General features: G+C 35.1%; 3 protein-coding genes and 1 non-coding gene across 6 annotated transcripts; 2 read left to right on the top strand and 2 right to left on the bottom strand.

The window, feature by feature from the left end:
* Nucleotides 1-26,432: 26,432 nt before the first annotated feature.
* On the bottom strand, nucleotides 26,433-40,681 carry LOC113847631 (3-oxoacyl-[acyl-carrier-protein] reductase FabG-like). Its single transcript, XM_027476852.1, has 3 exons — nucleotides 40,273-40,681; nucleotides 28,406-28,635; nucleotides 26,433-26,943 (listed from the first exon to the last, which is right to left on the bottom strand). The coding sequence occupies exons 1-3, from the start codon at nucleotides 40,613-40,615 to the stop codon at nucleotides 26,665-26,667; spliced, it is 852 nt and encodes a 283-aa protein (XP_027332653.1). The 5' UTR covers nucleotides 40,616-40,681; the 3' UTR covers nucleotides 26,433-26,664.
* A 9,016-nt stretch (nucleotides 40,682-49,697) lies between these two features.
* On the top strand, nucleotides 49,698-49,804 carry LOC113848659. The gene has a single exon (XR_003501923.1). It is a non-coding gene; the product is annotated as a small nucleolar RNA R71 (small nucleolar RNA).
* Nucleotides 49,805-56,506: 6,702 nt separating this feature from the next.
* On the top strand, nucleotides 56,507-57,022 carry LOC113874283. The gene has a single exon (XM_027512520.1). The coding sequence runs from the start codon at nucleotides 56,507-56,509 to the stop codon at nucleotides 57,020-57,022; it is 516 nt and encodes a 171-aa protein (XP_027368321.1).
* Nucleotides 57,023-75,072: 18,050 nt separating this feature from the next.
* LOC113846508 (chromosome transmission fidelity protein 18 homolog) lies at nucleotides 75,073-115,714 on the bottom strand. 3 transcript variants are annotated; one of them, XM_027474871.1, is made up of 25 exons: nucleotides 115,102-115,595; nucleotides 114,550-114,611; nucleotides 114,243-114,380; nucleotides 113,843-114,118; nucleotides 112,823-112,909; nucleotides 107,151-107,252; nucleotides 106,996-107,061; nucleotides 101,926-102,033; nucleotides 101,776-101,837; nucleotides 99,880-99,924; nucleotides 94,114-94,187; nucleotides 93,668-93,735; nucleotides 92,156-92,224; nucleotides 91,973-92,067; nucleotides 91,806-91,887; nucleotides 91,645-91,723; nucleotides 91,474-91,561; nucleotides 91,235-91,388; nucleotides 80,350-80,538; nucleotides 80,195-80,254; nucleotides 77,199-77,485; nucleotides 76,377-76,461; nucleotides 75,526-75,591; nucleotides 75,360-75,391; nucleotides 75,111-75,298 (listed from the first exon to the last, which is right to left on the bottom strand). In XM_027474871.1, the coding sequence occupies exons 1-23, from the start codon at nucleotides 115,553-115,555 to the stop codon at nucleotides 75,535-75,537; spliced, it is 2,787 nt and encodes a 928-aa protein (XP_027330672.1). In that variant the 5' UTR covers nucleotides 115,556-115,595; the 3' UTR covers nucleotides 75,111-75,298; nucleotides 75,360-75,391; nucleotides 75,526-75,534. The 3 variants fall into 3 exon arrangements, with proteins under 3 accessions (XP_027330674.1, XP_027330672.1, XP_027330673.1); XM_027474872.1 differs by having other exon boundaries at nucleotides 101,926-102,005; nucleotides 106,986-107,061; XM_027474873.1 differs by lacking the exon at nucleotides 99,880-99,924 and having other exon boundaries at nucleotides 75,073-75,591; nucleotides 115,102-115,714.
* Between the last annotated feature and the right edge of the window lie 28,465 nt (nucleotides 115,715-144,179).

The following is a 144,179-nucleotide window of genomic DNA, read 5'->3' on the forward strand; positions in this document are numbered from 1 at the left end:
TTGAAGATGCTTCTTCGTTCATCTTCTTCTTCTATTTCTTTCTCTTCTCATTTTGTAATGGTTGTTTATACTCTTTGTAGTTAGGGATTGTGAATCTGAAATAGAAGTGTTGAATTGATTTTGGATCTAAACTTTGAGTGTTGGATTGGATTGACTAATTCATTATATTATTTATATAGTAATTGAATGGAAATTTGATTAACTAATTACAGAGGAAAACTCTTATCAATGGAAGTTGAATTTGTTTCTCAAACCTGAATCAATTACCAAGGTTATTGATTTCTTAGGGATAAGATATCTTGATCTTGCAATCTTCTGATTTCTAATGCTTAATACAACATTTAATTGAATTAGATCTAAGGAATTAGAATGATTTAGTTGAATGTTAGAATCATTGAGTTAAGGAATTAACCTTTGATTAATATAAGGTGAGACTGATTGTCATTCCATCTAAATACTTGAAAGTTCAGAACTTTATTGAATCAACATTGAAGTTTTGGTGAAACAAGTCCTAACAGTGTTTTCTACATCTGTCAAATACATACTTTCATGTTCATTTTCTGTTTTGTTTTCTAATTTCAATATTGGAGACTTTTGCATCCAAACTTCATCTGAAATTCATGATGCTTAACTAATTGTAGACTTGTGAAGTGGTAATTGAGAACTGTATTTCCTGAGGACGATATTTGGGACTCAAACACAGTTCTAACATTTTATTACTTGCTACAATAACACTAGTACACTTGCTAGTCAAAATTACTTCTGTTAAGAGAGTGACAAGTTTTTGGTGCCGTTGCGGGGAATATTTGTTTTCAATATCATTAGTAACACAAAAATAACTAGATTAAGCATTTGTTCTCTTTAAATTTTCTGCAATATTAGATTACGTTTAAAATTTTTCTGTTTTGCAATCAATTGATAGTTAATTCTATATTTGTATAGTCTTGATTTCTGATAGATTTTATATCATACCAAGTAGTTACTTTGCATTTGTATACTGTGAATTAGTGTAGTTTGCTGTTTTCTTTCTACTATATTTGTATTCTAAATTGTATATGCGTAGCAAAAATAAAAATAAGTCTACTCTTGTCTTTGATCCTGACATAGATATAACACTAAGAAGATTAAGGAAGGAGGCTAGAGTAGAAAATTCTTTAGGAGGTAATAGTGATTTAGAGGTTATATATTCTCCAGATATTCAAATTACTCCTAGTTCAAGCAAAACACATTCACCTTTAGGACAACCAACTCCATAAATTGAAATGTCAAGACAACATAGGATGAGGACACTAGGAGATTATACAATTCCAAATATGCAAGGCTATAACTCTTCAATAGTTAGACCAACCATTCAAGCTAATCACTTTGAAATAAAACCAGTCTTACTTCATTTGGTACAACAAGATCAATTTTCTGGTGGAATTTCTGATGATCCAACCTGCATATTTCTAATTTTCTACAACTATGTGATATTATAAGGATGAATGGAGTGAGTGAAGATGCTATAAGATTGAGGCTGTTTCCATTCTCTTTGAGAGACAAGGCTAAGTGCTGGTTACAAGCACAATCGCAAGGAAGCATCATCACATGGACAGAGCTTGTGAACAAATTTTTAACCAAGTATTTTCCTCCATCAAAAGTTGCCAAACTGAGAGGAGAAATGATCAATTGGATTTTTATAACCTTATTTCCTCTCATTCCTAGCTCATTAATCCTCTTTTGTTCCTAATTGGTTTGAATTGGATCATTTTATAATGTTTGAATTTTATTTGGGCTTTATTTAATTTTTTCAGTATTTGGCAAATTCTGATACTATTTTGGTTTCTGGACCATATCTTGAGTTGTAGAACTCATTTCATTGTGATTCTTGATTTGTAGGAAAGCTCAGAGAAAGGTGCACAATTCTTATGAGAGGTCAGAACCCAAATCTGATGATAAGAAACTGAAACTGGGCCTGGAAGAAGCCAGAGCGCTGCATTCGCGGTTTCTGACCTTCTTGTAGTATTTGGGTCATATCTCAGTCCACAGATGTCTGTTTAAGCCCATTTTAGTTGCATTTTGAAGCTAACATCCAGGGCTACAATTTCTATTCATATCAGAAATCGAATTGGATAGATCTTCATGGCCAAAAATAACACGCAATATCTTCTCGAATTCAGTATGGATGCTGGGCCGCAATTACAAGCATAACTTTCCCTCCAAAATTCAAACTTGAACAAATAAGGATTCCAGAGATAGCTATTGAGTTAGGATTAATGTAATTGAATAATTATTAACTAGTTTTTACATTTTGACCCTTAAGAGCCTATATTTAAATTAGGGCAGCAGGCTGTAAAAGGGTTGGTTGAGACATTAGGTTAGATTAGGTTTATGTTTTAGGGTTTTTGTTTTCTTCTTCTTTTTCTCTTCCGTTTTTACCTTTTGTTTTCCTCCATTAATGGAGGCTTAGACTTTCATCTAGTCCAAGGATTAAAAAAGGGCTGAGACACTCTTGAAGATCGGTTTCACAATTTATTCAACAACAAATTCGGTTTCATCTCTTCCTTATTTCTCCTTTTGCTAATTATGATTTTGAATTGAAGTTCTTCGTTTGGATTGATAATTGTGCAGTTGTTTGGTTACATATTATTCGGTTAATGTATGTAATTAATTCTTGAAGGAGTGTGAATTAGATATTCAGGTTTGAGATCTAAGATTAATAGCATTGGTGAATTAAATTAACACAAATCGATTAGGTTCTAGAGGTTTCTGAACTTTGAACGAATTGTGTGTTAATCGAATGCATGAGGGTTCTCGTGTGAATGCTTAATTTGAATTGAGGTTTCATTCGAATTTAATGTTAATCACTATTTTGTTGGTTGATGCATCTTCTTGGAATCCGGTGATAGAGTGGTCATAGTTCTTCTAAATTCTTAGATTAGAGCCTTTAATTCTTATTAACTTTTTATTCTAATTAGTGTTATTCTATAAATCAAACTCCCTCTAAATTTATAATCATATAATGTTATCATCATTGGGAGACGACTCAGATTGCACCTCTTACTACATATTTTTTATGCAATTCAATTTTTATTAATTTGTCCGAACACGACACTCGCGATCAAGAAATCACATCTTTTGTGTAGCAAGAAAGAGAATCGCTATATGAAGCTTGGGAAAGATATAAATTGTTGAGAAGATGTCCACATCATTGTATTCTAGAGTGGATGCAGTTGGAAACCTTTTACAATAGAATGAGTGTAGTGACTAGAACCATGGTGGATGCAGCTGCAAGAGGTTCTTTAAGCATGAAATCCTTAGAAGAAACTCAAAGAATCATTGAGATGATGCCTTCATCTATGTACTAGAATTCTAACTCAAGACATGCAAGGAGAAGTAATGGATATGAAGTTAAAGCTATAGAAACTTTTCTTGCACAGAATCAGCTTCAGAATCAATTATTTTCTAAGCAAATGCTGCCTTGACTCAGGAAATCAGCAATTTACAAGCTGAAAATGTGGTAACCAATCAATTGAGCTATGATTTTTGTGGAGGGAACCATATTAATGGTGCATGTAATGTACCTACACCAGATCCACAAGAGCAAGTTAATTATATAGGGAATTATCAAAGACAACACCAATCTTTTCCTCAACAATCATTTCCTCCTAGGTTCCAATATTCAAATAACAGGAATCAACAGTTTTATAAATGGAATCCTCAAAATTCTGTTGTGAAAAACATTAACCCCTCTCTTCCATTTTTGGATGCAGGAACTTCACAACAGCAATAGTATTTTCAAGGAAATTCTTCTACTCAACCTCAAAGGAGTGAGAATTCAGCTAGACCTATGACTGAAAGAATGAATGAAATTGATGAAACAATGTTGCAGTTCATGAAGGTCACTCAAACCAACATTAAAAATCAAGAAGCTTCCAGGAGGAAGTTAGAAACTCAGATTGGACAATTGGCTGAACAACTAACAAGTAGAGATGAAAGGAGATTTCCAAGTAACATAGTGATAAATCCAAAAGAGCAATGTCAAGCTATAACCACAAGGAGTGGAGCTGTGGTAGCGAGTCCAAAACCTACGAAAAGAAAGTGAGTAGTGCAGCAGAAGAAGGAAAAATAGAAAAAGATCTGCAACAAGGAAACTTCAAGTTACTTAAAAGAGAAAGACCAAGAAGCAGCTCTTTGAGGATGCCTGCAAACCAATAGATCCAGAAAAATATAAGAGGTTGTATTATCCTCAAAAAGTGCAGAATCCTAAGCAAGAGGTGCAGTTTGAAAGATTTCTGAATGTGTTCAAGAAATTGTAGATCAACATTCTTTTTGTAGAAGCTTTGGAGTAGATGTCATCTTATGCAAAGTTTATGAAGGAATTACTCTCCAAGAAAAGGAAATTGGAACATGATAAGACAGTACCATTAATAGAGGAATGCAATGCCATTCTTAAAAGAAAGCTTCCTCAAAAACTCAAGGATCCAGGATCCTTCAGCATACCTTATGAGATAGGAAATTGTACTATGGGAAAGGCATTGTGTGATTTGGGAGCAAGCATTAACCTAATGCCATTAGCTATCATGAAGAAGTTGGGAATAGAAGAAGTGAAACCAACCAACATTACATTGCAATTAGCCGATAGATCATATACTTATCCCTATGGAGTTGTAGAAGATTTGTTAGTTAAGGTTGATAAATTCATTCTTCCTGCAGACTTTATTATTCTAGATATAGAGGTGGACGCGAACAAACATTTGATTCTAGGCAGACCATTCCTTGCAACTGGAAGAGCTCTCATTGATGTGCAAAAGGGAGAGCTCATGCTTAGAGTTCAAGATGAAAAGGTAATATTTAATGTTTTTTGAAGCATTAAAATATCCCATTGATGATAACATGTATGAGAGTAGACATATTGGATTCTCTTATTATTGATGGCTCATATTTTGTTTCCACATTTATAGTCTTAGTGCATCCTTTACATGTCTTTTCATTCCCTTATTTCTTCCATTTAGTGTTTTTTTTTGCTTTTTGCACTTTAATTAGGAATTTCTTGTAAATAATTAACTTTGGTTACTAATTTGGCCATAACTTTTTCTGTAGATATCCTTTTTGGATAATTCTTTTTGCATTGAATTCCTTACTTTCGGGGCTTCAATTTGGACATTTGGATCATGCTGTTTGGAGTTTGGAGCTATTTTCGACGATTTTTAGAAGTTTAGACTTTTAGTTTTACTTTTTGTATTGATTTTGTTTTGTCTTTCTTTTTCCAGTTTTGTTGAATTTATTTTCGACCTAGCCTTGGCCCATTTATCTTATTCTTTTAGGACTAGTATTTATAGAGGCCAGGGGCTGATTTGGAAGCACCTTTTATTCATTTTTTCATTTTTCTAGTTTTGTAGAACTTTCCCACTTCCAATAAACTCTCATTTTTTTACCCATTCGTCTTCTCCTCTTGCACCTTTTCACTTCGAATTCGTGTTCCTCTGCATTTACAATTGAAAGGCGTTTAAGTTTCTGCAATTTCAAGACGTTTTCTTCTACGATTCTCACTCAATTTCGTTGCCAAAGTTCGGATCGCACCTGTTCAACACGTTTGTGATTGCTCCGAGTTTATTTTCTAACCTTACCTATTTGCAATTACATAGAAAGGATGATTCGGTTGAATTGTGCCTCTTGTTCTTAATCGCATAACAAGCAATTAATAAATTGATTATTGTGCAGAAGAGATTTAAATGAATTCAGTTTAATCACTTACGTTTGTGTTTTGCGTGTTCTGGATCTTTAATTGTGTTTGATCATTATCGGTTTTCATTTTCGGTTTGGTTTGATTACTTGCGATTTGATTACTTGCATTTTAATTCCTTACGATTTAATTCTTTTTCTGCATTTGAATTCTCTACACTTTAATTCTCTGCAATTAATCACAAAACCCCCAAACATACAACCTTTTCTATATAATTGATATTGAAACAATGTGCATTTGCATCCTTGTGAGAGATGACCTAGGTTACTCCCTGAACTGCATGTTTTTATGAGGAATCTAGTTACTTTTGATACCAGTGCGATATGGATATCAAAATTGGCGCCGTTGCTGGGGATGCATTTCGTATTTCTTTGATTCAATGGTGCATTGTGTTTTCTGCATCCTGTGTTTGAAAAAAAAAATATTCTGTGTAGATTCAATTGTTTGTTCAGTATTTTATGTATTGTATTGTATTGTGTTCTGTGAATTATGTAGAACGATTGCATTTGATTTAGTTGTTTTGTTTTGTAATCTGTCATCTGTGTTTGCATTTGGAGTATTGTGTACTGTTGTATTATTTCTGTCATGGTGCATATTTTGTTATCCTTCAATTTGCATGTGTTTGTGCATTGTATTGCATGATGTATATGTGTTGTGGTTTGATTCGTGTTTGAGTGTGTGATCAAGTCCAATAGGTTTGTGATATCATATTGTGTATGTTGCATTGCATGCTGAAATCAGAAAACAGAAACAGAGTAGTAGTAGAAATCATTTTCCCTTACTAATTGCATTATTCATTTACTATTCATCCAATTTTGAAAAATTCCAAAAAAATAGTTAAAAGTGGAATTTTGACCTAAATTTTTGTGTATAGATTACATTAGAGTTGGTAGATTTGAAAAAGCATTTGTAGAAATACAGATACACTTTGGTAGTGAAGAAAAATTTTGTGAAACTTAAAAGTGTTATAACTTTTGCTAGGAATGTCAGAATTTAACCCACCACACATGACTTTGGGGTAGAAAAAAATTTCCTATCCACTGCAACCGCTCTGTTGATTGAGGCCGCCCTAATTTTCAAAAATTGCATGTTTTCTAAAAGTTTTTTATTTTTTGCATTTATTGACCTATTTTTCTTGATTTTGGGCTTCTAGTTTCTATACCAAATCAATTCAAAAAATTCTGAAATTTTCTTTGGTGTCATATTATAGTATATAGGGATTTATCAAGGTCTTACTTTAATCATATCTTGCATTTTGATGGTACTTGCTTTGTTGACTGATTCTGTCAACTCAGGAATTATGTGTTGTTCTTTGTGATTCTAACGTTGCATGACCAGATCTAATCCAGGCATACTGCATTCATTTGATCTTGAGATTAAAAGGACGAGATTGAGGCTTTTGAAATTGAAGAAAGAGCACAACACTACTCATAGTCAGTTTACTTCAGAGCCAAGCAACATGGCAAACAACCAGGAGAGGACCTTGAAGGAGCTTGCTGCCCCTGATGTTAACCACCAGCCATTGTGCATTCAGATACCACAATTACAAGAGGGAATAGTAAGTTATGAATTGAAGTCTGATCTTATTCATTTGCTTCCTAAATTTCATGGTCTTGTAGGAGAGGATCCACATAAGCACTTGATGGAGTTTCATGTAGTTTGTTCTACCATGCGGCCAGTGGATGTGCCTGAGGATTTTGTGAAGATGAAGGCATTCCCATTCTCATTATGTGATATGGACAAGGATTGGCTTTACCTACAGCCAACACCTATTTCTACATGGAGCGACATGAAGTGGAGATTCTTGGAGAAATTCTTTCCTGCATCTAGAACCGCGGCAATAAGGAAAGAAATTAGTGGCATTAGACAATTACATGGAGAGATCTTATATGAGTACTGGGAAAGGTTCAACAAATTGTGTTCGACCTATACAAATCATCAGATAAACGAGCAGTTGTTGATTCAATACTTCTATGAAGGCTTGATGCTTATGGAGTGCAGCATGATTAATGCAGCCAGTGGAGGTGCTCTGATGGATAAGACTCCTGCAGCTGCAAGATATTTGATCTCCAACATGGCAGATAACTCTCAGCAATTTAGTTCTAGAAACCTGACCACCAGATCTGTACATGAGGCAACCACAAGTAGTGTTGCTGCAGTTGATAACCAAAGGCTGGAAAACAAACTTATTGAATTAACTTCTTTGGTGAGGCAATTAGCTATGGGCCAAGCAGTTCCGCAGATCCAGCAAACGTGTGGTATTTGTGTAGGTGACCATTATACAGATTCTTGTCCTCAGCTGTAGAAGACAGCGCAATCTTCTCATATGGTGGCAGGCATACACACTCCTTATTAGAACCACCAGTAGCAGCCTCAGCAGCAATATAATCCTTTCTCCCCTACGTATAATCCAGGGTGAAGAAATCATCCAAATCTGAGGTATGGTCCACCAGCACCACAACAGCAGCAGAAGTATGCTTATCCATAATAGCCTACACATCCTTTATACCACTATCTTGTGTAGCAGTAGCAACCAAAGTATCTGCCTCCTCCTTTGAGACAGCAGTAGCCTGCACAGCAAAATCAAGCTCAGCAACAGCCCCCTCCACAACACACCAGTGGACCTTCCTTGGAGGAGTTGATGAGTAAGATGGCCACTCAAAGTCTACAATTTCAGCAGAACGTTTCTGCCACCATTCAGGATTTACAGACCCAAATTGGGCAACTGGCAACCTCAGTGAATAATTTATAGCAGCAAGGGTTTGGAGCACTTCCTTTGCAGCCTGTAGTTAATCCAAAAGGTAATGTGAGTGCTATTACTTTGAAAAGTGTCAAGGAACTGACCAATTGTCCAGTGTAGGCCAGTGAAGGTAATGGAAATGAAGAGGGAGTCTGAGATAATTCTGTGCAGCAGTAGCAGATTCCCCTTCCTTTTCCATCTAGAGTTCCTTCATCAAAGAAAGTAGAAATAGACCAAGATTTGCTGGATATCTTCAAGAAGGTAGAGATTAATATTCCTTTGCTGGATGCCATTAAACAGATTCCTCATTATGCCAAATTCTTAAAGGAGCTCTGTACTTATAAGAGGAACTTGAAGAAGAGGAAAGTCCAAACAGTTTCATCCTTGTCCCAATCTAGCCTTCCATAGAAATGTGGTGATCTAGGAACTTTCTCCATTCCCTGCACCATTGGAGAGTCCTCTTTTGCTAGTGCTTTGCTGAATTTGGGAGCTTCTATCAATGTTATGCCATCAGCTGTATATAAGATGTTACATTTGGGAGACTTAAAACCAACCAACGTCATTATTCAGTTAGCAAACCGAAGCACAGCTCAGCCCTTGGGAGTGCTTAAAGAAGTGTTGGTAAAAGTTAACCAATTAATTTTTTTGGCTGATTTTTACATTCTTGATATGCAGGATAAGAACTCAACTTTGATTCTGGGTAGACCATTTTTGATGACTGCGAAGACCAAGATTGATGTCCATACAGGCACACTGTCCATGGAGTTTGGAGATGACACAGTTCATTTCAATATCTTTGATGCCATGAGACATCCAGTTGAGAGCCATTCGATGCTTTCTGAGTGTTCTGATTTTTCTATTTTTCTAGTTGATGTATTGGATAGAAATGTTATTTTTGATTTTGATTCTGATGTTGATTTTGATTCTGGTATTGATGACATAGATTCTGATATTGCTATAGATGTTGTTGATGTAGATGTAGATTTGAATTCAGATTTTGATTTGTCTCAGTTTTTAGATTTAGATTTGGATTTAGATGTTTTACCAGGTTGCACTGTGATAATGGCAATTGTTCCATTTGTGCTGAGATTAATACTGCCATATCTTCTGTTGTTTTACCTTCCATTGCAAGTGCAGATCCAGATTCGGTGATATCCATGGCTGTTGTCCCACAATCTCCATTATCAATTATTCAGCAGCCACCTTCATTGGAGTTGAGCCCTCTACCAAAGCACCTTAAATATGCTTATCTGATGCAGAGCAGAGGCTCCAAGTGATTATATCTAGCAGCCTTCTTGAGGACCAAGAAGAGAAGCTGCTGCAAGTCCTAAAGGTGCACAAGAAAAAGATCAGTTGGACATTGAATGACATTCCTGGAATTAGTCCAGTTGTATGTATGCACAGGATTCCCTTGGAGGATGAGTCTAGACTAATGAGACAACCCCAAAGAAGACTCAATCCTACCATTCTGGATGTAGTGAAGAAGGAGGTGACCAAGCTATTGATGGCTGGAATCATCTACCCTATTTCTAACAGTACATGGGTTTCACCTGTATAAGTGGTGCCTAAGAAGTCTGGGATTACTGTTGTGCAGAACCAGAATAATGAGATAGTTCCCACCCGAGTTGCTAACAAATGGAGAGTGTGTATTGACTATAGGCGACTCAACCAGGCTACTAGAAAGGACCACTTCCCTCTCTCATTCATTGATCATGTCATTGAGAGGTTGGCAGGTAAATCCCATTATTGTTTTCTGGATGGTTTTTCTGGTTACATGCAGATTCATATTGCTCCAGAGGACCAACATAAGACCATTTTCACCTGTCCTTTTGGCACTTTTGCCGATAAAAGGATGACATTCGGCCTATGCAATGCACCTGCTACTTTTTAGAGCTGTATGTTGAGTGTCTTTTCTGATTTAATTGATAATTGCATGGAGGTGTTTATGGATGATTTTACTGTTTATGATTCTTTATTTGATTCATGTCTGCATAGCTTAACCAGGGTGTTAGGAAGATGTATTGAAACTAACTTTGTGCTTAATTATGAGAAATGCCACTTTATGGTAAAGGAATGTGTAGTTTTAGGACATCTTATTTCTGAGAGGGGAATTGTAACACCTAAATTACTGCCAAGATCCTATCTTCTAAAAGTATATATATTAAGACTTCCCTAAGATAGTGTGCTCGAATGAACATGAATAAGGAATTATTCATTCGACATTAGTGTGAAACTAAACAACAATTTCACAATTTAATTCATAAATAAGTGTACATTATCCTTTATTCCTTCATTCAGTCTGTTCATTACCAAATCATGCATACCGTATTGCGTTTTACTAGTGTACTTGAAATTTCCTCAAATTAATTTCTTTTATGAAAAAGATAAAGGTGAGCGCTCAACATCACATACTTCGTGGAATAAAATTCTGAAATCATAATGAGAGACATGTAAATAGAGAGAAAATACGATTATGTGCATATATGTCTCTAGTTCAAACAGTCCAAGGTAAAACCATCATGAAATGAACAAAATGAAGACCTCTTAGTTCTGTATTTCGAAAGTAATTATAAACAGCCCCGAAAAGAAAGAAAAAGAAATTATAAAACTTAAGAGCAATGTTCATCCATGACAAGGTAAAAAAAAATAACCATCTACATATAAAACTCTGGAGGAAAGGAATCTTCACTAGGCTCGGATTCCATTCCATTAGAATCAGGTGAAGCATCCACGGGTTGAGGGCGAGGAAAGGGTGGCAAGTCGTCTGGGTCGCTATCAATCCAACCAATGGTACGGTGGTGATCTCGAGGTGGATGACGGTGGCGGAGAAGGGTGTCAGGTGGAAGGTCCAGCTTCGTCAGAAGGGGGTGCCTGAATGTCGAGAGGTTGGCGAGGAACTGGCCTGACAGAAGATGCAACCACTCCAATGTCTTTCCATTCTGGTGCGGGCGCAGGAGTAGGGCTAGGATAAGGGCTGGGTTCGGGGTCAAGGTTGATGATAGTCTTACCCTTGTCCACGAAAGTCTTAAGACGTTTGGCAGGAGGTTCATGAGACGATGGAGAAGAGGGAGGTGTATGAATGATGATACTTCGTTCAGGTGGTAGGGGCACGGAGATTTCGGCAAAAATGTGGTCCATCCAGTTGGGCTTCCATTCGCCTTCAGTGAGAGGTCCCATGGACATGGATACCATCCCCTGATACATCAGGCGACGCGTTGCTGGTTCGTAGACCCAACCCTCCTTTCCTCCCGAGTCCTCTCCCCAAATCCTCGCTTGGAGTGGGTCCATCTGCCATGCATTCATGCAACACAACAACAACAGCAAGACAAGACACAACACCAAAACGAAAATAGACAACAGAAAGGGTGAGTTCCAAGCAATTTCCAATTAGGAATCAAATCAGAGAAATCATTGAAACGAATTAATTGCATTACGAAGTCAGAATTTCAGCAAACACCTAATCTCATCTTAATATCTACTAATCAGTCAAGAAGCATAATTAGATTCATAGAAAAATCATTAATAAGGCAATTCACATGATACAACTTAGAACATCACTACTTCCTCAATTTCTGTCATTCCTCCAACCAAGGCGATCGGAGACCCTCATTCCCTACAAGCACACATTGACCACAATACTCCAGAGTTATTCTCGGTATTACCAATTTTGGTTCCTCAAGAATGAGTTCTGCCACGATCCTCGGTAATGCTTGCCCGCGTCAGGATTAGTAGAGGTTTCGATGGCGACGTGTCCCGGCCGCAATGAGCTATTCCGCGCCATTGGGGCAACCCCCCTCCACTACCCCCAAGGTTCTTCCTTTGAACTTGAACACTCACATTCCCCAGCGGTGCCAAATTGTGTCCTTGACTCTCCATCCTCCACACCACATGTGTAAACATCCACATAATAACAATGATAATGTGAAATCAAGGCACACTTAAAGGGGAGGGGTGTGCACACGCATTCGGGAAAACAAAGAAAAATAGGGGGAGATGGAGATGAATGCAACAACTTCCACGAGATATCCAAACTTCCATAATGAGTGATGAATGCCATTAATCATGAGACAAGAGCATGCAATTAAATGAATAAGTAATTAAGGAAAGAAATTAATGGTTGGCATGATTTTAGGGTTTTAATTACACCAGGTAACAACTTTTCACGTTAAGTCGCCACTCTTAAATGGGTAGGTGGCAGTTTCAAGTTTCTATGGGGGAGAAATAAATTTAAACCCTCAACATTCCCTGCACATGAAACGTCGAGTCCTTTGGGTGGCTAGGGAAAGAGTGACGCCTCCTCCACTACCATGCAAATGCAAGAGTCCCCACAGATAATTATTACCACCAATAAATGGGGAAACATAACATGAATGTTGGGCACAGTTTAAGAGGGATTAAATGTTCCAGGTGAAACGTTTTGTGTTGCTTAGTTTGGCCAATTAAATGCTAGCCGCAGTTTGGTCTATTTGGGGAAGGAATGGGGCAGTTGCCTCTTCGTTTTCCCCCCTTAGTAATTAATTCAGGTGAGTGGCACAATTAAATACCGAATTAAGGTGGAAGGTCAGCCCTCATGTAAAAATAGAATTTGACATTTAATGAGAAGAATGGAGTTTTGGATTTTTGGCTGCACCAATTAAGAGGGAATATTCAAAAGGGATCATCATGAGTGGCAGTTATAACATTTATCACACAAAAAGGCAGTCTAGGGAAAGGAAAATGGCTGCATCTAATTAGGGTAACTAGGAATTAATATTCTCATTAAATGCAATGAACGAAAATCTGATTACCTTATTTAAAAGAGGGGTATTGAATAAAATCATAAGGTGCATTAATGAATAGGGTAGCAATTATGTGTAAGTATCGAGAATATGGAAAGTTTTTTTTAACAAAGGTTATTGGGTTCTTACTAATCTCGAATTAATCATAATCAAATGCATGAGAATATGGAAAGTCTATTCTTCTAGAAGAGGATTGGAGCTTTAAATTTTCGGTTGCACTATATAAAAAAAAAAAAAAGGAAAGTTTTTAAATAAAGTCCAATCAAAATATGGCAGTCCAAGAGGTGGCGGCTGTATTTATTTAGGGTAACCTAGAACAATGGAATTGCATTAAGTATAGTTAATTTGGGCTAGAATCCTAGGCTATTAAATTCGGTTCTCTCCCTCCCCTAAACATGAATGATTTTTCAGTTACTAGCACTAAATGAGGAAAGATTGAAACTTGCCTCTTGGATCCTTTGTAGTACACGTGAGTTCTAGGGTAAAAAGGATGGTGGCTCTCATTAATGATCTAACTTAGTGTGCATGTGATGAATCCATATTTTTACTGATATTTTAGCATAATTCTAACACAATTAATAAGAAAAATATATGAAGAAAGCAGAAAAACTCAGAAAAAAAAAGAAGGAATTGAAGTTTGTTTACATATGTAGTTATTTTAGCAATTGTAGAAATTTTGTTTAGAAATTAAGTTTTTAATCTTGTTTTTGAAGGAATAAATTGAGCAACGATCATGGAAATGGAGGCTTGAAGCCAAGGAAGAAGAAAGAAGCAAGTCTGGACTCCAAAAACACAAGACTAAGAAAGTGCAGACTAGGCGTGATCACTATTATCAGTAAAAGTGATCACTCCAGAGTTCAAAGAAGAAGAAAGCCTGGGCGTTATCACTTTTATCACTAAAAGTGAGCGTTCCAGAGAGCCTTCAACCTAGCGAGTTGCGCGTAATCACTTTTATTCATAAGAGTAATCACACGCAACCACTTGAACTCTGCGTAGTCACTTTTATCAGCAAGAGTGATAGTTTCAGAGAGCCTTCAATATCAGGAAAGTTGCGTGTGGTCACTTTTTCTCATAAAAGTGTTAATGCGCAACCATAAACCTTTTGCGTGGCTACTATTTCTCACAAAAGTGATAACGCGCAAATCTAGAAAATTCTATAAATAACAGAAACGTGCAGATTTTTTAGGGTTCAGTTTTATTTTTTCATTTTTCTGTTAGATCTCGTTGAGAGAGATTAAGAGAGAAGATTGGGGTCAAGTCTTGAAGCTTCCACAAAGAGGAATCGGATTGGAGCTTCCGGCCATGACTTCTTGGAGTTTTTCTTCTTCTCCTTCTTCTTTCTCTTTCTCTTCTCCCATGTCTGAGTAGTTTTCTTGTAGTTAGGGGTTTATGGAACTCGAATTGATGTATTAATTTGACTCTTGCTTCTGAATTTTGAGTTCTTGGATTAATTGAATTGTGAATTCTGTTTTTCTTGCAATCTATGAATGGAAATTCATTTGATTCATCTGAGAGGAACAATTACCAATGGAAGTTGGATTTGCTTCTCCGATCTGAGTTAGCAATCAGAATTTGGGGATTTCTTAGGGATAAAGAGACCTAATTCTGCAATCTTAAGGTTCTAAGTCTTAATGCAACTTGGAATTGAACTTCACCTAAGGGATTAGGGTGGTTTAGTTGCTTATTAGGGTCAATGAGTTAAGGAATTAACCTTTGGCTATTGCTATGCGAAACTGATTGTCAATTAACCAAGTTCTTGAATGTTAAGAGGCATAATTGAATTAATACTGATATTCTTGTGAAGTAAATTCCTAACTATTCTTTATTCCTATCTCATTTCATTACATACTCTGTTTTTCTGCAAGTTCTTTGCTTTAATTGCTTTGGTTTACTGCTGTTATATGTTACAAATCTCATTCCAAAATTCGTATGGCTCAAATGGTTATAATTCTGTGAAGTGGTACTTGAAACCTAAATTCCCTGTGGAGACGATATTCTGATCTTAAATTTACTCATCACTTGCTGCAATCCTGGTGCACTTGCTAGTGTTAGATTGCGAACAACAGCATGGTACCAGAATATGGAAAATTTAAGTACACCCACTATTAAAACCTAGTGAACATTCAATATAAATAAAGAATTTACACGTGCAGTTCCACTTAAATTTAAGAAAGCATATCACACAATCAAATAATAAGAATTAAAAGAACTATGTAATATTAATAACAATAATCAGGGGGGTAAAGGAAAATGGGGTCCACTCATATGACTCAAAAGACTATCTCGCCCCAGGTTAATCTCACTAACCTTGGGTTAAGTCAAGGTAACTTCATCAGATAATCATATACACATGCACATACGAAATTAACTAAACATACCCTGGGAGAAATAATCATGCAAGCAGGGAACATAATATGGTTAGACAGTTGTAGCAAGGACTGAACTAGAGTACAAAAAAAAATCAAATAAAAGAGTTACTAATTAATAATTAACACTCTCTGCCATGTAGGCCGAAATTTGGGTTGCAACAGGAATACAGGTTGATAAGACGAAAATTGATGTTATTTCCTCTCTGTCTTACCCCGCGTCTATGCGGGAGGTGCGTTCTTTTCTTGGACATGTAGGTTTCTATAGGCAATTTATTAGAGACTTCAGCATCACTGCTCTCCCACTGTCCAGCCTTCTGCAGAAAGACATATCGTTCTTATTCACTGATTTATGTAAGGAGGCGTTTGAGGAGTTGAGGAGGAGACTCACCACAGCACCTATCATGCAGCCACCAGATTGAGAGCTCCCCTTTGAGTTGATGTGTGACGCCTCCAACTTTGCATTAGGAGCTGTATTATCTCAGAGAGTTGGTAAATTTTTGCACGTTATTGCTTATGCCTCTAGAACTCTTGATGCAACTCAGATAAATTATACCACCACTGAGAAGGAGCTATCAGTTATTGTATTTGCATTAGATAAATTTTGTTCTTATCTGCTTGGCTCTGAAATAACTGTCTTTACAGGAGTTTGATATTGATATAAAAGATAGGAGTGGTGTGTTGAATCAGGTTGCTGATCACTTGAGTCGTATTGAAGGGATTGTTGACCCTTTACCTATTCGTGATAGTTTTCCTGATGCTTATTTATTTGCTTTAAACTCTATAGCTTTTGTACCCTGGTTTGCTGATATTGTGAATTATTTAGTTACTTCTGTTATACCTCCTGATGCATCTAGATCCCAGGTTGATAAATTGAAAAGTAATGCTAAATATTATGTCTGGGATGATCCATATCTATGGAAGTTTTGTAATGACCAAGTTATCTGTCGATGTGTTCCTGACCATGAATTTCAGGACATTTTGCATTTTTGTCATGGCACATTTGCAGGAGACCATTTTGGACAGTAGAGGACAGCCAGGAGAGTATTGGACAACGGATCTATTGGCCCACCATATTCAGAGATGCAGCCAGATTTTCTGAGAGTTGTGAGATATGTCAAAAGGTGGGAGGGACTATTACCAGGAGACATGAGATACCTCAGTAACCCATTATTTTTTGTGAGGTCTTTGATGTTTAGGGCATCGATTTTATGGGTCCTTTTCCTGTTTCTGCTGGATATTCTTACATAATGTTTGCTGTTGATTATGTGTCTAGATGGGTGGAGGCAAAGGCCACTAGAACTAATGATTCTAAAGTTGTTTCAGATTTTCTCCATACTCATATATTCTGTAGGTTCGGTGTGCCTAAGGTTGTCATTAGTGACCAGGGAAGTCACTTCTATAACAGAAGGATGGAGTTACACACAGAGTTGCTACACCATATCATCCTCAAACTAATGGACAAGCTAAGGTATTCAACAGGGAAGTCAAGCACCTGTTGCAGAAGTTAGTACACCCGAACAGGAAGGACTGGAGTAAGTTTCTGGATGATGCTCTCTGGGCTTAGAGGACAGCTTATCGGACACCATTAGGCATGTCGCCATTTCGAGTGGTGTTTGGTAAAGCATGCCACCTTCCGGTGAAAATTGAGCATCGATCATATTGGGCTGTTAAGAGTTGTAACTTGACACTTGAGCAGGCTGGAATTGAAAGGAAGCTCCAACTTCAGGACCTTGATGAAATATGCCTGCAAGCCTATGAGAATTCTAGATTGTACAAAGAGAAATTTAGGAGATTTCATGATACACATATTCTGAGGAAAGAGTTCTCTGTAGGCTAGAAAGTGTTATTGTTTAACTCTCAGTTGAAATTGATAGCAAGTAAGCTTTGATCTCGATGGGATGGACCTTTTGTGATTACTCATGTTTTTCCCCATGGTGTAGTTGAGATTCAGGATGAAGCTACCGGCAGGACTTTTAAAGTCAATGGTCATTATTGGTTTTCATTTTCAGTTTGGTTTGATTACTTGCGATTTGATTACTTGCATTTTAATTCCCTGCAATTTAATTCTTTTTCTACATTTGAATTCTCTGCGTTTTACTTCTCTGCACTTTAATTTTCTACAATTAATCACAAAACCCCCCAAACATACAACCTTTTCTGCATAATTGATATTGAAACAATGTGCATTTGCATCCTTGTGAGAGATGACCTAGGTTACTCCCTGAACTGCATGTTTTTATGAGGAATCTAGTTACTTTTGATACCAGTGCGACATGGATATCAATTACTCCTTATCCTTTTGATGAATTTGATGAAATTTTTGTGTTTAGAGAAACCATAGCTGCAGGAAATACTAAATCTATGATGCATAAAGAAGAATATCTTATGGAAATTGAGCAGCAATTGGAATCTCTATCAGTTCTAAATCCTGTAGAAAAATCAATCAAAGAAGAGCTGAAAAATGAAGTGAAAGAAGAGCAAACTCAGAAATTGCAACTCAAGCAGCTACCTTCTCACTTGAGATATGCATTCTTGGACCAAAATCATGAAAATACAGTCATCATCAGCGATGAACTCAAGGAAGAAGAAGAAGAAAAACTGCTTAGAATTCTGAGAGAACATAAATCAGCAATAGGATGAAGCATAGTAGATTTGAGAGGTATTAATCTAGCCTTTTGCAAACATAAAATTTTGTTTGAGGAAAATTTTAAACCAGTTGTGCAGTCTTAAAAAAGGTTAAATCTTGCCATGAAGGAAGTAGTAAGAAAGAAGGTCATGAAACTATTAGATGTAAGGATTATATATCCTATTTCAAATAGCAGCTGGGTGAGTCCTATACAAGTGGTACTTAAAAAAAAAAGGAACGACTGTGGTACCAAATAAGAAAAATAAGTTGATACCTACAAGGACAGTTACAGGATAGAGGATGTGCATAGACTATAGAAGGCTGAATGATGTGACCAGAACCACTTTCCTATACCTCTTGCAGACCAAATGCTAGAAAGGTTAGCTGGCCATGCATTTTACTGCTTTTTAGATGGATATTCTGGCTATAACTAAATTGCTATAGATCTAATTGACAAAGAAAAGACTGCATTTACTTGTCCTTTTGGAATATTTGCATATAGAAGAATGTCTTTTGGGCTTTGTAATGCTCCAGCTATATTTTAGAGGTGCATGTTAGCTATTTTTTCTGACTTGGTTGAGATGATAACTGAAGTATTTATGGATGATTTTTCCGTGTTTGGAAATTCATTTGATGACTGCCTATTGTCACGACCCCTTTTATAAGGAATCGAGAACATTGTTTCTACATCACATACTTATTTATGATAAATAAATAATAGAGAATATAAGTATAAAATTCACTTCTCATTCAAAGTAAAATAAAGTTTCTTACAACAAATATCCAATAGAACAGTATAATATTACATTTAGTTCATAATATTCAAAATACCCAAAATTATATTACATAACTCCCTCTACATGAGGTCTCAAAATATAAAGAAAAGAAGACTTTAATGCAAGATCACTCAATTCCAGCTTCTAACATTTCTCCACTAGCCCCTCAGCCTGTGACGTAGATGCAACACCTGCTACATCTACTCACGTACCACCGTACGATCATCGCAGTACACACACACAACGACATAGAAAGAAATGCAAGGGTGAGCTTACCAAACATAAAATAAAATCATATATATAGAGCAAAATATTTCTCACAGCAATAACCTCATGCATTTCTAGCCCATCTAATGCACAGCATGAAAACGGTTTCCAATTGGTTTCATAGCCTAAGTAATCCAGAAGGAACTGAGCTGGTCCGGGAGCAACCTATTCCGGTATCTGGATCCAGATAGCACAGCACAGTAGCTCAGCATGAACTTACCGTTGCACGTCTACCCACCTAAACATGTAACTCGACTCTATAATGATGCAAAACTTATATCTCAGCATGATGCACCCAAAATTATTTTAACAGCTCAACTAAGACAAGTTTACAATAGATCAGCCAAAATCTCGGCATTTTGAATCAATTAACAGCAGTTACAGCTTAGAAAATAGCTTTTATTCAATAGATATAACAAAATCATATCAAAACATCTTGAAATAGCATATTAAACCGTTCAAAACGTAGTTCATAGGTTAAAGCAAGCTCCCCTTACCTCAGAATGATTCACACCAGATCTACCAAATATTACTTGTTTTAACGCAAGATTCACCGAAGATTTGGCTTTAGAACGGAGTTTCTCCTAAGATATCATCAACTATCTATAAGAAGGAGAAAAAGAAGAGAAACGAACAGTAAATCTAACTTCAAACTTATAGAAACTTACTTCAAATCTTTCAGAATAAATGTAGAATCTCAGATCTGGCGAGAAATCTAAGTTTAGGAGGGTTTATTATGGGAGAAAATGGCAGTATATGGCCTTAGAACCTTTGAGAACCTTGGATATGAGTAAAGAAATGAAAATTTCGTGTGAAGCCCCTTTTTATAGAAAATTTTCAAAATTTACTGTTCAACGCCGAAAATACTGTTCACCGCCAGAAATATTGTTCACGCCGGAAACACTATTCAAGACACTATTCACGCCGGAAATACTGTGCACACGTACTGTACGCGCATGTGACGTCAGCCATGATGTCATAGGCAGTTTTTACTGTTCATACACGATTTTTACTGTTCATACGCGATTTGTACTGTTCATAGGCAGTTTTACTGTTCATTTGACACTGTTCATACGGTACTGTTCACTTTTTTTTTTTAAATAATTTCAAACTCCATCTATATCTATTCCAATACCAAATAATCCTTCCATTAACATTGAACAAGTATAAAATATTATAGATTACTCAATAATAAATCACTAGCCTGACACCTATCTAATATGTCTATTGTTTTGCAGAGATGCCAAGACACCAACTTGGTGTTGAATGGGAAAAATGTCACTTTATGGTGCAAGAATGAATAGTGCTTGGCCATAAGATTTCAGTTAGAGAGATGAAGGTTAATCAAGCTAAAATAGAAGTGATTAGTAAACTACCTCCACCTGTGAATGTAAAAGCAATTAGAAGCTTTTTAGGCCATACAGGATTTTATAGGAGGTTCATTAAGCATTTTTCTAAAATTGCAAAACCTCTTAGTGATTTGGTTGTGAAGGATGTTGAATTAGTGTTTGATGAATCCTGTCTGCATGCCTTTTCTATTTTAAAAGAGAAATTGATTTCTGTTCCAATACTTGTTATACCTAACTGGACTTTACCATTTGAACTTATGTGTGATGCAAGTGACAATGCAGTGGGTGCTGTATTAGGACAAAGGAAAGATAAAAGACTGCATGTGATTTACTATGCTAGTAGAGTCTTAAATTTTGCACAAATTAATTACACAACCATTGAAAAAGAGTGGCTTGCTATAGTATTTGTTTTTGATAAATTCATATCTTATTTGGTAAGATCCAAAGTTGTGGTATATACTGACCATGCTGCCTTGAAATATTTGCTTTCTAAACAGGATGCCTAACCAAGACTGCTGAGATGGATCCTACTACTTCAAGAATTTGAATTGGAAATCAGAGATAAGAGGGGAAAGGAGAATGGTGTTGCAGATCATCTATCTTGAATATCCTTGGAAGCATTGCAATTAGATTACTGTGACATTAATGAGAAATTTCCTGATGAAAAGCTGTTGGTTGTGGAAGACCTACCTTGGTTTGCTGATATAGCAAACTTTAAGGCTACTTAGCATATCCCAAAGAGAATGAGTTGGCAACAGAGAAAGAAGTTTCTTCATGACAACAAGTTCTATATTTGGGAAGATCCTCATCTATTCAAATTGGAGTGGATGGTATATTGAGAAGATGCATTCCACAAAAAGAGCAAACTGATATCCTATGGCACTGCCACAATTCAGATTATGGAGGTCATCATGGATGATCAAGGACAGCTGCCAAAGTTATACAGGCTGGTTTTTTGTGGCCTATATTGTTCAAAGATGCAAAAGTCTATGTACAAAACTATGACAAATGCCAAAGAGTGGGCAACATTTCTAAAAGACATGAGATGCCTTTGAACAATATCTTGGAGGTGGAATTGTTTGATGTGTGGGGAATAGACTTCATGGAACTTTTTCCAACCTCTTTCTCTCATGAATTTATACTTGTGGCAGTGGACTATGTATCTAAATGGGTGGAAGCTATACCAACTAGAACAAATGAAGCTTAAGTGGTGATTTCATTCATAAAGAAGAATATTTTTGCAAGATTTGGAGTACCAAGAATTCTGATAAGTGATGGATGATTACACTTCTGCAACAAATACCTTGAATCTGTTCTGGAAAAGTATGGAGTAAAACACAGAATAACAACACCTTACCATTCTCATACAAGTAGACAAGTTGAAATCTTCAACAGAGAAATCAAGAAAATCTTGGAGAAAGTGGTAAATAATTCAAGAAAAGACTGGTCAAGGAAGCCAGATGACACAATTTGGGCATATAGGACAGAATTCAAAACACCAATTGGTAAGTCACCATATCAACTAGTTTTTGGAAAGGCTTGTCATCCCCCTGTGGAACTTGAACATAAAGCATATTGGGCGTTAAATTTTGATTTAACCAATGTTGGAGAAAAGAGAGTGCTGCAACTACATGAGCTGGAAGAGTTCAGACAATTTGCATGTGAAAATGCAAAACTGTATAAGGAGAAGACTAAAAGAATACATGATAAATTCATTTTGCGGAGAGAATTCAGACCAGGACAACTAGTTATGCTATTCAATTCAAGATTGAAGTTATTTCCTAGAAAGCTCAAGTCAAGATGGTCAGAACCCTTTATGGTGAAAGAAATTTCTCCCTTTAGTGCTGTATTACTTGAAGATCAGAAAGAAGGGGGAGAATTTAAAGTAAATGGCCAAAGGTTAAAAATCTACCATGGAGGAGAAGTCATCAGGAATAATTTATGCATTAACTTGGTTCCTCAGCAGTAAGGAACATTAGCTAGTGATGTTAAAAGAGCATTTTGTGAGAGGCAACTCACATTTCTGAACTATTTTACTCTATTTGCATTATATTTGAATTTTTGTTATTCATTTTCTGCAATTTCACTTTCTGTGATTCTGTTTCATCTGTATTTTGGAGATAATTTGTTGAATGAATTGAGGTTTCATGTTGAGTCTATAACGAAAGGATTAGAGTTGAATAAGTGAGGTATTTGAGTTCCTGAAAAGCTTTGATTGATGAAAGGAGTTACTATTTTTCAGGAAAGGAGTCACACAGAAGCTGCAGTTTAATGTTCCACTTTGGAACAATCACTTTTCCTGATAAAAGTGATTAGCAATAGTGATCACGCGCAGATTTCTCTTCACTTTCAAGCTCTAGAACGATCACTTTCACCAGCGATAGTGATCACGCCCAGCTCTTGCTTCATTAAACCTTGTTCCTTGATTCCAGTTTTTGCTACTTTTCTTCTATCTTTCATTTGATCTTCCAACCTCATGAACTTAGCTCAGAATTTTCTACAAAAATATGATTGAATCATTAATTTCTACACAAAAAATTCATAAATACTAAAACAACTGTGTTTAGAGAAAACTTTAATCATTCTATTATTTTTATGAGTTCTCTACTTTTTTCAACATGTTTTCTTTATCAAAGGTATTAAAATTAAGGTAAAATACTAGTAAAATATGGATTTATCACCAACCAACCATTTGGGCAATGTAGCATATGATTCATCTAAATCACCAAAAACCTTTACCATGGCTTTTTGTTTTGCCTTCCATTCTTTCTTATACGAAACTTGATAACCAACCATTAATTCTTTCTTGAGTAACGTTCTTCAATAAAATTTACAATCTTTAAACTAGAAACGACAATTAGTTTAGTAAAACTTACCGAGAACACGAGCAAATGAAGTTTGAATCAAGTTTTTTGTGATCTAGAGACATCATTGGATTAACACATGTATGTGTTCCACCACATCTTGTGATTTTTCACTTGTTATATAATTTTTGCTCAATGTTGCTCTAACTCTCTAAGGGCATTCACTTGTATGATTTGGACACTTCACATGCAACTTTATTAGTTTTGATTCCATGATAAAATAACTTTGATGTGTTTTCATTGCAAAATGTTTAATAGTCATTTTTACATCATTTTTAGACTCAAACACTTGCCCAATATATAATGCATCACCCACTCTCTATGGTTCATCTACATGAACATCTAAATTTTCCATTTCTTGATCAGCATGTTCCTAATTAATATAAGTATAATGCATACTTGAATTCCAGAAAGGAGTTTTAAGCATGCCTGCATTAACACCAAATCCTCAAGTTAATATACTTTATTCATGAAATATATCAATTAAATTATACACTATATAATACCTCCATCTTGTGCATTTTCATTCCTATTCAATATCAAATTAAAATTACCTTCCACATTAGTATTAGATGAACTATCTATTGAAAATTCTCATTCATTTTCATTGTCATCAACATCCTCATCCTCGTATTTACTTTCTGCATAAACATAAAATTTGTTGTCGCGTAAAGATAATTACAACGAAATTAAATATCAATTTTCATCAAACTAAAAACATTACTATACCTGATCCAAGTCAAGGTTTGTCATCCTTACAAATATTGTCATGTAAAAATAAAACATTTATGTCTACACCTTGTGACCGAATACAAAAACTCTCACTAGTGTATTGTCTACCAATTAAGTCTACTAAAATTCATGAAATCAATCTAGATATAACCTGATTAGTAGACAATTTCAATTTTTATGAATCTTTTCATTCAAAGTCTCAAAACTTATTTCACATTCAATTTTAATCATTTTATTATGTCCTTCAAAGGTAACACCTTCATTATTTAAAAATATTTGACCATTTCAATATACTATTATCACAAAATCAGTCATCTTGCATCAACAAATTAAATTAGTAAAAATTAACAAATTCATCCTAAATCATATAAACTTAACATCAAACAAACATATAATGAAAAAAATTTCTCTACAATATCTATTTTATTTTTTAAAGTACAAAGTAACATAATTCACAAATAATGAATTATACCCTACCATGCTTCATTAAATAATACTAAATTAATCTACTTTTTAACCTTTTTCTTTAATTTGAAATCAAGAAAAATAGTATAGTTATATTTAAATATTAACATAAATAACACAATAACTTTATATGCATTATTATTTTGTTTAAATCACTTATACATTTCATGAACGTAAGCATATTTGATTTTTTGTAACACTATTAATTTCATATTTAAAACACAAATACAATTTTCCATAATTTTTCGTAGAAATTAATAATCTTATATGCCGAAATCATATTTTCATAGTTTATAAATTTTTATTCAAATAATTTTATTTTTTAATAGCATTTTAATACTTTTTTTAAATAAACTACTGCAAAATTACATTAAATTATAAAATAATTTATTTTCTTTATGAAATTATTTTACATCTCTACATTTGTCTCCACAATTTTGTAATTTTTAAATAATATATCAAAATTTTTATCATTTATAAATAATAAGTTACTACATTAATATCTAAATAAATTCTTGACAATATTTATATATTTTTTTCCTTCTTACTAAAATTTCTATCAGACTAATACAAGTTTATTTTAACTACCAATTAAAAAAATTAATTTTCATATAATTAAAAACCCAAATAAAACCTTACATTTATTTAAATTAGAAATAATTAAAATTCATAATAAAAAAATTAAAAAACATAAAACTATAAATTTAACTAACCTTAATATCACTCTCCAGTTTATTTCTCTCTTCTGTTGTAAATAATTCATACATTTGTGGAGTATATATATATATATATCATGACACAAGTCATCCAACAAATAGTATCACTCTGACAACTGATAGTGCTATCACACTTTGACCAAGGACATAACTAGCATCCTTGACCTTCCGACACTACCCTGCAAACGACACATGTCAATATTTAAACTGTCCAATGTCTACCACTCCTATTGTGGTGATATTGGTCGTTCTCTGCCACATGTCGAGCTATGAACCACTATTGGTTGACAGGAAATGAAAGTATATTAAATATTAATAAAAATTATGCAATCAGCAAGTGTGATATTGTTGCTGACTTGGTCAAAAATTACACTAGACAGAAAATCAGTTTTAAGAAAATTCCTATCATAAGAATTTATTTTTAAAAATGTATTATTTAAATAAATTAGCCTAGTTTCAACTATTACAGAACAAAGTTCATCTCAGAACATTATTTCTAACTTTTTCTCAGGGGATCAACTTGTCCTTATCTCACTTTTTGATAATATGTTCATGACATGAGATATTTTTAATCCTTGCATCAACCTTTATAATCCGAGAATAACAGGAATAGTAAAACATTAATTAAGTGACAATAAGTCAATCTCTTCCAATACTGTTAGGCTACTATTAATTTTGCCAGCAGTGCAAACAGGCCAAATTCTCACAATTATTAAAAAACTATATATTTACATAAGCATGAAAAGATAAAACAATTAAGGTGAGGTGGTAAAAAGGTGAACAAATCTGTCATATATAATTGTGGATTAGAATTCCTTTTGATCACCTCATTCATTATAAAAGTTTTCTTTTATTAAAAACATTTCGAAGATCCTTCTCTACTTCTTTATTCAAAGTTTGAATTTTAATTACCACCAAGATGTTAGTCCCTTCACTTGTAATCAAGTCCTAAGTTATAATCTATGGGACATTTTTAATGTATTGAATTTCCCCTCTTTACAATTTAAAATTGAAGAAAATATCAGCAATAACTCCATTCACCTGTAAAGTTCAGATAGGCCAACCACGTCAAAGAGACAAATATTTGTGGGTTCAAACTATCATAGATTACAGTTTGACCATTTGTACAATAAGAACATAACGGAGTAATGGACATATCAACAAGGCAGTAGACACTCCACATACATATATAATTTGAAGATATATAATAAAATAGCTCATTGGTATTACTTTTGGTTAGTGTACAATGTACACAATTCATAGAGAAGAATAAATTGGCACACCTGCTAAGGTCGCTCCATAATCGACGATAAAATTGTTGCCTGTTACATACTCAGAAGAATCATGAATTAGATAACGAGCTAGAGATGTTAATGCTGGATCCGAAGTACCTAATCTTCTCATAGGCATTATTTTCTTTACCACATCATTCAGCCAATCTTTTTGCAATAATTTTTCAGTGATTTCAGATTTGAAAATTCCAGGGGATATGGAATTCACTCTGATTCCGTGTGCCCCCAATTCCAGAGCCATAACCTGTCAAATACCATTACACAAGTTAATGACATGCAATTGTTTAATCATTAAGAACAAAACCCGTGAATCCAAATATGCTTCTAATTTGTGAATGACAGAGAAAAGAAAACACTTAAGTACTACAGTTTTGGAGCACACTGCCACAAGTAACACTATATCGTATTATTTAAAAATCACTACATCATATTATGGACTTGACAATAAGATTGATTTCAATAACACTTGAATAGGGAAAGATTAGGAAGTTATTCATAGCTCATTACCTTAATGCATACGGAAAATACTCACTGCAAATATTCCATCCGCAAGTTCTTATATGGTTATACCAATATTGCAGAATTGAAATTCTTTTCTACTTGTTTGTAAAATGTAGCACTTGAACTTCTGAAGTCTTAAGTATAATTAAAAGGAGAATCCATAAAATTAATTTACACCTAATGCTTATCACCTCCTCCTTATTACAGTATGCATCTGATATCAATACACCCATAATAAAATGAGTATATTCTAGGGAAAGGATGAGTGGACCAGTAAATGTTAAGGCTCAAGCTAGTGAAACAATCAGTTAGTTCATAATTAGGAGGTAGTTACAAGGGATGCTTGTTATAAAGGTCAAAGTTAGGAGAATTGCAGTGTTTTGTGAGTGGAAAAGCTTGCGTCTGAGAGTAGCTAGGATCTCTTGAATATTTCTAGCATTGTATGATAGCAATCTAAATACACCTATGGCCCCATAGCCGGTCCCATACACTGGTAAAGGAAAAGAGTTGTGTTAGACCTTCAGCAGCCAACGTAAAATTTGTTGAAACCTTCTACATGAATCACTCACGATGATATTGGGCAAGGGGGGCTAGGCTGTTACCTAGAAGTAATGCATTGTATGACTCAGTTATAGTGTTAGAGTTGCTACATTGGCGCCTGAATGTAGTGTTAAACGAGTAAGGGTTCTCACATTTGGTTGGACAAATGTGAGTAGTACAGAATTTAGTCTAAGAACATATGTTTCAGTTTAGTTCATGGAATTTTGATACTTTGACAGGAAAGTCACCGGAAGTGGTCGACACAATGGTTCACATAAGGATTAATATCATGTGCCTTCAAGAAATAAAATGGCTTGGAGATAAGACCAAGGAGCTCGATACTATTATAAGCAAAATATGCTATCTGTAGAGATAGAACAGACGACGGACCCATGCTAGACCAATTTCTAATGTCAACTTTCATCTGAATATTGGCAAATTTTCCATTTCTATATAACCCTGATAAATCAGATAGATCAAATTCTGTAATGTACACATCACAATACGACAAAAAGGTCTCATAATCATGATTTTGTTTACTTTTTGCTATAATGGAATGATCAAATAAAATTATTAAGAAATCCAAAAGAAAGTCTGAGAGAGAAATAAAAGTGGAAGTGGTGCTCTGGTTTTAAGAAAAGTCATAAATCACAGAATATTATTACCTTAGTCAGCATATTGACACCTGCCTTTGAAGATGCATAGGCAGCAGCCCCAGGCAATTGTCCACGATTTAAACCAGCAACTGAAGAAATATTAACAATTGAAGCCTTGATATGGGCATCTAACATGCATTTGCATACATATTTTGACACCAACCAACAACCAGTTAAGTTAGTCTTGAAAACATGATCCCATTCCTCCTCGGACAATTTCAAGGGTGATTTAACACTTCCTACACAAAACAGCAATAGAAATCACTACTACTTTTTGGAAGCAATCAAAAGTTTGAATATGTTCAAACCTAGTTCAGTTAAGCAATTATATTATGCACTCAACTCAATGTTAGAAACAAACAAAATCGTTCTTTATTTATTATTTGGGCATTTAACTGGCAGTTGATTATTCAAATAAGAGGAAGGCTCCGCTCTAAACAAGTAATCAAGAGTTTCTGCTTGTTCTAGACAGAGTAGTACTCTTGACTTGAACAATGAATCTAGAATACTCCTCAAGGCTAGAGAGAGTATTCCTTTTCTCCTTTAATTAGAACAATAAAAATTAAATATTTTCTTAATTTTTCATGTATAGTTATCTACTTCTCTAAATTCATTCGTAACTAGGAGAAATGCTTGAGTAGTTTTAACCCTTCAACACTTAACAACAGATAAAGTTGATGCCCCCTCATTGCATGACTTTGACCATTTGAGAAGAGGCTTTTCTTCGCTCAAAAAACAAGTGTTACAAAAAAGAAAGAAAGTCAAGAACCAAGCCAATGGAAAACTCGTATTTTTTTGGAAAGAGTAAGGAGGATCTCTCCCTTGAATATAGTACAAAACTTTTGAGGGTACCTCCCTAATCCACCCCCCCCCCCTTCTTTCCTCTCTTATTTATAGGCAACATAACTTATCCAAACTAACTAACCAATTGTAACTAACTACTAATGAAGTTACTGAATAATACTCCTCCCTAACTTGCCTTGTCCTCAAGGTGAATAGTTATGGCATCTGCAAACAAAGTTTTATTGGAATTCCAACTCATTGAAGCGGGATAATCAAGCCAACTCGACCACTGTAGCCCCAGAATAGTCTCGGGCCCTTGTAATCAAACAAAAACAAGTGGGTGGCTTCAATCTCTTCTAAACAAGTGAGGTTTTTTCTCCTTTGGTTCTTTTGCAAACTGTTCATCTTCTCAAGGGTGCTTCCTTGGGTTGCTGTTGGTTTATCACTTCCATCTTCTTAATTATGGAGTGTGACACCATATCTTTTGAATATCTTATTTGTCGGGTTATGATATATACGACAGAGGGTTACATCAGATGGTAACTCACTCTGTATATTAGATTAGTTTATCAAATTCTTTTCCTTATATTTAAGTATTCCTGATATAGGAGCTGTCATCCATTGATTAGTAGTATGATGGAAATTAGGACACATGTAGATTGTTGTCATCCATTGATTAGTAATATGATAGAAATTAGGACACGTGTAAATTCTAATTCTATTGTAAATTTGAGAGTCTGTTATAGTGAGGTGTTATAAATAGGACGGTTTGAGAAATGCCATTCATTCAACAAAATATATCGAATTCTTGTAAACCCTCTTCTTCAATAATATTGCATATTCACATTAAAGTTCATTCTCTATCTTGAACTCCCTTGTTCTCTTGGTTCTTCGAATAAATCCATTATTCCTAGTTCCATCTACATCAATTGGTATCAAACTAGTCCTTCCTTCGCAATCATTCATGGCGGAAAACAAGCGCATTGAAGCATATGTCCATGAAGCTGAAGAACGCATTAGCACCAAGATGGATGCGAAATTCATGAAACTTGCAGCATCAATGCTGCGAACCTTGATCCAAAACATGCAAGAACTGTTTCAGCAACATGCACATGATAATCCACCACCTTCTGGGTCTGGAAGTCCAAAGCGAGGTGGGAGATCTTCTTCCTATTCTTGCAATACGTGATTGGCATGTTTAGATTTTCCAAGATTTAACGACGATGGGGTTAAACAACGATTAATCCAGTGTGAGACTTTCTTTTCTATTGATAACACACCTGATGATTATAAAGTGAGGTTAGCAATGGTACATTTCAAAGGAAAGGCACTTTAATGGCATAGTGCCTTATGTGAAAACCGTGGGGTTCGAAAATTTACCATCTTGGCTTGAATATACAGAAATCTTGCTTGATAGATTTGGGAAAATTTGTGAGGATCCAATGGCAGACTTGTTGAAGCTAAGACAGAAAAGTTCTACTGCAGACTATCATGAAGAATTCGATTCTATTGTGTCACGTGTGGAATTATCTGAATCTGAAGAACACCAATTAAGCTGTTTCTTGGAAGGGTTAAAACAAGTTTCCAATTCCTCTCGCGGATGATCTATTGGATGAGTTACATGGTTCAATGGTGTTCTCCAAAATTGACCTTAGGTCTGGATACAATCAGGTGAGAAAGGATGTAGATGACATTCATCATTTAAGACTCCTGGTGGGCACTATGAATACCTGGTCATGCCATTTGGTCTTACAAATGCACCTGCAACTTTTCAAGGCCTGATGAATGCTGTTTTTCAGGAGTATTTGAGGAAGTTTTTGCTAGTGTTTTTTGATGATATCTTAATATACAGTAAAAGCATGACAGATCACCTTGTTCACCTACACAGGGTCTTACAGACAATGAGGGCTAATTCCTTATATGCTAAGAACTCTAAATGTTATTTCGTTGTTACTAAAGTTGAATATCTCGGACACTTCATTTCTAGAGATGGTGTCTCTACTGATCTGCAAAAATAAAAGTTGTAAAACAGTGGCCATTACCGCAAACACTAAAGCAGCTAAGAAGTTTTTTAGGGTTGGCGGGTTATTATAGAAGATTTGTTAGCAGATATGGTTCTCTTACTAAGTCCGTGACAGAAATGTTGAAAAAGGATAATTTCTGCTGGACTCCTCAAGCTAAGAAAGCATTTCTTCAGTTGAAACAGCAGCTCATACAGGCACCAGTCTTGGCCTTACCTGATTTTTCCGAAGAATTTGTAGTAGAGGTTGATGCTTCTGGACAGGGGATTGGAGCTGTCCTCATGCAGAATCACCATCCCGTTGCATTTATTAGTCGAAGTTTAAATAAGCAACAACAATCCTTATCCACTTATGAAAAAGAACTTTTGGCTGTAGTGGTTGAAGTCCAGAAATGGAGACATTATCTGCTTAACAGAAAATCCATCATCAAGACTGATCATAGAAGCTTGAAATATATCTTAGACCAAAGGCTTACAACTGCCTTTCAACAAAAATGGTTAGTCAAGTTGATAGAATTTGATTTTCATATTGAATATAGACAGGGACATGAGAATGTGGCAACAAATGCTTTGTTAAGGCTTGAACATATCCAATGTAATGCAGTAGCCATCCATCAACCTGATTCTGATATGCTTACTAGGATTCAATAGTCATGGCAAACTGATCCAGCAGCACAAAGACTCATTGCAGAATTGCAATCCAGTAGCTCTTCTCATAAGCATTATTCATGGCAGAAGGAAGAACTGAGAAGGAAATGGAGATTAGTGGTTGGAAAGGATATGCAGTTGAAGACTGATATACTGTTATGGATTCATGCTTCTGCTTGTGGAGGTCATTCTGAAAGGGATGCCACTTTGCAGAGAATTAAATTAGTTGTCTATTGGAAGGGAATGTCTAGGGATGTGAAATCATTTGTGCACCAATGTGTTATGTGTCGGCAAAATAAATATGACAATACAGCTTCCCCTGAACTGTTACAACCCTTAACTATTCCTGAGCTAGTATGGCAGCACATCACCATGGACTTCATTGAGGGATTGCCTAAATCCTTTGGTAAACAAGTCATCTTTGTTGTTATTGATAGATTAAGCAAAACACCTCATTTTATGGCCTTGAAACACCCTTACTCTGCTTCTTATGTGGCTCAAAGTCAATGTTATCAATGGCAGATGGCGGCTCATGGCGGAAACTCAAAAAACTGCCATAAAGTTATGTCGGCCGCCATGGCAGGTTATGGCAGATATAATAAAATATATAAAAAAATACTATAGGTTACAGAAAATAATTAACTCAAAATATATGTCGCATAACCTCCAATCCAAAGTATAATTCAATACAAAATATCCAATTATCAAATGTCAAGTTAACAATAAAAATAAAGATTATCAATTTAGTCCTCTTCTTCAACTCCAACATAATCATCCTCTTTCTCATCCACCAAGGCATATCCCTCCTCCTCTTCTCCTTCAGATTGTGGAAGATTAAATTCTAATTCATCTTCTGTTTCTTCCGACATCTCTTCATCTTCTAATTCTTTATCATCATTTTCAAGAACCATTTTCTCTTTTCCTTTTACTGTTGAGCATGCCTTGATTTTGGAAACTTTTGCAGCTTTGATATTGATACCACTTGATGGACTCTTTCTTTTCTTAGAATGATGCCTAGTATATGTTGTAGGCTCTCCAATTCCAGAAGCTTCATAAACAGTTGCCTAATTTAAAGTGTTTTCACCATCAAAAACTAAGCATTTCCAGCATCCTTATCTAGAGCATCATCATCCATTTCTCCAACCAACCACTCATTACACTCATCAATATCATTGAGTGTAATTAGATCAATTACATCTTTAAGATTGTAATGTTCTTTGAGTTGTTGATTGTATTTCACATAAATCAAGTCATGTAATTTTTTGTGATCAAGTCTATTTCTCTCCTTTGAATGAATCTGCAACGTGAGTTTTAATTATAAGAATATTAATTAGTTTCTTTCTAATTTCCAAAAAAAGTATTAGGCTCGAGAGATAAGAAATTACTTGCTCAAAAACACTCCAGTTGCGTTCATATCTAGATGCACTACATGTCAAGCTCAAAATTTTGATAGCTAGTTGCTGCATATGTGGAGCTGAATGTCCATACATTCCCCACCATTGAGCTATAAAATGAAAGATAAATTATAACTCTAAAGATGAAGTATAACCTTAAAATTAAAATATTGAAGAATTTGATGAATTACCGGGAGCAATGTTTTTTCTTTGTGATTTTGCAAAATCGGACCCAAAGAGACCACCACCGCTCTTATAAATTGGTAATTCAAGTAGTATGCTTTGTTGCACATCCCGACTTGGCACCAACCTTTTGATACAATCATACAACTCATTTGTAACTTCCAAATCAAATTCAATTTGAGGGTTGTCATAGTAAAATTCTGAGTTTAAAATGTGACCAGTTGCATGTAATGGACGGTGAAGCTGACAAGTCCATCTGTTATCAATGATTGCAAACACATCTTTGTATTTACTTTCATTATTTTTGAATGACTTCATAATAGCTTCTTTACTTTTCTCCATTGCTTCATAAATATACTCCATAGCTGGTCTTCTTTCTCCATCAACCAAACGTAACACCCGGACAAGAGGAGCCATGATTTTCAAAGTATACACCACATTATTCCAAAATACAGGATTTAATAGAATTTTGGTTGCTTGCTTCCCTTTAGCTTCGTTTGATAACTTGTTTTTACACTATTCTTCAAAAGTAAATATCTTGCTAAGATTTGCTTTTTCTTGGTGAAGCCTTTCTAATGATAGAAAAGAAGTTGCAAATCGAGTAAGTGCATATCTTACCAATTCCCTCTTGTTTGTAAAATTTCTCAACAAACTCAAGGTACTTGAATGACTGTAGATAAAGCCAACAACAGATATTCCCCTTTGAATTGTCTTCTTTATCAAAGGAAGCTTTCCAATATCTTCAAACATAAGATTTATGCAATAAGCTACACAAGAAGTCCAATAAAGATGTTGTCTTTTCGCTTCCAACATCTTACCAGCCAAGACATAATTGCTTCAATTATCTATTATCACTTGTACAACTTTATCTTCTCCAATCTCTTCCATAAGAGCATCAAGCATATCAAATAATTTTTTACCGGTCTTCACAAAATTAGATCCATCAATAGACCTCACAAACATAGTCCTAGCAAGAGAGTTGACCAAAAAATTAATCAAGCATCTTTGTTATCGATCGGTCCATGCATCTGACATGATGGAACAACCATGTTTGCTTCATTGCTCCTTATGATCTTTCATGAGAGAATCGGTATATTCTAGTTCTTTCTTTAGAAGTAGAACTCGAATATCATGATAACTTGGAGCTGGTAAATTTGAACCGAAAGCACCAACAGTTGTAAGCATTTCTTCAAAGCTCTTCATCTTAATGAGGTTAAAGGAAAGGCCAGCTTGATACCAAAATCGAGCTATGTATTGATGGACCCTTGCTTTGGCTTCTTTGTCACAAACTTCTCTTATATTTGCTTGTCTCACTTTTAATTTTTTCCTTTTCTCAATTGCATTTTCCGGCTTTCTACAAAACAAATCCATTGGCCTTTTCTGATTAGCCATGGCAATACTATGTGTTTGAGAATCCTCCTCATCCTCACTTTCATCATAGCTTATACTTTCAAAGATTGTCACATTTGGCATTTCAAAGTTGTTTTGACTCTTTTTATCCTTTTGATATGCCTCAATCTCTTTTCTAACTTCTTCAGGACACTTGGAGCAAGCTTTCACGTTACCTTTCTTTCCAATCAAATGTTTCACTCTAGTTATTCCAACACTCATAACTTTTCCACAAAAATTACATACAATGTTGTTTGTATCACCCTCTTTTAATGAATGAGCATATTTCCATCCTGGGTCAGATCAATTAGAAGCTCTTGATGATGAAGATTCTTGTTGAGCCATGTTAAGAGAAACTGAAATAAAGATAATTTTTTTTTATAGGAAAAACAGAGAAAAACCAAATATGTGGAAGAGGAACAAATTGAAAGATGAAAAGGATAAAATTAAAATTAGGAAAATAAAGAACAAACTGCAAGAGAGGGGAAAAAAAGAAAAAAAATGGCTACTGGAAAATATGGGGTCGCCGGAGATGGAGGTTCAGGTCGCAGCAGATGGAGATGTCGTCGGAGATGAAGAACAGAGTGACAGCCGCAAGCAGAACAAGTAAAAAGTCAAAGAAACAGAGATCGAAGTTCGTCGGAGAACACAGAGACGATCGGAGACGAGATCAGAGACAAACGGAGATGAGATCGGAGACGAGAGGGATTAGAAGAGAGAGTGAGAGAGAGATTTGAGATGAGGGTCGGCTTTGATTGTCGAAGAAGAGGACTAACCTTATTTCTGCGCGGGTCACCGTTGGGCCCAGTCGAGTTTGGGCCCAAACTGTCAAATCCACCATTTTTGAAGCATTTCCGCCATGCGGGTAACGGCCGCCATGGCGTCGCCATCTGAATCCGCCATTTAACAGAGGCGGTTTAACGGCAGTCTTTAGAACTGCCATGGCGAACCGCCATGGCCGCCATTTGATAACACTGCTCAAAGTTTCTTAGATAATGTTTTCAAGTTACATGGGTTTCCTGCCTCAATTACCAATGATAGGGATCCTATTTTTGCAAGTCAATTTTGGAAGGAATTCATGTCACTTCAAGGTATATAGGTTCAATTGTCAACTGCTTACCACTCACAAACAGATGGCCAATCTGAAGTGGTAAATAAATGTCTTAAAACTTATCTCAGATGCATGTGTTCGGATACTCCAGAGCAGTGGTCTAAGTGGTTGTCACTAGCTGAATGGTGGTACAATACTACTTATCACAGCACAATTAAAGCCAATCCTTATGAGATAGAATCTAGGATTGAGTTAGTAGACAGAAGCTTGCAGAAAAGAGAAGAGATGCTGAAATTAATCAAGTTCCATATGAAGAGAGCCCAGGAGAGAATGAATCAACTTGCCAATAAACATAGATCAGACAGGAGCTTTCAGATTGGAGAATTGGTCTATGTAAAATTACACCCCTATAGGCAAGTATCAGTTGCATTTCGAAGCAATGCCAAATTATCTCCCAAAGTATTATGGTCCTTACCCAATTATGGACCAAATTGGCGCAGTAGCATACAAGATCAAGTTACTTGTAGGTTCTCAAATTCATGATGCATTCCATGTCTCCCAATTAAAGAAGTTTGTTGGAGACACTACTGTTGCTAGTCAGTGTCCTAGTACAAATGCAGAAACAATTGTAAAGGAGCCTGAAGCTATTATTGACAGGATTGATAGCGAAAAGAGGCAATCGGGCAGTCACTAAAGTTTTAGTGATATGGAAACACCAGCTAATTGAGGAGGCCACTTGGGAATTCTTTTATGATTTGAAGAAGAAAAATCTATCATCCATTGATTAGTAGTATGATGGAAATTAGGACACGTGTAGATTGTTGTCATCCATTGATTAGTAATATGATAGAAATTAGGACACGTGTAAATTCTAATTGAATTGATTAGATTCTATTGTAAATTTGAGAGTCTGTTATAGTGTGGTGTTATAAATAGGACGGTTTGAGAAATGTCATTCATTCAACAAAATATACCAAATTCTTGTAAACCCTCTTCTTCAATGATATTGCATAATTCACATTGAAGTTCATTCTCTATCTTGAACTCTCTTGTTCTCTTGGTTCTTCGAATAAATCCACTATTCCTAGTTCCATCTACATCAATTTTGATATTTTTTTATTGTTCCATTGTCATACAGTTGTATTATTGTTAAATTCCATTGTTCAGCATTCAGCAACAAAAACACAAAAGAAGAAATGAAAAGGAAAAGAAAAACAAATACCCTAGAGAAAAAAGAAAACCAAAAATAAAACAATCTGCAAAAATTAATTTGCAAAGGAAAAAAAACTCACTATCATTCATAAAAAAATTTTCTTCAAGTTTTACAATCAAATGCCTAAAACAATAAAAATAAATGAAAATACATTAACAATAGTATACATGGTCAATTCTTACCCATGAATGTGATTTCTTTCCTAGTTAAAAGGTTTCATAATTGAAAACAACATTGATGGTAGATTCTCACCCATAAATGTCATGTTTTCCTAATTTAAATTCTGTGTGAATCTAAACTTTATTTGCTCCCACATTGATTGAGGAAGATTATATTTTGGTGTAATTATTTTAGCCAGCCCACCCTAATTTACAAACAATGAAACGACTCCTAAATAAACCTTAAAGGCTAAAGTAGCACCCAATTGCCTCATAATGCATCCATATGGTCCAAATCAATTAAAATGCTACAAATCAACATGAATAAGCAAGACCAAGAGTTTGGGCTCTTATAAACCATGAGTTTTATCCCTTGCTTTTGGTTCAGTTCAAAAACTATGAATGAAGCTTCTAAGATCATCACGCATCTTCTTGGCTTTTGCACGTTTAATAGGTCCACCTTGTATACACAAAGGATCTCATGAATCTTTATTTGCAATCCTATCTTGGATCCCATCAGTTACCTAACATCAATGTTATGGTTCAAGTCCAAACCAAAATCATCACTTTAGAAAGAGCATTTCCCACCCACTATCCCCACCTTTAGATATTGATCTTATAGTTATGCCCATAGACCTTGGTAAAATCCCAAAGATAGGGAGCCAAGATTCCTCTTTCTTTGCAAATATCGTTCAATTCAATGACTCTCTTCAGCCAGAGTGGTCTCTGTTGGCTCTGAAATGAGCAAGATATCCACAAGGCATGTCTAAAATGGCCAACTAATTCACTCAATTGCTTGACGAATGGACTCTGTTCTGCAATATGGATTCACAATCGCCTCCAAAGAGCTTTCGTGGCTTTATAATGGATTGAAGATATTCTACAACTACTCCGAATCGAAAGGCAATAAATAAATTTGATAAAATAGCTAAAATGTAAAGTAAGACGAGTTGAGGAAGTAAAATAGCTGAAAAATACAAATTTCATTCATAATTTTTTGCGTGGACCTTGTACAATAGTCTCTTCTTCTATTTATACTATTACAACTAAAATATGATGCAAAAACATCATTATGGTCACTACATGATGGGGGTAATGCCAACTCTTCTTCAAGGGTTCCTCTAAATCACTTGAATCTCCCCACTGAATCCATCAGTTGACTCTTCCACTAAACCCACAATACTAATCCCTTATGAATATAAGGAACATTTTTTTACCCTAGGTCCTTGGCTTTTGGCTAGATCAGAGGGTGAAAGACTCTTGAACAAGTACATGGCACTCGTGATGACTCCCCTCTCTATAGGTTGTGATTGGTTTCTCTTAGTCAAATTTCCCAAAGATTAGAAGAGCTGGCCAACACTGCTTCTACATGCTTTCATGGCTAGAAATGCCATGGCAACTAGTGCTTTTGTTTCCAATCTTGGAATTTTGGTCAACAAGAGTCAACGACTTCATCTTCACTGGCAATATGGTTAGCCTTACTCTTTTTCAGGCGTGGCAGCAATTTTGGGGGTTCTAAATGATGAGGATGAGCTCCCAGGTCTTCATGATTCCTATTGCTGCCTCCTCCAGATGTGTCTGAATCTTATACTTCACATTTTTCCTAGTGTTTTGTACCCCATGCCTCCGAATCTTATACTTAACATAGAGGACACCATTTACATGCAGTTCCTCTTATGGCTGCCTCCGCCAGATGTGTCAACTTCCCAAGTAGTTTGATCACCTCCTCTGTTATGGTTTTACCGGTGCTTTTTCTCTCATGATCTCATCCCACTAGCTGACTAGCTAGTGGAGCCAGAATGGTTTGCCACAGACCCTTCTTCTAGTGTTAGGGCTAGTCTTTATTAATTGCATTTAAATTTGATCCCTATATGTCTAATAATTTTTAATTTAACCCCTAATCAAGCAAAAAATTTAAAACACGTCAACCTAAGTTCTTACAATAAAAAGTGTATTAGACACAAAAATATATTAAAAATGATAATAGTCCATATATTACGAAAACAGAAATATGTGAATGAAAAATAGATATACTGACTAAATGTAAAAACATTTTTATCATTTTCTTGTTTCCACTAGCATGTTATACTTGTGAATTGTCTATTTTGCGGCATATCTTCACATCTCCACTAATCAGAGGACAAACTCGTCAAATATCCATTTCCGGTATTGTGTCAAAATTGATAGTATCTCTCACTTCTATTAGAATTGTGTTACCTCTTCAACTTCACTAATTTTTTTCCCTTAACAGTGTGGGTCTATTAGGTCCTTTTTTTCAGATAAGATTTCTATGACATTGTTCCAAAATTCCCTAGAAAGCTCTTAAAGCTTTCCTAAAGTGTTTAAGCAAGCTTATCCAATTTCAATTTGCAAGTACTTTCTCTATTTACTCTAACACAACCCACACTGTTATTATATTATGTGAAATTTTAATGTTTCAAAATGTTACAAAATAGAGCAATAGAAGGGACTGTCGTCAAAACAATTTTCAAGATTAGAATAAGATTAATGGTATTTTTAACGTATGGACAAAAGCACGTGATAAGAATCAATATACAGTAAATTTTTATTGAAAATCACATGATATCACTGAATTCAATGAATTGATAACATTAACTATTACAAAGTTTTGATAAAAATTTACTATACATAAATTATTAGTTTGTGCCCTTATGAACACAATAGAATTTTTTTTTTATTGAAATAGGTCTAATTACACTTTCAATTCTTATATGCATTGTTTTTGTTTGGTCACATTTAATCTTCTAATTCTTCAAATTAAATTTCTAGTCATGAAATTTCATTTAATAATTAAACAATATATATAACAAAAGGGAAACAAATTATTAATTTGTAAAATTAGTAACGAAAAATGTGTAAATTTGTGTGACAATTTTCCGACTAAATTCATATTTTAACCTCTAAAAAACTGTATTTGAAAGGGTTGTCAAACAGAGAAAAAATAAATGGGTATCTGACTTTTCACTAGATTTTCAAAACATAAATAAAAAGGAAGAAAACCTAAGAGGGGAATTACCTCTAACACCAGCGTTGTTAATCAAGGCGTCGATACGGCCAAAGGCGTCCCAGGCCTTCTGCACAGCCTTCTCGATGGTGGACCCATCGGCAGCGACGTCGAGTTCCACCGCAACCGCGCGGCGGTTTCCTGCAGCAGACGACGGCATCAGGTGGTTGATTTGGTGGCAGAGCGATTTGAGGCGATCGAGGCGGCGAGCCGCTGCGACGACGTAGCAGCCAGCTCTGGCAAGGTCGATGCAGAAGTCTCGTCCGATTCCCGAAGAAGCACCGGTAACCAAAACGACTTTGTCGTTTAGCTTGTGCCATGGCTCCAGCTGCTCCGAGACTTGTGCTGCATCCATTTAAGTGACTTATTGCTTCAAATTAATGTCAGTATCAAGATTTTCAGAGAGACAATGTGCCTCGACTGGAAAGTGATGAAATAAATAAACAAGTAGGTTTAAATTAGACATTAGTCTATGTAGTTAAAAAGCTAATTTTTAATGCTTATACATTTGTTTTGTTTCACTTCGGTGCATGTACTTTAGTTTCCCCTTCGTAACAGTACTTCTATTATCGAAGTCAATGTTACATGTTAATATAAAAATTAAGCTTAATTATATTTTTAATACTTATAAACATAGGTTTTTACAAATATTTTTATTAAAAAGTAATTTTTTTTAAAGTTGGTAATTTAAGAATTAGGAAGTAATTTTTTTAAAGTTAGTAATTTAAAAATTAGTCTCTCTCACATAATGCCACATGTTATTTAAGATTTTTATTTTTTATTGATTAAAATAAATATTTATAAAAATATCCATAAACATATTTTATATATTTACAAAAAATTTATAAACATGTTTTATATATTTGCAAAAAAGACTTCTTTCTTCTTTGTTAAACTTCTCTCCTTCAATACTTGCAACTCCACTTCCAATCTACCTCAACCTACACTATCATCTCTTGCTCTAACTCCTCCCCTACCCGCACTCCCAACCTCCACCTTCCTCACCCCAACCCCAACCTCCATTTTCATTCCTTCCTCCAACCCCTCCCTCACCTCCACTCCAAACCTCCACCTTTCTCACCCCTTCCTCTAACTCCTCCCTAACCCCCAACCTATATTCTCACTCCTTCCTTCAACCCCTTCCTCACCCCCTCCATTTAAGTGAGCTACTCCTTTATGCATAATCACTTCTTTTAGATTGAGCACATCATCCTTGAAACCTCCACCATAGACATACTCCTCCATGCCTAGCGAGGTGTACACCATGTCTAATTCTCCCGTAATGAATTTAACGAGCACCTTGATTCACACTCCACTCCATGGTGCCATGAACTCCCAATTTCTGCAAATAAATACAAATAGTTAATTAAATTTTAAATGCAATTCTTGTCACGTTGCATAAACATTTTCCCAAAACATATACAGCAGTGGAAAACAATGTTCTAGTCAACACTGAGAATAAAGAGATTGCAAGTTCAAATTTTTGTAGTAGTTCAAGCCACCCGTGAAGCCGATTTTTTTCAAATTTGGAGACATAATAGTGAAGATCATCTTGTGTGAGCCATGAAGGCAATGTCTCAAGCATATCTGTAACACCTTAAATTTAATTTCAAAATAATAAATTTTACAAAATGGGAATAATAAAATTTTCATTTTAAATAGACTTTCCTAACGCATAGTTTCGACAAAGTATTTCAAAATAATAAGGGTTTACAAATTTTGATCAAGTAAATGCTACTGGACTAATCCAAATACATCATATGTTCAAAATAAAATATAAGCCCTATAGCAGTATCATTCATTCCTTTACTGAGTCCGGTGTTGATTGTCTTGGTCACCTGAAAAACAAATGTAAGGGTGAGTATTCTACACTATACAACACACGTAAATATAGAGACTCACTTCACACACTTCACATAATTTCTAACATATTCTACACAAGTATAATTTACAAACAACAATTTTTCATGCATTTCATTTCAATTCACAACCGATGCACTCACTGCACCAACAACATTTTACACATACATGCACTCACTGCATGTAGTCACGCTCACTGTAGCACTGTGATCACAGTTTCACACTATGGATGGTCACCGGTTACTCCCACCTCACAGATACAATGTGTGCGGTCACGTTCGACAAAGGTGTTGTTGGTTAGAGGTCTAGTTAGGAGGAGAGTGTGCGGCTTGTGGTGCACCCACGCTCACTGTTGGTGTCACCACCACTCTCTCTTCCCCAAGGTATTTTTATCGTCCCTATCTTTCACACATCTAGTGTATCACTGAACCATTCATGACATATTCACAACCGCATTTAACATGCCTTTTCACATACCTTTCAACCACATATAGTATTCATATTTGCACATGGCACACAGGCCCACATTCATTCAAAGCACACAACGCATATGCCAATATTCCACCACACAAGGTTCAATCATACAGTTTTTATCATAATATCCCTACAACCATTCATTTCATCATACCCAATATTTCTCAATATCGATAGTACTAAGTTTCACACGATCTTTGCACTACAATTTCACTACAATCAATCAATTCTACCAAACATACATTCCAAACCATCCACATGACAATGTATAACATCCTTCTCTTAATAATCTATTTTCTTTTGTAATAATATGGAAATGTCATAAATTATTTTATTAAAACTGTTAAAAAATAGATGAATGTAGAAAATGTTTCTACATACTTAGATTCTAAATTGAAGAAAAGGTGAAAAATTTAAACCTCATATATACATTTCAAGATTCTCAAAACAACAATTTTAAAACAATTTAAACTATCATACTAATAATTCTTCTTAGTAAATTTATCAAAATGATTTAACTCCAAATTAAAACTTTCATCAATATAATTACATAAGGTAAATGACTTTAAATAGAAAATATTCACTAATATCTTTATAAATCTTCATTAAATAAATTAAACTCTTCAGAGTAATTCCTTTCCTACCATTTCATGCAGATATGGCCCTAGAACGGATAGACCTTCCTTACCTGAAAAATAGTTGTAAGGGTGAGCATTCCTTGTCCACTAAATCTTAAATTATAACATAAAGGAAACAATGCATATAATAAGTCAAATACATTCTATTTCTAACAAATTCAATCATCATTTGACTAATTAACACCTATTTCTGATTGTATAACACTATAACTCAATTATTCAATTCATTTCACTTTATCATATTGATTTTAATATATTTCTAAATTTTTATTCAGGGTTTACACATTCTCTACTTCTTCTAGCATACACATGCAGTATAACTTCTATTATTCTTGAGAAATAATTAATCCATTCACATCAATTTCCTCCAGACTTAACTTTTCAATTAAACATACAATTACAAGACATGAAAACATATCACTTTACACTTAACCAAATATCATCCAATCCATAATTTGTGCCACTTTATTCATTTCTCATATGAAAATTTCATCAAATTAACGGTACTCTAGGTACTTTCGGACCTCTTAATCACCACCAACGTACTCTCTCTAGTTACGAAGGACTTATGCAGCATAGATAGTCGTTGGTGAGTCAAATCATACACGGATACAATGTGTGCGTTTACGGCCTTCCAAACAAAGGTATAGTTTGGAGGGCAAGTGTACCCATTGAAAAGTAAAAAAGAGTTATTAAATTAAGTTTCCGAAATATCGTCCCACAAGGATTGATTTCTAATTACTAAGAATTTTCTAATTCAATTGTTTAAGCTTCAAAGATATGAGATCAATTAAAATAAGAATTTATAAAATTAACTATAAAACTAAAAGCAAGGAATACAATGCACATCTTAACTATAAATTCGATTTCCTTGTGATTGCTAATCATTCATACGAATACTATTAATACCCAATGGTCATGCAATATTAATATTCATTTCTCTAAATTAACATCCCCAATGGTCATGCAAGACATCAATTTAAGAAAGCTTAAGGAATCTATGAACTTGTTAATTTAATAATGATTAGAAGAGAAAGATTAGTTTAGTCCACCTAATCCTTTGTCTCATTTTACCCTATAGATCTATTAATTAACCGAGATACGATCACCTGATGACATACTTAATTAGAATTAAGAGAGAAGCGCAATAGGATAAAATCTAATCGCGAAACGGAAATCAAATTTAGATTCAAAAGTCAAAATTCCATAAATTCATAAACAATAGTTCCCATAGCCCTAGCTATGGATCTAGTTACTCATGCAAAAGAAAGGAACTAAAACAATCATAAACAAAGCTATAATTAAATGAAATAGCAAACTAGAGTGTGAGATGTGTTCTTGGTGTGTACAGTGAAAAATGACAATTGTAAACAAATAATCCAAAGATCAATCTGGGAACTGGATTTAGGTCCTCTTTGGGTTCTTTTAAGTGTGTTGTTAATGTGATGCTCAAATTAACAGCGTAAAAGAGTATTAAGCAAGAATAGTGAATAATAAATAGGCAAATTTACAAAAATGTAGTAAACAGGAAACAAACAGTGTACAAAGATACAAGCAACAAGCACTGAAATTAAAATGCAGAAAGGTAAATGCAGGAATGTAAAGGTGCTGGAATGTAAACGTACGACTCCTCACAACAGTGAACAACGGCCACCGTGGGTCTCCTTGTAGCTGGTGTCTGGCGCGGTGCAGGGTTTCAGCGTCTCAGAGTGTTTAGGTGCGGTGTCTAGGTGCAAAAAGTCGTCCTTTGTGAAATGGTGCTTTGGAGTATTTATAGACATGAAGATCATCACCGTTTTCCTCCTTTTGTGGGCACTTCTTAGTAACTGCCTTCAACTGTTGATGTTCACTATCCACGATTGCTTGTGATCGTGCTGTTCATTGGGGGCTTCTTTCGTAACTGCTGTCCCCCATGATCTCCTTTGCGTAGTGGTGAATATTGATAACTACTGGTAACCGCTTTTGAATTTTTCAAGACTCCTATCTTTCGAGTATTTCTGAGAGGAATCTAGGAGACTCCTTAAATGTTATGGCCTTAGAATAGTTTCTTTTTGACTTCTCTATTTGAGTCATTCTGGAGTTTTGAGAGCCTGTCTTGGTCTTGTGGACTTAGAACATTTTCTTTGCTCATTTCTATTTTTCGAGCAATTCTGGAGGGACTCTGGAGCTCTGCTAGGTTTGTGGACTTAGAATATTTTCTAACCACTTCTTGTTTTCCAAGCAGTTTTGGGTGTCGGGGACTTGAAAACTCCTCAAAAACTTCTCGAAAAGCTATCAGTTTTTGTGGACTTAGAATATTTTCTTGTCAGTCCTATTTTTCGAGTAGTTTTAGATGTCAGTGACTTGGAAACCCCTCAAAACTCCTCGAAAAAGCCATCAATTTTGTGAACTTAGAATATTTTCTTGTCAGTCCTGTTTTTCGAGCAGTTTTGAATGTCAGTGACTTGGAAACCCTTCAAAACTCCTCGAAAAAAGCCTTCAGTTTTGTGGACATAGAATATTTTCTTGTCAGTCCTGTTTTTCGAGCGGTTTTAGAGAAAAATCAACAAGGTGACAAAAACCTCTAAAATAGCTCGAAATGTGTTCCTTTTATATTCAGGTTTATCTTTGGCTCCTTCTTGACTCTCAAAACTTGTTGAAATGTAGTTTTCTTCAAGATGATTTTTAACTTAGAAAATTTTCCTTATCCCAAACACTTGGTTTTCAAGTATGATCACTCGAAGCTCCAAGTCTCGCCAAGAGTGTGCCAAAGATCCTGTACAAGATAGGTAAGATGTGATGTATCCTAGAGCAAAAGCCAAGGTCAAAACGGTCTCCACTACGATGCCTGAGGTCTCCCTTTTAATAAGGTTTCAAAACCCTAAAGACTCTTCATAATTGGGCTTCTCGCAAATGACTAGGGCTGTGCAAGGCCTTAAGCACGACTGTGCATGGGTTCCAAGCACCCTCGTGCTTATTGAATGGGTCTGGGCGTGCTGACTGCTGCGAAACTCTAATCTTCCATCAATTTGGGCCTAGAATGCACCCAAAATCCACTTGCTACTTCTTTATACCAAACTACACAATTAATATATAAATTAGTGTAAAACCCAAATAAAATAAAGGTCAAATATGAATATATGGGTTGTAAAAGAGGGCCTAATTACAAATTTATCAACTCCCCTACACTTATCTGTTTGCTTGTCCTCAAGCAAAGTGCTGGTTAAGTGAATAACATAATAGCTTAAAATATAATACCACACAAGGAACCTGAAACAACGGAGATAAAAAGAGCAACAAGAGTAATATCAATGAGCATAAGCAATCAAAAGGATTCCTAATTAGAATCTTATAATTCCATACTTTTCACTCAAACGTCGTACTCTACTTTTGTCTCTCACTAAAGGATAAAATGAGATATCACCTAGTTCTCCTAAAAAAAACTCCTAAAGAAAAGTGTACTACCATAGGCTTGACCATAAACCGACTCTTTACTAAATAAATTAAATGCAAGTAAAAATCATGATGTCTTTTTCAGGTTATAATGTGGTCAAAGGGTTATAATAATTGAGGTGAGATAAATGAAGGAAGGGAATATACAAAGGGGTAATAAATTATAAAAATTAAAAACATCCCCTAAGTTTACAAATGAAGTTCTTGAAGTAATTTTTATATTTTACATATAATCAATATCTTTAATCCTTTCTCCTTTCATTCATGCATAACCCTTTGTCTTTTCTTTTTGCTATTTTTCATTTTCCTTTTCATACTTTCTTTCTTTCCTTTTGCACATAAGAGATATAGAGGATAATTTATCAAACAATTCAACAACTCAATTGCTCCAATTGTAAACGCAAGGTCATCAAAACATTCCATAAATTTAATGCAAGGGACCAAGAAAATCAATAAAGCTCAAAGTGGGCAACTAGTTGTATCTCAAACATATTGAAGGCCAAGAATAAAAATTCTATTATGCCTCAATTACATTAAAAACATGCAATTAAAAAAAGAAGTCTTAAGTCGGTTCCAAGTCAAGTTCTAGAGCACAAATCCTAAGAAGATAATGAATAACCACACAAAACAATGAAGAAAGGGGTACAATTAATTAAATTAAGATAAAAATCTCCTTTAAGGCTCAAACTCACATCTGTGGGTTAAAGTTTAATGTAGAGCATAAAAGTAAGGAACTTAGCTAATTATTAGTTTCCAAATGAAAGTATAATGTCAATAATAATCACTCACATGCTCTTCTATCTGGAAAAATTGGGTTCGATAAGGGAAAATGTTTTAAATTATCCTGAACAAATAACATAGGCACTTTACTCAAGAACATGAAATAACAAACATATAATTAGGAACTACTCCCCTATAGTTAAAGCGAAACATTGTCCTCAATGTTTGAAAGCAATCAAATTAAAAGCATGCAAAGATGGCAATTAAATAAAAGGAAAGAGGTTTCTTGATAATTCTTGGCACGACAGCTTCGAGTGAGGGAGCACGACCATGCTTATGATGTAAAGCTTTCTCTCATAATTGTGACTGAATGCACGGGCATGGTTTCAGATCAGAGCTCAAAAGTGTGTGCAGGAACAATCAACTCAGTTCTTGCAATCTTTCAATATTCTTATTCTTTATTTTAAAAATAAAATAACAATAGCAAAATTAAAATAAACAAAGAAAATAAAATTTAAATAAAATAAAAGATAGGTTGCCTCTTAGGAGCGCTTGTTTAATGTCACGAGCCTAACGTTCCTGTTAAATTATGGTGGGAAGAAGGCATAAGTCTCAGAGGTGACTCCCTTGATATGTAATCGTCTCCCCAACAGTTTTGCCTCCCTAACACCTATTACATCAGAAAAAGTATTCATAAGATGAGGATTAGAATAAAGAGAAAAAAATTTAAGCTCTAAATTAGGAGGCTTATTAGTAGATGATTTAAGCTTTTGTCTTTTCTTCTTTTTATATTGCTTCCTCCTATGCCTTCTTCTTGGGTTTCATGTTTCATATAACTTGGAGAAAGAGAAGCAATATCCACAGTGCTCACAAAGTTATAGGACTCTTGGCTAGAAGGATACTTGAAATATAACTTCCTCATCATTTAGCCTCAGTGTGAGCTTCCCTTCTTGTACGTCTATGATGGCCCTTGCAGTGGCAAAGAACAGTCTTCCTAGTATGATGAGGACATCATTATCTTCCTTCATGTCAAGCACCACAAAGTCAGCTGGAAATATAAACTCTCCAACTTTTACAAGTACATTCTCTATTATGCCTTTAGGGTATGTGATCGACCTATCTACCAGCTGAAGTGACATGGAGGTCGGCTTAGGTTTATGCATTCCAAGCTTCCTGAAAATAGAATAAGGCAAAAGATTAATACTTGCTCCTAAATCACATAAAGTCTTATCAATATGAGTTTTTTCAATCATGCAAGGAATAGTAAAACTCCTTGGGTCCTTAAGCTTAGGTGGAAGATTTTTAAGGACTATAGCTGAGCACTCCTGAGTGAGCCTCACAGTTTCATGTGCTCTCAACTTTCTCTTATTGGTCAAAATGTCATTTAAAAGTTTAGCATATTTGGACATTTTGGAGATAGCATCAATGAAAGGCATATTGATGTGCAATTTGCCCAATAAGTCTAAGAACTTGTGAAACTCTTCATCATAAGGAAAGTGACCTTGCAGCCGCTATGGGAAAGGTATCTTAGGCTTATAGGGCGATTCTTGAAATTTCTTTCCACTTCTAAGGGTAATGGCATTGCATTGCTCCCTTGGATTAGGCTCTAGCTGAGATGGCAGTGTTCCCATCACTTTTTGACTCAGAAGGTTCATAAGTTACACTAATTGTGCACTCATCTTAGAAGAGTTGGCTTGTATTTCAGCTTTGACTTCTATGAACTTCTTATCAGTTCTCTCAACATGTTGGTCCAACTTGGATTCAAGCTCTATCATCCTCTTATCAGAGTACTGCATATATTGCATCATTTGTTCTTGAAAGTTTGACTGAGATCTAAGGGTTTTTTTCCTTCTGGTCTTGCTACTTGATTTTGCACATGTGGAGGGCGATAAACACTTGAATTTTGGCTTTCAAAGCCATTCCCCTAAAAGTTAGAAGAATTACTCTTTCACCCCGAATTGTGATTGCCCATGAAATTTGCCTCATCTTGCTTAAATTCTGGGCTTGTAGGAGCTCTTACAAGTTGGTCTTGAGCCTTCATTAAAGATTCTAGTTTGCTTTGCAAGGGCTGCCATTTGGTTCATTAGTGGGCTGCTGCTCTCTGCTTGGTAGACCAAGGCGGTCTCTTTCCTCTTGATGTCGTAAGAGTCAGCAGTGTGCCCTTGAAAACTGGAAGATGCCATCTTATCTATTAGCTTGTATGCATCATCTGGATCTTTTCTTATGAGGGACCCTCTTGCTACGGCATCAATTGTTGCCCTGGTGGAAATTGATAAGCCACTGTAAAAGATTTGCACCTATCTCCATTTTGGGAAATCATGATGAAAACACTTCCTCAAAAGCTCTCCAAATCATTTCTATGCCTCGAATAAGGATTCTGCTTCATATTGCTGGAAGCAACATATCTCTGTCATAAGCTTAGACGACCTTGATGGGGGAAAGTACTTTCCCAAGAATTGTTGAGTGAGATCCTCCCAAGTTGTGATGGAATTGGCTGGGAATGAGGAAAACCATGCATTCACCTTTTCAGATACTGAGAAGGGGAAAAGGCAGAGTCAAATCTTATTGTTGAAGACTCCATTGTATTTGATGGTATCAGTTAATCATAAGAACTTTGTTAGATGGAGGTTGGGATTTTCGTTAGGCATGCCTCCAAACTCTATCGAGTTCTAGACCATGGTTATGGGTGCTGGTTTCAATTCAAAATTGTTTGCCTCCACATTAGGGGCCGCGATGCTTCAAGGGGTGCCTCTAACAGTAGGTGTCATGTAATCTTGAATTTATCTTCTTCCCTCTGCCATTTTTTGCTCTCTCATTTCTTTTCTTTGTCTACAAATTGTTCTTTCAATCTCTGAATCAAATAAACATGCTGTAGAGCACTTAGAACAAGTGAGTATACACTAGAAAGAATTGTGAAATAAAATAAAAATTAAGATAAAATAAAAACAAAAATTATAAAATAAATAATTTTTTTTTAACAATAAACAAAAATAGAATTAAAATAAAGCAAAACATAAATTGCTCAAATCAATTAAATTTGAGATTTTCTTAATATTGAAAAACCAATCCCCGGCAACGGCGCCAAAAACTTGTTCGGAGGACAAGTGTACCCATTGAAAAGTAATAAAAGGTTCTTAAATTAAGTTCCCGAAATATCCTCCCACAAGGATTAATTTCTAATTGCTAAGAATTTTCTAATTCAATTGTTTAAGCTTCAAAGATATGAGATCAATTAAAACAAGAATTTATAAAATCAACTATAAAACTAAGAGCAAGGAATACAATGCACGTCTTTGTTAAACTTATCAGAGAGGAACCTAGGGCATATGGGTTTTCTCATTTAATCCTTTATGTTATTTTTCTGTTTAACTCTAAATCTGATTTCGTTGTGATTACTCATCATTCATACGAATACTATTAATACCCAATGGTCATGCAATATTAATATTCTTTTCTCTAAATAAACATCCCAATAGTCATGCAAGACATCAATTTAAGAAAGCTTAAGAAACCTATGAACTTGTTAATTTAATAACAATTAAAAGAGAAATTTTGGTTTGGTCCACCTAATCCTTTGTCTCGTTTTACCCTATAGATCTATTAATTAACCAAGGTACAGTTGCCTGACGATATAATTAATTAAGATTAAGTGAGAAGAGCAATAGGATACAATCTAATCGCGAAGCGGAAATCAAATTTAGATTTAAACGTCAAAACTAGATAAATTCATGAACAATAATTCTCATAGCCCTAGCTATGGACTTAGTTACTCATGCTAAAGAAAGGAACTAAAACAATCATAAACAAAGCCATAATTAAATGAAATAGCAAACTAGAGTGTGAGATGTGTTTCCGGTCTTCAAGTATGATCGCTCGAAGCTCCAAGTCCCGCCAAGAGTGTGCCAAAGATCCCATACAAGAGAGACGAGATGTATCCCAAAGCAAAAGCCAAGGTCAAAACGGTCTCCACTACGATGCCTGAGGTCTCCCTTTTAATAGGGTTCAAAAACCCTAAAGACTCTTCATAATTGGGCTTCCCACAGATGAGCATGGCCATGCAAGGCCTTAAGCACAGCCGTGCATGGGCTCGAAGCACTCTCGTGCTTATTGAATGGGTCTGGGCGTACTGACTGCTGCGAAGCTCTAATCTTCCATTAATTTGAGCCTTTGCGGCTTCTTTATACCAAACTGTACAATTAATATATAAATTAGTATAAAACTCAAATAAAATAAAGGTAAAATATGAATATATGAGCTATAAAAAAGGGCCTAATTACAAACTTATCTGTTGTTCTGTTGGATATTTGTCATAAGGAATTCTTTTTATTTTGAATTGAAAAATGAATTTTATACTTATATTCTTCGTTATTTATTTCTTTCAAATAAGTAAGTAGTATAGAAATAATGTTCTCGATTCTTTACAAAAGGGATCGTGACACCTTTTGTGATTACTAATGTTTTTCCCTATGGTGCAGTTGAAATTAAGGATGAAGCCACCAGCAAAGTTTTTAAAGTTAATGGTCACTACCTGAAACTATTCTAGGAAAGCAAATCTATGGAGAAGGCTCAAAACATAGATGATGTATCTTTAGTGGAGCCTATTCTAATGGAGGAAGTGTCTACATAGGAAGTGTCTACATAGGCTAACAATCAAAATTTTCAAGATTTCATAAAATAACTTGTAAAATTCATAACTAATTCGATACAAGTTCAAACATCATGAAATCACCAAGGTTTTCTTCCTTTAAATGTCTACTATAATATAAAATTACAGTCAAAATACAAAAGCTTCCAAAGAAAATCAAGTTTCAGTTTACCTCTGCTGTTCTCAGATCATTTCACTAAACAGCCAGCATATTGTAAAATTCATAATAAATTCAATTCTCATCCAAAACACATGATATCAGTGAGACATTAACATGTCTATTTTCATGTAAAAATACTTCCAAAATAAAACTATTATTCCCAGACATCAATTCGTGCTTTAATTTCTCAGTTCATGTCACAAAATAGCACAATTTAACAACAACATATTGGAAAAATCATAAGTTATTCAATTCATCATCAAAACTCATGAAATCAGTGGCATTATTTCACTTTGGTTATCTAGTTTCCTATAAAAATATAATTAAAAATTTATGGCTTCCAGATTCCAGAACAAGTCCTAAACATTCTCTGTCACTCTCAATAACATACTTCTCAAAATCAGTCAAATAGAAAAGTCATAACTATTTTATTTTAAATCCAAAATTCATCAAATCAGTGGGAATATTTCTCTTATAGTCTCTATTATCATAAAAAAAATAATAAAATAACGCCACTTATAAATTTTAAAACGAAAATAAGTTTCTCAGTAGCATGCACAAAACGTTACTCTAATACAATAACATATTGAGAAAATCATAAGTATTTAAATTTAACTTCAATTTATCCAAACTCAAAGCGAATATTGTACTTATGAAGTTTAATTTTGTAAAAAGATATAAATAAAATAATATTATGGATGGAACTTAAGACAAAGAGAACTTATAGTGAGCTGTTCTCAGGAAATCATTCACATACATCACAATATACAAAAATTCATATCTATTTTGTTTCAAATCCAAATCAAATGAAACCAGTGAGAAAAGTTCCATTAATAAGTCTATTTCTATATAAAAATAGAGATAAAATAATGCCACAGAGAGAAATTAAAACGAAATTGAATCAAGGCACACTGCTCCCAGAATATTCTTTTCATGTAGCAGAAACTTAGAAAAATCATAAATAAATCAATTTAAATCCAAAAAAAGTAAAACCACTGGAAAAAGTTTCAAAATATAATTATACACATGAATAAAATACTAACAAAAATTTTTGCAAAGGTTTTCTTATATGTTACATTATTTACAGTTTAGTCCTTTTACTTTATGTTAATTGCAAAAAGGTCCTTTTTTCAATTTTTTGGTAATTCTTAGATAGTCCAGAACGTTTCTAATCAGCTTATGAGTCTTGAATCATGTCTCCACAAGTTCTAAAATATTCTCTTGGTTCTACCACACATGTGGTCAAGCGCCTTGCACTTTTAAGGTATATTGTGATCCAAAATCATAGTCCATCATCATGTCAAGGTTCAATCTTTCAAATTTATTCTTAGATCTTTGTTTTCATCATATTTCTCATATAGTCTAACAGTTCCAAATATGTTCAAGGTTCCATAGGTCCTCCTCATAGTAAATTTTCAATTTTAGTCCATTTCTTATTAAAGTTTTATACGAAAATCGTCAATAATGTCCTAAAAATACTTTTGAACTCCAATATAATCCAAACCAAAGAAAAAATCATATATCTTACTTAATTATCCTCAAATAAAATCACACAACATAGATCAAAGAGAAAATTTTCAGAATACACCCTTAGAAACAAATTTTACAGAAAACCCATATTTATCCATTACAGAAAATATGCAATTTCGTAAAAAATTTCCAAAGTCCATCTAATCAATTCCAAAGCATAAATCCACATGAATATATCATGGTTCATGAAAATAACACATAGCAAACAAATTCATTAACAAAATTCCATTAAAATATTGTTTTAAGTAAATTTTGGTTTTTCTGCAGAACTTTCTATTTTTGCTATTTTAGTGGTTTTCTTGTATATTCTTTTTTCAATCAATTTTTCTTTCATATGTATACCAAGACCACGAAATTTTCATCATACAAAAAGGGTTAAAGGCTCCCCTTTGACTCAAAAGTTCATTTAGCAAAGTATTCCCTTAATTTATGAAATAGTACTTCCCTCTTACTTGATTTTTTTTGTTGATCTTAGCTTGATCTTTGGGAAGTCCTTTTTTTCTTCTTCCCTTACTCTTTTCATCCTCTTGAAAGTGATCTTCCACCTCCTTCGGTCTCCTCTTCCACGTGATCAAGGCTTCCATCAAGAAAGTTGGTTGCTTTATGGATTTTGTGGGGTTTATTGTCTACTTTAGGACTTTTATGGTAAGTTGACGGATGATTCAACTTGGTGGGGTTCAAGAGATAGGTGTGAGACTGATTATAGAAGTGTTTAGAGGTTGCTAAAGATTGTTAAGTTTGGAAACTCTCTCTCCCTTGCATGGTTGCTCCATTCTTATGTGAAATGGAACTTTACTTTGAATGGGTTTCTAAAATTTTGTCTTGGCTATAAATTATTGTTGGTGGCTTCAGACTAAATAAAATAGTCTGACCCAATATGGCCCAATATCTAGAAATATCTCTAATCTAGAAATATCCTTACTCTAGACTTATCCATTCTCTAGAAACATCTCTAATCTAGAATTATCTTATTTAAAATACTATAAAATACTCTATGTTCTAGAACCATCCTTGTAATACTATAAATACCCCATTAATCCTCATTTTGGCATCAAGTTAAAGAAGCAAATTCTCATTCTCTACTAAGAGTTTCAAGCTCTAGTTCTCTCTTGTCCTATTTGAGAGTTCTAAGCATTTCTTGGTCACTTTCCCTTACTGGTTTATGAGCCATTTGGTATCAAGAGCCAGGTTCCCAGCTTCCTACGCTCTTGGTCGTTTAGAATTGACCTAAATTCTCTTCACTTCTTTCCTTACTGAAGTTAGTTTCGGTCACTCTTAAGAAGCATTTTGAGTCATTTCTTAACAAGCCAACACCGTAGACGCGCTCAGGAGAGGTTGAAGACAGTGACATCATCAGTCGCATGAGCACCACGCATTCAACAGTGTTGCGCCGCATATTGTCCCAAACCTTTTCATAATTTTATTCACACCCATACAACAAAATGCCACCAAGACGCCAAAATCGAAGGAATGCTCAAGAGATCGAGATGGACGAGTTACGCCGACAAATTCAAGAACTACAAGAAATTGTGGAGGAACAACAAGCTCTACTCAATCGTCGAAGGAACTCCAATTCAGAAAATGATTATGAAGAAAGTGACTCTTCGTCTAACACTAGTCACCCACGAAGAAAGAGCACTTGAGGCTACTTCGGCAACATCAAGATAGACATTCCTGAATTTGAGGGGAGACTACAGCCAGATGAATTTGTGGATTGGCTACAGACAGTGGAGTGTGTGTTCGAATTAAAAGAAATTTCGGATGAACAAAAGGTCAAGATCGTCGCTGTTAAACTGAAGAAACATGCATCCATTTGGTGGGAAAATATAAAGAAGAAACGTGAGCGGGAAGGCCGAAACAAGATAGAGACATGGGAGAAAATGAAAAAGGAACTCACTCGTAAGTTTCTTCCTGACCACTACTATTAAGATAATTTCATTAAGCTCCATAATTTACGCCAGGATTCTAAGATAGTAGAGGAGTATACTAGAGAATTTGAATTGTTGATGATGAAATGCGATATACAAGAGAAGGAAGAACAAACAATTGCTAGATTTCTTGGAGGGCTAAATCCTGAAATTTCCCAACTTGTCCAACTACAACAGTATTGGACCCTAGATGATGTAATCAAGTTAGCCATTCGAGTCAAAAAGTAACTCCCTAAAAGATCAATTTTCCAACCATCATCCTCACAAAGCCCTTTTACCCCTCGCAAAGCTCAACCATTACAACAAAACCCTTTCCAACCCTGTTAAAGACACTAGCCCCAAACAACCAACCTAATCCAAATCGCCTAAATGCTTCAAATGCCAGGGTTATGGGCACATTGCTTCCATATGTCCCAATCAAAGAGTTGTCACTATCATTGAAGGAGAGCCCTACGAAGCATCTGAAGAAGAACTTGAATTCTACCAAAATGATTTCAACAGTCTTCCAGTATTTGATGAAGAGTTGACCCCAGCAGATCATGGAGAAGCCTTAGTGGTTAGATGCAGTCTTCACACAGCAACCGTTAGAGAAGAACCATGGATGAGACACAATATATTCCACACTCGATGCACCACTCAAGATAAAATTTGTGATGTCATCGTCGATAGTGGAAGTTGTGAAAACGTTGTGTCTAGCTACATGGTGGAGAAATTGAAGCTCCCTACTGATGATCATCCACATCCCTACAAGCTACAATGACTGAATAAGGGTAATGAAGTCAAGGTTAGTAAACGTTGCCTAGTTGCTTTCTCAATCGGGAAAAAATATCAAGATGAAGTTTGGTGTGACGTCCTTCCCATGGATGCCTGTCACCTCTTATTGGGACGTCCATGGCAATACGATCGGAAGATTGTGTATGATGGGTTTAAGAATACCTACTCATTTGTCAAAGATGGAGTGAGAATCAAGTTGACTCCATTGGGTCCAGAAGAAGTCAACCCGACCTCACGCAAAGCCAAACCACTCGTATCCCTAATCTCTAAACCACAGCTTAAGATGACGAGAGAAGAATCTCAATCAACAAGCTTATTACTCATGGTCGAACAAAACATTGGAACACCTATTCCACAAGAAATAGAAAAGCTCCTTGCAGAATACCCAGATGTGGTACTTGAAGAAATTCCTCCTGGTTTACCACCTATAAGGGACATCCAGCATGCCATTGAATTTATCCCAGGAGCTGTTATCCCAAACAAACCTACTTATAGGATGAGTCCACATGAACATGCTGAAGTACAACGTCAAGCGGAGGATCTTCTCAAAAAAGGATTGATACAAGAGAGTGTCAGTCCATGTGTATCCCTGTCATATTAGTGCCCAAGAAAGATGGAAGTTGGAGAATGTGCATGGATAGTCGAGCCGTGAATAAGATTACCATAAAGTATCGATTCCCGATTCCACGACTCGATGATATGCTAGACCAACTACATGGAGCAGTCATATTCTCGAAGATTGACCTTCGCAGTGGCTATAATCAGATTAGACTACGTCCTGGTGATGAGTGGAAGACCGCTTTCAAGACAAGAGATGAGCTATATGAGTGGACTGTTATGCCGTTTGGCTTATCCAATGCACCTAGCACCTTCATGCGCCTGATGAATCAGGTACTACGCACTTTTATTGGAAAGTTTGTAGTTTTTTATTTTGACGATATTTTAATCTAGAGCAAAAGTAAGGGAGAACATCTAAACCATATTCGCCAAGTGTTGGACGTTCTTTGGGAGCAAAAGTTGTATGCCAACCTCAAAAAGTGCACCTTCTTGACCAATGAAGTAAATTTTCTGGGCTACATCATTACGAGTGAAGGTGTCAAGGTTGATCCTAGCAAGGTTGAAGCAATCATCAACTGGCCTACCCCTAACTCTGTGTAAGAAGTATAGAGCTTTCATGGATTAGCCTCGTTCTATCGAAGATTCATAAAGAATTTTAGCTCTATTGCTGCCCCGCTTACAGATTGTATTAAAAGAGATAAATTTCAACGGTCAGAACGCACTCAAAATAGTTTTGATGAGTTGAAGAGACGACTAATTGAAGCTCCAGTTTTAGCACTTCCTAACTTTGATCAAGTGCTCGAAGTAAGCTGTGATGCTTCGAATTGCGGCATTGGCGCTATTCTCAGTTAAGAAGGAAAGCCTATAGCTTTCTTTAGCGAGAAGCTAAATGATGCTAAACTCAAATACTCCACCTATGATAAGGAGTTCTACGCTGTTGTGAGAGCACTGCAACATTGGAGTCACTATTTGCTTCCTAAGGAATTCATCCTTTATACAGATCATGAAGCCTTGAAACACTTGAATTCTCAACAAAAGATCAGTCGTAGACATGCATCCTGGAGTGAGTTCCTTCAAGCCTATCCGTTTTTGCTTAAACACAAGTCGGGGGTTCAAAACAGTGTAGCAGATGCGCTAAGTGACGACGTGCATTACTATCTACAATGCAGATGAAGGTAGTAGGTTTTAAAATTATTAAGGAATTGTATTAAGATGATCCAGAATTTTGAAACATTTGGAGCTCTACAGAAAATCAACCTTTCCAACATTACCATCGACAACAAGGATTCCTATTCAAAAACAATGTCTTGTGTATTCCCCAATGCTCCTTAAGAGAAGCAATCATTTGGGAAGCACATGACGGAGGATTAGCTGGACACTTTGGACGAGACAAGACAATAGCCTTAATCAAAGAAAACTTCTATTGGCCGAGACTTGAAAGGGATGTTATTCGTCACATTCAAAGGTGTCGAATATGTCACCTTGCCAAGTTCACAAGCCAAAACACTAGGCTATACCTACCTCTTCCAGTACCAGTTGCACCATGGGAGGATATCGACATGGATTTTGTGTTAGGATTACCTCGTACACAACGACAGAAGGACTCAGTAATGGTGGTCGTGGACCGGTTCTCTAAAATGACCCATTTCATACCTTGCCAAAACACCAATGATGTTGTTCACATTGTCGATCTATTCTTCAAGGAGATTGTTCGACTTCATGGAATTCTCAAAACCATCACTTCGGATAGAGATGTTAAATTCTTAAGCCATTTTTGGAGGACTCTATGGAAGAAGATGGGCACTAACTACAGTTCAGCAGTGCTAGCCACCCCCAGACTGACGGACAAACAGAGGCAATAAATAGACTTCTGGGAAATCTACTATGAAGCTTTGTTCAGAAGAATCTTCGACAATAAGATCTTATCTTACCTCAAGTTGAGTTCGCCTACAACAATTCCAGTAATCCTGCTACTGAAAAAATGTCCATTTGAGGTCGTGTATGGTACTAGACCTCTTAGCCCATTGGACTTGATCCCTATTTCCACTAATAACCAGTTCAGTGTCGATGCTGACCAAAGAGCAAAGGAGATTAAGAAGCTTCATGAGCAAGTTCGAGCACAAATTGAGAAGCAAAATACCAAGTATAAAACTCAACAAGATAAGCATCGGAGACATGCTATTTTCAAAGAAGGAGATTTGGTATGGATTCATCTGCGGAAGGATAGATTTCCAAAGTAGTAAAATGCTAAATTGTCTCCAAGAGCAGATGGACCATTCCGAGTAGTACAGAAGATCAATGACAATGCTTATAAGATAGAACTGCCTGAGTCATACAGAGTTTCTGCTACATTCAACGTTGCAGATCTATTGCCTTACTATGAAGATAATACTTAGACTCGAGGACGAGTCTTTTCCAACCAGGGGAGTATGACCCAATATGGCCCAATATCTAGAAACATCCCTAACAATATGGTCCAATATCTAGAAACATCCCTAATCATATGGCCCAATATCTAGAAATATCTCTAATCTAGAAATATCCTTACTCTAGACTTATCCATTCTCTAGAAATATCTCTAATCTAGAATTATCTTATTTAAAATACTATAAAATACTCTATGTTCTAGAACCATCCTTGTAATACTATAAATACCCCATTACTCCTCATTTTGGCATCAAGTTGAAGAAGCAAATTCTCATTCTCTACTAAGAGTTTCAAGCTCTAGTTCTCTCTTGTCCTATTTGAGAGTTCTAAGCATTTCTTGGTCACTTTCCCTTACTGGTTTCTGAGCCATAGTCTTTGACAAGTATTTTTGCTTCACAAGGTGGCCTCCTTAAAGTTTCTCATCTACGTTCAAATTGCTCCCAAAGTTTCAAAGCATGGTTAGCAATTTTCTAAGTCATTATGTCATGTTTTATGACTTTGTACTTGTCCAATTTGATTCTAATTCTTTGGTTTACTAAGTCTAGTTTCTTTTCTCTTAATTCCTCCAATTATTAGTTTCATTGGAAAGGGTTTGGTCATGATTTAATGAGAAAATTTGGCAAGGGATAATGTATTGACTTGAGTCAATATTCCTTCATCATTTCCTGAAAGTTTAGATGACTCAAGCTCTTCTCTTATTGGCTCTTTCTCTCTCTCCCTTGGCCCCTTACGGTTACTCCCTCTTGGAGCAAGTGTGGAGATTTAATTTGGGGCCCAATTGAAGCTTCTCTCATAAGCCTACACATGGCCATCTTTCCTAATGCCAAAATTGCCCTCTATCATGATTCTTGTCCTTAGATTCTTTATCCAATTGTACTCAAATCCTCTTGGTTTCTTTCTAATTCTTTTAGTTACTTTAGAGTGTATCTTCTAGTCTCATTTGGCTGGGGTAGTCATGGTTCCTAAGTTCAAAATTGGATGGAAATTGAGTCTTGCCACTTATTCAAAATCCTAATCATGAAACCTTGACTTGCCTTTCTTTCTTATTGGCTACTTCCTTCCAGCTTCTTTCATGCTTCATTTACTGGTCAATTGGCTTCTCTTTCAAGCCAAGAAAACGTGCAAATTTAATTGGGTTAGGTAAGTTACAAATTTTGCAAGTTTTTGGCACAAAATGGGCCATTTTCCACATCATATGTGGGCTATTTTGAGGAATTTGGTTTGAATTTTGTACTTGGATTTTTGGCTTGATTCTTGAATTTACATAGCCCTATTTGATCCAATATCTTACCATAAAAATTTTATAATTTATTTCATTCATTTGCTTGCCCAAAAGGGACCTCCATCCTAAGTGTTTTTAGGGATAGTTTGGTCATTTTGGTCAAATTTTGCAATTTTGTTTATTTTCCATTTTTGGATCTTTCTAACCCTCTTATAAATCATATAAGACTATTTTAAATAGTCTAAAAAAATTTATATATTTATTTTCTTTTATATTACACGATTCTTTACCGATTAGACTCATTTCGGTAAATTTTGTTAAAGAAAATTTTAGTTCTAGAGTCTCTATGTTATACTTATATTTTATTCAATGAGGTTTATATAATTCAACAATCATTTATAGAGTAAAGGAAATTTAGGGTTACATCACCAATGTGGATAGGCATGCCTATGAGGATGGCATATATGAGCTCTGCCCGCTTCACTGCCAATGTGGAAGAATGGATGACTGGCATGAAGGAGTTGAGGATAAAGACACTCCAAATTTTGGCTCCAGGAAGCAGGCGTCTTGTTGTCAGGTTCTTGGGGTGCATTCTGGTGTCAAACTCCCAGTTCTCACCCTCCTTGCAGATGGCTTGAAGGGTAGGCTTATAATCCTTGTCCTCCAAGATGCTAAAAGTAGAGAAGTCCAGCTGCCCAGCTTGTTTACGCACAACGTAGATATTCAGAATTCTTTGGATGTTGGAAGGGGTGAAATTGATCTCCTTGCCTCTCACCATGTTGTGTCAAGGGGGAAGAGTGTCGCCTTTTACCGTAATGGCGTTTGCATAGAATTCCTGGGTGATTTCCTTCCACCCATTGCCAGCAGAGGTCCCAACCACTTTTTTGAATTTCCTCTTGAATTTCAAAATTCTTGTTCTGCACCAATTCCCCTCTTAAAATGTTGGTTTTGAAGTAGTTTTCATGCTCCAATAACCAAAATCTAGGGTCATGTGTAGGTGGAGGCCTGGATGAAGATGCATCAGTTGTCTTGTCTCTCTTGGGCCTTCGAGGATTCTTTTTTGGTGAGTTAACCATGGTTGTTGCAAAGAAGAAAAGAAGAAATACTGAGTTGGATGCACACTAATATGATACAGCAAAGGTATATGGCAAACAAAATAAGATTCAGATTGAAAGTGAACAAGGCAAACCATAATGTGCGTTGTAATGTGAGTATCAGACATGATGACATTGGAGCATGAAAATTGAAACAAACAACGATGTAGTAGCAAAGTGAATTAGGTGTAGGGAATGTAGAGAATTAGGGTATGTCAATGAAGTGTCAAGAAAGAGCACTCAAATTATAGGCAGTGTAGATTCAATGCAGACAATTAGCAAGGATGATTACTTCCAATTTGCAGAAATTAAATGGAAACATACGTGTGCAGAAGTACAGAAGCACATAAAAGTACACACAGCAGAATTTAAGCAGTGCAATGGGTGTATATATTGTCATAGGGCAGTGCAGTAACAAAATGAAAATTAGTGCAAAGAAGTGCAGATAAGTGGAGAGCAATTAACATGGAATGCATGTTAGAATATAGGCAAATTAATTCTAATAGATTAAATCAAAATGTAGGCAATTTAGAAATATGTGTGTTGGTTGCAGGGGATCAAATTAATTCTAACAATTGAAGTGCAATTAGCTATGGTGTTGCACATGTCAAGAGTGGAATTAAAGTGCTTGCTGTGGTATTTCACAATGATCACTACATAAGACATACATATATGTCAATTTCAACAGAGTGGTGTTCAGTGCAATGCAAGTACAGGAGAATGAATCAGCAAGTAGAAAGTTAAATTCGGATATCAAAACGAACCCAGAACATGTACTATGTCATCAGTACGCACAAAGTAGTCACTATCATATTGAGGTGGCTACCCTAGGGTTCTGTCTTGATGAGATTTAGCACATAACTAAATTAAACACCCCTAATCTCTTTCAAGCACATAATTGCACTTCAAAGAATAGAATTTACACAACAAATGTTGTGCAACATGTAACGCATCGAATTTGGTAATATTATTTTATTATTAATATAAGAGCGTATGAGGATTTTCATGTGTTGTGTACTTGATATATATATATATATATATATATATATATATATATATGCATTGTAATGAGAATATATGTATATGTGATGGTGTAACTGGTATGAGCAAGTGTACTGATTATAGTGGAACTAGAATTGTAGTAGATGATTAGAAGTGGACTGAAATTTTAGCTAAGTGTCTGGTGTAGGGTATTCTCGTTGTAGCGAGAGGGCCCTGGGAGGAAGGCGTGAAACTGTTGCCTTCTCACTATAGTGAGAGGTCTCTCGCTGTAGCAAGAGACCGACAGTTTGGGGTGCAATTCTGGGTGCAGTCTCGCTATAGCAAGATTCTGCAGAAACTAGAGTGCAATTTTCTCTGAAATTTTTGTTATAGCGAGAGAGAGTGTTGCTGCAACGAGGTCCCCTCTTGTTTGATTTCCATTATTCTGTTAAATATTGTAATGTGGCTGAGATAGAGGGTAGGAAATGTGTGTTTTAATGGGAATTATTGTATGTTTGAATGCAATGTGATGTGTGATGAGTTAGTTGAACCATTGTGGGTAATTAGGTATTATGAAATGCTATTGATTGGTGATTTAAGAAATGTGATTGAATGTGGGCCTAAGTGCCGTATACAAATATGAGTATTATGTGCGATTGATGATTTGTATTTTATACTCACATTTATAGCCTTATGGCATATTCCAAAATACCTTTTCTTTCTTTAATTATTGTATTTAGCATATTTTTGCATTTCTTGCATTAAATTAGCGTTTTCATGAATACTTGTCATCTTTACTTTATATTTCGTATTTATTTCTATTCTGACCTTTATCCACTATTTCGGTCATAACTTTTTCTGCAGACTTCCTTTTTGAATGATTCTTTTTGCAATGGATTTCTGACTTTTTGGGCTTCAATTTAGACATATGGATCATGCTGTTCAAAGTTTAGAGCTATTTTCTATTAGTTTTTGAAGTTCAGACTTAAAATTTACCTTTTATATTTAGGGTTTCTACTTAGGGCTTTTATTTTATTTTTCGCAGAGGCCTTGGCCCATTTATTTTTGTTTTCATTTAAGACCAGTATATATAGGGGTCAAAAGGTTGATTTTGGACCCTTCTTCTTATCCTTTTAATAATTTCATTTTTTTGGTAACGACACTTTCCTGTTTTTGAGAGTAAATTTGTTTCGTTCCATTCGCTTGCATCTCTTCGGATCCTGTGTGTTCTTAATTATTTGGTGTCGCGAATCATCTTGTCTCAAGCGTGGATTGCTAGATCGATTGAGCGCTCTGAGTTTATCTTTTTTACCTTCTTGCAATTCTTGATTAAGATTTGTGCGTGCATAATTTGATTGAATTTGGTTTTTGTTCTTGAATGTAATATCGATCGATTGTTTTCTATTGCATTTGAGTTTGATAAATTCGGTATAGTAATCCTAGTTTGCGTTTGTGGTTTGTAGGTTTAATTTTTGTTAGTTTTAATTGTTCTTGTTTCAATTTTTATTTTTAATTTTCATTTTCAATTATTGTTTTTCAATTTTAGTTCTCAATTTTTTTAGATTTCTTTTCAAATTTTAAATTCAAATTGAAATTGAAATTCATTTTTAGATTTTTTTCTTAAGATTTTTTTTCAAATTTTAAATTTAAATTCAGTTCTAGATTTATTTTTTATATTTGTTTTCAAATTTTAAATTCAAATTCGTTTCTCAAATTTATTTTTAGATTTTATATTTGTTTTCATTGTCTTGATCCACTTTCATTTGAACTACTTTCGTTTTTAATTCATCGTTAAATCACAAACTTCCAAATTAATCACCGTTGTATGTTTAAAATTGGAAATAAAATTGAATTTGTGTCCTTGTGAGATGACCTAGGTTTACTCCTTATATTGCATGCTTGTTTGAGGAACCTTGTTTTGTTTGAAACCGTTACGACGTGGTTGTCAAAATGGCGTCGTTGTCGGGGACACAAGTCATTTAGTTTTAATTTTATTGCATGCGCTAACAGCTCGATTTAATTTCCTACGTTGTTCGTTTGTGTCTTTGTGTCTTTGAGTCTTGGCTTCTTTGCGTTTGCTTTGTTTTCGTTTGCATTTGCGTTGCATCGCCAGTGTAGGTTACTATTCACTTACTATTCACTTGATTTTAGAAAAATCAAATAAAATCGTTAGAGATTGAATTTTGAGTTTAATTTTTGTGTCCACATTTCTTTTAGTGTCTTTTGGATAGTAGAGTTGTCGGATTTGCAAAAAGAGTAGTAGAAAAAAAATATACAAGTGAGTGGCGAAGAGAAAATTTTGAAAACTTAAAACGGGCATAACTTTGGCTAGAATTGACATTATTGCATATGCATTTGGGGTAGAAAAAAATTTCCTCTTCATTGTAACTTGCTATGTTGGTTGTCGTTGGCCAGTTTTTCAAAAATTGCTTGCTTTCTGAATTTTTTTTATTTTCTCCTATTTATTTATCTATTTTTCCTGCTTTTAGGCATCCAGTTTACATAGTTGTGCATTTTAAAAAATTCTGAAAATTTTTATGTTGTTTTCTTATACCAAAAAGAGATTTATCAAGGCCTCAATTCATCCATATCTCACATTTTTACAGTACTTGCTTTGTAAACTGACAGTGTTCACTTTATGAGTGTTTATTAAGTGCAGGATGTTTTTGGTGATTCTAACTATGCATGACCAGGTCTAAACCAGGTACACTGTATCCATTAGATCCTGAGATTGAGAGGACACGATCAAGGCTTCAAAGATTACAACAATCACAAAGAGAGTGCAATACAAGACAGATGGCTGCAAACAACCACCAAGAGAGAACCTTGAAGGAGCTGACTGCCCCTGATGTTGGCCACCAGCCACTTTGCATCCAAGTGCCTCAGTTGCAAGAAGGAGCAGCCACCTATGAATTGAAGTCTGGTTTGATACATTTGCTGCCCAAATTTCATGGACTAGTAAGAGAGGATCTGCACAAACACTTGATGGAGTTCCATGTTGTCTACTCTACCATGTGGCCAATAGATGTGCCTGAAGACTTTGTCAAGATGAAGGCGTTTCCATTCTCACTGTGTGACGTGGCCAAGGACTGGCTTTACTTGCAGCCAACACCAATCACTACCTGGAATGACATGAAGAGGAGATTCTTAGAGAAGTTCTTCCCTGCCTCCAGAACAGCAGCAATCAGAAAAGAAATAAGTGGGATCTGGCAACTGCAAGGAGAAACTTTGTATGAGTATTGGGAGAGGTTTAACAGACTTTGTGCAATCTGTCTGAATCACCAAATCAATGAGCAGCTATTGATCTAGTAATTTTATGAAGGTTTACTTCCTATGAAGAGGAGCATGATTGATACGGCTAGTGGAGGAGCTTTGATGGACAAGACCCCTGCAACTGCAAGGTATTTGATTTCCAATATGGCAGAGAACTCACAGCAGTTCAGTTCTAGGAGTGTGACCAGACCTATGCATGAAACAACAACTACCACTGTGGCTGCGGTTGATAATCCGAGGCTAGAAAATAAGCTTACGGAGTTAACTTCATTGGTGAGGCAACTAGCAATGGGACAGGCAGTGCCACAGACGCCATAGACATGTGGTATATGTTCAGGTGATCATTACACGGATGCTTGTCCTCAACTACAAGAGACATCCAGTGCACCATCCCATGTAGTGGCAGGTATACATCCTCCGTACCACCACCAGCAGCAGTATAATCCATTTGCACTTACATATAATTCAGGGTGAAGGAATCATCCTAACCTGCGATATGGTCCAGGCCTAACACAACATCAGCAGAGGTGTAATTACCAACAGCAACAGCCTATGCAGCATCTAGTCCACCAGCCACCACAGCTAGCACAGCCACAACTGAAATATACTCCTCCTCCTCTCAGACAGCAAGCTCCACAATAGCCACCTGTGCAGCAACCTAATTCTAGCCCTTCTCTGGAAGAATTGATGAACCAGATGGCTACACAAAGTCTGTAGTTCCAGTAGAATGTATTAGCCACTATATAGGATTTGTAGACCTAGATTGGGCAATTAGCTACCTCAATGAACAATCTGCAGCAGCAAGGGTTTGGAGCGTTACCTTCTCAACCTGTGGTGAATCCTAAAGTTAATGTCAGTGCTATCACTATGAGAAGCGGCAAAGAGCTGGATAACAATCTAGTGCAAGCCAAACCAACTCAGTCTAGTGCAGATGTCATAGAGAAGTCTGTGTAGCAGCAGCAGATCCTTCTTCCATTTCCATCCAGAGCTTCTACAACAAAGAGAGTGGAGTCTAATCAAGAGTTGTTGGATACTTTCAAAAAGGTGGAGATAAATATACCACTATTGGATGCCATTAAACAAATTCCTAGGTATGCAAAATTTTTGAAGGAGCTATATACATACCAGAGGAATTTGAAGAAGAGAGCAGTTCAAACAGTCTCATCCCTATCTCGGTCCAGTCTTCCATAGAAATGTGATGATCTAGGCACATTCTTCATACCCTGCACTATTGGAGAAGCAACCTTTACTAATGCCTTACTGGACTTGGGAGCTTCCATTAATATCATGCCATCAGTAGTGTATAAAATGCTACATTTGGGAGACTTGAAGCCAACCAATGTGATCATTGAATTGGCAAACTGTAGCACAACTCAGCCTTTGGGAGTGCTTGAAGATGTGTTGGTAAAAGTCAACCAGTTAATTTTTTCAACTAACTTCTATATTCTTGATATGTAGGATGAGAATTCTACATTGATTCTGGGGAGGCCAATTTTAATAACTGCGAGGATCAAGACTGAGGTTCATACAGGCATATTGTCTATGGAGTTTGGAGATGACACAGTTCACTTCAATATTTTTTATGCCATGAGACATCCAGCTGAGAGCCATTCTATGATTTCTGACCATTTTGTTTTTCTAGTTGATATTGATGTTATAGGTTCTGATGTTGCTGTAGATGTCGATGTAGATGTAGATTTGGAATCATACTTTGATTTTTCTCAGTTTTGAGATTTAGACTTTGATGCTTTACCAGGCTGCACCTGTGATAGTGGCATATGTTCCATTTGTGCTGAGATTGATACTGCCATATCTTCTGTTGTTTTACCTTTCATTACAGATGCAGGTCTAGATTATGTTATATCCATGGCTGTTGCTACCCCACAGCCTCTATTATCATTTGTTCAGCAGTCGCCCTTATTAGAGTTGAGTCCTCTGCCAAACCATCTTAAATATGCCTATCTAGATGCAGAGCAGAGGTTCCCATTGATTATTTCCAGCAGCCTTCTAGAAGACCAGGAGAAGAAGCTGCTACATGTCCTAAAGGTGCACAGGAAGGCCATTGGTTGGACCTTGACTGACATTCCTCGAATCAGTCCAGCTATATGTATGCACAGGATTCACTTGGAGGATGAGTCTAAACCAGTGAGACAGCTCCAAAGAAGACTCAATCCTACCATTCTTGATGTAGTAAAGAAGGAGGTGACCAAGCTACTGATGGCTTAGATCATTTACCCCATTTCTGATAGTACATGGGTTTCACCTGTCCAAGTGGTGCTCAAGAAGTCTGGGATTACTGTTGTGCAGAACCAGGAGAATGAGATGGTTCCCACCAGAGTTGCCAACAAATGGAGAGTATATATTGATTATAGGCGACTCAACCAGGCTCCTGAGGACCAACACAAGACCACTTTCACTTGTCCTTTCGGCACTTTTGCTTATAAAAGGATGTCATTCGGCCTATGCAATGCACCTACTACTTTTTAGAGGTGTATGTTGAGTGTATTCTCTGATTTAATTGAAAATTGCATGGAGGTGTTTATGGATGATTTTACTGTTTACAGTTCCCCATTTGATTCATGTTTGCATAGCTTGACCAGAGTTTTGGAAAGATGTGTTGAAACTAACCTTGTGCTTAATTATGAAAAATACCACTTTATGGTAAGAGAAGGTGTAGTTTTAGGGCATCTTATTTCTGAGAAGGGAATACAGGTTGATAAAGCAAAAATTGATGTTATTTCCTCTCTGTCTTACCCCGCTTCTCTGCGGGAGGTGCGTTCTTTCCTTGGACATGCAGGTTTTTACAGGAGATTTATCAGAGACTTCAGCACGATTGCTCTGCCATTGTTCAGTCTTTTACAGAAAGACATACCATTTTTATTCACTGATTCATGTAAGGAGGCGTTTGAGGAGTTAAGGAAGAGACTCACTACAACACCTATCATGCAGCCACCAAATTGGAAGTTTCCCTTTGAGTTGATGTGTGACGCCTTTGACTTTGCACTTGGAGCTGTATTATCTTAGAGAGTTGGTAAATTTCCCCATGTTATTACTTATGCCTCTAGAACTCTTGATGCAGCTCAGATAAATTATACCACCACTGAGAAGAAGCTGCTGGCTATTGTATTTGCATTAGATAAATTTCGTTCTTATCTGCTTGGCTCCAAAATACTATCTTTACAGATCATGCTGCACTGAAATTCCTATTGAAGAAGCCGGATGCTAAACCCAGATTGATCAGATGGATGTTTCTTCTACAAGAGTTTGATATTGATATAAAAGACAAGAGTGGTGTGTTGAATCAGGTTGCTGATCACCTGAGTCGTATTGAAGGGACCATTGATCTTTTACCTATTCATGACAATTTTCCTAAGGATTATTTATTTGCTCTATATTCTATAGAATCTGTACCTTGGTTTGCTGATATTGTAAATTATTTGGTTACTTCTGTTGTACCTCCTGATGCATCTAGATCCCAGGTTGATAAGCTTAAAAGTAATGCTAAATATTATGTCTGGGATGCTCCATATCTGTGAAAATTTTGTAATGACCAGGTTATCCGTCGGTGTGTTCCGAACCATGAGTTTCAGGATATTCTACATTTTTGTCATGGCATATCTGTAGGAGGCCATTTTGGACTGCAGAGGACAACCAGGAGAGTATTGGACAACATATTTTATTAGTCCACCATATTCAGCAATGCAGCTAGGTTTTCTAAGAGCTGAGGTATGTCAGAAAGCAAGAGGGACTATCACTAGGCCAGATGGTGGAAGCAAAGTCCATCATTTTGGGGCATTGATTTTATGGGTCCTTTTCCTGTTTCTGCTAGATATTCTTACATCTTACTTGCTGTTGATTATGTGTCCAGATGGGTGGAAGCAAAGGCCACCAGAACTAGCGATTCTAAAGTTGTTTCAGATTTTCTCTGTACTAATATATTTTGTAGGTTCGGTGTGCCTAAGGCTATCATCAGTAATCAGGGAAGTCACTTCTATAACAGGACCATAGCAGCATTGTTCCAGAAGTATGGGGTTACACATAGAGTTGCTACACTATATCATCCCCAAACTAATGGGCAAGCTGAGGTATTCAACAGGGAATCAAGCACTTGCCGCAGAAGTTGGTGCACCATAACAGGAAGGACTGGAGTAAGTTTTTGGATGATGCTCTCTGGGCTCAGAGGACAGCTTACTGGACACCATTGGGCATGTCTCCATTTCGAGTGGTGTTTGGTAAAGCATGCCACCTTCTGGTGGAAATTGAGCATAGATCATATATGGCTGTAAAGAGTTGTAACTTGACACTTGAGCAGGCTAGAATTGAATGGCAGCTCCAACTTCAGGAGCTTGATGAGATACGCTTGCAAGCCTATGAGAATTCTAGATTGTATAAAGAGAAAGTTAGGAGATTTCATGACACACATATTTTGAGGAAAGAGTTCTCTGTAGGCCAGAAAGTGTTATTGTTTAACTCTCGGTTGAAATTGATTATAGGTAAGCTGCGATCTAGATGAGATGGACCTTTTGTGATTACTCATGTTTTTCCCCATGGTGCAGTTGACATTTCGGATGAAGCTACTGGCAGGACTTTTAAAGTCAATGGTCATCAGCTGAAACTATTCTAGGAGAGCAAACCAGTGGAGTTGGCTCAGAGCATAGTTGATTTATCCTTAGTGGTGCCGACTTTGATAGAGGATGTGTCTACATAGGCACTTGGGGCATTGTTTTCTTTGACTTTTGTTTCTTTTCCTTATGCTTTTCTTTACCTTTTCTTGCATATGTTTTGCATTTTCTACTTCTTTTTTCCACATTGCGGACAATGTTTGATTCAAGTGTGGGGGGAGTATGCCTTAGCATATTTTTCATTGGATTCCTTTGATTTTAGATTTCATTTGTGTGAGCAACTTTTTATTTGTCATTCTTAGTTGAGAGTTCCATAACATGATAGAATTGTTTCATGCATTTGAGTTTAGCTGGTTTTTCATGATAATTAGATTTTGGATAAATGATTGGTAGAATAATTACCTTAATAAGATTTGAGCTTATTGTCTTTCTTGTGTGATTCACTCATGTTTGTAAGTACTCCAGAACTTGACTTGACTCTTTTTGAGATTATTTTTTCACATGCACTGTTGATATGATTTAGGCCTTCTTTCACATTTTAGCTACTTAGCCAAATTGACTCACCTTGCATTTATTTCACTTGTTTACCCTTTTGAGCCTTATTAACCCTTTCTTGATGATTTTGTAACTCATTACAAGCCATGTGACCTGAAAAACTATGATTCATCTAACCTTGGAGATTAGATGAGCTTTGGAATTGTTTTGCGAGTTGGTTAAAAATAAGTGTGGGGGTATTATGTTATATTGTGCTTTGTTTGGAAATTTGGATGCATTATTAGTCACTAGAATAGTAGCTTAAAAAAAACAAACAAAAAACAAACAAAAAAATAGAAAAAAAACAAAAACAAAAACAGAAAAAAGGAAAGAATTTTAGTATTGAATTTTAGATACCTTTCTACTTGTTTTTAACTCATTCCCCATTACTTTTCTTTCTCTTGGTTTTTAGCCTAGTCTACTTTCTTTTTATCCCACCTTTCCCTAGCCACATTACCTAAAAGTCCTATTGATCTGTTGATGCATATGTTTCAAATAGTGGAAATTAGAGACTCTTTAAGCCTATGGTTATGCTTACTTTCATGATGTGCTTTGAGTGAAAATGTTAACCTATACACTTGAGAGAATGAGTGATACACATACCTTTGAGAGAATTTTTGCCAATTGTGATCCATGATTTAGTTAGATTGAAGTTCTTCTTTACTTTTATGTTAGGACATACTCTTGATTGTTTTTTATTCTTTCATACTTTAATTGATGAATTCATTTTCTTTCTTGCTCACATCACTTTCATACTTTGATTGATGAATTCATTTTTTTTCATACTCTTTTTTCTGAGTTTTTCTGCTTTCTTCATATATTTTTCTTATCAAATGTGTTAGAATTATGCTAAAATATCAGTAAAAATATGGATTCATCAGTTTTGCTTGCCTATTTTCAAAAGCTTTGTAAGAAATATAATAGACATGTTAAAATTCAAACTATATGTTATGTTGGTAAAAATTATGTTGATGGTATATGTGCTCCCCCACATGTGTGATGCCTTGAACTTTGCAGTTGGTGTTGTCCTTGGTCAGAAAGTGGAGAAGCAACCCCATGTACCCTCATCTTTTCTCTAAGGCATTTGAAGTAAGTTCTCTAAATTTGAAGTTAGATTCACTGTTCGTTTCTCTTCTCCTTCTCTTTCTCCTAGAAGTTCATAGTGTTCGTAGGAGAGACTGTTCTAAAGCCAAAATCTTCAGTGAATCTTATATTAAAATAAGTAATATTCGGTAGATCTGGTGTGAATCACCGTTCTAAGGTAAGGAGAGCTTACTTTAGCCTATGAACTATGTTTTGAGCAGTTTGATATGCTATTAAAGAAAGGTTTGAGTTGGTTTTGTTAGATCTTCTTTATAAAAGCTGAGATATAAAGGAAATAATACTTGAAAGTTATTTTTCTAGGCTGTAACCACTGATCATTGATTTAATAATACTGAGATTTGGCTGATTTATTATAAACTTGTCTTAGCTGAGTTGTTGAAATGATTTTAGCCGTTCTACATCATGCTGTGAGATATGTCTTACACCATTATAGAGCCGAGTTACACGTTTAGGTGGGTAGACGTGTAATGATAGAGCATGTTGAGCTGTGCTATGCTATCTGAATCTATATACTGGAATGGGTCGCTCCCAGATCGGCTGGTTCCTTCTAGACTACTTTGGCCGTGAAATCAGTTGGAAACCGTTTTCATGTTATGCATTAGATGGGCTGAGAATGCATAGGGCTGTTGGTGTGAGTAATATTTTGCTTGCTATATATATGTTTATTTTATTTTATTTTTGTAAACTCACCCTTGCATTTCTGTCTATGCTGTTGTGTGCGTGTGTACTGCGATGATCATACAGTGGTACGTGAGCAAATGCAGTAGGTGCTGCATCTACTCCACTAACTGAGGGGCCAGTGAATAAGTGTTAGAAAACTAGAGTCGTGTAATTTTGCATTTAAGTCATTTTCTTTATATTTTGAGATCTGATATAGAGGGAGTGATGTAGTAAATTTTTTTTATGTATTTTGAGTATTATGAACTAAATGTAATATTATGTTGTTCTGTTGAATATTTGTCATAAAAAATTCTATTTATTTTAAATGAAAAGTAAATTTTATACTTATATTCTTTGTTATTTATTTATCTCAAATAAGTAAGTGGTGTAATAATAATGTTCTCGATTCCTTACAAAAAGGGATCATGACATCTTCTCTTGAGGCAGCTAAGTCAGGTCCTGCTAAAGAATACACGTCTCTAGGAGACTCACCCTACAATGGGTTTATAAATAGTAAAAGAAAATTACTCTGTAGGTTCTGTTAAGGTTTATGATTTATTTGATTATGTATTGATCATGTTGGTGTCAACCTTTTGATCTATTGATACTTTATGTACTTAGTTCTCTTAGTCTTAGGTGTGGTAACACTTGGGGCACAAAGACTGTATCTTACAATATTCTGAATTGGTGTTTAATGCTAAGGGAAGCATATTTATGTTGTTTCCATTGAATGATAAAGTATATATACTTATTATGTTTTACTTTGAATTAAGGACAGGTGTTGTACAAGAATATAAAAGAATGTTCGATGTCATGTGAAGATTTGAACCGCTCTTTGCTTATTCATAGGACTACATGCATTCACTTAATAAAAGTATATCATGGATGCTATATATCTCATATAGAAGAAGCACATCCCATGATTATATTACATGTCATTGAATGTTTATTAGACTTAGTTAGGAGCTTCACAAGTTTTACATTAAAAGTTGAAAATTATAAATTAGTTTTAAAAAAATTAAATTTTGCTTAAAGAGAAAAGTAATTTCAAAATGACTCTTAAAATTTAATTTGCAAATAAAAATTAATTTCTAGAAATAACCTATAAATGACTTCTAGAAGTTATTTTTAAATGATATAAACTTAATTTAAAAAATTATATTCTAAAAAATTTATAAATAAATTTTGAAATTTAATATTGTATTATATTAAAAATACTTTCAATAATTGAAAAAAATACATGGTGCAAAATCTACTTAGCTTCTGAGAAATATCTAAGCAATTGACTATAATTAATACCATAAAACGTATATGCGTTTAACTAACTTACCCGTGTATTACACAATGATTTTGATAACTCAATTCTGTTTTACTTTTTAGTTTATTAAAAGTACTGTATTTCTATCTATGTCCGAATTTGTATAGCTAAGCTCCATTAATGGGAGAATTCACAAGTGTCCGTAAAGATGTTAATTTAATGACATTATGATATCTGTAATTTGAATTATGTATAATTTTAGTTGTTTTATATTTTTAAAGTCAATTAGGTCCTTTTAAGTTTTTAATTTAAGAACTATTTTCTTTTACCTAAAACTCAAATTTTTATTTGCTATTCACAATCTTCATAAATTGAATCAATAAACTTATTTCTGCCAAAGTCACTTACCAAATCATTAAAATATATCCATAATAAACAATATTATCAAAACTTCCTCTCGTTAAACTCTAATATTATCTTATATAATCCTTCAAATTATTTATTTCTCGCCAAATTTCTTGATCATAAATTTTTAAAAGTATTTCATATCTAAAATCTATATAGTAAACCCTTGAATACTTAGATAAAAAAAATTAATTTAAAGTAAAAATTTAATAGATCTAATTTTTCATTTCATTTTTCTAAATTAAAGAAACTTAATGTCATGATCATATAAAGGACAATATATGCAAACTAAGAAGGAACAATAGTAAAAAGAAAAAAAAAAAAGAAGAAGAAGAAAATAATGCATTGCAAATATTTGGTAGACCAATGTGACGCAAATGCAATCTAAATTAGCATAGTGAATTTCATGAGTTCTAACCTTGGAAAATATGTATTTTTGATTCGTGGACTTCGGATCATAATACTTGAAAAAGAATACAAAACTTAATTGATTAAAATCACAGTCCAAACTAGAAAGGTCTTATAAATACAATTAAGCATAAAATGTTTGTTAGGCTACAAAATATTGCTTAGTTTAGTGCTCTCCCAGGACTAAAACACCCAGAGATGAAAAAAGATATCAGGTGAACAAATACACAATTCTTGGTCCTTTACTTCTGTATTAGATGGTAACTAACGGGTTTGATTAGATATAGAAATGCACATGAAGATTTGGCAGGGAATTATTGTAAATTTGCTTTCGGTGAACAAATTAGTTCTTCAATGTGTAAACTGTAATCACTGACATCTAGCTTGGTTGACTTATCTGCCACACCATTCCCTTCTTTTCTTGAAGTGTAAATAAATGATGAACAAAAAAGATCATGAGTATTGACCAAAGTAGGTAGTTAGACCCCATCAGAGCACGATGTAATCGTAGGGTTAATCTACGGAGTTAATCTAGGGTGAAGAAATAAACATTACATGCTAATGACATTATTTGGATAGAAATTCACGAATACGAACTGGCCTCTTTACTGCATTGGTGAAGCCCTGCGACGAAATGAAGAAGTCGAAGTGAACATTTCTGTTTAGGCAAAAGAGGATAAACAGAGAGAAAAATAACTACAAGACGCGCCCCAATTTTATTCTCTTCCCATAGAACCAATTATTATTATGTGAAGCAATAAGTAGCATTCGTAAATTTGTATCAGTGACATACAGGTTGAACACTGAACTTCAAATCTGATTTAAAAATATGTTGTATCGGCTGTTCAAACCAACCAGAAACCATTTTGATCTAGGGAAACCTTAAAACACCCCCAAATGGAAACCACTCAAAACAACAGAATCAGACCACTTTCAAATATCAGTTGGTTTCCTTGGATGACCAAATATTTGTGACTTAATTTGGTCAAACATAAAGACTCAAGATTATTCTTCACCATAAATTCAAAGAATAAACTGGCCCATATCTTAGTGAGAGCATATGAATTTCCATATAGCAGCTCTACAAACGGATGCATGCAATATTTGCACATTGCAATGAATAGCAAGAAAATTATTCAAGAAGTACAATTTGCTTGCACTTCACTATCAAAGTTAGACAAGATAATTAACTTATCAATGAATTAACAGCTATTAACTTAAATTTTTGCTCCATTGTGCCTAAAAGAAGTGAAACTACATGCAATGGTTTTGCAAAAAGGTTTCTCTTAACATTTCCAATGCCCTTGAATGAGTGCCTTCAGGTCCGCAACAATGTATATTTATTAATTAAATGAAAAGATAAAAAAATTTGCATTTTCATTCATTACCAAAAGAGAAAAACAGTATACCTCATTAAATTTAAAAAGTAAAGGGTGTTGATCTTTATCCATTGTAGCTTCTTTCTGTAGAGATCTATCATTTAACCTTTTAAACCTGTCCTTGAAACAAAGAGAGATCAGCTGCAATAAACAATGACTTGGTAATGATACATAAAACATCAATCCTACCATACATCAAACAATAACCAAGTAGGACCACTATATACATCAATGAACACCATTAATCTTATTATACACAAGTCATTATAGTTTTTTTTTTTTTTTCATTCTTTAATAGTAAAAGATGAGATCTTCACATTTTCTACAAAACATGGAATCTACTAGAAAACTAAGCTCAACTCATTCTATCCAAGCCTTATAAGGAGTATTTTGACTTTATTCTATTCCTAACCAATGTGGGATATCTTAAGACACTCATCACGCCTAGGATTAGACATCTAGTGCGTGAAGTTTGCAAGACTTGATATGTTGCATGGATACAACACAAAACTCAGTCACGACACATACGGGGATACAACAAATTTTAAAATTTATAGGACACTACACGGCTATAATACAATACACAAATTTTAAAGCAAAAAGAATTTTAATTTTAGCATGAGTGATTTAAAATATGATAAAATGATATAATTTCTATAATTATTATAGTATTCTCATCTTTGTTGATATAAAAGTTCAAAAAACTTAAAATATATATATATATATATATATATATATATATAAGAAGTGTCTAACATAAATATGTATCTAACACTATACAATATGGATACAACCACGGTTTCAATGTATCCATGCTTCCTTCACACACAAATCACTTTGAGAAAGAATCACCTGTCAAAGAAACTGGAGGAACTACTGGATAATTTTTTCATATTTTCCAAGTTTAGTATTTTTGCACTGTTTGTTGGACTTGGACTTGGAACTGTTGTGAGATTTGCATTTAACTGCCATGCTTTATTATCAACCTGATTTTCAATGGTTTTCACATCAACTTCAGCAGCAAGATTGGTATTGGCTAATGAGATGCTTTTAGTTCCTGTCTCAATAACTTCATGCTCTCCATTTGATAAAGCCACAGGTTTGTCAATATTAACTTGTAAAATTTTATGCTTTTCAACCTGTAACATGTTAAATAGTGGACACAAATACAAGTGAGAAAAAAAGGTATGGACATCCCTACCCAATTGCCATATTTTAAATCAATCAATTTGAAGGAAAAAGCTATTTCAGCAGTAAGCCATGATAACATCCAATCAGGCGAATACAGAACCGAATAATATAGGGTTTTATGAGGGGGTCTGAATGCAATCCATTCAGCCACTAATTCCAATCCATCCACACATAAATCTAACCAACACATCCAATTATAAAAATAAAAAATGAATGAATGAATTGAATTGGATCACCCTTTGTTATTGGATGGATCATAAACTGTCCAACTTAATTAGTAATTCTTTGGATTAACACTCCATAGTCTATATTAGTTGGGCATAGATGTTTGTGTGTGTGTGTGTGTGTATATATATATATATATATATATATAAGAATGTGTGTATATATTAAACTATTATTTAAAAAAATATATATATTATACATTAAATTTGATGAGTTGGATATTAAAATAGATAGGGCTTTCTCTCTAAAGGCCCAAAATAAAATCATTAAAGGCTTGTGCATAAATGCCCTAGAAGGGAGCTCAGACTTTTGGGGACTCTGAGATTTAGACCTTGGGTCTTTTAGAACTTAGACATTAAGATAGACAGCACTCGAGGAGATCAGAGTTACCCATTAAGGAAGAAGCCACCATTGAAACCCAAAAAGATTGATGCAAAAGTGGAGACTTTTTAAATAGGATCTGGGATCTACAAGAACAACATACTCCTAAGGCTTTGTTTGAGAGTTAGTTCTTGAGGACAAAGGGAGGGAAAGATGATAGCACCTTAGGCCCACTGAATCCTGAGGAGAAAAGATTGATTCTAGTGAGGGAGACAAGCTCAAAAGAATCCTAAAACGTCCACCTGGCTGAGAGGATTTTGTTCATTGAGGGAAAGATTTTCAATAGTGATTTCTTTGAAATTTTCCATATTAGTTGTTATGAATTTTGTTATTTTGATGCTGTTTCATCACCCAATGATTGGGTTTGTTATTTAGTTTTTTCAGTATTCGTTTTTCCCTTTATACGCATGCACTACTATAAGAAAGAATAGAATGAATGAGAAGGCAAGAAGAATTATTCAGAAAATCTACTTCTCCCATAATTTCCGGAGGTACCTTTCCTGGCCTCTAAAGCAGGAAATCATTATATTGTTAAAGTCACCCCTACCAAAAGAGAATACAGATTTGATGCTATTGGGATTTTTAAGATGAGAGGGTAAGGTTTTATAAACCCTCAAAATCCTCCTAACCTTTATGTTTTTAAGTTCCCCCAAATTGTAGGATTTTTAATTAACCCTTCCCCCTCCTTTCTCTCATCGCTTACTCCTAAAACCTTTTCCTTTCCTTTCCTATCCCTCCAAACTCCCAAACAAAGCCTAAGGGTAGATATTAGGATTCCTTCCCTTTTCTGCTCAAACTTTTTATTGTTCTTATTTTTCTCATTATGTTTAGGTTTTGTAATGCAAGTATGAGTGAGTAGTTTTCTTATCTTAGGGTTTGGGAGTATCTCCACTTAATTAATGACAATGTAATGAATTTTCTATTAATCTTGATTTCTCAATTTAATTATTGGTACCCTTAATGCTTGTGAATTTGTTGGACCCCTTATTTACATGATTTAAGATGTTAAGGAAAGGACTAAAGGTAAACCTTATCATTAGAAACTCTATGATTAAACTTAAGATTCTAGACCATGAAAGCTACATATCTTGAGGAATTATGAGTTACCATAACACTTAATGAGTTTAATTAGACAACATATTATGACAACAGTAGAAGTTAATATAATTAAATTCGTTATTGTATTTTGAAAGAAAATAATAATTACCATAGTGTAATTCACCTTCAAGATAAATCTAGAATTAATTTAAGATTTATTTTAATTAAGTTCATCAATTCTAATTTGTAGTGAGACTAATCCCTAAAAGTTTGTTACAATTTGAATTAATCTATTTTTAATTAATTGTGATTATAAATATTTTGCCTTTTTCAATTTTCTCTTTAATTTGTTTAATGAATTGGTTGCATTTAGATATTTAAATTGTAATTATTCAGTACTTAATAATGCAGTTCTTGTGGATACGATAAGTCTATGTTACTTAACAATAATAGTGTACTTGCAGCTCTACTGGATATCCATCTATAAAAAATTGTTAATGGATGAGCTAGATTGTTTTTTCAGAGTTATGGCTGAACTGAATTTTTTAACATTTTTTTAATATATCATGAATAGATTAATGGTTTACTTTTATCCATCCATTATGATTCAAATTCAACATTTATCCAATATATCCATTTGACACTCCTTGGTTTTACCAAGGTTTGCAAGCAATCATAGGAACGCAATCATAAAAATGATTAAGAGATTACTGCTATAATATTAAAACAATAAAACTAAACAATAGATGTACATAGGTTCATACAGGCAGATATATTGGACATCTGTATTTCATTTTCAATATTTCAAATTCAAACTTACAGGAAAATTTACCTATTAACCTGCACACAAAGCAATTATTATATTAAAACAGCAGTAAGAATACTAGAAGAGTACAATCAGTGGTCAGCAAAAATTAAATATTTCAAAAAATAAGAGGTTTTAGTATCCTTAAATGGAGAAGGAAGAGAAAAATATTTAACTAAGTAAAACATTAACATTCATGATGTCTCACCTCATGCACCAAAACCTGCTTCATAGCTAAGGAAAGCATAAAATGGTTTGAGGTATAATCCTGGACAAATGTAGACAATAGAATAAATATTAAAATTTGGCTGAGATTCATATACTTCTATGATATAAGTATGATCAATGATCCAAATTCCAGACCTTGAAATTTATGAAGTCACTGATTGGAGGAACAAGTGACAGTGCCAAATCATCTGCCACTTCACTTTTCAGGGTACGAGGCAGCATAGTTGATTTCATAGTCTTATATGTTAATCTGTATGATATCATTGTGCTAACTAATTGAGCAAGATCATTATTCTCCGTATCTGATAATAGCTGTAATGCCACCTAGAGAAGAAAAAAAAGTCACCTCAGAAAACAGAAAAACCTACAGGGGTAACCCAGAGCTGAGTCAGGCTACAGCGATCAGTAAAAGCTTAATCTTAAGCTCAACTTAGCTATCAGGCTACTTAGTCATTGAAAAGAAACATCAAATTAATAATCAAAGCAAAAATTGAAGCTAAGTGGTCTTTATTACAGTAAGAAATTTAACAAAAAAACAAGGTAAACAAAAATACACGAGCAGAGCTGTAGATAAAAGTAGAATAAAGGCTTAAATGTTTAGTCCCTATAAATGACTAAATTTGTTTTTATTCCTCCAAAGAAACAATTATTAGTTTTGGTCCTCAAATTTTAAAGATTTTGAAAATAGTTCCTATCATTAATTTATGGTGATGTGGCATGTATCTAGAAATGTCATGTCAATGACTAAATCCAAGAGACTTCAGCAGTAGCGAGAGCCAGACTACAGTATTCTGCCTCTATACTCGAGCAAGCAACAACAGATTGCTTCTTAGGTGGAGCGTCTATCAACTGGATCAGATGGCCAGTTAGCATCACGGTAAGCATGAACAAAATTGTGGAAATTCGAAAACTTTGGCTGTATTAACAAACCAAACTGAAGAGTGCCTTTAAGATAATGCACGATATGCTTGACGGCTTGCCATTGTAGTTTCTTAGGAGCACTCATGAATTGACAGACTTTCTTAATAGAAAAGCTAATTTCAGGCCTTATAATAGTACCATGCTGCAGAGCAATGACAACTGAACAATAGAGAGTAGGATCAAAGAAATCCTCAGTACCAGCTTTGGACAATTTACAGCCACCAACCATAGGTGGAGATAGCATAAGCCAGACAAGGTAATTTGAATAAGTGAGCTTAGCAGTGACCGTATGGGAAAACATCATTGGAACAGGTAATGGAGCAGCTGGTGGTGTGGGCGGCATGGGAGGTGGTGGGCAAGTGCCATCATTAGGTGAGGAAGAAATGAGAAAAACTAAGGATCGAAACTAACTTTTGATAGCATAAAAGAATGCAAGAAAGGAAGAAAGCAAGAGAAAAGGAAGCGAGAAGAAAAGAAACTCTGTTAAGAGTTTTTCCAATAATAACTAGTCTGTGAGATTAGTTCTAGCTTAAAACAGAATGCCAGAAAAGAGAAAAACAAATACAAAACTAATTCAACTGAGTTGTTGTTAGACACTGGTAGTCAGGCTAGGATAAATAAGAAAAACAATGAATCTTTTATTGATTGAACCCTAGGATTCTGATTAGAGATAACCAGAAATTAGGGAAAGAGAAACAGAATACAAAGATGGCTCTTCGAGAGGTCACTCTCCAACAACAATGATCTCTCTGATACCCCCCACTGCTCTCCCTCCCATTATTTAAAAGTGCATTAACCAACAGATTTCCTATTAATATTCCTGCTACTATCCTAACTTCCCTAATTAACTTCCTATTATTACGGTTCTCACTCCTCCTCCCTTATCTCTAACTAACTAATAAATCTTCCTTATCATTATCCCTTGCATCTCGCCTACCTTTTCTCTAATACACCCTGAATATAGGTGGTCTCCTATCAGTTGTATACTCTAATAATTTCCATTCATCAGCTTACAAAAGATTTACATTGCTTGGTGACTTTATCACCCACAAATTGTAAATTTTAAGACCAGGGAATGGGGAAGATGATTGGACTTGCTAGGGAGGAAAAAATCTGGCTGTATCACCTTCGTTTAGGTCACCCTTCATTTTCTACCCTAAAGGCCATGTTCCCTGGTTTATTTTAGCAACTTTGCATTGGAGTACTTCATTATGATACTTGTGAATTTGCAAGACATATGTGTTAATTTTGCCATTAATAATAATCAAAGAATGTCAGTTCCTGTTTCCTTAATACAACACAGTGATGTGTGGGGACCTTCTAATATTCCAAAAATATATGGGGCTTGTTGGTTTGTCATATTCATTGATGATTGTAGTCGGGTATCATGGGTGTTTCTCTGAAAACACAAAAGTGAGGTAAACCAAGTCTTTAAACACTTCTTCCAAATGATAAAAAACCCAATTTGAGACAACAATTAAAAGATTTCGTTCTAACAATGGCAAAGATTATTTCAACCAAACACTGTCTTCTTTCTTCAATGAACAAGGAAATATTGCTGAATCCTCTCGTGTCAACACCCCACAAAAAAATGGGGTGGCAGAATGGAAAATTGGGCATCTTGTAACTTTTACCCTAGCCTTGCTTCTCCTAAAGAATATTCGAAAACAACATAAGGGGGAAACTATCCTTACTGCCACTTATTTGATCAATCAGCTACCCTAAAAAAAATTGAACAATAACAGTCCAATTCAGCTATTCTCCAAATCTTTCCCAAACTTTAGAACAACAAAATCTCATTGTACCTTGGATATTTGGGTGTGCATCCTTTGTCATGGGTTCATTCTAATCATTAAGGGAAACTTGATCCTCAGGCTATTAAGTGCATCTTTGTCAATTATCCACCTGCCAAAAAGGGATACAAGTGTTATGCCATACAACACGAGTCTTCATGTCTCTTGATGTCACATTTGATGAAAATACACAATTTTCCTGCATTATCTTCAGGCGGAGAGCTTGTGCACGGAACATACGGATGATCTATTCTTACTAAATAACTCTTTCAAAGAAACTCTCGTATTCCCTAAATTATGTCATGTTCATACTCCATCTATTTCAATCCTTGAGTTAACTCCTACATACCCTCTGCCCCTTCATTTGGTCCTATAGAAAAACAATGTCTTTAGTAAAAGACAATAAAATTTAATGTGCGAGTGAGACGACTTACAGATAAAAGATTATAAGGTGACCCAGAAACATATAAGACATTATCAATAAATAACGATGAAAAGAGAGAGAGACAGTGTCAACATCCTGAGACTGTGTTTGAGACCTGTTGGCCATAGTAAAAGAAGGTAAGTAACTAGATGTAGAAAGGGAAGAAAAAAGGGATTTGTTACTAGTGATATGATTAATAACCCCTGAATCAAGAACCCATGGACCAAGAGATGGGGAATGAGAAATACCAAAAAAAGAAACCTATGTGCACAACAAAAGTAGTGGAACCAGAGGCTTGACAATCCCCATACCAATGAAATAAATCATTGAAGAACGATCGTGGTATGTTCGTAGTGAAGCAAATTGCACCACATAGCTGTTCTGGGAGGTTGACCATGCAGAGCATAACAACGAAAAATAGTGACCAATTTTGTGGCATCAATCAAGTTTAAATTGTGAGTGACGATCACCATTAGTTTTACAAGAGTAACCATGATCACCTCCCTGTGAGATCAAGGTTGAACAGTCAATACAGGTAGATGACATAGGAGCAGGAATAACGTATGAGGCAATGGCAACATTGGTAGCAATGAGTAGCATAGAGGACCAAGTAGTAGTCATAGTGGAAGCAGAAGTGAATTCTACAATCTGATCTCGAACTTGGGAGTAATTTGCAGCTAAACCATACAAAGTTAGCAACATAGAAAATGTTTGTACTCCAATTTCATGGCAGCAGACGCAACGGGAGACAGAAATTCATGGAAGTCATGAAGTCCACCAATCATACGACCCAAATAGGTCGACATAGTTCCATCAAATTTCTAAGCGGTAACATCCATGGGATTTTGACATACTCTATATAGATGTCATTGGTGTAAGGTGACTTGGCTTGTAACCAAATCAATTCACACGTATCATCAGAGCAGAAGATTTGCTTCAAAGAAGGATGATGTAGAGATTAAGAGAGGAAGAGATAGAGAGAGAGATAGACAGACAAATTAGTGTGCTGGAATTGGATACTCTACAATGTGTAGAGACCTTTATATTTATAAGGATACATATGTAACCTTACTGAACTAAGCCCGTTATTATAATACTAAAATAAACCCTAATTCTAATTCGTCTATTCTAACTATTCATAACACCCCCCCTCAAGCTGGAGCATAGATATTAATCATGCCTAACTTGTTAACAAATATAATTTCTACGTGTCCCATTTAAAGCTTTTGTAAACACATTTGCTAGTTGGTCGCCCGTCCTAACATGAGAGATGGATATAAGCTTCTGCTGAACTTTTTCTCGAATAAAGTGACAGTCTATCTCCATATGTTTCGTCCCTTCATGAAAAACTGGATTTGAGGCAATGTGTATCGTTGCTTAGCTGTCACACCAAAGTTGCATAGGCTTAGTGCTACCAAATCCTCTCTCTTCTAGCATATGTTTCAACCACATTAACTCACAAGTAGTCTGAGCTATTGTCCTGTATTCTAATTCTGCACTTGATCTCGAAACAATGTTCTGCTTTTTACTTTTCCATGAAATTAAATTATCTCCCAAGAACACACAGTATCCAGTAGTAGATTTTCTGTCCATAGATCCTGCCCAATCAGCATCAGAAAACGCCTCTATCTGTGTATGTCCATGATCCTTGTACACTAATTCTTCTCTGTGACTTATGTACTCCAAGCAAAGAATCTTCCTCATCACTCATACGCACAGTACGTCCTTTCTCTTGAGTAGTGGTATCAAGTTGAGACACCGAGTTAGCAAAACGGAAATTACCTCTACCACCAATGCGACCACCACAATGACCGTATTGGGCTGCCAAGGCAGAGTGGTTAGGAGACTCATTTTCTGTAGTGCTCTTGAGCTCCTCAAAGGAAGACTGCATAACTTTGGAGAAGACATCGGTAAGATTATCAACCTGTTTGCTTGACAGAATCTGAGACAAAAGTACCTCATATTCCGGATCAAGTCCGGAAAGCCAACTTAAAGCCATAAGTTTCTTTTGTTGCGCTATCATCTCGTCAATAGTTTTGCAGGCTAAAAGAGATTGTATCTCCTCCGTATGCTTTTTAAACTCCAAAAAATAATCCATTAGCTTCCGCTTATTTTGTTTGGGTCGATAAACTTTTTGCAAGAGAGCATATAACTGATTCAAATTATCAAATTTTCCAAAAATGAATTGCAAAAAATCCCACAACTCCTTCATGGTTTTGCAATGGTTAATAATCGCTTGTATTCGTCTATCAACAGAGTTTACTAGCAACGCAAGAATCTTTTTGTCAGGTGTTGTTTCAGTCAAATGATTATCCTTTCCCATTCCACCAAGGCTAATCTCAACCAAATACTTCCACTCTATATAGTTCGAATCATCTCCATTCAGCTTAACATCGGTAAGTTTGGATATAGATACAATCTCCGTAACAGCCCCTTTATACTGTGTCTCCTGCACATCTGGCTATCACGTTCAGACATTGTAATGCCGCACTCAAATTGAAAACGTTGAATTACTGCATATTCTGGTCATCGGAAAAATTTTCCATTCCCACAGCAGCCATGGTTGGCCTTTTCTGAAGCTGCTGTGGTGGTGGTGGTGCGGTGGTGGCAACCAAAGAGAGAACCTAGAAGGCTCTTAATACTACCATGTAAAGATTAAGAGAGAAAGATTAGTATGCTGGAATTGGATACTCTACAATGTGTAGAGACCCTTATATTTATAAAGATATATATGTAATCCTATTGGGCCAAACCCATTATTATAATATTAAAATAAATCCTAATCATAATACGTCTATTCTAACTATTCATAACAGATGAATAGTAGACTTGATGATCCTGCAAAGTTAAGCATCAATCTTACTTCATTTAGCACGTTCAATCTCAGCTACAGTTGCTCCTTTGGTAGCGAGATAGCCGAGATAATATTGACCCTTGAGCAAAAGTTAGATGTTAGAGGCCCAAGAATCATAGTTACTGTCATCTAACTTGTTAGTAGACAACAGAGCAGTGAAAAAGTTGGTGAAAATAAAAAGCATTAGGTTACCTTCTCGATAGGCTCTGATACCATGTTAAGATAAGAGATAATGAGCGTGTGTTTCAACTACACCACAGGCTGAGTATTTATATTAACAAGGATGATCACAATCATAGTTACATCAAATATACGGTTACCTAATTACTATAATTATACAAATACTCTCTCTCTAAATAGCATATTTACATATATTTAACACTAACAATACTTGTTGCACATTGATTAATTATGGAGCAAACTAATTGAAATGTCCTAATCTCTCTTATATAACACCACAGGCCCTCAAGCACTGGTACACATAATTCTAAGTAAAAGAGAAGTAACTCAGAATTATGTAGAGCATTAAGACATTCCCTCTAGGCAGTACAAACGAAGTCACTGAGAATGACTTAGAGGCGAGTTACAAGACAATTAAATCAATACTGTATAACAGAGAAGCATAACCGAACAGTGACTAAGGTATGCATTATAGGAATAATTAGAGTTCTACAACATAGTCAAGAGGGTAACCAAGAAGCAAAATGAGGAGAGGAAATTAAAAGTAAAGAAGAATTCAGGAGTGATGCTATAAGAAGTGTCAGGAAGACCTGAATAAATAACTCCCTCAGAAAATAATACATCTCCCCAAAGATCAGCTCACTAATTACCCCACTAGGACAATAGCTAATATCAATCAAGAATTAAGTAATCAGGTAATGATGTGTCTATATTGACATTCAAAGATCTGAATTCTGAAGTGAACTTAAATCTTATAGGAGAGATGAAATAAATTCTTAATGGAAGGTAGGACTGCATATAATCCTGTAGAAATATTGATAGAAGTCATCTATTTTACAATCCCACGATTTACGATCTTTTACCCCCCTCCCAATCCTAGACAAGATCCTGATCTTGACAACAATGCTGTTGCAAGGCTGTGAACTTGGAGATTGGGAATTTATAGGTTCTAGGAAGAAAACTAGACTAAGGTTTTGTTTAAACTAAATTCAATAACAATTCATAATCCACCACGAAATATGATACCAACTGACATTCTTTATTTTGTTACTTTCTTCTTCAAAACAACTCAACAAATTATTTTATCAAAAACCTGTATATTCACATACACAACATCAAATAGTACTAGATAAGCAATTGCATCTAATTGAATAAATGATTAGATCTGTGTTAGACACGGGTAATCAGGCTAGGATAAATAAGAAAAACAATGAACCTTTTATTGATTGAACCCTAGGATTCTGATTAGAGATAACCAGAAATTAGGGAAAGAGAAACATAATATAAAGATGGCTCTTCGAGAGGCCAATACTCTCCAACAATAGTGATCTCTCCGATGCCTCCCACTGTTCTCCCTCCCATTATTTAAAAGTGCATTAACCAACAGATTTCCCTACTAATATTCCTGCTACTATCCTAACTTCCCTAATTAACTTCCTATTATTACGGTTCTCACTCCTCCTACTTTATCTCTAACTAACTAATAAATCTTCCTTATCATTATCCCTTGCATCTCGCCTACCTTTCCTCTTATACACCTTGAATATAGGTGGTCTCCTATCAATACCCCCGCTAAAAGATCCACCTTGTCCTCAAGGTGGAAGTCAGGAAACTGATCCTGAATCTGTGCCGCTGATTCCCAGCTGGTTTCATGTGCGGGTAGATCATGCCACCTGATGAGGACTTCCAAATCGTGCTGAGCAGTTTCGCGTGTCTCCAAAACCTCTGCCGAACGTACTTGCAGCTCATACTCCTCAGAGAGCATGGGTGGAAGTGGTTGGGTTATGCAGTCAGACTTAAGATTCTTCTTGAGGACTGAAATATGGAAAACAGGGTGAATTTAAGAGCCCTCAGGAAGCTGCAGGCGAAAAGCTACTGAACTTAGCTTTTGAGTGATCTGATAAGGCCCGTAGAATTGAAGTCACAGCTTCTCATTGGGTCGCTTGGCCAAAGATTTTAATCTATACGGCTGAATCTTCAAGTACACCCAGTCCCCTTCCTTCAACTCCACATGCCTCTGCTTTTTATCAGCCATAACCTTCATAGTCTCCTGAGCCCGCAGCAAATTTTGCTTCAATTTCTCGAGCTGCTCATCTCGGTCTTTAGTTAACTTATTAACCTCCTCAATCTTAGAAGGTATAATGGTGCCTTTTAACAACATAGGTGGGTCCTGCCCATAAAGCGCCTTAAAAGGCGTAGTCTTTGTTAAGGCACTATAATTTGTATTGAACCAAAACTCAGCCCACATTAGCCAATCTGGCCACCTTCGTGGGTTTGCCTCTGTCAGACAATGCAGATACACTTCTAAACACCTGTTGAATACTTCCATTTGGCCATTGGTTTGTGGGTGGTAAGCGGTACTGAACTTAAATTATGTCCGGGCTAAGCGAAACAGCTCCTTCCAAAACTGGCTGAGAAAGATTTTATCCCTATCCGATACTATGGATGACCGGAAACCATGCAAACGAACCACCTCTTTGAGGAAAACTGCTGCAACCTCTTTCGCTCTAAAAGGATGACAGATGCCAATGAAATCCATTGATATATCTGTCCAACTGTGCTGGGGAATAGGTAGGGGCTGCAACAAGCCTGCAGGAGACAGCGTGTCATATTTATTACGTTGGCAAGAATCGCAACCAGCCACAAAATCCTGGATGTCACGTTTAATGCCCTCCCAATAAACCACATTGGCCAACCGCTTGTAGGTCCTAAAGAAACCAGAATGACCCCCTGTAGGATAGCTATCGAATTCTACTAACAGACCTGGGATTCTAGGGGACTGTTTGGGTAACACCATTCTGCCTTTAAAATACAACCGATTCCCTTTAAGTTCATAACCAGGATGTGATTCTGAAGGATGAAGCAAATCATCCAGAATTTTGTGCAGCTTCTCATCTCTGGATACCTCCTCAGCCCATTCCTCAATGTCTTCATGTTGCAGAACAGAAAGGCCAGCAAATTGTATCTGTCTAGACAAAGCATCTGCAGCTTTATTCTCCCTTCCAGCCCAAAACTTGATATCAAAATTGAATCCCATGAGTTTAGACATCCATTTGTACTGATCTTCAATCCATAACCTTTGATCAGTCAAGAATTTCAAACTTTTCTGGTCTGTCAGAATGGTGAAATGATGTCCCATTATTCAGTAGTGCCGCCACTTCTGAACTGCTAGTGCCACTGCCATTAATTCCCGCTCATATATTGACTTCTTCTGGGCTCTCTCGGAAAGGGGTTGACTCCAAAAGGCCAAAGGACGCCCTTCGTGCATCATAACTGCTCCAAGCCCCTTGCTTGATGCGTCAGATTCCACCACAAACTTCTTAGAGAAATCAGGTACAGCTAGAGTAGGTAATTGAATCATGGCTGCCTTCAAGTTATTAAAAGCAGCGTGTGCATCCTTTACCCAAGCAAAGCTGTCTTTCTTGAGTAGCAAGGTGAGAGGTTTAGCTATCAGTCCAAAACCCTTCACAAAACGCCTGTAATAACCACAAAGTCCCAAAAATCCCCTTAGAGCCTTCAAATCTCGGGGAACAGGCCAGTGCTGTATTGCTGCAACCTTCTGAGGGTCTGCAGTCACCCCTTTATTAGAAATTATGTGTCCCAAGTATTCTAAGGACTGCTGGCCGAACAAATATTTCTTTCTATTAACATACAGCTTGTTGTGTTTTAAGGCTGTCAATACTGCCTGCAGGTGCATCATGTGCTCTTGCTCACTGCTACTGTAAACCAAAATATCATCGAAGAATACTAAAGCAAAATGTCGGAGGTATGGTTTGAGGACCTCGTTCATGAGTGCCTGGAAAGTGGATGGAGCATTCTTTAATCCAAAGGGCATAACGAGAAATTCATAATGCCCTTCATGCGATCTGAATGCTGTCTTCTCAATGTTAGACTCCTTCATCCGAATTTGGTGATACCCCACTTTCAAACCCTGCTTCGAGAAAATAGAGGCACCTCCTAGCTCATCCAGCAGCTCATCAATAATGGGAATGGGAAATTTGTCAGCTATGGTGACTTTGCTAAGGGCTCGGTAGTCGACACAAAACCGCCACCCACCATCCTTTTTCTTGACTAGCAAGATGGGACTCGTGTACGGACTTGTGCTCTGCCTTATGATACTTGCTTCAAGCATCTCCTCAATCATTTTTTCTCTAGGAGTTCCTCGATTCTGCGCATTTGTGCCTCCTGGGCCTTCTAACCCTCTGTCACTATCTCGATCAATCTCTCCATTGCTTCTACACGGCTCTCCATTCCTGTCTCTGACATACGCACTCTGGTTTTTCTTACCATATACGTTTCAACGCAGCAGAATTCTTCCTACCCACAGCTCCAAAGATCGAAGCTCTAATACCAGTGTTAGACATGGGTAATCAAGCTAGAATAAATAAGAAAAACAATGAACCTTTTATTGATTGAACCCTAGGATTCTGATTAGAGATAACCAGAAATTAGGGAAAGAGAAACAGAATACAAAGATGGTTCTTCGAGAGGCCAATACTCCCCAAAAATAGTGATCTCTCCGATGCCTCCCACTGCTCTCCCTCCCATTATTTAAAAGTGCATTAACCAACAGATTTTCATGCTAATATTCCTGGTACTATCCTAACTTCCCTAATTAACTTCCTATTATTACGGTTCCACTCCTCCTACCTTATCTCTAACTAACTAATAAATCTTCCTTATCATTATCCCTTGCATCTCGCCTACCTTTCCTCTTATACACCCTGAATATAGGTGGTCTCCTATCAATCTGAAAATAATACTCAAGTAATTACAGGAAGAAAACAAGAAGATAAAATTGATTTGATAATGAAACTATATTCCTAACAGATAGAGTTAGTAGATCACCGGTCTTAGTGCTGGGGGGGACAGAATGTGCAACAATGGAGAAATTAAATCTTCAACAAAGGTACTAGCTGATAAGTGCCTTGCAATATGCGGTGGGATTTTATGGTGCCAGGTATTCAAAATGTCCATCTTTTCCATCATTATTGTACGATATCTGAACATTTTTATATGATACAGAATTAGAAAAGTTTGTTTTTATTCTGAAGTTATGCTAGGCCTACTAGCTCAAGAACATATACCTTTGATATGACTTTGGCCACTCAATTTTGGGTTTCTGAACTTGAGATACTATTTGATGTACAGTAACAGCTATGAGGGGCAAATAAACTGATGAAAGGAAAGATAGAGAAACGATGAGATTGAACCATTTTTCTTTGCACAGTATTAAATTAGGAAAATTATCTTCCTACCATAAAGGGGATTTTGTTGTGTGTGACATATATATCGATGCATTAGATCATAAACTCCAAGATTGTTGAAGCACTTGACCTTCAAACAGATTATAAACAAAATTGTCGATGATTCAAAGAATCAGTAAATGAATCCCAGAAAATTGTAGCATATAGCTTACAGTTTTCTGCATCAGTGGGTCATGATAATTGAGCTGCACAACATTTTCATGAATTCCATCCAGAATCAAGTCATTATCCCCACTGTACAGTAACATCACAATTTTACTGTGAACATCATATATTTGAACACAAGAGAGATAAATGAGTAAAACAGTATGCAGCCTACCGGTTCGACATTAGGGAGTACAAGGAGTCAAATTCAAAGGACTTGTCTCTAAGAGATTTTCTTTCCATCTTTTTTGTTCTTTTCCTGTGGAAAATCTACAAGAATACAACTCAATTTAAAGTAGTGCTTTTAGACAATTACTGGATACAAAGTAGACAAACTCAGAAGAGTTGCATATATTACCTCTTTCCAGATGTCTAGAACATTCATTGACATGTCCTTCTGACCAACAACTTGGGAACCAATATCAAACTGAGTACCAGTAAATCATATGAATATTATTAATCCAGCATCTAATAAACAAAAGAAATTCCCTTCACACACACAAAGAAAAACAAAAATCTACTCCTAATTTTGAAGTGAAGGTACACAAAGCCACAAAAATCATACAGACAAAAAATCTTCATGGATTGAACCTCATAATATAAAAGAAAATTACAGCTAAAAATGTTGTCGTGATGTCAATTATAGGTTTCTGATATATATTCCTTCCCTTTAATGTTGGAGATGATGCAAGGAGCTCTATGAAAAGCTAGCAAAATATTAGCAGATACCCAACAGTTGATCAGCTAGATAGGAAGTGTTATGAGTAATACGTTTCAGTTGTAAACTAATCTCCAACTAAGTAGGTTTGTATTAGTTAGTTAGTTATCACACTTCACTAATATAAATATTGGTGCTATAGTATTTTGTATTCTGATCTTCTGCATTAATTCATTTCTGATTTCTTCTAGTTTCTCTCAATTTCTTTCATGTCACAAACTTTAACATGGTATCAAAGAGTTATTGTCGATCTTAATACCAACTTCAATGGCTTCTAATGCACCTACCACGTTTTCTCTTATGATTTTCTACTATAACAAGGTCGACAAGACAAATTTTCTTCAATGGCTTCAGCAAGTGGATGCTGTAATTTGAGGTCACAAAATGTAAAAGTTTGTGGTTGATCCAAGAATTTGTGTTTATGATGGGCCTCAACAAAATGGGCCTCCATTGAAGACATACCATCAGAGGAAGGGTAAGATAGGAAGTAAGGGGGACTGTGAAGGAAGCAGTTATGCAGGATCATAACAAACTGCATGCATGGCAAGAGGAGAGAGGAATGAGAGATGTGAGAATCAGGATTATAGAATCAAACAGGCCCTTCTGTGAATATATGGGCTGGCTTGTGGATACAAGGGATCTATGCTTATAAGTCATAATTATTTTTACTAACTGGGTAAGCACACATTAGTTGGAAGCCTAACATTGTTAACTTAAACCATCCCTCATGAGAATTATCTGTCCCATGTCTTTCTTTCACAAAGGATAAGATCAAACCAATTAGCTAGAGACTTTAATAATTGGAAATGTAAAATTCAAAAGTAATAGAATAAAAAAAGCCAAATTAAAAATTACAAATGTTTTCTTAAATAAGGTGGTTGTAGGGAATTAGATATTTCATACATACAGAAAATTCAGATTTTATAAATAATTGTCTTTATACTATTCTAGAAATTATGTAAATCTTGACAGACAGAAACAGGATAATCGTTCACTATAAGGTCAAATTAAAGAGCAATGCAATTCATTTTCCGAAAGAAACTAGGAGTTGTCAATCATTTGTATAAGAAATATGTACAACATAATCAACCTGTATGAATTCAAAAGTGACAGAAAGTTCTTTTGACATGCTGGTTTACATTAATGTCTTACCACATTGAGGGTTTCTTTCTTCTTGGAAAGAAATTGAAGTGTGTTCAAGCATGATCGTATATCACATTCTGTAATGAAGGAGGAAATAAAGTCAGCAAGAGAAGGATCAAATGACTGGAAACATGATTTGGAGAATGTAACATTGAGCAAAAATAAAAAACTTAAGATGAAAAAAGGTATCAAGACACACCACAAAATCAAGTATTAGATTTAGTATTGATCAAGCATTCAAGATGTGATAAAGATTAACCCAATATTTTGAACATGAGAGGAAGTTGTAGACCAGGAAGAGGTATGTCTATGGAGTAAACTTTTTTTCATTTTTTTTCCATCAACCTCAAGCCAAACACATACAAAAATGCAAGGGTAACACCATAATTTGTTAACAATGTAATTATTTGCACAACTTGTGCATTGTAAAATTTAAAAAGATAAGAAAAAATCACCTGTATATTCTGCTAGAGCAGTGAGTGCAACTGCACTAGCTTTCATCCCCTCCTTGTTACATATATATTTCAGCCTACAAAGATCATTTAAGTTTAAGAATGAATCTGTGAAACTAAATAAACACAGAAGATACACTACTAAACAATAATCGAGTGATCTATTATGTGCATGGTAGTTAAAACCTGATTTTGAAAGCCTTACCAATTTAAATGGGGGTGAAATTGTGGCTGAGTAAAATTGTTGTAAAATCCTGATTTAAATTGTAAAATCTCTCAAATTGTGGGATTTTACGATTTCACTTTGATTCTGAAAATTCCTCAAAAAGCCTCTTTTGTTGAACCCAAATATATAGTTAATGCCTCTTTCATATATTTTTTTATTGAACCTTAATGTCGTTGTCAACATTCAACAGTCCTCCCAAGGTTGTTAAAATCGAGTTTAAGTAAACTCGGGGAGTGTGATGAGAGAATATTTTTTGATTTGGTATTATTTTTTGTTTCGTTGATATGTAAATTGATAACTAGGAATGTTGATATATAAATAGAGTAATTAGGGAAAAAATATTGAGATTGCGTAAATACAACAATTAGGATTGCAATATCAGGATTTCATTTATAGATTCTTGTACACTTGTATGAATTCAGACCTTTGGTTACAATGCAATACACAGAAAAATAATATTAAGTTTCTTAATTTTTAGTTGATATCAGAGCTCTCGATACTTGGGAGAGCTATGCTTGTGAACGCATAAACCCAATAGCCGTCTTTGTTACGACACTTGAACCCTAGGTTGCCTTGAGTGAAACAACCCAATGTTTGGTACCTTAATCGTACCATTTTTTGTTCTTAGTTCCTATACACTGTCATCCATCACCATCAGGCCCACTACCAAAGATTGCTCCAATTCGACGTGAAACAGTACTACTGGAATCGCACCATTGAGATCGGCCATACCTTGAAGCGATGTACCGTAAACCTCGCCACACACCTCCACACATTGCTATAGCGTCAAGCACATACACCACCTTCCTAAGCTCCATTCGCAACAGTACATTTACAAATAAGGTCATCTGCCCTCCCTGAGCCTATTTCTAGGCTTGGTTGCTATTTTTCAATGCCGCTTTATCACTGTTTGGAAGTCCCAATTCAGTGTCGTTAAGGAACACCCCTAGATGTATCTTTTCTTTTTTTGCTTTTTGTTTGGCCTAAACAAATTGGGCTTCCGTTAAAGACATCAGAGAAAGAGAAATAACCATAAGGGTAAGATGGGGAATGTAAGCAAGGAGTCTGTTATGAGGGATTCTAACAAACTAAATAGTGGCATGAAGGGAATGGTGCAAAAGATGCAGTAATCAGCCCAGTGGAAGGTAATATGAAAGGATGGATGGAGGAGGGGAAGGTAGGAAATATTTTAGGTAATTTGGGAGCGACTGCTATCACAGGGTGGAGAGATATCCCTTTCTCAATAGCTTTCTTTGTTCTTCTTGTTATCAATGTTTGCTTCATGTGTAAATTGAGGATTAATTCGTGAGTCTATTAATCCAATTTTGCATTCAGTTCCTATCAAGTTGGTGTCATAGCTCCTAGTCCTAGGAGCATTTGATGGTACCTACCAGAATGGAGAACTGGTTGGAGAGTGTCAAACATCGGTTGGAGGGAATGCAAGCTTTCATTCAAGAGAAGTTTCAGAGACTGATGGATGAGATGATGAGGGTGATGACAGAAAGGTTTGAGGCAACTATGAGGTATGAGGGAGGTTAGGACAGAGACAGAAGGTGAAAACAGTAATCAAGACGCTAGGAGAAGGGGAAAATAGGTGAAGCGTGTAGAGGTGCCTTAATTTGCTAGAGATGACTTAAATGGATAGGTGTACAGGGCTGAGTGGTACTTTGAGATTAACAACATTCCCATAGCAGAAAAGTTGGATACAGCAATGGTTTGTCTAGAAGGGAAGGCACTAAAGTGGAATCAGTGGTGGGAACCACGAATCCAGAGGGATTAAGACAGAGGGGTCAGTTATCGAGTACAGAGAACAGTTTGAGTTATTTTCTACTCTTTTTCGTTTTGCAGACGAGGATTTTATTATTGGGGCATTCCTAAATGGCTTGAAGGAAGAGATCAAGGTAGAAGAAAGATTGAGGGATTTAAGGGATTTGAGCACAATGATGGAGCTGGCCCAGAAGGTTGAAGATAAAAATCATTGTTGGGCCAATCGTATGGACCATCCTTTAAGGGAAGTAGGCCGATTTCTATTAAGCAGAGTTGGAGCCCAAGAAACTAATAAGCAAAGTTGGACAGGTAGAGCTGAACCCGATTTTTCAATCAGGAAATAGACACCAACACATCCTAGTGCGAGTTGGGTCGAAACCCAAGGGACCGGTAACATCCCATGTGACTCTTCTGCAACGAGTTTGCATCGCAGAGGCTTAGGGTTCAAGAGGTTGAGGAAGGAAAAGGAAAATGAGAAGAGGCGGAGAGGACTATGTTTTCATTGTGACAAAATTTACACCAGGCCACAATTGTCGCAACAAACAACTCCATGTGATGCTGCTGGGAAAGGAGGACAAGGACCATGGCAAAAAATTGATGGAGGAAGAAGTAGAAGTAATCCTCCAGCTAAATGCAAGCAATATTGCAAGGATGACTTCAAAAAACTCATTGAACTTATGGGGAACTATTTTGGGAAAAAAGGTTATTATAATGGTGGATTTGAGGGTCTCATAAATTGTCCTTGGGACTGGTGGAGGAACTGAAAATTCCAATAGAGGCTACGAAGGGATATTTCATTGAAGTAGGAGATGGGCAAAGGTTGGGTAGCCAAGGTGTTTGTAAGGGAGTGATGTTAGAACTACCCATATTAAAGGTGGTTCAGGATTTCTTCTTGTTCAACTTGGTTAGGATAGATGTGATTCTGGGTTATGAGTAGCTCAAAAGTTTAGGTAAGTTCATTACTGATTTGAGACACCACTTAATTGAAGTACAAAAGGATGGGCAAGTTATTGAAATAAAGGGCGATGTAGGGTTGTCCTGGACAGTGGCTACATTAACAGCTATAAGGAAGAAGTTGAGGAGTTATGAATGTAGATTGTAGTGAAATACCCACTCATGTCAAAAGCAGCTCCAAAAGTTATGAAGGAACTATTAAGGGAGTTCGGTGAATTGTTCAAAGAAGAGACATCCCTTCCACCAAAGAGGGAATGTGACCATGTTACCTATATAGACATCCACATCAGCACAAGAAATTGAAAAGCTTGTAAAGGATATGTTGGCAATAGGATTGATCAGGCCATGTACCAGTCCATATACTAGTCTGTTGATTTTAGTTAAAAAAAAAAAAAAACGACAGTAGCTGGCATTTTTGGATGGATTATCGTGCTCTCAACAGCATAACAGTTCCAAACAAATTTCCCATTCCAATTATCTAAGAATTATTGGATGAGTTAAGTGGAGTGACAATTTTTCTAAGCTCGATCTTAAATTAGACTACCATCAAATACATATGAGAGAGAATGATATCCCAAAAATGGCCTTCCAAACACCTGAAGGGCACTACGAGTATGTCGTGATGCCATTCAGGTTAACACATGCGCCTTCAACCTTTCAAGCCCTCATGAATCAGATTCTTAAAACATATTTACGTAAGTTCGTATTGGTGTTTTTTGATGATATTCTAGTATATAGTTCAGGTTACGCTTCACATATTGATCATCTGAGCATAGTTCTTCAGTTATTGAGAAGTCAAGAGTTGGGATAAGAAGTGTAGTTTTGGGGAAAAAAAGTTAGAGTATCTTGAGCATGTGATTTCCGCTGTTAGAATTTTTGCTGATCCAGCAAAGGTGTCTGCAATGAAAAAATGGCCTGTACCCAAGGATATTAGAAATTTGAGGGGCTTTATGTGCTTGACAGGTATTATCGCCATTTTTAGGTAATTATAGGGTTATTGCTAAACCTCTGACGCAATTATTAAAGAAAAACACTTTCAATTGGTTAGAGGAGGCACAAACAGCTTCTGAGCAACTGAAGTTGGAAATGGAGATTTTGCCAACCTTAACAATGCCAAAATTTGATCTGCCATTTGTGGTCGAAACTGATGTGTCAAGATATGAAATTGAAGAAGTTTTAATGCAACAAGGTCGACCTTTGGCTTTTATTAGTCAAGCCCTATTGGACAGAAATAAAGTGAAATCAGTATATGAGCGTGAATTGATGGCAAATGTGTTTGCTGTGCAAAAATGGTGCCAATATTTGCTGGTTAATCATTTTATTATTAGGACTGACCAAAGGAGTTTGATGTTTCTATTGGAACAACGGGTATTGGCGGGGAGCAGCTGAAATGGATAACCAAGTTAATGGGTTTTGAAATTTTGGGAGATGAGCTATTAAAGGGAATTATGCAGCAGGTAGTATTAAATCCAAGTTCCCACCCAAATTATTCAGTTTCTCAAGGCTTTGTGGTATAAATAGCGGTTGGCAGTTGGTACCGTCCAAAAATTCTGCTAGAATTCCACTTTTGTTGACGGAATTCCACGCGTCATCTTCCTGTGGACATTCCGGGGTTACAACTACAAGAGGTTGGCAATGGTTGTGCACAGTGGGGCGACACCGGTGGTGGTGAGAAGCCGGTCAAAAAAGCACGCTGGAAAGTTGCTGGCGGTGTGAACAGTGGTGGCCGGAAAACTCACTGGCAATTGAACAGTGCGGCCAGAAAAGTTGCAAGCGGAGTGAATAGTAGTGGCCAGAAAATATCAGAAACCGAAGACATGATTTTTAAAAAATAATTACACTTATGAGCAAGTGGATCACAGGGAAAGGACGAATTAAGGTTTCCTCCTTGCTAGGCTCTTGATACCATGTTAAGATGAGAGAATACGAGAAGGCATGAAAAGAATTTCATGTGTTTCGACTACACCACAGGATGTATATTCATATTAATAGTAATAGTAATCATAACTACAAAATTAAGGACAAATATACAGTTACCTAATTACATGGGTATTATTTCTTTAAATAACATATTCACATATATTTAACAATTTAGTCACATACAGTGAAGATCTTTAGACACCGGTGAGGAGAGTAGATTACATGAATTTTAGTATGGTAAAAAGGTGTTAGGAAGATCCAAAAAAACCTTAGACGAAACTATTCAAAGAGTTTGGTTCCCACCTCATGGCACCACCACCACCTACTGCCCTCCTGACCGCTGTTTGCCTCGTTGCAAGGCTCATTATATTCGAGACCTCCTTTGTTGATTGTGGCCCTTTGCTACCAAGATGCAAACATTTAAAACATTGTTCCTTCAACCTCTAGGTGATATCTATTGTCACATACGATTTTTTTTCTGCCATGGCTGAACAAAATAACACTCATCCTATTGGCTCCCTTAGGCCCATTGACCTTTGCATATTGTAGAGATCATACTGTCTTGATGGTTAGAACGACCTACAATGGGCTCAATGAACCTTCTCTTGAATGAAGGGAACAATCCAATTCAATATGCTTTGTCCTTTCATGAAACACTAGATTCAATGTAATGTAAATGACAGCTTGATTGTCACACCAAAGTTTCATAGAACTAGTGTTGGCAAATCCTATCTCCTCCAACATTTGCTTACCCGCAAAATAATTAGAACCATAGAGTAATCAAGTATGTCAACTATTACAATATAAATTAAGTAGACAAATAATTATAGTGATCAAACGTTAGAACCATTAAGTAATCAAGCATTCTAGATATGTATGAACTATGTAAAGCTAATCATCACCTGTTTACCACACGACTAACAGTTGGTTGGACAAACATATGAACCCTGTCAAAGAACAAAAAGTTTGTATTCAAGAAATCAAATTATATACAAATTAAGATCTATAAAATTGATGGAAACAGAAAAACTGGAATAAGGGATAGGGGATCAAAGTTGTCGATAAAGAAAACTCTGGTATCTGCAAGAGGAAAATCCATTAAATAATATCTAGAAAAGAAAAACCATCATTATCTACACATAGCAGTACTATAACAGACAAAAGAAAAACTTGACTGACAAGCAGTCCCCTAAATCATGTATCCTCAATTAACAAGGTAGCCAAAGGACAAAGACAATCGTTAGGCAGCACTAAATTTCTAGCATCTTGTGGCAAGGGGCACCAGAATAGCATCAAGCCAAGTGATGTAAGGAACTAAGATTTGAACAAAAAATGGGAATAAAAGAATGAAATAAAGACAAATAACTAATATGAAACACAAGATTACCATATAATTAAGTTTTTATGCACCAAAACAAATACAAAATAATAGATTTTCAAGATAAAGTACAATAGAAGTTCACACGCATTAAATTCACACTTAACTAAAACACCATGTGGCAACTCTATAATTCAGAACAATAAACTTCCCACTATTATAACAAATTACCTAAAATAGATGACAAAATCCAATGAAAATTACAGCGGGAATATTCTGCAATCAAAAAACCATCATGATTGCCCCATCTTTCTCTTGCAAAATTAAATATAATTCACTAATTGTTTAAATCAATATCACTTATTTTCTCATGCAATTGCTTTGCGTCTTGATGAGAAGATCTTTCTTCTCTGGAAACAGCAAGCTGAAACTATAATCAGAGCACACAGATTGCATCGATTTATTGTTAATCCACAAATTCTTGCTCAATTTCTTACTAAAGAATATCAAGATTGTGACAATATCAGTGAAGGCCATCTGCAGTACGAGCAACAAGATCAACTGTAGTGCTCTTGGCTTCTTTCATCTCTGTGTAAGGCTATTCTTAGTCGTGCAGTTGGTTGCGCTCACTCATGGCTTGCATATACATATATGATATTCTTGCTGTGATATTTTGAATTAGTATTAACTATTTTAATAATAATAATAAAATGTATAGTAAGGGTGTCACACAAGACACTACAGAGGGAGGCATCAATTTCCTTCTAGCGGATCTGGTCTTTGGTGGGAATATCCTTGGCCAGTTTGAGTAGATGGTCATGGCAACCTTGACATTGAAACCATAATTCGACAGCTGCTGCCCATGAGCACTCCCCACTAATTTATCACAGGGAATCAAGGGAACTGAGGTGAAGCTGACAGCAGTGGAGGTGTTAGAGCTAGCACCTGGGGCAGATATGGTCAAACAGAGTTGCCAACAAGGTCATCAAAGGAGTGGGCAGCTGGCAAAATAGCACATGCACGTGGACTGTGCAGCACATGGACGTCACACACAGAAATGAAAGTGGCACATGCAACAGAGGGGGACAAAAGGCTTTGAAGGTGGGCAGCGTTGACGAAATCTGAGGCAACTAGTGGTGGCTAGGTGGCAGTTGACAAGGTCTGGAAAGAGCAGTGGATGGAGCACACTACTGTGGTGCTTCAGTGTTAGGGCACCAAAGAGAAGAAACATCACTGTAAAAAGAACTACTGATACCATATAGATCTCAAAATTTTATCTATTGCTGACCACACAAGTATGTACATATAACCGTACAGAATATTAATGTGATGCTAAATCCAATGGTTAACATCAAGGAATTAGTAAATTACTTGCGTAACATCATTCCTAGTATGTGTTTTACATGTTACTAAGTGCTAGATATCAACATAGGACTACAATATTGATGTCATATGTTAGTTATCTGAATTAGTAACTTACTTGGCCACCTGACGTAATGGTCTTAAGGCAGGTACATACAGGTCATTACAAATGCAAATCACCTACATTGACAAACAAATATTATCATCACCACAAATGATTTGTCTAGTGAACATTGAGGATATGAACATCAAAACATCCAAAACTCACAGGTCTTGACAGTGATGCTGTTTTCTGACCCTTTTTCAACGACTTCCTTTCCAGTTGTCCTTTGCCCAAACTTTGCTTCCCTGCATCAGACATCCTTTTGACAGAAATCTGCAAGATTTAGTTTGAATAGAGCTTTATGGTTTCCCCAAAACAAACTTGCTTTTATGTTCCTTTCCTTATTAGTGGCAGACATACCAGCATAATTTTCTTTGCTTAGAAAAAACTAAGGTTTTTTATGTTAATGAAAGGGTAACTAGTCAATTACCAGTGAAACAAAACACTAGGAACTTCACTCCTCTCAGAACCAAGGAAAATTCATGAAAAATATGCAGTTCTATAGTAAAATGTATACTTAAAAAATAAAAAATCAAGATAGTTATGCTTTCAGAGCCTAATATACAACTCTACCCTCTAAAAAGTGCATTAATATTAAATCTACTTTACAAAACAATAGAACCAGAAAACTACATTCAGTTACATACAAATCATATCAAGCCTATCATAACGTGTCTGGTAAGATAACATATGTTCCAGCAATTTAGATGAATGCATGAATAGTGAACACAACCAATAAATGAATTAGTGGAACCACAATAAAAATCAAGGTACAAACTGTGATGAAATTGAGACCTTTGACCATGTGAAAAGAACCCATTATATGACTATAATTTGAAAGGTCTGCTTAGACAATTCACTTTAGAAGACAGACCAAACATGTCAACTGTAGTAAAATATTCTGATTTCCTTCCTATTTTTCTCTCTTTTAAAGGATTGTAAGATAGGAAGAAAAGAATGTAAGAGAATGTAGAGAAAGAAAGCAAACTCTCTTAGGAGTTTGTCGAAGAATTCATTAACCACCTTGGGACTGTTACAGAAATGTATATAATGATACAAAACTGAAAGCTAACAGTTTAACAGAATCTGTAACTATTATAACAGAAAAACTGATGCAAAGTTTTAATACAACAGAGTTGTAAACTCTAATATCCCCCTGTAAGATCAAGAGGGGTTGGCAGAAAGTCTGTCAACAGAGTGGAAAATAGGGTTGTGAGCTAGACTAACAGTGCTTTGATTGTCACAAAAGAGGACAAGAGGAGCATGAAAGACTTGAAGTTCAAAGAGGAGAGACTGAATCCAAGAGACTAATAAAACTGGTCTAGTATAGTAAGAGAAAGAAAGAGAAAAATATCTTCATTATTCACAAGAATTCCTCTGGTCAATGTGACCCCGAGGCAGAAACCGTACGTGTATAGCATACTCCTAGAGACCCCGAATACTCTCCCAACCCAATTGCTAAACCCAACCTGTTCCCTGCCTTCCCTCCTCTTCCTTTTATATCCCTTATTCTATTAATGACCATTCCTAACTACATTAGTTAGTTCCGTTCTAGTCTCCTACCTTATTCTTTTATTGCCTCGTATACACTTTCTTTAATATTGGTCTGCTATAAGAGACTTCTGTTGTGGCGAGGGCTAAACTATGGAATTCCGCCTCTCTACTAGATCGAGCAACAACAAATTGCTTTTTAGACCAGCATAGCACGCCTGTCATCCGAATCCGAGACCCAGTCAGCATCACAGTAAGCATTAACAGAATAGTGAAAGGTGAAAAAATTTGGCAGGAGAAATAAACCAAAATGAATAGTGCCTTTAAGGTATCACAACATGCATTTAACGGCCTGCCAGTGTGGTTCCTTAGGAGCACTCATGAACTGACACACTTTATTGATAGAGAAGCTAATTTCAGGTCTTGTAATAGTAGCATATTGTAGGGCACCAACAACAGAACGATATAGAGTAGGATCAGAAAAGTTTTCAGCACCAATTCTGGTCAATTTACATCCACCAACCCTAGGGGAATAGATAGCATTTGCCTCAGCCATATTAGTCTTAGTCAATAAATCGCGAATATATTCAGATTGAGAGAAGAGAGTTATTGGAGTGATAAGTGACCTCAATTCCCAGAAAATAGTCAAGATCACCTAAGTCATTAAGAGAAAAACTCCAAATTTAGCTTGAAAACAAGAGCGAATGAAAGTAGAATTGTTACCAGTACCAATGATATCATCAACATAAATCAGCATGTAAACCATAGTAGAGGCATCTTTAAAGATAAAGAGAGAGGGATCGCACTTGCTGGACTGGAAACCATGGAGAAGAGTGCTTCTTAGTTTGTCAAACCAAGCCCGTGGGAAATGTTTGAGGCCATAAAAGGCCTTGCGGAATTTGCAGACTAGAGTTTTATTTGTAATCTCAAAACCAGGGAGCTGAGTCATATAGACTTCTTCTTTAAGAATGCCATTGACGAAAACATTGTTGACATCCAAATGTTGAAGTTGCCAATGATTTGTTACAGCAAGTGTGGGCAGGATGCGAACTATGACAGGCTCAATGATAGGGGAAAAGGTTTCGTTGTAGTTATAGCCCAATCTCTAAAGAAATCCCTTTGCAACAACTCGAACCTTATACTTGTTGATGGTGTCATCAGAATTTTCTTTGACCCGAAAAATCCACTTGCAGCCAGCCAATGGGTGTTTTGGAAGGAAGCAAATCAACAAGTTTCCAAGTATCATTTCTTATGAGAGCATCATATTCAACCTGCATTGCTGCACGCCAAGTAGAGTTAGCAAGAGCATCATAATAGATTTGGGTTCAGCAAGAGTAAGAAGTAGAGTGGGCTAGATTCTGAGTTGAATGATGCTAGATTTAGCCCAGGTAGTCATTGGGTGAATGTTATCCGCCCTTACTAATGAGACAAGAGGATGCGGAAGAATGGGATGCGGCAAAGGATGAGAATCAGAAGGATGACGTAGAAGGTGCAGGTGGAGGAGCAGATGAATGTAAGATATTGAAAGGGTTGGTGGTATGAGTGGAGCTGATAGGAGTGAGTGAGGATTCTGTGGGGAAAAGAGTGGTGAAGGGAAGACGGTGCTCATTGAAAATGACATTTTTGGAGACATAGATACAGCCATTGGTAGAGAGACACTTGTAGCCCGTATGAGACATATAGTAGCTGAGAAAAACACATTCTTGAGAGTGGGGCTGAAGCTTGTTAGAATTGTAGGGACGCAGCAAGGGAAAACAAGAGCAATTGAAAACCTTGAGAAACTTGTAATCAGGAAGCTTGTGAAATAATTTTGGAAAGGAACCTCACCTTGGATGGCAGTGGAGGGCAGCCGGTTGATCAGGTATACACTAGAGATTACTACATAGTCCTAGAAGGTCATTGGTAAAGAGGCTTGAGATAACAAAATCAGAGACATTTCAATGATGTGTCTATGTTTGTGTTCCACTACACCATTCTGATGATGGGTATGAGGACAAATAAAGCGATGAATGATCCCTGAATCAGCAAAGTGTTGGGTAAAAGGGCAAAATTCACCACCCCAATCAGACTGAACAGCTTTGACGGGCAGTGTCTAAACCAAACTCTGAAACTGTTTGAACACATGAAGGGCTCTGACTTCGATTTCAAGAGGTACGGCCAAGTAAAGCGAGTGTAGGCATCAACAAACGTAATATAATACCTGTAACTATATTTTGAAACACAGGGAACTATGCCCAAAGATCAATATATATCAAATCAAAGGGTGTAGAGTAAACAGATGTAGAGGGAAAGGATGGCAGTTTATGGGATTTACCAAGACAACAATGAAAGCATAAAGTAAAATCAGATTTATTAATGGAAGAAATATTACACAATTTGAGAACATTTTTAAGGACTTATGACCATACTTGTGACAGATTTGGCATTGAATATCAGCATAACGGCCATGAGCACCTCCTAGTCCACCATGGGTAAAAGAACGACTACCACTGCGGCTGGGAGCAGGATGAGACAAATTACCATAACCAGAACCAGAGAATGAACCTGAGGAGGCATGTGTAAGAAGAGCATGCCCTGCAGAATCTTGGGAGGAAGACTGGGTACCTTTAGCGACATGCACACTGCCCAGGGTGTTATTTCTAGACTATTCAAGGCGGGATGCATAGGCTAGAAGTAGGGAAGAAATGTCATCAAGAGTGTGAGGATAGATTTTTGAACCAAGAACCGTGACTACAGTGTCATATTCATCAGGCAATCCATCAAGAATGATATCAATGTGTTCACTTAGTGAGACAGAATCTCCAATGGATAACAGAGAATCAAGTAAAGTCTGAATACGAAGGAGATAAACAGTAATGGGTCGATTATTAAGGGAAATTGTATGAAGCTCAGCGCAGATTTGCTTCTTCTTTGCACGAGCAGCAGCAAGAAAATGCTCATGCAGTTCGTCCCAAACATGCCATGACGTGGAGCACTGTATCAACCAGGGAAGAACAGGTTCAGAGATGGTGGACTGAAGCCATGACAGGAGGAACTGATCTTGTTGCTCCCATAACTGAAATTCAGGTGAAATTGTGTGGGAATCCCAAACTTGGTCAAAACAAATTTCGGAGGACTTTGTGGAGCAAGAATGTAGTTGAGACCATGGCCTTTGATGACTGGTTGAACTTGTGATCGCCAGGAAGATAATTGAATCAGGGAGTTTGGCAGTGACAGTGTGGGAAAAAGTCGTTGGAGTAGGCAGCACAGCCTTTGGTGTTGGTGGCGGGGGAGGCGGTGGACAATTGCAATCAGTGTTATCATTGGCTGCTGAAGCCATAACAAACCAGGTGGATCAGAACTAAGCTCTTGATACCATAAAGGATTGTAAGATAGGAAGAAAAGACTGTAAGAGAAAGAAAACAAACTCTATGAGGAGTTTGTCATAGAATTCATTAACCACCTTGGGACTATTACAGAGATGTATATAATAATACAAAACTGAAAGCTAACAGTTTAACAGAATCTGTAACTAACTATTATAACAGAAAAATTGATACAAAGTTTTAATACAACAAAGTTGTAATCTCTAATATCTTTCCTTATTTATGTAATTAGCATAATTGGGTATAATTGACACCCATGATTTTAGTATAGAATTAATTACCGTAGCTGTAGGGCACCATTGTACACTATAAAATTAATGAGAAATATTCATTCAATATTCTGTTCGGTATCAAATTTACAACTTCAACTATGACTGACCATCTTTAGAAGAACCTCCACTGCACCCTTGCCATCACCAAGAGCTCCATCAATTTCATCCACCACCTGAAAAGAAAAGGCATCAGATAATCATTTTTTCTGCATGCAAGAATAGTAAGATACAAAACGAAAATACTTAAAGGAAGAAAAAATACCAGACACTTTGGCCTTGAATCAGACAAGACAGAGTTCATCTGAACCACATCAAGAATTTTAGCCTCAATTCTTGATGCAGAACGATCATCACTTGCATTAACCTACAAAATTTAAAAGTCTCATTTGTTATAAGATGAAATTATAAAAGAATGGGGGGGGATTAGATAGAGAAGAAAAGAGAGAATAAGCTAATGAGTAATCTCAAATTGATATTGGTGTTGTGATGTGAAACAAAAGACAAGCACTGCAAACTAACCTGTTTATAATAACACAAGACATCTAGACCCCTGATTGAAATATAATGATGGAAGCCATGCCTGAGATATCATCTAAAGATATGTTAATAATATGAGAATGTTTTCTAGATATTCAAACATTTCCCTTCAACTCCACCTATGGCCCCATAGTGGAAAAGATTTCTAAAAACCGTCTACAGTGATTTGATCGCTTGCAGAGAAGATTTGGAGGCCAACAATGAAGAAAGTGAATGACATGACTTTTAGTCCAGTAAAAAGGGGTAGAGGGAGACTCAAAAGAAGCTTAGAAGAAGTTATTAAAAGAAACCTTTTCATTAATAATATTTATGAAAATTTGGTTTTTGACCTACCTCAATGGTGTCTGTGTGATCCATGTAGCCAAACTCACCTAATGGAATAAGGCTTGGCTGCTGTTGTATTCAAACATTTCCCTTCAAGCTAAAGCTTACAAAGCTTTAGGCTTGATATAATTAAAAAATTAAAAGAAAATAAACTAAAGTGTAACTAGTGGAAATCAAAAACAACTAGGACTTTGAGACAAGATGTTAGAACTGGTTCAATATAGATGGAAAAACAAAACCACAGATTGTATTTATTCACAAGAATGCCCCCTGATCAAGGTGACCAAGAAACAGACAAAGATGTTAACATTGTTTACAGGGTCTTGACCCTGGACTCTCCCCAACCTTACAATGATCATCCTCCCTGTTCCTTCTATCCTATCATATTTCCTTTGATGTACAATCTCTTACTAACCACCTCCAACTAATTTAGTTAGTTAGGTTCTGACCCCCTACCCCTGTTTTAATTCTTTTAACATATACTTGCTTTATTAATGATTTGCTATTACAAGACTAGAGCATACGGGAGTGGAGACAAGGCCATGCAATGACAAAATCAGAAATGAGGTCTGAATAATTCATGTTGAACTGAATAGTACATAGTGATATATAACATGTTACAAGATACAGAAAAGGAAATAACAATACTCGTAATTATGGAATAATTTCATGGAAATGAAGAATAATACCCTGGACAAAATCCATTTATTGAAGGAATTTCAAAAATTATACTCCGAATTACTTTACACTCTATTTACAGCATTTACAACTCAACAAAGGCCAAATTGCATCTGGTATAAAGACAGGGAAGGTGTGAGGCATAGCCAACATAAATCACCACCAAAATGATAATCAGTGGGATAAGTCAGAACTTGTATGATTGACGAACGCAAAAGGACAACATGACAGAGACATTCCAACTCTCTTCCCCTCAATTCCATGCTAGCATTGCAAAAGAACCATAAAATAGCCAAAACAAAGACAGAGTAGAGATATACACTACAAAGAACACAAAGAAATGGCCCAAACATGCCAAACCTGACAGAGAGAGAAAACACATCATCTCTGACCATTTAATATAGAAAATCTCAGTCCAAGGGAGCAAACAGCCACAAGGTAACAAAGTTAATGGGAGCTGGGCCCAACCTAAACATGGTGAGTGGGACAAACAAAGGAAGGTGGAGGAAAGGTGGCGGTGCATTCTTAAAAAAGGCTGCTGGACAGATTACATTGACCCATAGGACAAGGTGTGGCCACATGTAGAAAGAGCACACAAGTCAGATAAAGATCAAAAACATTCACAATGCACCCTTACTCATGTTTGAAGTTAACAGATGAGGCAAAACACAGCAAACCATGTTCTAATGGTGGCACAATTTCAGGCACTAGCCAATCTTGACATGACAGAGCATGCTGAGGTGAAAGGTACATTGAAGAGAGAGAAGGTACACATACAGGTGCAGTGAAGATAGACAGAGTGCCCTAGAAGAAAATATCAAAAGAGACAGCTAATCAGGAAGAAAATAACAATGGAAACAAAGTACAGTTCTAAGTTTTAGGGAATTTGGCAGCAAAAGTGATGCAACGAGTGATAGAACACCACACCAACTGAGATTGGTGTATACATGTGATAGATGTATTTCTGTTAGCGTCCATCTTAGTTAGTTATGGATTTGTGCAATTCCTAGAGTTTGTTATTCTTTTAACTGCTGCAGTCTTGTATTTAAACCTTTATGTACTAATTCATTTTGACAGATAATAATAATACAGTTTCTGTTTTACAGTTTCTCAATCTCTCTCTCTCTTTCTCTATACTATTAGAATTCTACTAATATGTTTTAATACACAGAAATATACAGAAAGTATAGCAAGAATGTTGTCCCAAAGTTGAGAAACTCATGCAAAGAATTAAATCTGTCTAAAACTACCAAATACATATAAGAACTGCTTCCCAACTACTACTTACATCATATACACATAACTGACCTACATAATCGACTACATAACTATCACATTACAGAGTTTCTACATCCTATGCCCCTTTCAGCAGTATACATTCCAGATAGGTTAGTTTCTTGGAATTGGATTATCCAATAATGAATCATCAGCCTATTGGAATTTCAAGTCTCATCATCAACAGGTAACAATTGATGGCCTAGACTCTAATACCATGTTGATATTAGAGGCATTTAGTAGGAAAAGAAGAAATAAGAAAATAAGCTTAAGTATTTCTTGGCCTACACAATTGGGCATGAAAATGGAATCATCCTACTGACTACCCCTAATTAGAAGCTTCAAAATGGGATCGGAATTTGACTTAGAATTATGAATTATAAATTTATGCTTAATTCTTTGGATAGCCCATACCAAGGAACTCTGATTCTAACAAAATTGCAATTGCAATTTCATTTGCTATAATTCCAATTCCACACACCACACAGATCTTAAATAAATGATTATGAAATTGATATTGGTTTGATGAGAAACAAATAACAAAGTGTTACAAACCCACACTCCAAAAATAATTTGTCGAACAAAGAAAACACAAATGGAAAGGTAAATGGGTAATAGTTTGTATTAAAAGATAGGACACAACAATGCAATAAGGAATAATCCTCCTAGTCCCAGAGCACAGCTCCGTATAGAGAGCACTAAAGGCTTTCTATCCAAACCACAAAACAGAATTGCCAAAAAGATACCCTCCCATAACCTCCCTCACGATAATGTAGCAGCCTATGCAACAAATTCTCTCTCCTCAAACTGACTTGCGTAATCAGCAATTCTATTTCTTTTCTGATTTCTTTTTCGTCCTATAATAAACAATCAACTCCTTGGGCTTGTTTACTGCTTCCTGAACCAGAGCTTCCTCAAGCCCATTATCTGTTGGGTTCTCATCACAAAGCGTTAATGCAAAAGGCAAATTAATGTTGGACAAGGGATTGTGAGGAGCTGTTTCTATGTGGATAGGAGTATATGTTATATTATATTTGCATTTTGCTAGTTTTTTGTTCTCAAGTCTTGTTCTTATTTTAGTAAATTTGTTTTTCTTATAAAAAAAAAATGCAATAACCCCTATTTTCTCTAAATATTGACTCCAAATCATAATAACAAGGAAATAAATCATGAACTACAATTAAATATAAAAATCATTCCTAAGAGACCATCTAAGATACTCTAAATATTCTAAAATACAATAATAATATGATGAGATATTTTCTTGATATTCTAACAATATATTAAAGCTTTTATAAGAACAGTGAGTAAGCGTGTAAGAGAGAGAAAGTATGTTAGCAAGGGACGAGAGAAAGATGTAGTAGTAACACAACCAAATGAAAGCAAAGAAATTTGTAATATTAAAGATGACAAATATAAGTCAACATCATCAAGTAGTTCCATTTGACCATATGTACTCACAAGGATGTTGGAATTATGATGTAATTATAATGTTGTATATAGAAAAATTAGTATCTTTGTAATTACAGTAATTAGGTATCTGTGTATTCTATATTAATGATTTCTATTATAAATACATGCTCCGAGTAGTCTAGACCAAACTTTGACCAAGTCAAGAGGAGTCACTCTCAGATCCAAAAAGGTATAGAAGACTTGTTAGAAAATTAAACTATCTAACTGTTACTTATCCAAACATCTCCTATGAAGTTAGTGTAGTGAGTCAGTTTCTTAACTCTCCTTGTGATGCACATTTGGATGCAGTATTCACATCCTGAAATATGTTGAAGGAGAGCAGGAGAGATTTAAGAACAGGTCTCTTGTATGAAGACGATGAACATACTCAGGTTTTGGGGTATTCAGATGCAGTTTAGGTAGGATCACCGAGTGATAGGAGGTCTACGTCTGGCTATTTCATCCTTATTAGTGATAATAAGATTTCCTAGAAAAGCAAGAAGCAAAGTGTGGTTGCAAGGTCTAGTACAGAAGCAAAGTATTAAGTCATGACTTTAGCCACTTGTAAATTAATTTGGCTTAAGCAATTGCTCAGTTGAAATTTAAAAAAGTTAGACAAATGACACTTATTTACAATAACTAGGCAGCTCTGCATATTGACTCCAATCTGTTTTCTGATGAGAGGCCTAAACATATTGAGATAGATCATAGACTATCATTTTATTAGAGAGAAGATCTTATTACCAATACTAGCTTTATAAATTCTCGTAATGAACTGGAAAATATATAAGCAAGTCATTAAGAAGTCCTCAAATTAGTTATATATGTGACAAGCTTAGTGCATACGATTTATATGCTCTAACTTGAGGGGGAGTGGTGGAATCATGTGTAGTTACAAAGATACTAATTTTCCTATATAAGCAAGTCATTAAGAAGTCCTCAAATTAGTTATATATGTGACAAGCTTAGTGCATACGATTTATATGCTCTAACTTGAGGGGGAGTGGTGGAATCATGAAATTTATAGTAATATTGTAAATAGGAAAATTAGTATCTTTGTAACTACAGTAATTAAGTAATTGTACATTTTGTATTAATGATTCATATTATAAATGCATACTCTGCTATGTAGTCTAGACACACAGATTTATCTTGTCTCTCATACTTCTTTGTCAACAAAGGACAGCAAGAAAGAATCCCTTCTATCAAATAAATACATAATTTATGGTCCATTGATAGAGTAGACTAAAAATTGGGGTAAAAGATGATTACAACTCAGGATTGAAGTTTTTCCCAAAAAGACTCTTCCATGCAAAGCTAGAACACATAAAGACGATCCCCACTAGTTCAGTACAATTCAAGAGGCACCGATCCTCTTCCCCACTACATATTGGTCCAATACATTTTATGATCCACCAGCCACCTTCACTCTAACCAAATCAATTGGGCCCATTATTAGCAGGCCCATTTTCTATTTACATTACTACCATGATACATGAAATTAGATTTAACATAATTCATAAAATCCAACAACAAAGTTAGGCAACCAAATGATATTAAATGCATAAAACACAAGAAAAAATTAAACTTAATTATTTATTAAAAAAAAAGTAGAAAAGGCTACTGCTTGAAGATGATTCTACAAGTAAAAATAACCCAAAAAAATACCTCCACCACATCATATCCACAGTGCCTAGCAGCTACATGTGCAATTGTTGTTTTACCAAGACCTGGTGGTCCACACAGTAGAAGTATCTGTAATCATTACAAAATTTCAGTTAACAATTGGATTCAACACTCAATATCCAACAACAGGATTGATAAAACATTTTTATATTTCAAATGGCTGCAACTCATGCCATGTATAAACAACAGAAGCATAGTGCAACTGCATGATTAGAAGGATCAGAAGAATAATATTCTGGACAATACATTAATATATTTGTTGTGTTATTAAAATGATTCAAATATTAAAAGTCTAAAAAGTGAAAGTCCATTGACAAATACTCTAGAGAGAGAAAAAGAAAGAAAGCTGCAGCATGTGGCAATTTATGCTCAGAATTATAGAATATATTTGGAGGGAAGGATAAGTATTTTTATCTAGAAACTATAAAATTATCAGAAAACACAAATGAAAAATTCTCAGGTGGAAGCTGAAAGAATAGAGCTGTTTCCAGATTATAAATAATAATGAAGACTTTTATGTTTCAACCAAAAACATGATTACATTTCAAGAAAAAGAAACTGTTTTTAAAATAATCAATTAAAAGAAATTGAGTCAATAACATGATTGGTACACACCCAACCATTGTGTGCATGTTTGTGCACGCATGTGTAAAGAAGGCCAAGAACACTACAGATATAGCAAAATGTGTTGTATGCAGAAGCCATCAATGTATTAATAATAATAATAACTCGAATAGATAATCCCAAATACTAATACATATTATAATCCCATCTGGAAAACTGTTAAATTGTTAATTATGCTCACAAATTTGACAAAAATGATATCCAGTCTTTACAAAATTGACACAAGTAATAGCACAATTCTACCAAGTTGACACTATTGCATATTCCCAAAAATGACAAATGCATGTATAGCTCTGTAAGAATGATCATTTGGCCGCAAAGCATATTAACTAGACCACTTTCATGAGGAATATGCAATCAAGCAAATCATATAAATACCTTTTCTTCTGGTGGACTAATATTCCTTGTCTTTGCATCCCATGCATCTTGAATACTCTTTGAACTACCACTCTCATCCATACTTCTAGAATTTGTATACCTTCCCCCACTACTCCATTTGGATCCTCCATTCATCCTTTGAAACTTTGAATTCAAAGATTTCTGATTGTGGACAATAGAAGAATGCCATTTCAAGGCGGTCAAAACATTATCAGATGTGCTTCGAATTTCAGATCCAAACACAATAGAATCCCATTGTTTCAACCACAAGAGTACCTGTCCTAGACATGAATCAAATCAACCAATCAACACAAGCCAAGCCAAGAAATCCAAAGGATATTTCACAGCTATAAAAGCTTTAATCCATGACTTTCAGCTAGATGCTATGGCAAATATGTACCTCGCGATTTGTTTGTTCATCACTGAGAAGCTCAGTAAACGATTTCGGAGCATATTTATCTACCCAAAGTTGCTTATGGACCATTCGTGTTTCAGGAATATCTAGAACACTTTGGCCTTCAGAGCTCACTTCCAAGGCCTTCAGCATGAAAAGAACATGAATAAGTAATCAGAAACATCACAAGTCAAGCTTGATAACAAATTTTACTTGTTTTCTGAGTAACAAACAACCACAACACAAAAACATGGAAATTTTCATTCAAATTTTAGGCACACTAAACTTGGAAAACACAGTCTTAAGTCCAAACCTTGGCGAAAGCCTCTTGCTCCAACCTCTCTAGTATAACACTAATTGGTTCTGAACTATGCTCTGCCAGCAAACAAAAATCCAAGTCACTCATTTATCCCATTTATATCCATAAGCTCGGTATCAAGAAAATAGAATAAATTAATGTGTGGAAGTGGCATTTTAGAGGAAAGAAAATAGAAAAAAAAATCATTTTTAATTGGATAATTTAAAAATAATAATTATAAATTAGAATAAATTAATATACAGAAAATTTTAACCCCAGCTCTCGGGACTAAGTTCAAGCAATTAAAAATAGTAAAATTCTATTGTGAAAAATAACATTTAATAAACTTTTATATTTTCAATGTAATAAATGTACTACTTTTGGATACTTAAACTGAGTACTAAGACTAAGTTATCAAAACCCATGTTATACTTCTTGATTTAAAAAGCAGAACAGTGATCTTCACTTTTCTTTCCCTCCAAAACCCTTTGGTCCAACATGTCCTGAGAAACTGAAGTTGCGAAAAAGAAAATAATGAATTGGCTTCAAATGTGAAAAAAATGCTACCAGCAGAATATCCTTTGCAATCGAGCTTCGTGACGTGCTCCTCTCCTTGGAACCGATTGAGCTTCGCATAAACCCTGTCACCGTTGGGGGCAGTAACCGGCATACACTCCCCGTCGATCTCAGAGGCGAACCTCGACAGCGTCTTCTCCTTCAAAAATTTCGTTTCATGTTCCACCAGAACCGGTGGAGGAGAGTACCGTAGCCAATCCTCAACCGTAACCCTAACCTTCGCTCTTTCCTCCTCTTCTGAATCGGAACTCGATCGCGATCGCTTGTGGCCGTCGGTTTTGGTTTCCAAAGGAATAGCGAGATCTGATTGTTGTGGGTCGAAGTCGGGGAAGTGAGGATTTGATTCGAGCAATTCGAGTTCTTGGTCTTCGGGGAAGTGAGAATTTGACTCGAGCAATTCGAGTTCTTCGGGGAGAGGAATGTCCATGTCCGTATCCATATCCATGTCCAAACGATTAGTGTTCGGTGGTAGTGAGAGTGTGCGTGAGAGATAAAGGTTTCAAATGAAGAGCCTCGGGAGGATTGAAACATGCAGGTTAAATAGCGGCAACTCCACTTGTTTTGGCGGGAAATGGGAGACGTGTGACGACACTGCCAATGATATGGGCGTAGAGGCTTGTGGGCCGTTAATTAAGTAGGGAATGAGATTAACGAAAAGGGGAAAGAAACCAAACTTTTTTTAATTTCTAATTTTCATTTAAAGGAGCCAAAATAAAAATATAAATAAATTACAAATAAAAAGTAATTGATACTTGCCACGGTTCGGTAAATCTGAGAAGGAAATCACTATGCAGGTCTTTTTAGCTAAGATGGGTCACGGAGGTTGAGGAACTTATTTCTCAAATTCTTTGTTTTGTTTTCTTGCCAATCTATTACCAAAAAAATATATTATTTTTATATTAACGATTATGAATTTTTTAATATTTTAAAAATTAAAAAGTATTAATATTTTTTTCAACTAAACCATTAATCCTACTATTCATAAACCATAGCGCAAAGCAATACTAATTTTTTAATGAATAAAAGAAGACAATCAATCATACAACCAATCAAGTCTTGTAATGTATTTTATCTATATTTTTTCATAAAGTAATTAATTAATGATCCACTTCTTTCTGGATTCAAGATTAAAAATTCTATGTATGTGGTTCAAATAGAACCATAGGTAAAGGCATCCTTTTTGGGAAACTTTTAGTGCACTATTTTTATTATGGTTACTTCTAGCAACAATTAACACTTATACTAATCATGTAATGTTTAAGCACTAATTAGAATAATTTAGTATTTTTTTTTCTTACCGCAAATAAAATAACTAGCCCTAGTCCCTTACGGGTGCTTGGGTACCTTACTACACATTATTGATAGTTACATTAACTAATTACTTTTTGCCCATGCCTAAGCCTTAACATATTCAACCATTTTTATGGTGCAATCAATTCACAATCTTAATATCATTCAGAAACAAGTTTTAACCAACATTTAGTCTATCTAGTACATTCAAATATGTCCCTTTTTCAAGAGAACAACTTATCACTATAGACATGGCTAACTTTATTTTTTTTTAAATTTTATGTACCAACTTATAAATTTTATTAAATTAATCAATATAAATCCAAAAATCATGAAACCACCAAGGTTTTATTTCTTTAAATGTCAATTTTCACAAAAGGAAATGCACACCTAAATCAAAGACTCAAAGAATAACATGAAACTCAATTCCTCTCCGTTATTAACAAAATATCATTTTCAAAAACTAGTTTATTAGAAAAATTCATAACTAATTCATTATAACTCCAAAAATTATGAAATCAATAAAATTGTGTTCTTATAAGTGTCTATTATCACGTAAAATATTAACACACTCCATGACCTTACAAATTTTGTTTAAAGTCATTTTTTATTTTTATTTTTTGTAGGTTTCAGGTTGTCATGTTTCATTAAGAGATTCTTAGAAAAATCATATCTTGTTCATTTTAAATAAAAAAACTATGAAATCTATGAGGTTGTTCTTTATGTGTCTACTTTTACAAAAAAAATACCTTTTTAGACCTAGGCTAGATTACTATGCATAAAAAAAACTATCTCTACAGATCACATGAAATCACTTTTCACATACAATTAGTTAGATGGAAGTGATTACTTCCACCTTGGCCCTTGGAGGAAGCTTGTTGGAGTGATTACTTTGGGTGCTAGAAGTAAGTACTTTCACCGAATTTTCTCTCAAGATCTCAAATCTAATGGATTATTGTCCAAAAATTCTTGTACAATTATTCTACACCGTGCTGTCTGCAAAAGATAATTATAAAATCCATGCACATAGAACCCAAATTAAGAAAATTGAAATTAATGACATAATTGAAATTTTTATGGTATTTACATTTTCTAACTCCATTTTTTCATTAAAAATCTATTAAAAAGATAAGTAAAATATTGACAAAATGTAGATTCATCACCAGGCAAGGGCAAGGCTCACTTAAGTGAGGATTAGCTCGCTGAAGCGAAAGCGCGCGGGCTTGGAGGAGTATTTAAGGAACCCCAAAATAAAGAAATATCCATTTCTCACCAAACAACCTTCCTCTCTTTATGTTCTTTCACCTTTTTCCCTTAGAGAAAACCTTCTCAAGGCCAAACATCTTTCCAATCCAAGTGGGAATCCCTGTTTAGTGCAAATTTAGGTGAGCTCTTGGAACCTCATTCTCTAACTCTACTTCTTATTTCTTGGGTTTCTCTTATCTAAAGTTTCTATTTCTTAATGGTGAGGAGATCTGAGCCCTCGAGTATTATTTCTTTCTTTGAACTCATGTGAAGTGTCAGGCTAGTGATTTATTATTGAGTAATCTATCATATTTTATACTTGTTCAATGTTAATTGAAGGATTATTTGGTATTGAATAGATTTAGATGGAGTTTGAAATTATTTATTAAAAAAAAAAGTGAACAGTATCGTATGAACAATGTCAGATGAACAGTAAAATCACCTATGAACAGTGCAAATCGCGTACAAACCACGTATGAACAGTGACTGCTGATGTCATCGGTGACATCATCATGACGTCATGGCTGACGTCACATACGTGTACAGTGCATGTACAGTACGCGTGCATAGTATTTCTAGCATGAATAGTACCCTAAACAGTGTTTTCAGCGTGAACAGTAAGGCGATGAACAGTATTTCTAGTGGTGAACAGTAAATTTCAAAAAATTTCTATAAAAAGGGGGCTTCACACGAAATTTTTATTTCTTTACTCATATTCAAGGTTCTCAAAGGTTCTAAGGCCATATACTGTCATTTTCTCCCATAATAGACCCTCCTAAACTTAGATTTCTTGCCAGATCTGAGATTCTATGTCTATTCTGAAGGATTTAAAGTAAGTTTCTATAAGTTTGAAGTTAGATTTACCATTCGTTTCTCTTCTTCTTCTCTTTCTTATAGATAGTTGATGATATCTAGGAGAAACTCCGTTCTAAAGCCGAATCTTTGGTGAATCTTGTATTAAAACAAGTAATATTCGATAGATCTGGTGTGAATCATCATTCTGAGGCAAGGGGAGCTTACTTTAACCTATGAACTACATTTTGAACGGTTTAATATGCTATTTCAAGATGTTTTGATATGATTTTGTTAGATCTATTGAATAAAAGCTATTTTCTAAGCTGTAACTGCTGTTAATTGATTTAAAATGCTGAGATTTTGGCTGATCTATTATAAACTTGCCTTAGTTGAGCTATTAAAATAATTTTGGAGGTGTGCATCATGCTGAGATATATGTTTTGCATCATTATAGAGTCGAATTACTTGTTTAGGTGGGTAGATGTGTAACGGTAAGTTCATGCTGAGCTGTTGTGCTGTGCTGTCTGGATCCAGATACCGGAATGGGTCGCTCCTGGACCGGCTAGGTTCTTTCTGGATTACTTAGGCTGTGAAACCAGTTGGAAACCATTTTCATGCTGTGCATTAGATGGGCTGGAAATGCATGGGGTTATTGCTGTGAGAAATATATTTTGCTCTATATATATGATTTTATTTTATGTTTTGTAAGCTCACCCTTGCATTTCTTTCTATGTCGTTGTGTGCGTGTGTACTGCGATGATCATACGGTGGTACGTGAGCAGATGTAGCAGGTGTTGCATCTACTTCACAGGCTGAGGGGCCAGTGAAGAAATGTTAGAAGCTGGAGTCGAGTAATATTGCATCAAAGTTCTTTTTCCTTATATTTTGAGACCTCATGTAGAGGGAGCTATGTAATATAATTTTGGATATTTTAAATATTATGAACTAAATGTAATATTATGTTGTTTTATTGGATATTTGTTGTAAGAAACTTTGCTTTAATTTGAATGAGAAGTGAATTTTATACTTATATTCTCTATTAATTATTTATCTTAAATAAGTATGTAATGTAGAAAACAATGTTCTCAGTTCCTTATAAAAATGGGTCGTGACATGAAGTCTGATTTAAGGAAACCTAGTTCCAAGTAAAAGAAGCTTGCCTAGACTAGCCTTATTTATTTACTAGACGCTAAGATATTTATATGTATAATTTTGTTTTAGCTGAAAATGAGTTAGTGTATAAATAAAACTTAGGATAGAACCTAGAGCAAGTATGGCTGAGTGAATTGATTGTTGTTGATGGATGTAATGAGCCTGATGTGTGTATCATGAGATTTTCTATTGCTTTGTGACTGGTATGAAATTGTTCATATTTGAGATAGTTGTTGAATTGTTGTAGCATAATGTGTTGAGACTAGTTGATAAATATTGTGAAATAACATGTTTAAATGCTTACCATATGGCTCAGTTGTATTTGTGTGAAATGTCGCCATACTGGGGCCAAGTCACGTATTTAAAGGGGCATAGGCATGTAAAAGTAGGAAACATGCCTAGTTGAGGGCGTGAGCATGTAATGATTAGGAAATATGCCAAGTTAAGTTGTGCTTTATCTGGATCCAGGTACTAGAATTGGTCGCTCATACACCGGAAGATTATAGGTTCCTTCTGGATTTACTAAGGTGGTGATGCAGTTAGAGTTGAGTTGTTGTTGTTTGCATTAAATGAGTTGATAACGAGCTGTATTGCTGTGTTATGTGTTGAGAATTGTTGCAAGAATAAGTTTTATATATATATATATATATATATATATATATATTATATTTAATCGTGATTTTTATTTTGTAAACTCACCTTGCATATTGTCCGTGTTGAGGTATGTGTTGCAATGATTGTACAGTGGTACAGGTGCTATATCTACTTCTCATGCTAGAAAAATTGTAGCTTTAATTATTTTGTTAGTCTATATCTTAGTGATGGGTCTAGACTATTTAGCTACAATTTTCAGGAATGTAATTGTCATTTATAAATTTGTATTTTAAGCTACACGTGGAGCATCTATTGTAAATATACATGCCTATATAAAATTTTTGGACTTGTATGGAAATGTCGTTGGGACCTTATTATAATCCTTGAAAGGTTGAAGTTTAATTTTTGGGAAGATATTTCCTTATTGCACTATATAGGTATATTATCTCGCAAATAAATTTATACTATAGTAGCGATGCATGATGTCAATTGTAACACCTAGTATTTTTAAATATTAATTAAAAATTATTTGATATTAAGTGTGATTGGAATAGATTTAGATGGAGTTTGAAATTATTAAAAAAAAAGTGAACAGTAAGTCAGTCATGAACAGTTATTCCAGCATGAACAATGGTTATGGCGTAAATAGTAAGACAGTGTAAATAATGATTCTGACGTGAATAGTACAAATTTTTTTTTCTAGATTTTGCCTATATGAAATTTTCATTCTTCACACTTTTCAAAGGTTCTAGAGAGACCCAAGGCCATTGATAAATCCATATTGTACTACATTTTTAGTATAGTTTTTGGTGAAGTACCAAATAAACTTGAAAATACTATAAAAATTGCATTAATATTCATAATTGTGTAAATAGTTTAGAATTTTAGATTTTATTCCAATTTTAGACAATTTGACTTAAAAAAACTTAATTTTTGTGCAGAAGCTTGAGCTAAGATTTTGAAGTTGATATTAAAGTGGACAAAGTAAAAGGATTAAGCTTAAGAAGCAAGAATCAAACGATAAGTGATGGGCATAACCACTTTGAGTACATAAAGTTAACACTTCGAAGAAGAAAATCCATGAAGATCAAGTGAGTAGCAACTCTAAGTGTTGAAAGTGAACACTCCAGCAGCAGAAATCCTGAAGAGTCTTGCGCGTGGACACTCTGGTCACTGAAAGTAGCCACTCAAGTTGCACCTGTACACTCTGCCTACTAAAAGTAACCACGCGCAAGCCTTACTTACACAGAACACATGCACGTGGACACTCTTACTCCTGAAAGTGTCCACCCAAAATAATAGAATTTTGAAAATCACTTTTAAGTGTCAACTTTGGATGATTTGAGTTCTTACCTCAGCTATAAAAGCTTCTAGAAGATCTTTCATATTATAATTTTCAGAGATTAAAGTGTAGAAGTGAAAAAGACAGGAAAAACATTATAAATAAAAGTTAAGGATTCAGATTTGGGGACTTTTTTTTTATCATTTTGTCATTTTTTCACTTTGTAACTATTTTAACTTCCAAGGGAAGTCAGAGAGAGAGATTGGGAGCGACTTTCAAGCTTCATTACTAGAGGAATCAGGGTGAAGATTAGGTATTGGAAGATGTTCTTCTGCTCCTTGTCTTCTTTTTCTTTTGCTTTTCCTTCTTCCATTGTAATGTTGTTCTAAACCTTTTTAGTTAGGGATCTATGGATCTGATTTGATATTATGATGTAATTTTTGATCTGGACTTTGAGATTTTAATTCAATTGAGTATGTGATTCTGTTCTTAATACAGTTGTGAACTAATCCTTCATTTAATTGAACTTAGAGGAATTTTCATCAATGGAAATTGAGTTTATTTCTCAAATCTGAATCATATGCCTAGGTTATTGAGATCTTAGGAATAAGTATCATAATCTAGTAATCCTGTAATTTCCAGAATTTAATGCAATATTTGATTGAATTTCACCTAAGGAATTAGGGAGGTTTAAGTAGATATTAGGATCAATGAGGCAAGGAATTGTCTTTTGGTTAAATAAGTGAAATTGATTATCAATCAATTAAAATTCTTAAGAGTCTAGAACATTATTACATTGTAATAGAAAATCTGATGAAGTGATTCCTAACTATTTTCCATATAGCATTCTTAATATAAAATTCGTATTCTGTTTTTACAGCAAATTTATTACCTTTTATTGTTTTTATTTCTTACTTTTACATGTTACAAACCTCTCAAATGAATTGTTTTGCTCAACTAATTGTTAAATTGTGAAGTGGTAATTGAAATAAGATCCTTGTGGACGATACTTGGGACTCATATTGATTTTCAAAATTTTGTTACTTGCTACAACTACTTAGTATACTTGCTAGTTAGTAATTTTACATAAAGAATACGTATTCTGAATTCGTAACAACCATATACTACTATTTTCTTTCATATTAAACCTATTAAACTTAGATATCTCTTCAAATCACTTATTAATCTATCATTCACATAACATAAATACATCTAGTTCAGGTAATTCACATCTAACAACTCATAGTAGCAAATAATCATTTCATATTCCAGTATATCTATAACCCAACACAGACATGTTAGTCTCATACCCCAGTCTAGTCTGGATGAATTGTTCTGATACCAAAATTGTAACGTCTTATATTTCTTTTCTCAATATATGATAAATTTTCATAAAAATTTAAATGGTAAAGTAAATTTTCTTTCAAAGACTCTCTAATGAAAAAGAAACAATGAAATGATATAAGGTTCATAGAGTAAAATTTCATTAATTCATAAGTACTTTAGAAAAACAAAGATTCTAAAATTTTCATTAGCAACAAAAAGAAACAGTAGTTTTACAACTGTTTCAAAAGAATGCTATAGAACTGAAAATATCTATTACATAACTCAAAATAACTAAGTCCTATGGCAATTCTCATCCATCCATGCACTGTGAGCCTAGTACTATTTGTCCTGGTTTCTTGAAAATGTTGTGTAAGGGTGAGTCTCTACCCTACCACTGATACATAATACATATTCATCATAAAACACATCTTATCATGATTAAAGAAAACATCATGGTATTACATATAACAGTTTTTATAAAGCAAGTTCTCATCTCAATACATAAACACATATTATATTCCACAGATTCACAATTTCTTTTTCTTTTTATCTGCACTTACCGCACCCTGTGGCCACAGTTATTCGATGCCTCTATTCTGAGGTCTTACACATCTATGTAAATAGTCGCCTGATGGCCCAATGCAATACGGATACAACATATGCAATAGATAGCCCCTTAGCAAAGGTAATGGTCAGGAGTCAAGTTGAGAAACGAGTGTATGGTCATATGGTGCATTCGTACACAATATTCCGTGCACAACCCCGAATGTCACTCACCACCCTGCATTTCTCCAAGATATCTCATATCGTCTCCATCTTCCACTCCCTAGTGTATCTTTGTAACTATTTACATTATATCCTTTTCTATCTCATACTCTTTCGAGTATATTCACATGTTCACATATGCCATTTCTCATGTTCACACATATTTTTCATTATATTTCCACAACTTTTCATCATATACATCAAACCATGGCATATTCACAATACACATCATTTTTACATGAACCACAATATATTCAAACATGAAACATCTATCTCTTTGCATATTTCATATCACAAAATCATAAAATCATATCAACCATCTTCAATAAACCTTAGCATGCACTATTTGAACATAATAACACATTTTCACCATGTATTCATCATAAAATCACTTAAACAACCAATTATTCTCACTTTTCACTGATTAGTTTTCATACAACAAGGATTATTCCACATATAATCACATATATGTCAAGATCTATGAGAATACAAGTAATAAACATAACAAAATGATAAAGTAGAGCCCCCTTACCTCAAAACAGAGCTTTTACAAAGATTTAATCGAATATTTAACTCTAGAATAGAGTTTTTCCTAAGAACACCATGAACATCTATAAGAAAAAGAAGAAGAAGAGAAACAAATGATAAAAATGGTAAATCTAACTTCAAACTTAGAGAAACTTACTTGAAATCTTTTAGAACGGACGTATAATCACAGATCTGAAGAGAAATCTAAGTTTAGGAGGGTTTAGTATAAGAGAAAATGGTGAGATATAGCCTTAGAACCTTTGAAAACCTTGGATAGGAGTGAAGAAATGAAAATTTCGTGTGAAACCTCCTTTTTATAGAAATTTTTTGAAATTTACTGTTCACCGCCAAAAATACTATTCATCGACTTATTGTTCACGTCGGAAATACTGTGCACAGGTACTGTACATGGACTGTACGTGTACGTGACCTCAGCCATGATGTCAGGATGATGTCACTGATGACGTCATCGGTCATTGTGCATTAGCGGTTTTACTATTCATATGCAGTTTTACTATTCATTGACACTGTTCACATTTTTTTAAAATTTTTTTAATATAAATTCTAGCCAAATCTATTCCAATTATACTTTAATAAACCTCATTTTATTTAAATCAAAGTGCAAGATGTTACAAGTTTCCTGGGAAATTATTTTCCTAGATATTTAAAGAAATAGAAGGCTAGAGAGTTCCTTGAGTTGAAACAAGGAAACATGTCTGTAAGTGAATATGCTGCTAAATTTCATGAATTGATGAAATACTAGCCTCATTATCAACATGATGATGGAGAGGAAGATATATGTGCTCAATTTGAGCATGGGCTAAGGCCACATATTCGAGCTGCCGTTAGTGTATTCTAGCTAATAGATTTACCCACTCTAGTGAGTAAATGCAGAATATTTAAAGCCAATACTAAGGGTAAGACAGTGGATACCAAAATTAGTGGTCCTATGAGGCAAGACTGAAGGTCTTCAAGATTTTCTAAAGGATCGTACTCTAGTCCAAATCAATCTCAAGTGAAGGGGATTGTATCTCAAAAAGATAGTAGTGGTGGTTCTAGTTCTTTTAGAAGGCCACTAAAATGTTTCAAGTGTGGTGGACCTCATATTAAAAGATATTGTCCTTAACTTCCACCAACATGTGACATTTGTGGGAAAATGGGACGCTCTGTAAGTGTTTGTTGGTCTGCTTCACAAAAGAGTGGAAGCATGAGTGTGGTACAAAGACCTGAATTTAGAGCAAGAACTGGAACAAAGCCAAATGTGAAAGGCAAAGTTTTTGCTATGAGTGGAGCTGAGGCTTAAAAATTAGAGGAGCTTATTAGAGGTAAATGTATCATAAAAGACCGACTTTTAGATGTGTTGTTTGATTCTGGAGCTACTCATTCCTTTATTTCTGTGGATTATATGAGATGTCTAGAATTACCTATATCTGAATTGTCTTCTGATGTCATTGTATTTACTCCTACGGGTAAGCCCATAGCAACTTCTTCTGTGTGTTTAGGCTATCCTGTGATGGTACATGGTAGGAGTTTTAGTATAGATTTGATTTGTTTACCTCTTTTCCAACTTGATGTAATTTTGGAAATGTATTGGTTATCATCCAACCATGTTCTATTGGACTGTAAAAAGAAAGTTTTGATTTTTGGCACTAAAGTATCAGAAAGTGCTAGACTCTTAAGTCTAGATCCGTTGGGAAATGTAATGAGTGCTAAGGCTTTCATGGTTCTATTTTCACTTGAGATTGAAAAGGAAATGAAGCCTAAGTATATCCCAGTGGTGAGAGATTTTTTACAAGTTTTTCCTGATGATGTTACTGAATTGCCACCAAAAAGAGAGATTGAGTTTACTATTGATCTCATTTCGGAAGCAAATCCTATTTCTGTTGCACCATATAGGATGTCACCAATGGAGTTGGCTGAGGTAAAGAAACAGGTAGAAGAATTATTGCAGAAAATGTTTGTAAGGCCAAGTGTGTCACCTTAAGGAGCACCTGTTCTTTTGGTGAAAAAGAAAGATGGGAGCATGAGGATGTGTGTTGATTATAAGTAGTTGAATAAGGTAACAATAAAGAACAAGTATCATATTCCTCAAATTGAGGACTTGATGGATCAATTACGAGAAGCTTCTGTATTTTTTAAGATTGATTTATGATCTGGTTATCATCATATTAGAGTCAAGCGTGAGGATAAACCCAAGACAACGTTTAGAATCCGCTATGGCCACTATGAGTATTTAGTTATGCCATTTGGTGTGACTAATGTTCCTGTAGTATTCATGGACTACATGAATAGAATTTTTCATGAGTTTTTGGATAAATTTGTTGTAGTATTTATAAATGATATTCTAATTTATTCCAAGACTCATGAAGAACATGCATAATACTTGAGAATTATTTTGTAGATCCTAAGAGAAAGACAGTTGTATGCAAAATTCTCTAAGCGTGAATTTTGGCTACCACAAATCTAATTTTTGGGACATGTGGCATCGAAAGATGGCATTATGGTGGATCCAGTAAAGGTGGAGGCAGTGGCTCAATGGCCAAGGCCTACTAATCCAATAGAAATTCACAATTTTTTGGGACTAGCTGGCTATTATAGGAAATTCGTTGAAATTTTTTCTAAAATAGCTTTTCCTTTGACGAAGTTAACAAGAAAGGGAAAGGAGTTTGTGTGGAGTGAAGAGTGTGAAGCTAGTTTCCAAAGCTGAAAGAAAAGTTAACATTTGCCCCTATCTTAGTTTTGCCTAATCCAGAATAGAAGTTTGATGTGTATTGTGATGTGTCTGGGCAAGGGTTTGGTTGTATCTTAATGCAGGATGGAACGGTAGTTGCTTATGCTTCGAGGCAGTTGCATCCTCATGAAGTTAATTATCCTACTCATGACCTAGAATTAGCCGCGGTGGTTTTTGCTCTTAAAATGTGGAGACATTATTTATTCGGGGTGAGAGTTGAGGTGTTTAGTGATCACAAGAGTTTAAAGTACTTGTTTGATCAGAAAGAGCTAAATATGAGGCAAAGAAGGTGGATGGAATTTCTGAAGGGATTATAATTTTACATTGTCTTACCATCCTGGGAAGGCAAATGTGGTTGCTGATGCTTTAAGTAGGAAGTCCTTGTATGTGGCAAGTATGATGGTGAAAGAATTAGAGTTGATTGAGAAGTTTCGGGATATGAGACATTATTTATTCGGGGTGAGAGTTGAGGTGTTTAGTGATCACAAGAGTTTAAAGTACTTGTTTGATCAGAAAGAGCTAAATATGAGGCAAAGAAGGTGGATGGAATTTCTGAAGGGATTATAATTTTACATTGTCTTACCATCCTGGGAAGGCAAATGTGGTTGCTGATGCTTTAAGTAGGAAGTCCTTGCATATGGCAAGTATGATGGTGAAAGAATTAGAGTTGATTGAGAAGTTTCGGGATATGAACTTGGCAGTAGAGGTACAACCCCAATGTCTTTATCTTGGGACTTTGATAATCAACAATGATTTCTTGGTTAGGGTTCGTGATGCCTAACAAGAAGATGTGTTTTTGCAGGAAATGATGAGGCAGAGGGGGTGAAGGAAAGGATTTGGAGTTCCATTATATGCAAATGGATCCATTAAGTTCAAGAACCATGTGTGTATTCCTTCTAATAATGAGCTTAAGCATATGATACTTAAGCATATGCAAATGTATCAAGACCTCCGTAAGAATTTTTGATGGAATAGAATGAAGAAGGATGTGGCTGAGTATGTAGCAAAGTGTTTAACTTGTCAAAAGGCGAAGGTAGAACATCAACATTCCTGGGATGTTGCAGCCATTGGAGATTCCTGAGTAGAAGTAGGATAGTATTTCTATGGATTTTGTGTCTGGTTTGCCAAGAACCAAGAGCAATCAGGATATAATTTGGGTGATAGTAGATAGATTGACTAAAACAGCTCATTTTCTTTCCATTAATATGAAGTACAAGTTGGACAAGCTAGCAGATATGTATGTGAGAGAGATAGTAAGATTGCATGGAGTGCCAACTAGTGTTGTGTTAGACAGAGATCCAAGGTTTACATCAAGATTTTGGGAGAGTCTGCAGAAAGCCTTGGGTACTAAGTTAAAACTTAGTTCAGCATCATCCACAAACTGATGGTCAGACTGAAAGAACAATACAGTCATTGGAGGATTTGTTGAGAGCTTGTGTGATGGAACAACAAGGAACTTGGGAGGAATGTCTACCTTTGGTGGAATTCACATATAATAACAGTTATCATGCAAGCATTGGAATGGCTCCATTTGAGGCTTTGTATGGAAGAAAGTGTAGAACCCCTTTGTGTTGGTATACAACTGGAGAGGCGATCCTATATGCGCCAGATATGGTTCAGAAGCAACATGAGTAAATCAAATTGATCAGAGAAAAGATAAAAATAGCACAAGATAGGCAAAAGAGTTACTATGATAAAAGGAGAAAACCTTTGGAGTTTCAGGTGAGTGATCATATGTTTTTGAAAGTTTTACCTGTGACTGGAGTTGGTAGAGCTCTAAAATCCAGGAAGTTATCTCCTAAGTTTATTGGGCCATTTGAAGTGCTAAGTAAAGTTGGTCTTGTTGCTTATGAAATTGCTTTGCCTCCAAACCTTTCAAACTTAAATCTTGTATTTCATGTATCTCAGCTTAGAAAGTATATTCCTGACCCTACTCATGTTATAGAACTTGATCATGTTCAAGTGAAAGATAATTTGTCATATGATGTACAACCGATGAAAATTGTTGATCATCGTGTTAAGAAAATAAAGGGTAAGGATATTTCACTAGTTAAAGTAATATGGAATACTAGTGACGAGAGATATGCCACGTGGGAAACAGAGAATAAGATGAGAGAATTATATCCTGATCTTTTTGTAACTTAACAAATTTCGGGGAGAAAATTCCTTAAATGAGGGGAGAATAGTAACATTCTGCACTTTGATTTAAATAAAATGAGATTTATTAAAGTATAATTAGAATAGATTTGAATAGAATTTATATTTTAAAAAATTTAAAAAATAAATAAAAAATGTGAATATTGCTGTATGAATATTGTCGATGAATAGTAAAATTGCATATGAACAGTAAAACCATGTATGTATAGTAACCACTGATGTCATCAGTGATATCATCTTGACGTCATGGCTAACGTCACAGACGCGTACAATCCGTGTACCATACGTGTGCACAGTATTTTCAGCGTGAACAGTGCCTGCGAACAGTGTTTCTGGAGTGAATAGTAAGGCAGTGGATAATGTTTCCAGTGGTGAACAGTAAATTTCAAAAATTTTCTATAAAAAAGGGGGTTTCACACAAAATTTGCATTTCTTCACTCTTATCCAAGTTGTGCGTGGTCACTTTTACTCGTAAAAGTGAACACGTGAAACCACTCGATCTCTTACGTTGCAACTCTTATCATCGAAAATGATAGTTCTAGTTTCCAGAAACTATATAAGCCTCTGCGTGGTCACTCTTATGAAGCAAAGTGACAACGCCCAAAGTCAGAAATTCTATAAATACCAAAAAAAGCTTAGATTTTGGGATCCTTTGTTCATTTTTCATTTTCACTTAATTCTTGGGTGTGGGGAGAATCTGAAAGAGAGAGTAGGGACGAACACTGAGCTTCAACCTAGAGGAATCAGATTAAAGATCTGTTGAAGATGCTTCTTCTGCGTTCTTCCTCTTCTTCTCTTTCTTTTTCTTTCTCTGCTGCAATGACTGTGTAATTTCTTCATAGTTAGGAATTGTAGATCCAAAACAAACATGTTGAATTGATTTTGGATCTGGATTTCAAGTTTTGGAATGGATTGAGAGGTTGATTCTGCACTTTACGTAGTAATTGAATGGAAATTTGATTAACTAATTTCAGAGGAACTCTTGTCAATGGAAATTGAATTTGTTCTTCAGATCTGAACCAATCACCAAGATTATAGCTTTCTTAGGGATAAGAGAACTTGATCTTGCAATCTTCTAGTTTCTCACACTTAAAGCAACATTGAATTGAATCAGATCTAAGGAATTAGAGTGATTTAATTGAATGTTAGGTTCACTGAGTTAAGAAATTAACCTCTGAATAATACAACGTAAAACTGATTGTCATTCTTTCCAATTACTTGTAAGTTTAAAACTTTATTGATTCAACAATTGAGTTTTAGTGAAGCAACTCCTTAGCTATGGTTTCTACCTCTATTTTCTCACATTTGCTCGTTCATTGTTCTATTTTTCTTCTAATTTCAATATTTGTCAATTCTAATTCTAAACACTCTTTGAAATTCGTGAAGCTCAACTAATTGTGGCCTTGTGAAGTGGTAATTGAATACTTTTATTCCCTGAGATCGATACTTGGGACTCTAACACAGTTTTATCATTTTTATAACTTGCTACATCAGCACTAGTACACTTGCTAGTCAAATTAACTTCTCTTCTGAAGTGTGACAGTGAACATGTGAATATACTTGAAAGAGTATGAGATTGAAAATGATATGATGTAAATAGTTATAGAGATACACTAAGGGAGTAGAAGATAGAGACGATATGAGATATCTTGGGGAAAAGCAAGATGGTGAGTGACATTCGGGATTGTGCACGAAATATTATGTACGAATGCACCACATGGTCGCACACTCATTTTCTGACTTGACTCCTAACTATTACCTTTGCTAAAGGACTGTCTATTGCATGCATTGTATCCATATTGCATTGGGCCATCCGACGACTATTTACATGGATGTGTATGACCTCGAGATAGAGGCATCGGATAACTGTTGCCACAGGGCGTGGTAAGCGCAGTAAAAGATAGAGAAGTTGTGAATCTGTGGAATATAATATGTGTTTATGTGTTGAGATGAGAACTTGCTTTACATGATATTGTGATATGTAATACCATGATATTTTCTTTAATCGTGATAAGATATGTTTTATGATGAATATATGTTATGTGTGAGTGGTGAGATAGAGACTCACCCTTACACAACATTTTCAAGAAACCAGGACGAGTAGTATCAGGCTCACAGTGCATGGATGGATGAGAACTGCTATAGGACATAGTTATTTTGGAGTTATGTAATGAATATTTTCAGTTCTATAGCATTATTTTGAAAAAATTGCAAAACTACTATTTTTTTTGTTGCTGAGAATCTTTGTTTTTTTTTTTTCCAAAGTACTTATGAATTAATGAAATTTTACTCTATGAACCTTAGATCATTTCATTATTTCTTTCTCATTAGAGTTTTTGAAAAAAATTTTACTTTACCATTTAAATATTTATGAAAATTTATCATATATTGAAGAAAGAAATATAAGGCGTTACACTTCATATTTGAATATATTGTGGTTCATGTAAAAAAATGACGTGTATTGTGAATATGCCATGGTTTGATGATATGATGAAAAGTATGTGGAAATGTAATGAAAAATATATATGAACATGAGAAATGGAATATGTGAACATGGGAATATACTAAAAAAGAGTACGAGATGAAAATGGAAATGATGTAAATAGTTACAGAGATATATTAAGGAGTGGAAAATGAAGACGATATGGGATATCTTGGAGAAATACAGGGTGGTGAGTGACATTCGGGGTTTTGCATGGAATATTGTGTATGCACACGGCCGCGCACTCGTTTCTCGACTTAACTCCTTACCACATTACCTTTGCAAAAGGGCTGTCTATTGCATGCATTGTATCCATATTGTATTGGGCCATCCAACAACTATTTTGCATAGATGTGTAAGACCTTGGGATAGAGGCATCAAATAACTGTGGCCGTAGGGCATGGTGAGCACGGATAATAAAAAAAAATTGTGAATTTATGAAATATAATATGTGTTTATGTGTTGAGATGATAACTTGTGAGACGTCCTTATTCCCAATATTTCAATCTCCATTTTCTGATACTTCTTATAAAATGCCCAAATTTTTTTTTCTTTATAACGTATATAAGAGTAAATTATGTCTAAAGCATCAACTAATTTTTTTATACAAAAGCATTAATATCATATAATGACATTATATTAAAGTGCTCAATAGGTTACAAACCTTCTAAGTTTCTTCTTGCCATTCAATTAATTACATCATAAAAGAAATGAAGATCTATGTAGTGATCCTTAAACACAGTTCACTACACATATAAGCTACTCCCTAGACATCTCGTCCCCTACTCCACTAGCCCACATGAAGGAAAGTTATTTTGCATCCATAACATTGTTAAAGACACAAAACAAAGAAGACGGGTGAGTACAAACATTCATAAACAATAATACAAGGCAATACATATGCTTAAATGAACAAAACATCATTCAGGCATCAACAATATCAAGTATCCCCATACTTGTGCTTAAGTGAACAAAACAATATTCAAGTATCAAACCACAATCATTCAATGTCTTTTGTTTGTGAATTCTCCATGGAGTAATTAATTAATTATTTAACATTTTATTTTCAGGTTGAGATTGGAGTTCTGTGTCTACAATTCGGCTAGTGTCATAGGTACATCTTCTCCCTTTACCAAAGACAGAATATAAGTGCACAATTCTCATTTTATGATCACTACCAACAGCTCACACTCAAACCAATATTGGTATGCCCTAGTGTCTGTCAGGATAGGCTAGCAAAGTTCCCATTACCTACGACACAAGTTAGCTAGACTTGGTCCCCTATAAGTCTTGGGCACTCTCCTATCCCCTATAGTAAGACCAACACTAGTTGCTCCTCGCTTGTGCCATGGTGTATTCAACCTCTTTCACAATTATAAACACAAATAATATCAGAGCCATTAATTGTCCAACAGGTACATTATAACATCTCTATTTCAAGAGAACAATCAATTACATGGACATGGATAACAATCAAAATTTTTCAAATTTCATGAACTAACTTGTAAAATTCATAACTAATCATCATGAAATCACCAAGGTTTCCTTCCTTTAAATGTCTACTGTAACATAAAATTATAGTCAAAATACAAAAGCTTCCAAAGAATAAATCAAGGCTCGGTTTACCTCTGTTGTTCTCAGATCATTTCACTAAACAGCCAACATATTGAAAATTTTGTAATAAATTCGATTATCATCCAAAACACATGAGACTAGTGAGATTATTCTCCTTAACATGTATATTTCCATGTAAAAATACTTCCAAAATCAAACAATTCCCAAACATTAATTCGTGCTTTAATTTCTCAGTACATGTCACAAAATTGCACAATTTAACAACATATTGGAAAATTCATCATCAAAACTCATGAAATTAGTGGCATTCTTTCACTTTGGTTATCTAGTTTTATAGAAAAGTATAATTAAAAATTTATAGCTTCTAGATTCTAAAATAAGTCCTAAATATTCTCTATCACTCTCAGTAACATACTTCTCAGAATCAATCAAATAGAAAAGTCATAACTATTTTATTTTAAGTCCAAAATTCATCAAACCAGTGAGGATATTTACCTTATAGTCTCTATTTTCATACAACAATAATAATAAAATAATGCCACTCATACATATTAAAACAAAAATAAGTTTCTCAGTAGCATGCACAAAATGTTATTATCATACAACAACATATTGAGAATATTTTCCTTATGAATTTTAATTTTGTAAAAATATATAAATAAAATAATATCATACATGGAATTTAAGAAGAAGAGAATTTATTATAAACTATTCTCAGGAAATTATTCACACACGTCATAATATTCAAAAATTCATATCTATTTTGTTTCAAATCCAAATCAAATGAAACCAGTGAGTAAAGTTCCATAAGTCTATTTCTATACAAAAATAGAGATAAAATAACACCACACAAAGATATTAAAATGACATTGAATCAAGGTACATTGCTCCCAGAATACTATTTTCATGTAGCAAAAACTTAGAAAAATCATAAATAATTCAATTTAAATCTAAAAAGTAAAACCAGTGAGAAAAGTTTCAAACTTTAACCATCCATATGAATAAAATACTAACAAAAATTTTTGCAAATATTTTCTCATATGTTACATTATTTACAGTTTAGCCTTTTACTTTATCTTAATTGCAAAAAGGCTTTTTCTCAATTTTTGGTAATTCTTAGGTAGTTTAAAACATTTCTAATGAGTTTATGGGTCTTGAATCATGTCTCCATAAATTCTAAAATATTCTCTTGGTTCTACCACACATGTGGTCAAGTGTCTTGCACTTTTAAGGTATATTTTGGTCCAAAATCCTAGTCCATCATCATGTCATGGTTCAATTTTTACAATTTATTCTTGGATCTTTATTTTCATCATATTTCTCATATAGTCCAGAGGTTCCAAATATGTTCAAGGTTCCATAGGTCCTTCTCATAGTCATTTTCTAATTTTAGTCCATTTCTTATTAAAGTTTCATATGAAAATCTTCAATAATGTCCCAAAAATACTTTTTAACTCCATTATAATCCAAACTAAAGAGAAAATCATATATCTTGATTATCCTCAAATCAAATCACACAACATAGATCAAACAGAAAAATTTCAGAATACACACTTAGAAACAAATTTTACAGAAAACCCATATTTATTCCATGACAGAAAATATGCAATTTCGTAGAAAATTCTCAAAGTCTATCTAATCAATTTCAAAGCATAAATCCATATGAATATATCATGGATTCATGAAAATAACACATAGTAAACAAAGTCAGTAACAAAATTCCATTAAAGTATTATTTTACAGTTAATTTCGATTTTTTTGCAAAACTTCCTGGTTTTTGCTATTTTAGTAGTTTTCTTGTGTATTCTTTTTTCAATCAATTTTTCTTTCATATGTATACTAAGGCCACGATATTTCCATCATATAAAATGGGTTAAAGGCTCCCCTTTGACTCAAAAATTTATTTAGCAAAGTATTCCCTTAATTTATGAAATAGTACTCCCCCTTATTTGATTTTTGGTTGATCTTAACTTGATCTTTGAGAAGTCCTCTTTCTCTCCTTCTCTTACTCTTTTTCTCCTCTTGAAAGTGATCTTCCACCTCCTTTGGTCTCCTCTTCCACGTGATCAAGGCCTTCATCAAGAAAGTTGATTGCTTTGTGGATTTTGTGGAGTTTATTGTCTACTTTAGGACTTTTATGGTAAGTTGATGGATAATTCAACTTGGTAGGGGTTCAAGAGATGGATGTGAGACTGATTGTAGAAGTGTTTGGAGGTTGCTAAAAGTTTCTAAGTTTGGAAACTCTTTCTCTCTTGCATGGTTGCTCCATTTCTTATGTGAAATGACACTTTACTTTGAATGGTTTCTAAAATTTTGTCTTGGCTGCATGGTTTTGGGTGGCTTGCAACTAAATAGAAGAGTCTTAGACAAGTATTTTTTCTTTACAAGGTGGCCTCCTTATTGATGACTCATATTTTGTTCCTATATTTATAGTCTTATTGCATCCTTTAGATGTCTTTTCATTCCCTTATTTCTTCCATTAGTGTTTTTTTGCATTTCTCACATTAATTAGGAACTTTTGTAAATACTCATTTTTTTTTAGTTTCATGTTTTCTATTCTGACCTTTGTTCACTAATCTAGCCATAACTTTTTATGTAGATATCCTTTTTGGCTGATTCTTTTTGCATTGGATTCCTTGCTTCCGGGGCTTCAATTTGGACATATGGATTATGCTGTTTAGAGTTCGGAGCTATTTTCTATGAATTTTAGAAGTTTAATTTTTTAGCTTGACTTTTGTATTGCTTTTGTTTTTGCAGTTTATTGTATTTATTTTCGGTCCAGCCCTAACCCATTTTTTTATTCATTTTGGACTACTATTTATAGAGGTCAAGGGCTAATTTGGAAGCACACTTTGTTTATTTTTTTTGTTTTTCAGTTTTGTAAACTTTCCCGTTTCTAAGAAGCCTCTCATTTTTTTACCCATTCTCTCATTCTCTTGCACCTTTTAGAATTCCATTGCACTTGCTCTGCATTTTATGGTTGAAAGACGTTTAGAATTCTGCAATTTTAAGTTGTTTTCTTCCGCATTTCGCTTTCAATTGTGTTACCAAGTTTTGGATTGCACTTGCTCGAACAAGAATTGGAAGATCAATTGATTGCTTTGAGTTTGTTTTTTGACCTTACATTTTGCGATTGCATGGGAAGTATAATTCGATTGAGTTATGCCTCCTTTTCTTGATTGTATAACAAATAATTGAGTAGTTAATTTGTTGTGCATAAGAGATTTAAGCAAATTCGGTATAATCAATTCACGTTTGTGTTTGCATTCTGGATCTTGGGTTGTTTTTTTTTTTATTTTCATTCTCAATTTCTCATTCTGGTTTCTAATCTCATTTTCGGTTTGATTGTAATTGATTTTACTTGCATCGTAATTTATGTTTCATTGTTAATTCAATTTGTATTATTGTTCACGATTTAATTCTCTGCAATTTTTCTTTGAATTAATCACAAAACTTCCTCCCTAAACATAAAACCTTTTTTACATAATTGATATTAAAACAATGTGCATTTGCATCCTTATGAGAAATGACCTAGGTTGCTCCCTAAATTGTATGTTTGTTTGAGGAATCTAACTTAGTTTTGATACCATTACGACGTGGATGTCACTTATAGCTTCCCATCTACGTTCAAATTGCTCCCGAATTTTCAAAGTATGGTTAGCAATTTTCCAAGTTATGATGTCATGTTTTATGACTTTGTTCTTGTCCAATTTGATTCTAATTCTTTGGTTTGCTAAGTCTAGTTTCTTTCCTATTAATTCCTTCAATTATTAGTTTCTTTGGAAAGGGTTTGGTCATGATTTAATGAGGAAATTTGGCACGGGATAATGTATTGACTTGAGTCAATATTCCTTCATCATTTCTTGAAAGTTTAGATGACTCAAGTTCTTCTCTTATTGGCTCTTTCTCTCTCTTCTTTGGCCCCTTACGGTTACTTCCTCGCATAAGCCTACACATGGCCATCTTTCCTAATGCCAAAATTGCTCTCCATCATGATTCTTGTCTTTAGACAAATCCCTTGGCTTCTTTCTAATTCTTTTAGTTACTTTAGAGTGTATCTTCTAGTCCTATTTGGCTAAGGTAGTCACGGTTCCTAAGTTCAAAATTGGATGGATATTGAATCTTGCACCTTATTTAAAATCTTAATCATGAAACCTTGACTTGCCTTTCTTTCTTATTGGCTACTGCATTCCAGCTTCTTCCGTACTTCATTTATTGGTCAATTGGCTCTCTTTCAAGCAAAGAAAATGTGCAAATTGAATTGGGTTGGGTAGGTTACAAATTTTGCAAGTTTTTTTGGCACAAAATAGGCTATTTTCCACATCATATGTGGACTGTTATGAAGGAATTTGGTTTGAATTTTGTGCTTGGATTTTTGGCTTGATTATTAAACTTTCATAACCCAATTTGGTCCAATAACTTACCATAAAAATTTCAGAATCTATGTCATTCATTTGATTGTCCAAAAAGGGCCTCCATTCTAAGTGTTTTTAGGAGTATTTTGGTTATTTGAGTCAATTTTTTTAATATTTTTAGTTATTTCTAAACCTCTTATAATTCATATAAAACTATTCTATATATTCTAAAATTGTTAAATAAAACTTTTGAATATTAATATCCTTTTTGTATTACTCGATTCTTTAACAATCAGACTCTTTTTGGTAAATTTTGTTAAAGAAAATGTTAGTTCTAAAGTCTATATACTCTACTTGTATATTATTCAATGAGATTGATATAATTCAACAATCATTTTTAAAGTGAAAGAAATTTAAGGTGTTACAACTTGTTTTATGTGACACTATGATATGCAATACATGATGTTTCTTTAATTGTAATAAGATGTGTGCTATGATGAATATGTGTTATGTATGAGTGGTAGGGTAGAGACTCACCCTTATACAACATTTTTATGAAACCAGGACAAGTAGTACTCAGCTCACAGTGCATGGATGGATGAGAACTACTATAAGACTTAGTTATTTTGAGTAATGTAATGAATACTTATATTTCTATAGCATTCTTTTAGAACTATTGTAAAACTACTATTTCTTTTGTTGCAGATGAAAATTTTAGAATCTTTATTTTCTATAGTACTTATGAATCAATAAAATTTTTATATTATGGTTTATATTATTTTCACACTTCTTTCTTACTTACAAGAATGTTCAAAGGAATTCATTTTATTTTCTTGATTCTTTTATGAAAATATTATGTATTTGAGAAAAGGAAAAATAAGGCATTACTTCAATGATCCTTTATGAAAAGGGGTTGTGATAATAATGAAATGAGATAACATAAATTGAAATTTAATGATTATATTATAACAAAACAATTAAGGAAATATCGATACTAAATCTTTATTTACATATAAGAAGTATAATAATTTACAAATTATTAATAAAAAAGCTATAGGACTTAGAATAATAATTACACAACAAAAATAAACTAAGTCCTAAAAGCAGTAATATCCCATATCCAAAATACTGAGGATCCAGATCTAGTCATCGTTGCCATGCTAGCTCTCTATCTCAGCTAGGCCTTCCGGAGTCAAATCTTTGTCCTCTCCGATATAGAGGTCGCCAGAATCAGCTACGACCTCAACACCCGTGATTCACTCAAAAGCCACCCTGGTCGGTCTTCCAAAGAGATCACAATCAAGAGAGTTACACAGATAGCTCATAGCTACTAGAGTCGTAACTGTACCTCTAACAATACAAATACAGAGAGTGTGGTAGATCCTATTGTTCACAAGAAAAATCTAGAAGAGCACTATAATCCAGGTCCATTTCCAAAGTGTAACCATGGCTAGGTACATTATCATAGTCTACGATAAACTTAAAATAACAAAACCTCTGATATTCATAAAAATTATAATTTATTCTACAATGGATAAAATAATATACTAATCTAATCTACCTTTGGGGTGTTGTCATCCTTGTTCCCTGAAATGTTTAGTAAGGATGATTAGCATCTACCTTATCATTAAACATAACATAATCTCATTACAACATACTTATAATCATGGAATAAAAGAAATATAATCATATTAATTAGAAAACAATATATTAGAAATTCTCACATAATCATGTATATATATTCCATCACACTCTGTTACATTTCTCTCTTTCAATTATGCACTCCCAGTACACTATGATCACAAACATACGATGCCTCCAACACTTATTGAGATCTTACATAACTTGGTAAATAGTTGTCAGTTAGCCCATGCATACGGATACAATGTTTACAATAACAAGCCCTTTAGTAAAAGTTTTGTCAGGAGTGTAGTCAGGAAACGAGTGTAAGGCAATATGATGCATTCGCTCTCTGAAAACATGTGTACATATACGTGAATATCGCTCACCACTCTACGCTTTCCCTAGATTTTCCATCGTCTCTAGACTCTATACCCCAAATGTATCTCTGTAACTATTAACACTAGATCCATTTAGCACTTTATACTCATCTCATATTCCCTTTTCATATCATTCTCATTATCCAGCTAAAGATTGTGCTTAATAAAGCACTTTTAGACTAAGTTTGCAACATAATTTATTTCCAGAATGTAGTATCATGCCAAATTAGCCAAACATTCATTAACAACATTCACACACTTTCAAACTGAAATATCACCATCTCTCCCAATAATCCCAGACTAAGCATTATTCTTTCATATTTCACAAAATATAATATAATATCTCAAATCGACAAATACAGTGTCACATCTATATTACCATACATACATCATCAATCTTTCTTCACAATCAAATGTTACTCAATTATAATATCATATTTTAACATAACATTGCTTAACTAGATTCTCATCACATATCTCATATGAATACAATATAATCACTCAAACCAACCAAATACATATATCATCAGCTTCCTATTACAAAATAACCTTAATCAAATATATACTTCAATACAACGATAATACTCCTATGAGCACAAAATATTCGATATGTTCTAAGGATAAAATAAAGCTCTCTGTACCTCGAGATGAAGATTTAGATAGAGGTTGATTAAGACTATCGTTCAAAAATAGAAAATGTTTCCTATATATAATAAGATACCCTTGAGAAATTGAAAATGAAGAGACATGAATAGAGAATATAGAATCAAACTTAGAGAGACTTACTTGGAGTTGCTTAGATTAGACGTCCAAGTTTGAATTCGAGCAATAATTAAAGTTTGAAGGAGGTTTCTTGGAGAAAAGGAAATGGGAGTTCAAAGAGAGTTGAGAGAAAACATAGAAATGAAATATAATGAAATTTTCATTATAGAAATCTCTTAAATACCCCTCAAATCTTGCGTGCTCTTGCTTGAACGTGATCATCCTCGCTTAGGGGAGAAAACCAGAAAGTGGTTTCTCAAACTTTTTCTCATATTCTAGCTTGAGCGAGGGTCGTTCTCGCTTGAGTAAGAGGACATCCAGAGAGTTGGTCATTTTTCCCTTTGAGTACTCGCCTGGGCAAGATCTTTGTATATCAAGGTAGCTTCATAGTACATGTAAATTTTCACCTTCATGTCTAAATAAAAAGGTCCTAGGCTAACAAGTCTCATGTTGAAAGCCAATCCTTACAAGGGCTCTTTCTATGTGAACAATTTTCCATAAAAGTCGGCTTCTATGGTGTTACTTGGTTAGGCTAATTGTACTTACTTGGTTTGCTTCCAACTATATAGTTATTCAAGTCTAGTTTCTTCCCTTTCATAGTCTAATTGGTTTGAAATTTACTTATTGACTAAGTCTTCTTCATAGAGTTTTGATAAACTTAAACTCTTTTCCTATTGGTTCTTTTGCATTTAGCTTCTTCCTCATTCTAATTAGCTATACTTGGTTTCTATTTAAAGCATAAGAGATTAGGGCAACCATTTCTAATTTATGTGATTAAAATCTTTGTTTGAATTTTCTACTTGACTTTTGGGCTTGCTTCTTGAACATCCATAACCCTATTTAATCCAATAAGTTGCCAAAGTTTCAAATTATTTTGAAGTCAAGATCATACTCAAAATGGACCAACATTATTGGTCTATCCTAAGGTTATTTTGATCATTTTTGGCCAATTTTGCAACTTATATTTAATTTCATTTTTTGTTTCCTCTCAGCTAAAATAAATATTTGTATTGGATAATTAGTCTTTGTCTAAAATTAGGTTTCGTTACACTTGTATTGCTTAACTTTCCTTAAATTGACTTATTTTTGGGTAAAATTCACTAAGTGTGTTTCAATTTCTAATTTTTCATCTAATGTCTAACTCTAATTTAATTAGATTGATATAATTACTAAATAATTAGAAATAATGAAATTTTGGGGTGTAACTTTGGGTCTTACCTAATTTTTTTTTGGAGAATTTATCGTATCATTATGTGTTGTGTAGTTTGTGAATTTTTCTTTCTAAATTATTGTAGGATGAAATCTTGATTAAACTTCATGCAATACTTTTGTGACTGAATTTGATTCAAATTTTCTAGTAATTTGGGAAATACAAATCTTATTCTTAATGTATCAATTGACTTAGGTCATTTTAATGATTGTGTCATTAATCACAATGAACATATTGGTTTGTGCTAGTTTGGAGTAATTCTACCACTACATTTTAGATCTTTTAAAGCAGTCACTTGTATTGGAAACATAACATAATTGCTTTCTAATGATAACTTTAAAGAGTAGTTAATGTAACATCCTCATTTTTTCTTCCTCCATGCTCATGTGTGTAGTGCAACTTTTTCTTTTTCAAAGGTAATTCAATGTGTTTTACAAAAAATTATGATTTTGGTTAAAGAAGTTGTGAGATAAAAGTATTTATTTTTCTTTCATTAAATAATTTTTTTAATGCATGTTTGATTTTTAAGAAAAAGCGAATTTTACAATACTTCAAATTATTTAAAAATCCCTTAATTATATTTAATTTGTAAATATAATGCACACTTAAGAATGTGGTGTTGTGATGGAAGTATTGGTTGATAAATCCACATTTTACTAGTATTTTAGTTTAGTTTTTAGTAGCTATTAAGTGGTTAAGTGATCAATAAAACTGAATCTCATAAAAAAATGCAATTATGTTTAAAGTCCTTTAAATAGTTTAGTATTTTAGATTTGATCCTAATTTTTATATAATACTGTTGATTAGATTGAATTTTGTGCAAAAAATTTGAATGGGAGGTTATGAAGATGATGTAACGCCCCGAATTTTGTAATATTGTTTAAGTATTAAAGTAGATATATATTTATGTGTGGATTGCCCTATCAGGTGTGTTGATTGACATGAGGATGATGTGTATATATGTGTAATGATGTGGACATGGATGAATATGATTGTGAGAAGTCCGTATAGCGTGGTTCGAATGTAATGTGAATTGTTATTGGACTGGAATAGATTGAATATATGTACATATATATATATATATATATATATGTGTGTGTGTGTGTGTGTGTATACAGGCTAAGTGTGGATGCTGCTGCAGGGCATTCTCGCTATAGCAAGAGGGCCCTGGGTGTGACGTATGAAACAGTGCCGTTCTTGCTGTAGCAATAAGGCATTGGGAGAGAAGGGTGAAACTGTTGCTTTCTAGCTGTAGCGAGAGTCCCTTGCTGTAGGGACAAAGCAACAGTTTGCGGTGCATTTCTAGGTGCAGTCTTCTCACTGTGCGAGATTCTGCAGAAACCAGAATGCAATTCTTTCTGATATTTTTGCCGTAGCGAGAGACGGTGTCACTGCAGCAAGGTCTGAATATCTCGCTGCAGCAAGAATATCTCGTTGTAGGGAGAGTGTCGCAACCAGAAAAGGGATTAAAGGGAGTTTATCATACCTCTCTTCAAAATTTCTTCGATTCTCTCAATTCCAAGGCTTATTTCACGATTAAATTGCCTCCAAAGCTGTTCGTGAGCTAGATTGAGGTTGGATTCGTGTTGGGAATGCTTGGAGGTAAGTTTTAATAGTTAGGACTTCGATTTTCATCCCTCTTCTCTGTTTTCTGGGTTCTCTTTGGGTTCTCATGGAGTTTTCCATGTGTTTAGAGACGAAATTCGTGTGGAGCATTCTTTTCATCGTAGAATCCTGTGTGAGTCTTCAATTTGAGGTAACGGGGGACTCTACCCTATCTTATCATGTTTGATTTCCATTTATTCTGTTAAATATTGTGATGCGGCTGAGATAGAGGATAGGAAATGTGTGTTTTGATGAGAATTATTATATGTTTGAATGCAATGTGATATGTGATGAGATAGTTGAATCATTGTGGGTGATTGGGTATTAGGAAATGCCATTTGATTGGTGATTTGATAATGTGAATGAATATGGGCCTGTGTGCCGTGTCGTGAATGAGTATGGGCCTGAGTGCCGCGTATTGTGAATGGATGTAGGCTTGAGTGCCATATGCAAATATGAGTATTGTGTGCAATTGAAATGTGTGTGAATGGGGCATGATAAATGTCGTTATAATGATGCTATGAATGGTTCAGCGATACACTGGAGGTGTGGGAAGATGGAGACGGTAAGAATACCTTGGGGAAGAGACAGTGGTGGTGACACCAACAGTGAGCGTGGGTGCACCACATGCCACACACTTTCCTCCTTACTAGACCTCTGAGCACTACCTTTATCAAGCGACTCGTGACTGCCTACACAGTATCTTTGAGGCGAGGGTAACTGGTGACCATCCATGGAGTGAATCTGTGATCACAGTGCCATAGTGAGCGTGAGTGCACGCGAGTAAAATATCTTGATGCCGTGAGTGCATTGGTCATGAATTGAAATGAAATGCTTGAGAATGTTGCTTATGATTGAATATACTGTGTGACTGTGTTAGAAACAATGTGAAGGGTGACGAGGTGAATCTTTATGTTTGTGTGTGTTGGATAGTGTAGAGTACTCACCCTTACATTTATTTTTTAGGTGACCAAGACGATCAGTACCGAACTTAGTGAACGAAGGATGAAACTGCTATAGGAATTAGAAATTTATTTTGAAAATTTGATATATTCGTTAATGCCCTTTAGCAAGGATTGATACAAATTGTAATCTATCTCTATTTTGAAATGTTTTTATGAACCATGATTTGAGAACCATTTAAATGAAAATTTTTATTATTCCTAATTTTGCACAATTCATTTATTTGGAAAATTAAATCTAGGTGTTACAGAT

Source organism: Abrus precatorius, unplaced genomic scaffold (genome assembly GCF_003935025.1).
Source record: "Abrus precatorius isolate BTA unplaced genomic scaffold, Abrus_2018 Scaffold8, whole genome shotgun sequence".
NCBI lineage: Eukaryota > Viridiplantae > Streptophyta > Magnoliopsida > Fabales > Fabaceae > Abrus > Abrus precatorius.

What these genes read in the sequence shown, in the direction of transcription:
- LOC113846508 (XM_027474871.1), bottom strand. Translation starts at nt 115,555, where the DNA reads ATGGATATGGATACGGACATGGACATTCCTCTCCCCGAAGAACTCGAA. An exon ending in GTGGATATGATGTGGTGGAG is followed by an intron (nt 107,253 to 112,822) that starts GTATTTTTTTGG and finishes TAAATTTTGTAG; the next exon opens with GTTAATGCAAGTGATGATCG. An exon ending in CCCCCCCAGCACTAAGACCG is followed by an intron (nt 80,539 to 91,234) that starts GTGATCTACTAA and finishes TTTCTTCTCTAG; the next exon opens with GTGGCATTACAGCTATTATC.
- LOC113847631 (XM_027476852.1), bottom strand. Translation starts at nt 40,615, where the DNA reads ATGGATGCAGCACAAGTCTCGGAGCAGCTGGAGCCATGGCACAAGCTA. An exon ending in TAACAACGCTGGTGTTAGAG is followed by an intron (nt 28,636 to 40,272) that starts GTAATTCCCCTC and finishes TGTTTTGTGTAG; the next exon opens with GAAGTGTTAAATCACCCTTG. An exon ending in GTGTCAATATGCTGACTAAG is followed by an intron (nt 26,944 to 28,405) that starts GTAATAATATTC and finishes GGTATTTGACAG; the next exon opens with GTTATGGCTCTGGAATTGGG.
- LOC113874283 (XM_027512520.1), top strand. Translation starts at nt 56,507, where the DNA reads ATGGATGCCTGTCACCTCTTATTGGGACGTCCATGGCAATACGATCGG.